Consider the following 136,976-nt stretch of genomic DNA (forward strand, 5'->3'; position numbering starts at 1 on the left):
GTTCTTGCTTAATCGTGGCTTCTTTCTACATCATAATTTTCGTTTGATAAACCAATGCAATTTCTCATTTAAAATCATTTCAACAATAATCAAAAGCTGACTAAGAACTATTCTACATAAGATTATATTCTTTAATCAAAATGAATTCATTAAAGGGAGAGATATTTAGGATGATGTACTATTATGTCTTGAATTTCTCCATTTTATTAGCTACAAAAGGGAAATTTGGCTTCATGTCCATTAAATTGGACATGAGCAAAGCTTATAACGAATTGGATTTTTATTTTAGAAGATCCTTACTTGTTTCAATTTTAATTCGGGGTGATGCTCTTACAATTTTGTTTGTTTATACAAGTTAAAACTCTATACTTCGATTTTTCGATATATTTTACTTTCTCATCTCTGCACCGTCTTATTGCAAAACAATGAATATATTCGAGAATAACTAGTATATTTTTTCACCCTTTTCTTAAGTTGTTTATTATTCAAATCTCATTCCCTTTATTTGTCCACAAAACAAGTGTTGGGACTCTATTAATTGGATGGTTTTTTATTAAGGTTGCTTACAAGAGTCTAAAATTTTCGAACGGAATTGTTTACTTGTGAGTATTCATAATTGTAACCTAAATTGGGTATAACTAATAAACCTACGAGAAATATAATTAATTACCTTTTAGTCTCCCACATAGAAGTATCGCATAATGGAACTAGATGTATGAAATTAATTATGTGAAAATTTTTTGCAACAACTTATTTTGAGAATCTCGATCATTGATTAGATAAAGAAAATAAAATAAAATATAAAAAAATTTATGTAACCTTTTTAAATTGTAATTATTATAGATAATGTTTTTAAAATTATTTACAAAACTATCATTTACAAAATCACCACAAAATTTGAATTTATTTTAAAATGCCCTCACACTCACCCTTTTGGGAAATGGATTCCCTATTAAAAATCTTTTACATTTGCAGAAAAATATTGTCAATCCAACATACTAATATATATCTAGTGGAGGCATCAAATTGTAGTCCACCCGAACGTAAAAAATGTGACTATAATGATAAAGACCTCTCGGGTCTGAGGACCAAAATGAATTATCATAGAGAAACTTGTTTCTCAAACATCAAACGATAATCCACATAAGATTCTTTAAGTGATCCAGTTCGATACACATACAATACGAATACTCACATTTAAATTTCAACCACATTCCTATTAATACACATTATGACAACGATATAAAAAAAATGTTTGATTCTGTCTTTAGTTGCAAACATCAACTATTTAAGGTCTATCTAACCTTATGACAACTGATCATCCGTTTAAAATAATTCAAATTAATAATTATTTAACTCCTTAAATTGGATTTGATGGACACAAAAATTCAACACCATAAATACATTATGAGTTGAAAATATCAACGCAAATAGCTGATTCCATGTGCCATGGATTGGTTGAAGTGATGTCACATTGCCTATCACCTTTGCCCGGCATCCCTTTTTCTTTTTTATTTATGAAATTGCCTAACGTCACCTTGGCTCAGTGGCAAGAAGACTACTATTCCACTAAGCATTCCATATGCCATTGCTTAAGAGGAGTAATAATTATTGTATTAGGAATCTGAATCCTCTTCTTATGTGGTAACCTTTTCATATGGGATTGCATTATCCATTGTCGTCTAACTCATTTAGAAGAGGAAAAGATCCCACATAGAAGGTGGGATCCTATGTGGGGAAAGTAATTAACTCCTCTCTCCACGTGGGGAGCTGATCTGGGTTCAAGTATAAGTATGTGTTTTCTTATAAATAAGATTAGAGGACACTGCCCTTCCTCATCCTATTCCATAGTCTTTTCTAGATATTAATAATAATAAAAAAAAAAGACATTATTTGTGCAGTGAAGAATGAAAATGGGTTCAAGGCCTCTGCTCCTTTTGGTTCTAGTTTTCGCTCTTGTTCTACTCATTCCTACAAAGATGGCAGCTCGCGACATAGGCTTCGATCGTGGCCCGACGAAGAGTTTATGCCCTCCGGAATGGTTGTGCTGCGAGCCCTTCCGGCAGAATTTTTGCATAATCTGCTGCCCGTACCCAACCTCAGCCATCAGAGGCGAGCCTCACAATTGAATAATGATGATTCTCTATAGTTTCTATATCTATCTCTATAGATAGCACGTGTGAGAAAGTATGAATAAGGAGCACGTATGAAGCTTATTCTTAATTTATCGTCTAGTCCTTGACCTGTTCTCTTTAGTTGAGGTTTCTAATGTTATGTGTGTGTGATTTCTACGTTTCTTATAATAATGCGACCAGCTCCCTAACTTTGGAACTTAAACTTTGATTGTCTGGTCCAAATAAATACGTAGCTTGTTATGTTTATTTCCTTTTGAATCATCTATTATTCATGTTTAATCTTCAATTTTTACAATCTTATTTTAAAAATTTAACAAAATTTGTCCTCTCATATTGGATCCCTAAGTTTATGGGGGAAAAAATCATTAAAAAATCATGGATTTCGAAAACAATTGGTTTCTTCTTCTTAATTTTGACTGATTCTGGACGAAATTGTTGGAGCTGATCTCGTATTAGCGCTAGATAAACAAAGGCACAACACAAGTCATTTAACACCATCTTAGATTTTAAAAATGATTAAAACTGTACTTATCATAATGTGTGCCAAGAGCTATTGTCTAGCATGCTTTTCGAATACATTACTGTCACTACAAAATTGTGTTATATTCAGAGGTAAAAAAAAAATAAGATTTCAAATTATTTGACAAATTAAGGGATCTCAATAAGAAAATCTCTATATATTCAACGATTCAATATTCCTTTGTGTCACATAGAAACAGACAAGGGAAAAAGGATGATTTTTCTCGTTTCCCTCAATGCAGAAACTGACTAGATGCACCAAAGAGGTTAGTTACATCTTTCTGCCTCTCTCAGAAAATTGCAAAACCATATAGAGTTGATATTGTACATAAATTAACAAGTCTTATAATTTTATTTGGTTATGCACCAAGTGGATCTCACGCATGATGTTCTTACATTTTTATTTCGTTATGCAAATCAAAAACCCACACTTATGTTGCATTTTGTCTGCATTTAAGGTCGATAATGCATTCCAAGAAATCATACCTCTATATATATAGGACTGTCTAATGACACCTCTATATGTTTATTTAGAACTTATTATTTTCCTTTGTATTAATTCCCAAAAATTTTAAGTTAGGTGTAAAAAAGGAACAATCTGAAAGTGTATTCACTTAAGATAATGTGTGTCAAGAGTAATTGTCTGACATGCTTTCTAATACATTACCAATTACTATCCCTAAAAAAGAAATGTGCTATAATGACAGGGCAAAAAAATAAGACTACAAATTATTTGACAAATTAAGAGGTGTCAATAAGAAAATCTCTATATGTACAATAATCCTTTTTTTTTTTTTTTCTGAACACCAACTATCTAACGCAGTTGGTGAGCTATGGTGGGCAAAAATCCCACGTACGCTTGGGGGTCTCGAGTTCTTTCAAGGGCTATACACCTCTGATTGTTCTGCTCAAATGGACCTTGCCCTGCATCATATTATCCCAAAGTTCTCTGAGGAGATGAATAGGGAGCTTTGCCTACCTATCTCAAATGAGGAAGTGAAGTGGGCAACTTTTATTATGAAACCTCTGAAATCTCCTGGTCCTGATGGCTTGTCGCCAGTGTTCTTCCAGTCGTACTAGTCCATCATTGGTCCTGATATTTGTGTGGCAATGTGGTCATTCTTTGATACATGTTTTTTGCTTAAGGATATAAACCATACTCATTTTTTCCTTATCCCTAAAGTGAAGGTGGCAGAGAGTGTGGATCAGTTTAGGCCCATTAGCCTCTATAATGTCCTTTATAGAATTTTTGCAAAAGTCCTTACTAAGCGGCTTAAGAGATGCCTTGATGCTATTGTGGCCCCAGAGCAAACTACTGTCGTGGACAGGAGAAGTATTTCAGAGAACATTATTGCCTATGAGACCTTTCATCACATGAAGAATAGGAAGAGAGGGAAACAGTACCTTGTAGCTTCAAACTCGACATGAGGAAAGCCTATGATAGAGTGGAATGGAATTTCGTCTTAAATATTTTGACCAAGTTGGGTTTGTGTGATAAATGGATTGCTCTATTGCATCAGTGTGTTGCTCAGTCTAGTATTCTTTCCTTTTAAATGGAGTGGAAAAGGATTTTGTGGCTCCATCCAGGGGGCTTAGGCAATGAGACCCCCTTTCACCAAGCTTATTCATTTTGTGTACAGAGTGCCTTACATCCTTGATTGCTGGGGCGGTGGCTGATGGTGGTCTTCAAGGCATTAGAATCAGAAGACATAGCCCCCAGATCACCCTTCTTTTTTTGCAGATGATTGTTTGATGTTCCTCCAAGCGAACCATAGCTCTCTTAGAAGCCTTAAAGACATTTTGTCCCTCTACTGTGGTGCATCTGGTCAAGCAGTAAATGGATTCAAGTCTTCGACATCCTTCAGCCCAAATACTCCAGTGCGTCTTCGGAGAATCTTTGCTAGAATTGTTGGTGTAAATGATATGATTGCTCCAGGGCAGTATTTAGACCTCCCAACTCAAATAGGGAAGAACAAGAAGGTTGTCTTCTAAGGTATAAAGGATAAAACTGTTAGTAAGATTGCAGGGTGGAAAGAACAACTCTTATCTCCAGCAGGGAGAGAAGTGCTTATCAAGTTAGTTGCATCAGCCACTCCTCTTTATCCTTTGTCGCACTTCATGCTCTCAAATGGTCTCCTTGATGATATCCACAAAGCTGAATGTAGATTTTTGTGGGGTCAAAAGAAAGATGAAAAGAAGATTCATTGGGTAAGCTGGGACCGTTTGTGTTTGCCCAAGTTGGAGGGAGGTTTGGGGATTAAAGACCTAAATATTCAGAATGTGGCATTGTTAGCAAAGTCAGGATGGCATCTTCTTACCAAATCGTCCTCCATTTGGGCTATGCTAATGGCTAATATTTATTTTCCAAGTGGGAACTTCTTGTAGGCTTCTGTTGGGGATAAACCTTCTTGGGCTTGGAGAAGTCTGCTAAAAGGTAGCAAGCTTCTCGAGAAGGGATTGTTATGGGTTGTGGGCAATGGTAGATCTATCCAAATTTGGGAGGACCCTTGGATACCTGAGCTCAAAGACTATAAGCTTCACTCTCCTAGGCCTCCAGATTGCTCCCATTTCAGGGTGTCAGAGCTTACTTGTGGTCAGGCATCTTGGAATTTGCTGCTATTAAGGAGGCTCTTCTCTCTTGTTGAGGTAAATGCTATCCTCAAGATCCCTATTAGCTCATACTGGTGCCGCAGACCAGCTTGTGTGGGGTCCCCATCCCAATGGGACCTTCTCTGTCAATTCTGCTTATTAGTTGGGAATATCCCAGACTCCCCCTTCTTTGCAGTCTTCGGAAAAAGCCTCTCTTATACCAAAAGAGGTTTGGAAGTATTTATGGAACTCAAAGGTTCCACCGAAGGTGCGGTTGTTTTTGTGGAAGGCCTACCTAGGTGCCATTGGAGTGATGGTGAACCTAGTGCAAAAAAGCATTGTCTCTTCTGATCTTTGTCTAGGGTGTGAACAAGAACCAAAAACTGTAAAGCATGCCCTCCTCTATTGTCCGGTTGCTCCAACAAGCTTGGTTCGCATCTCCTGTGTCCTTGCAATCATCTTCGGATTCGAGGTTGCCTTTTCATATGTGGATCTCTAGGTGGGGTAGCTTCCCGGGGGCTACTAAAAAGGAGAGGCAGGAAATTTTCACTACTCATGCCATTATTGTTTGGGAGATTTGGAAGTTGAGAAATGCTTGGGTGTTCAAATCATCGATCCCCCCTTTCAGATCTTGGTTGGATGGTGCTATTAATGGTGTTGACGAGGCCATTTCTCTTATCCCTGGCACTCTTGCAGGTGGGATTCCCTTTCAGCAACCAGTGGGACCTTCCCTTCCTCCTACGGGGACCTCTACTATTTTCACAAATGCTGCTACCTCTTCTCGCCCAAAGGCTTTGGGAATTGGTTGCCTTGTTCTTGATGAGAGAGGTTGGCTCCCGTTTATTGCTACGGACCATCTTGTTTCCATGCTAGCTCTGGTGGGTGAAGCTATGGCTGTTAGATTGGCCCTTTCTTCAGCAAAGAGATCTGGTTTGACTAGGGTGGTAGTCAAATCTGATTGTCAAGTCTTGATCAGGTGCCTCGTCTCTTCTTCAGCCTTACCTCCTTGGGATATTGTCTCGCTGGTTAAGTATATCCTTTTTTTGAAATCTGATTTTGTTTTCTGTAGTTTTCACCACGTGTTTAGATCTACCAATGTTGTTGCCCACAATATATCTAAGTGGGTGTTAGTTACCCTAGGTAGGGGTTTTGGATATCTTCCTTTCCGAAGGACCTTCTTCACTTTGTATCGCATCTTTTGCCCTCCGTGGCTTCATTGAATTCCCCCCTTCCTCCTCCTTGAGGGGTTTGAGGGGGCGTTCCACCCAAACAAAAAAACAAAAAAAAAAATTACATTTTTCTATCATTCCTTTTCTTTTTCTTTCTGTTTCCATGCAATTGCCTAACATCACCTTAGCTCAAAGGCCGTATAGCTATTATTCCACCCAGCAATCCATGTGCTAACACCTAGCAGGAGTCATAAGTAGGGTATAAGTGTATGTTTTCCTATAAATATGAGTGAGAGGACATTGGCCTTCCTCATCCTTCCATAGTCTTTTCTACATAAAGAAACCATTATTTGTTCTGTGAAGAATGAAAATGGGTTCAAGGGCTCTCCTTATGATTTTAGTTTTGGCTCTTGTTCTACTCAGCCCTACAAAGGTGGCAGCTCGCAACTTAGATGAAACTTCCACTGAAAAGACAAGAAGCAAGTGTTCCAACCATCCTCCCTGCAAGTTTGTGTCCTTTGGGTACTGTCGCTTTCATAAGCACTGCTATCACTTCAGCGGACCTCGCAATTGAATAATTCATGACGCCCACTATCTCTTTATATAGCACGTGTGAAGCTTACTATTATTTCATAGTCCAGCCCTAATACGGAGCTGGTTGGTAAGGTTGTAGTGGGATAAACCCATGTTTATCAGGAAGTTTGGAGTTTTAGTCTTCTAGTTGTTACTTTCCCCGTCCCCTTCTATAATATTGTAACCAATTATAAAAATAAAAAATAAAAAAAAAAGGGATAACTAGATATGTCTATTTGTTTAGTCTACAATATGTTAGGATAAATCTATGCATTATACAGAAATTGTGTCATGTTCAAGCTTTGAGTTTCAAGGACTTGAATTCAAATTGGTGAATCCATCGATTTGAATTGGAATCAACCGGGTTCAATCTGATTCCAATTGATTTCCGCAGCATTCTTTTGTCCTTCATTAATGTCTAATTTTCATTTTTTTTTTTTTTTGTGAATAATTAAATATAAGAGAAAAGACCCCTACCTATTTGCATGTCTCTATGCCCAGACATAAGCATGTACTAAAAAATAGCATTGCCCCGCTCAAATGATTACATGACAAGATGGCACCAAGAGACTATAAAAACGCAACCCCTAAAAGCAATGCAGAAAGTAATGAAAAAAAATATGAACAAACAATGAACGTATGTTTACGAGGTTCGGCAAAATTGCCTACGTCCTCAGTGAGATGAGATTATGCTTCACTATCAATGGAGAATAGGGTTACAGTACTCATCCTCACACTTCTCAGAATTGCTTATAGAAAAAATAAATCTCGCTACAAATATATAGCGAAAAAACCCCAATACCGGAAAATATAAAACTGCCCTCAAATAAAAAATTTGAGCAAACAAAAAGAAATACAAAGGGATCAATACATCGAACCCTAGGACTGTGGGAGAATGAAAAGAGCAACTACTGGCTCACTATCAGTTTTTCCAAAAATACCAAATCTTCCAATCGGTTGAGCGAAGAAAATAAGGACAAACTTAATACGGTGACACATTATCTTCAATTACTATTAATGTATTGTAAAAAATTAACCAGAACGTGTCCTCTCAAATTAAACCCCTAAATTTATTGAATAAAAATCATGGATTTTGAACACACTATTTTTTTCTTCTCGATTCCGATCGAAATCATCTGAGGCTGATCCCATATCCCATTCTGAGTTCGTAGACCGTGCTAGGGCCTAGTAAACGAGGCACATCAGAAATATTTATCACGAGCTGATTCGGAACTATTCTATATAAGAATTATATCCTTTAATCAAAATGGATTCATAAACGGGAGAATATTTTTTAGGATGATGTACTCTTATGTCTTTAACTTCTCCATGACATTAGCCGAAAAGGGAAATTTGGCTTCATGTCCATTAAATTGGAACTAAGCAAAGCTTATGATAAATTGGAGTGGATTTTTTTTAGAAGATCCTTAGTTGTTTCAATTTCAATTCTAGGTGGATGTCAAGCTTGATGCTCTTACAATTTTATTTGATTATGCAAGGAAAAACACTACACTTGGATTTTTTGATACATGTTACTTTTCTCATCTCAACATCATCATATTGCAAAATAATAATTTTACCAACGTTGCCTTACAAGAGTCTAACTAAAATATTCAAATGAAATTGTTTACTTGGGAGTATTCATAATTGTACCCTAAATTAGATATAACTAATAAACCTCCAAGAAATATAATTAATTTTATTTTATTTTGGCTAGAAAATCATGTATATTAATTATAAAAGAGAAAAAAGAAAAAGAATATATAGTACAACAAATAGAGGAAGAGCAAAGCAGCCCAAGCCTCTCACTAGAAGAGAAAGGAATGCACAAGCTCCACCTTCGGCATTGCCATCAGCAGAGCAGAACACCCACAGACTCAACTACCCAAACCAAAGGAAATAATACATCTTAAAAAAATCTAGAACGAGGACGACCAGAGGCATCCATATCTAAATCCATCTTTACCAGCACAGACCAGGTTGTTACCGGCAAGGAGATTTCAAACCGAGCTGCAGATTTTGACAAAAAATCCGCTACTGAGTTCGTTTCACGAAAGCAGTGAGTTATTTTCCACTCCATCTCTTCAAGGAAGGACTAGCAATTTAACCACCTTTGTCGAGCTATCCACGGAGGTTTCCTCTTAAGAAAAAGGGTAACAAACTGAGTCACACTTGATCCATAACCGATGCACCCCAAGTAGCTTAGCAAGCTCAATTCCAATCATAGCGCCAAGAGTTTTGCCTCAAAACTTGATTTAATGCCTAGAAAATTTCTGAAATTAGCAACCACCTTTGCCTTTTCGTTCCTCAGCAAACCACCTGCGCCAGACTTTCCTGGGTTAGCAAATGAGCATCCATCCGTATTCAGCTTTAACCAGCCAGCCTAAGGAGGACACCAAAAAATTTCAAAAATTTCTCGAGGTCTTCCCCTCACCCCTGAAAAACCCAATCCTCTCAGCAAATCCAATACCAAGATGGGCGAACCTGTGAGAATCAGATATTGAGAGCTTATTTCATTTCTCAGAGAACCAAAACACTGCTCAACTGAATGAATAGTGTCATCATCCTTTCTATTGTTCCTCTTCAGCCAGATAAAAAATGGAATCAGAATGAAACCCTTCAGCCAAACCCCCTTGAAAGAAGTCTTCTTCGCTTGAGCCTTCCACCAAGCAGTTAACCTATTAACCCCATCAAATATTGGCCAATGTAAATGAAAACAACTACACAATTTTTGCAGTAAGGAAATCGCAAAATAACACTCATAAAAAGAATGATTCTTAGATTCCTCAGTGTGACCACACAGAACACATCGTGAAGGGACTGCAACCCGTCGATTTTTGACATTGTCGTTCGTAGGCAATTTATTTTTCATCATTTTCCAGCCAAAAACAGATTGCCTAGGTTGGAGTTGAGCTTTCCAAGTCATGGAAAACCACCCCACCTTAGAAGACTCCCGTCTCACACTTTCCCAAGCTGATTTAATGGTAAACACTCCAGAAGAGGTTGGCCCCCAGTGACACGAGTTCTCCAAGTCAGACAAAACAATATTTTGTTCCTGCTGAAAAATATTATTCATAAAAGCTGACTCCACCATTTAAAAATATCACATAATGGAACTAAATGTATGTGATAAAGTACTATGAAAATTTGTCGCAACAACTTATTTAGAGAATCTCGATCATGGATTGGACATAAAAAAAAAAAATGTAATTACTATTAGATAATATTTTTAAAATTATTTTAAAAACTACTACCGAATCCATGTCTTTTAAAATGTCCTCACACTCATCGTTTTGGGAAATGGGTTCCTTATTGAAAATCTTTTACATTCGTAAAAAAAAATATTATCGATCCAACATACTAATATATACCTAGTGGAGGCTTCAACTTTTAGTACACCAAAATGTGACTATAATGGTAAAGACCTCTCAAATGAATTATCATAGAGAACCTTGTTTTTCAAATATCAAACAAAAATCCAAATAAGATTCTTTAAGTGATCTAATTTGATGCACATACAATATGAATACTCACATTTATATTTTAATCGCATTCCTACTAATGCACAATATGACAACAATATAAAAAGAATGTTTGATTCTATCCTTAGTTGCAAACATCAACAATTTAAGGTCTATCTAACCTTCTGACAACCAATCGTCTGCTTAAGATAATCCAAATTAATAGTTATTTAACTCCTTAAATTGGATTTGGTGGACACATAAATTCAACACCATAAATACAACACTTTATGAGTTAAAAATTTCAATGCAAATAGCTGAGTCCATGTGCCATAGATTGATCAAATTGATGTTACATTGCCTAACATCATTTTTGCCCGGCATCCCCATTTTTTTTTTTTTTAATATGAAATTTCCTAACATCACCTTGGCTCAATGGCAAGATGACTATTATTCCACTGAACATTCCATGTGCCACTGCCTAAGAGGAGTAATAACTAGTTATTACGAATCTGGATCCTTTCCTTATGTTGTAAGTCTTGTGACCTCCCCATATGAGATTGCATCATCCATTGTCGTCCAACTCATGTCAGAAAAGGAAAAGATTCCACATAGAAGGTGAGATCTTATGTGGGGAAGATAATTAACTCCTCTCTCCACGTGGGGAGCTGATCTGGGCTCAAGTATATGTTTTCCTATAAATAAGATTAGAGGACACCGCCCTTCCTAATCCTTCCATAGTCTTTTCTAAATAATAATAAATAAATAAATAAAAAGGCATTAGTTGTGCAGTGAAGAATGAAAATGGGTTCAAGGCCTCTCCTTCCTTTGGTTCTAGTTTTGGCTCTTGTTCTACTCATCCCTACAGAGATGGCAGCTCACGACATAGGTGAGTCTTCCACTGAAAAGACAACGAGCAAGCGTTTCCACCCTCATATTGGTATTATAGCAGGCTCCGATCGCGGCCCGGCGAAGACTTTATGCCCTCTGGGCTGGTTTTGCTGCGAGTACTTCTGGCTGATTTTTTGCCAAACCTGCTGCCCGTACCCACCCTCAGCCATCAGAGGCGAGCCTTACAATTAAATAATTGATTATGCTCTATAGTCTCTATATCTATCTTTATAGATGGCACGTGTGAAAAAGTATGAATAAGGAGCACGTCTGAAGCTTATCTTTGGTTGGGGTTTCTAATGTTCTGTGTTTGTGTGATTTCTACGTTTCTTATAATAATGCGACCAGCTCCCTAACATTGGAACCTAAATTTGATTGTCTGGTCCAAATAAATACGTAGTTTGTTATTTTTATTTCCTTTTGAATTATCTATTATTCATGTTTAATCTTCAATTTTTACAATTATATTGTAAAAATTTAACAAAATTTGACCTCTCATGGTTAGATCACTAAGTTTGTTGAATAAAAAAACAACTCATTAAAAAATAATGGATTTCGAAAACAATTGGTTTCTTCTTCCTAATTTCGATTGATTCCGATCGAAATTGTTGGAGGCTGATCTCATATCCAATTTTGAGTTCGTTAACCTTGCTAGCACTAGATAAACGAAGGCACAACACAAGTCATTTAACACCACCTTAGATTTTAAAAATAATTAAAAGTGTACTTATCATAATGTGTGTCGAGAGTTATTGTCTCGCATGCTTTTGGAATGCATTACCCACACTACAAAATTGTGTTATATTGAGAGGTAAAAAAAATAAGGTTGCAAATTATTTGACAAAGTAAGGGGTGTTAATACGAAAATCTCTACTTATATAATGATTCAATATTCCTTTGTCACATAGAAACAGCCAAGGGAAAATGATGGTTTTTCTCCTTCCGCTCAATACAGACACTAACCTAGATGCACCAAAGAGGTTTTACCTCTCTTCCTCTATGAAAAAAAAATATATTGCAAAATCATATTGAATTTATATCATACATAAATTAACAAGTCTTACAATTTTATTTGATTAAGCACCAAGTGGATTTCACAAATGATATTCTTACATTTTTATTTCGTTATGCAAATAAAAAACCAACACTTATGCTGCTTTTTGTCTGCATTCAAGGTCGATTATGCATTCCAAGAAATCATACCTTTATAGGTTTATTTAGAACTCATTATTTTCCCTTGTCTTATTCCCAAAATTTTTAAGTCAAGTGTAAAAAAGAAATTTCAAAATAATCTGACAGTGTATGCACTTATGATAATGTTTGTCAAGAGTAATTGTCTTGCATGCTTTTCTAATACATTATACCATCACTAAAAAAGAAATATGATATAATGAGAGGGCAAAAAAATAAGATTACAAATTATTTGACAAATTAAGGGATGTCAATAAAAAAATATCTATATATACGACAATTCAATATTCCTTTTTGTCACATAGAGACACCCAAGAGAAAAGGATTGTTTTTCTCCTTCCCCTTATTTTCACTTCTCTAACTTTTCACAGCAGCTACAACACTACCATAGATGCACCAGAGAGGTTTTATCTTTTCTCCCTTTTTGAGAAAAAAAAAATACTGCAAAACCATATTGAGTTGACATCATATATAATTAACAGTCTTAGTAAGTACTGGGGCAGCTAGCCACAATGTTACCTGCTCATGACACATGCAAGAAAGAAGCATTGCAGCACCAAAGAGTTTTCATTGATTTTATGAGCCTCAAGAGCCTTACAACCTAATAAAAAAGTTGGGAAAATAATTTATGAGCCTCATGATGAAACACCCAAGAGATTTATCTCCTTTCCCTTATTCCACTACTAGCTTTTAAAAACAGCCACAATACACTGACCTAGATGTACCAGGAAGGCTTCTTCTTTCTCCCCCTTCTTAGCAAAAATATTGCACTACCATATTGAATAGATATCATTCCTATACTGATGAGATCTTTCCCAGTTGTGGGTCAGCAAGCCTATCTTTCATTATAGTTGCAACTAGTAGCAGCTTCGCACCTCAACTTAAGCCGCTAAGCGGGTGACTATTTTCTGAGTACTGCTGTAAAAGATGGAGAAAACTCCACAACAAAATCAACAGCCTATCTCTACAGCTGACACTAAGCAGCGAATAGACCTAATCATTCCAGACCAAGACTGTTTCCACCAATGATTAATCGGAACTTCTTCCCTTTCGGGTCTCCGCCACCTCCCAAGCTCTTTGTGTGTCCTTCGCCGCTGCAAGTGCCCCGGTTTTCAACATCAGAGAGCCCACTCTCCAACGCTTGGACCAAGTTCTCAAAATAATTCCCTGTAACCTTGGTCAGTCCAATCAGTTTTGCCCGGAATTCTTTGAATCCTTGACTTGAACATTCAGTCTCAATGTAAACCTGTAATTCCTTCTCCGCACAATCATGAAGCCTTTCTAATTCAGACTCTGCTTGGCCTTGTAAGTACTCAAATAAATATATCTTAGCATGTTCATCCTCAGGAAGATAATATCCATAGGCATAAGTCCACTTAAGTACTCTCCTACATTCAACTATCTGCAACCATGCCTCCGTTATGAATTCGAGATGCCCGGAGGTTTCAGGCTGTTTAGCCATCAAATTATCAAGTTGGGTAGTTTGCATTTGGTGTAAATCAGCCAAAGCCTTTTGCCTTGATGACTGGTTACTTGCCCATCTTTCATAATAATGACTATATTTCTCCAAATATAGTCTAGCCTTCTTTCTTCTCCTCTCATCCTCAATGTTAATTCCAGTTCCTCCATCTTCCTTTCCTGTATTATAACGATTACATGCTATACTATGACCTGACCATTCACTAAGACATAGCCAACAAAACTCAAAATTACAAGGAGCTCTACATGTCATATGCATACACCCATGATTCTTCTCAATTGGCCTTTTACACTTGGGACAAGGTTTGGTATAAACAAGTATATAATTTGTACTTTCAGATTCAGAACTATGCTTCAAAATCCACTTAGCTACTGTGTCACAGTCCACCGGCCGGTGAATTTCCTCGGTACAATTCCAGCAAAAGCCATATGAACAGCGACAAATAACATCCCAGCTCTTACTACTACTACCAATCGCGAATTCTATAGCAAATCCACAACCTGGAGAAGGACACCATTTGATTTTCCTGTTGGTTTCGATATAAGATCTAAGAAGGTACCTAGAAAACTTCTCCTTATCTTCATCAGAAACCAATTGATTGATCAAGTCTTGATCTATTGCAACACTGCAAGATGGATCTGGACATCGCAACATCAAACATCCTGGGCCATCATTAATTGATGTGCTAATGTAACCTCCCAAACATGTAACACAGAAGAAATGGCCACAATCAACGGAAGCCATCTTATCAAGAGGATAATTTTCGAAACAGATTGGACAAACAAGTTCTTGAAAATTTTCTGGGAATTCAAAATTGGGTTTCTCTAATAAACCAAGAGATTTGCGAACTTTCTCCTCATCTGTAAACCATGCTTCATGAACTTTACTGATATTCCAATTATAGTGACACATAAGGATACTTGACCAAGATCTTGATATTGAAAGAACAGTAGAAATGGTTTTAATACCTTGATCTTGGCGTCGACGTATATCTACCTCGCTTAAGATGGTGTAGTTCTTCTCCTGCTGCTTTTGTTCTAACGTCCCTTCGCTATAATCGAGATAATCACCATAGTCATCTATGGCTCTATCATCGCTGTAGAGATCGTCTCCATGATCATCATACACATCATGCTTTGTATCCATTCCCCTTGAATCAAAGATCCTGAAACCCCAAAATTCGTCAAGCTCGAAAACCCTTATCAGTACACTAATGCACGAGAAACACAAAACGGCAGCCGGAGAACACAGAGATGAAGAAATCGATTGATGAAGGAATTGAGGGTTTCTTCAAGGGGTGGCGGCGCGGGGAAGGGAGGGGCGGATCGGGGCGGAGATCGATTGATAGAGGCAAGTAGGAGAATACGTATTCCCATACCCAAAACCTCAGGTCCTTGTTGGAAGTCGCATCCTACTTCTCTCCTACCCTCTATCTCTCTCTAAAGAGGACCCTTGCTCATCTCAACTGAACCCAAATCTGGTAAGGCCACGTGGAGTTAGCAGCAAGCAGAGGAGAGTTTCCTCCAGCATATTACAATCACTCTCCTTATACTCAATACATATTAAGTTAAACTCCACCACTCAAGACTTCTTTTTCTGCTTCTACCTATCCTTCTCTCCTAGAATTTAAAATTTTCATATTACTCCTATCGTGTGGCATCTGTATCCCCTCCCTATAAATCTTTTTGGTTTTTTTTTTAAGGAAGTCGACTAAGCAACAAGATCCGTCTGAACCTTTTTGGCTAATTTTTTTTAAGTAGAGGAAATTCCTTTATATTATTAATGAATATAGTATTTATATTATTAAATACCTTAATTAACTGCGATTATATTTTTACCACTATTAAATATAATTTCTATATTCGTGGAGGTAATAATTTACCACCACTATTAAGAATAGTTTTATTTGAAAAATAAACCAGCCCATCCCCTACTACCACCACCACCACCACCAACACTTCCTTCCCCTCTTCCCAGTCTCGCCCCATGTGTTCATTCCTATCATCACAATCCCCCACCTCCACCTCCACCTCGATCCCTGCCCCTACCCCTACCTGCACCCGCATCTTCATTGCGTATTGGTGCTCACTCCCCTATCTCAATTGGAGATTCCATACCTTCTACAACCTCCCTTCCCCTTAAAGCAGCACCACCACCACCCTCTTTTCTACACCCGCATCGGTCCCCATCAACCCCTACAAACCCTTACTCCTTTACCCCCAAAGCACCCACCCTTGATCCTTCTTTCCCTTGCAACCAAACCTCCAATCCACCTCCATCCGGACTGAACATTTTCTCTTGCTCTAGCCAACCCTCCCCCACTACTACTGGTGACCCACCACCAATCACCATTCCCCTGCCTCTCAACCCCATGCCATTCCCCTACAAACTTGCATCCCCATCTCCGCTTCAACCTTCCCCACCCCACCCTCTCTACAATTTCCTCAGTTCAATATCATCTATATGGGGCTCACATGGCCAATAGAGGAGAGAAAATAATAAAAAACTTTGGAAAATAGTTCTTTGAGCAAACGGCATAGAGAAGGATGGACAAAGAGTGTTAACGTACCTTGCCACCAACACATACCTTTGCACTCATTTGATTGATCATAAAGAATTAAACATCTATATGGACACGATCATTCTCCCAATATCAAAACAAAACTGTTTTTGTACATAGTAACTGGGTCACTCATGGGACCTAGCTAGGTCACCAAAACCCTCAGACCTCATCACATGAGACGTAAAAGCATATATGTGTATTTATGTAATACATGGGTGGGTACACATTATTTATAACAATCTAGCTACGTCCTTTATGAGGACACAACCATTTTCCTAATTTGTATCACAAAGTAAGGGTGTTAATCGGTTCGATTTTGGTTTAAACGGTGTGGATCAGTTCGGTTAACATTTATTTGGCTAAAACCATAACCGCACCATTTACTAAACGGTTTCACTTTATGAAACCATAACCGTTTAGTAAACGGTTTCGGTTTCCATGGTTTCTAAACGGTGTCGGTTTCACAGATTTAAACGGTTTCGGTTTCAGTTTATTCCATACGGTTTATAAAACGGTTCACAATCTGTTTGTTATAACTTGCAACCATCTCTAAAAGATCATAAGCTTATCAAAAAATAATTGGCAACCACAAATAAGAGATTCTATATTAACGATGGTATATCTTAATTTGATAATCTAGTGCTATTTCTTTACATGGTCATTCTCAAACATTTAGAACTAATATCATACATCATCCAAATCCAGCCTTCTACAGCATAAAATATTAAAATGACAGGTGATTCAGCCAAAACACCCCATCTATGATAACATAATAACATAGTAACATATCTGGATTACAAGTTCATGATCTAAAGCCTAAACTTGAACTGAATTACAATAAATCATACAAAAGCAGGATATGCACTTAATTTAATTGTTAATTGTTATACGGATTACTGTCCCTTCTTTATTTAATTGATATACGGATTAATCGGATTGGTTTAAATGGTTTAAATGGTTTTAATGGTTCGGTTTAAACGGTTTCAATTCGGTTTGAAACCAACGGGTTCCGCGGTTAAAACCAACCCGACCCATTTAGCTAATCGGCCTGAAAATTAAAACCATAACCGCACCATTTACTAAACGGTTTTACGATTTTGATGTAAACGGATCGATTTAGTTTCGATAAACGGTTTCGGTTACAAATTCACATCCTTATCACAAAGATCTATTGTAGTACCTCTTCTTTTTTTTTTTTAAGTAAGAAAGGTCTAGAGTCCACAGACATGTTATTAATTAGTGTTTCAATCATATATTAGTTACACAACTGAATTACATAAAATAATGCATAGCCAGGAAACTGAAAAAGAAGAAGTTGCGCGATAGTAAGAAAAATAGACTCCCACTGTAGTTCCACACTTCCACCACGGTTATCGACTCCTACACCAAACAAGGCATTTCTTCATTCTTCTATGGTGCCGCCTACCTGTGTTGTTGTCACCTACTAAGCTCTTTGGCCTTTCTTCTCTAACGCAAGCGACATCCGAGAGCCCATTCTCTAATGCTTGGATCAAGTTCAATTTTTAAAGTAATTCCTCGTCACTTTCGTCAACCTACTAGCTTTGTGAGGAATTCATGAAAGTTTGGAATGAAGCTTTTCTAATCCAGACAGTAATGAAGCTTTTCTAATCCGGATTCTGCTTCACCTTGTAAGCACTCAAAAAACTCTTTCTTAACCTCTTCATACCCAGGAAGATAATATCCATACATATAAGTCCACTTCACACTCGCCTGCGTTCAACCATTAGCAGCCATGCCTCCCTTTTGGATTCAAGCTCCATCTCAGATAATCCCTCTTTGAGACTCAGTTCCTTAAGCTTCTTCCCAGTTTGAATTTGCTGTAAATCTACCTATTACTGCACGTTTTCGTCACACGTCCACCTGCAGAAACCAAGTTAGAAATTGGCCCGGAGGAGGCTCCGGGACCAGGCTCCGATGCTAAAATTAGTCTTGCTAGACTAATCGGATAGAATGCTTTGTGAGAGATTGAGAGCCTTACCTTCTTTCCCGGCTCCCCCTGCCTTATATAGAGTGTGTAAGCCTCCTATTGGGCAAAGATCATGGACACGTGTTTCTTCCTTATAGGGGAACTTTTCTCGGCGTGGCTGATCGTAACGGCTAACTCGGCCCAGGCTAAAGACAAAACTGTTAACTTAACCATGGTAAAAGCCCTTATAACGGCTAACTCGACGCAAGCTAAGGACAAAATCCGTTATCCTAACCACAGTGAAAACCCTCCAATGGTTAACTCGACCATGGTCAGCCCTGTGGTCTAGTGTCTTGAGGATCAAGCAAATAGGCGATCCTATCCTGGTTCTTCATGGTCTCGAAAGATGTCCGAGGGTTGGCGGGATTAAGTTCAACCTGTTTGCCCCAGGCCCTAGTGGTTTCGGGACCGACTACCCGACCATTGACCAGTCAACGGTTCTATGGTATATCATAAGTTTTGTGGCCCTTAGTAAGGGTCAAGGCAGGTTTGGGCCCAGTTAAGGGGATTTAGAGTTGGGCTAGGGTTTTAAGTAGCTCGGCCCAACCCATCCTTGTTGCACCTCTATGGAGGAGACCACACCTCAAGATCGTCCTATCTAAAAGCGGTTGGTTAGGCATGGCATAGCTCTTTTATAATGATATTCTCGGAGACAACTCTCAAATCAACTCTAATATGATTATTCTCTTTACTCTATCTTTTCTAATTTTGTCGCACTTGCATTCAACATCTTTATCTTTGCTACACTCAGTTTCTTGACTTTCACACCCCTATGAAAGGTAGAAGTCCATCCCTAATATACTTCCACATGCACTCCCATGTTTATTTATACAGGGTCAAGATAGGCCAAGATCAGCCTAAGACCTCAGATAAAGCTTGACCTCACTATATAAGGCTTGGAAATCTCAACCCTAACCCAAGCCAGACCCAATTGAACTCAAGGCTGATTCAGACTCACAGGGCCAAACTTGCACCTCTAGGACTAGGAGATTGTGTAAAGAGAACCTTGTTTTCGGAAAGAACATGCAGGCAAGGGTAGCATCTAGGAAGTTGGAATCGAGAAGGCGAGAGGTCAAAGTACACGAACCATCAAGGCCGGTCTAAATTTCATGTGTAAATACGCGTTTGCCCTGTACGCAGTATGTCTCAGCGGTTCGGCTCCCACACGAGTGACCATTCAATTTTCTTAGGGTGAACAGAGATGTTGTAGGGAATCACCATGGGTGGTCCTGGTAATTTGATGAAATTGAGGACAGTATAAATACTTCGGCTCTGCATTTGTGGCTCCAAAATTCAAATTCTCTGTTAAGCTAGGGTTTACGGAGCTAGAAATGGCGAGACGAGATGATGACTACAGATTTCTTAAGATTAGGGATGCAACTGCTGCTATCAACCAGAAAGTAAACCTGATGGGAGTTGTGGTTGAGTTTAGTCTTCCCAAGAAGAGCAAAGGAACTGGTAAATTTTCAATTTCCTTCTCTGTTTTATCGTCACAAAATTGAGTGCAGAAATCGTTACAGTGATTTTTCATCTCTAGATTACATGTATTGCAGCTGTTGGACTCCTCTTAACACAGTAGAAATATTCAGTTAAAGGGGTTTTGGCTAACCTGGATATTCTTTGCCATTGTAGTCTTTCTACTTCACAAGTTTATACACTAAATCAACATCACATTGTTCTGGGAAGTACTAAATACCAGTGCTTCGTACTTGAGAAATCATACTGTGGCGTATTGTCTAACCATTGGGTATATCGAATATGTGTCATTATTCTGAATGGTGACATGATATAGAGGCTGGATTTGTTGATCCTGTCGAGATCGTTCTAACATTGTAATCCGATGTGGTCATCGCATCTATCAGATTTTGGTTTTTGCATATTTTATCTGCTCTCGTTGTTGATATAGGACTGGTCCCAAATGCATCTGTGGTAGCTTGATTTCAAAACATTTTCAGAGTATAGTATCATGGTAATTTAAACTTTGACATACTATATTTTGGTATTATGGGTTTATATTTAAATTACCTTTTATTTTCTCCAAAGCGTAAAAGAAGGGAGTAAGATATTGGATTGTCGTTGGTACCATTATATGCTTCTTTTGCCTCTTCTTTGCTGAGAATTACCTTGCACTCCTACAAGTATGAAACTTGGTAAAATAAAAATCTAGGACTGTTACTTGGAGCATGTTGAAGGAAAGGAATGACCAGATGTTTGGAGGAACAGCTGAAGCAGCATACAGAAGGGCTAAGTTGGTTATAATAAAATTCGGACTTTGACTTCCATATGTGAGGGATTTTGTGATGTCGCCACTGCTTCTATTCTTATGGAATGGCACATCTTTGCTGTACCTCTTGCTTGCTGTTGCATGTTTGGTATATTTGCTAATAGAGCCTTTTGATTTATTGAGGGCCTCTTTTCCTTAATAAAACTCTAATTTAAAAAAAAAGCTAACTTGTGTAATCTTTGAATCAAATTTATTCAGGAAAGTGGAATGCATAGTATTATGACTTGAAAGAAGCATCAGTCATATGAACTTTAATACTTTTCGGTTTTGTTATACTCAAGAAAGTCTACTAATAACTAAAACTGTTGTTACAAAATTGAAACTTCTTCTGAATCATCAGAAAGATCTAGAGATGTTTTTGCTATTTACTTCACTCATGTAAGTCTCATTCTCAACTACTAGACTCAGCTACATGAAGCCTGTTGCACCATTCTACTCTGGGAAATCATAGATCAAGCCCTTGCACTTCTATACTTTCCTGTTAATATCATACCCATTTGGTGCACGAACATATGGTAATGTTCTTGATGGCAATGATGAAAAAAAGGCTGGGCATACATCTGCTTTGGATTTCATCCATTGGTGGTAGAGTGATGAGACTTATTAAAGGTTCTTGCTGAACCAGTCATGATTGTTTAAAACTGGCATCAAATCTATTGCCCCAGGGATGTTCATTCCTCATCTATATATTGTTATAATTTTATACATATAGGTGCAGTGTTAAGTTTCATATATATATATATATATATATATATATTTTCACTCTTTACCTTTTTTCCATTTCCTTTTCACTCTTTATTTGTGTTTGTAATGATGGTTAGTCTCATTGTCTATACGTAGATAAAACTCATTCCCACTATTATTAACTAAGGATCAGCTACATAAAGCCTATTGCTCCATGCTACTCTGGCAATCCATAGCTAAAGCTCTTGCGCTTCTATAGTTTCATGTTTATTTCATACCCACGCAGTGCACTAGCATATCGTTTTTTTTCTCTTGCTGGCAATGATGACAAAAAGGCCGGGCTTACAGCTGCTTTGGATTTCATCCATTTGGTAGTAGAATGATGATACTTATTAAAGGTGCGTGCTGAGCCAGTCAGGATTATTTAGAAATGGGGTCAAATTTATTTCCCTTGGGACGTTCATTCCCCATCTCTATTGTTACTTTTTTATACATATAGATACTTGTATTAACTGGTTGGGTCCATCCAGTTTAACGAGTTCGTTCCATACCTTGACACCCCTAATTTGGTTTGGGTTGTTTGGGTTCAAACCAATCTGTGTGGTTCAAAATTTGATTCAGATCTGGTTCTCCTAGAAACTGGATATCACGGAGCTAGTTTTGGAGACTTTAATATGGCATGCGATTCCATAATTCCTGATTTTCATGGATTTCATCTTTACACAACTCGTGGGTCCATTTGAAGGACTTCTATGGCTTGTGGTTACAGATATATTTTTTTATCATTTAGGAACCTAATCTTCAGCCCATCGTGGGTAGTTAGTAGAGTCTTTATTTCTTTTCTTTTATATTTGTTAAGTAGAACTTGGATATGTCCAGTCCCTTTCTTTATTCAGTTTCAGTTTCCTTTACGGTGTCGGTTTCCAAGGAACTACACCTTAGCTTACTTAAGGAGGGAGATTTCCTTTCCTTATTTGGTTTGTCATTTCCTTTTAGAGTTTGATTGGTTTAGGGTTTAGGGTTTTTTTGTTTGGGAAGTTGAGATTGTTGTCTCCCTTATCTCTCCTCTTCCTTCACCCCCCAAAAAAAAAAGTTATGTTTTATGTTCTCATTTTGATGCAGAGCTAATTAGTCCCAATAACTTAAGTTTTAACCAGCCCACAATAGGCCATGACTATTATATTTAGGCAAGGTTTTAAAACTCGATCTCGCTAGCCTTCTTGCCAGCCCAAAAAAACAAGATATGGCGAGATCTCGCCAAAACCTTGTAATTTTTGGGCGGTCGACTCGCTGGTAGATCTCGATGGGCATATGGCCTTTGTAGGCCCTGAAACTGTGTATTTACCCTATTTTAGCCATTCTAAACACAATGGAAACATCAGATTTGCAAAAAACAAACTCAAAATGGTACTTTGACAATGTACCCTATGTAAATATGCGGCGAGTCTTGAACACTTCATCTAGTATGATATATTCATCGATCCATCTTCCACAATCACCATTTTGACACAACTTAATCATTAGAATATATAAAAGCCATAATTTCTAATTCCTACAATCATACTGCTGATTGATGAATCACATACATTCAAGTAACAAACCAACAATGTAACATAACAAACAACAACTAACAAGTAACAACATAGCAAGTAAACATAAAGCCATAATTACATAACATCTCCATCCTAGAAACCAAGACTCCTAGTACTGAAATGAGTGACGGGCCATATCATCATAGCCTCCATGTTGTTGTTGCTGGTGTCGAAGTATGTTTTGCTCTGATTGAATCACAAAGGCTGGCCATGTCATAGTTTAATGGAAGTAATATTCAAAGTCAACCACAACAATCATATAAACATCATCACTAACAAACTGGAGGAACCCAATCCTTGGGTAAATATCTCTGAAACTAAATGAGTTTGAACGTGATCCATAGCTGCTGCTTGGTGCTTGACGGATAGGAATCACCATGTATGGCTGGGGCTGGGGCTGGGGTTGGGGTCGAGGCTCTGGAGCCCCAAAGATGCTATCCACAAAACCTGACCCAATCTGGGAGTGAGTCGTGTGACTGACCCCCATACTCAGTGGCAGAGGGGTAAGAGCTAGCCTGTGGTTGTGGGTATCCAAACTGGCCAAATTGACTATAATGACTATAGTCTGAACCAGTTGTCCCTGTGCCATATATAGCTGAAGGTGCATCCAACGGCTCCCCAAGAATACAAGTACTAGTACCACTCTCCATGCTTAAGCCTCCTAGTGTGTCAGTCAAGCTCCTAACAGAGATGTCCATGGAGCCCACACTATCTTGCTCCTCTCCACCAGATAAGAATTGACAACGTGAGCCTCTCCTATAGGGTGTAGGGTGTGGGTGTAGGTGCGGGTGAACGTGCACCATAGTCCATATCCTGTGTGGCATGAGTGAACTGAGTCTCCTGTGAACCGCATCTTTTCTTGCTTCGGTTCAGTGTCATGGTACCTCTCGCGTAACCCCCCATCACCACCATCATTACCACCATCCCCATCCCCATCCCCATCACCATCACCATCACCATCACCATCACCATCACTTGCATCATCATCATCATCATCATCACCACCACCACCACCACCACCACCACCACCATCATCATCATCATCATCATCATCACTAGATGGTGACCAAACAGTTTCAGGCTCCACATCAACCCCAGTAGCTTGGGTCTCGAAAGGCCGAGGTATCTGTGAAAGCACACGGCCCTCTTGAGACATATACTCATCCACGTCCGTACCCATCTGACTAGTTACCACGGGGTCGGGCCTACCCCCAGGTTGATCCATAAGTGGATTGCCTCGATCCTTCACCCATTGGTATAAGGGATCATCCTCCTCCGGATCTAAGTCTTCTTAGAAAATGTTAGCGAGTTCAATTGGTTCACTGCTATCCTCGTGGCCCTGACGTATATGTTGCATCTTCAATCTCATATTGTAATGCACAAACACCAATTGCTTCATGACCTAGTTGGTTCCGCCTCTTGGAGTGGATCAATGAGAATGTACTCTAGTTACGCTCACATCCAGATGCAGAACAAGTTTGGGAGAGCACATTGATTGCTATCTTCCTCAAGTTAGGTGCATCTTTTCCATATAGGAACCACCATTCACCCGTGGTAGTAGTTTGTCTCCCAGCCACTGTCGCTGCCCTACCAAAACTCCCATTAGCATCCCTAAATTCCTTCATCTGCACATATTTCAAACATTGAATACAAGTTAGTACACAATACGGTATGTACTTCAACACTTGGGAAGCTATAACCTATAAGTCTTTATGTATCTTAAACATTAACCCACTACCCACCTCAGTGTTGCATGCTGCCTGTAGATTAGCTTTAGGGACCAACTTTGCCACCACAAGCTCTACTACTTCTATCAATTCATCATTCATTCCTAGATCGTAATTGTAGTGGAACTTAGGATTGAGATAATACACTGCAAATTCCATAAGTAACTTGTCATTAATTGTAATGTGTAAAGTAAGTCTTTAATAGTTAAGTTTATAAACTCACTAGCTATATGCAATGGATGCATCAAATGTTTCTCACATCTCTCCTCAATAATTTTGATGTAGGATTTTGCACCCCTAGGGATAGATGCCCTCACATTGTCCTTCATTTTCTCCTTTGCAGCATACACATATGGTGAGGTAGGCTTCTTCTCTGAGTCTACCAACCTCAAGACAGTTACTATTGGGCCAAATATAAGAAGAACCTTCTTCACATCTTGCCAAATTCCTTCACTAGAGATGGTGGTTTGTGCTGCGATACCACTTGGCGAACCCGATTCCCTCCATTCAAACCACTCTTTACTGGGAAACAAGGATCTCAAACCAACCATCTTATCTTGAAAGCTCTTCAATGCAATGTAATTGGTTGCAAATCGGGTCATACCTGCCCTTACCAAGTCTCCACCGCATTTTTCTCTCAACAAAGCAAGAGCAAATCCATGGTTGTAAACATATGTGGTTACTTGTTTTGCCCATTCAACCACACCTACTACCAAAGACTTCTTCGCCATTTCTTTAAGCATTAAGTCAACGGAGTGGGCAGCACATGTGATGGGGACATCAAGACGTACAGCCGAGGAAGAAGAAGACCCAACCTTCTTTGTGGTTGGAGGATTAGAAGAAAGAAGAAGAAAGGAAGGCTCAATCCAACCTTTCCAGCGTTGGATCGAGTCCTCTCCTTCTAAATTTTGCCAAGATTGTGTGGCCGCCACCAAATCTGATAGTTTGGTAGTTTTATTTCGTAGGATTTTGTTTATTTGAGTCTTTAAGTTAATTAGGAAACTAAATAATTATCCTATTGATTTCTTTTTAGAAAGTTTCTTTGTTTATGAAATAGCATTTCTAGAATAATCTTTTCTTTTTAGTAATTAGTCTCTTATTTATGTAAGGCCATTGGCCACGGTTCTAATCAATGAATGATAATTGAAAAAAACAGCCAAGGAGCAAACTCCCACCCCTCTCATGATTCTCTCTCTTTCAATCTCGTCTTTCTCACCCTCTCTTTCTCGCCTTTTCTCTCTTTATTCTCTCTCGGTTCCCTCTTCTCTTACCTCCCTCCCTCTTTTACTTTTATACCTTTTCTCATTGGAACTATTGCTGGATTATTGACTCGAACTGCTACTGTATACTGTTACTGTTGCTGCTTACTGTCTGCTGCTGCCGGCCAACATCTGCTGCTGCTACTACCTTTTGATGTTGAACTGTTGCTGCTGCCTTTGATGCTGAACTAATGCTGATCTTCTCTTCAATACTGGGTTGCTGTTATCCTTTACGACAAGGACTGGGCTACTGTTGATCTCTTTTCAACAATTGGATTGCTGTTGGACATCTTCTTCGAATCTGGGTTCTCTCCCTTTATTCTCAGGCCTGGGCAGCAGATAAGTATAGAGTAAACCCTCCCATTCCCCCCATTATCCCCTCATTATTTATCCTGTTACTTCCATTAAAACCCGCCCCCCCTTTTGCCATTGTTTAACCTTTTATTTACGACACTGTTTGCCTTAAGTATTGCTGGTCTTCTTATTATTAGCACAACTGATTTTAGAGCATATAGCATGGGATTTCTATCTACTTCTGATGCTTAATAAATGAATGTTGTAGCCTAATTTTGGTTGCTGCCATGTTCCCTACCTCATGCTTCCCCTTGAAGCTTGAGTGAGTTTATGTGTTTTTCTTCCTAGATTATTATTGCCCTTTGCTACTTTGTTTATTAGTCTTATTCTATTTTGCATGTTAAATCTTGTTTGCTGAGTTTATTTTGTCCTGTCTACCCAAGTCCCTTGAGGTAACCCTACCTAGTTAGTTAATCTTGTAGGAAACCTAGTCCACTATAAACTCCCTACATCAACATGGTGTCGAAAAAAGGTGGATGTGTTTGCTTTTCCTAGTCATTAGTTTCTCCCCTGCTTTCTTGAAGTTGCTCTCATTGTCTGTGGCAATCTGAACAACATTCTCAGGCCCCACTTCTGTGACAACATCCTTCAACAACTTGTATAACTACATTGCATCCTTCTTCTCTTTGGATGCATCAACAAACTTTTAGAATACAGTCTTCCCATCACAATACACCATAAAGTTGATGATGGACTGTCTATTTGGTCTAGTCTAACCATCACACATCACAGTAACTCCATATCGTGCCCACTGTGTCTTCAAGCCAGTAATGTACTTATCTAACTCTTTCTCTTGAGGCAAATAAATATTCATCATCTCATAAGGAGTGGGCCTCTTTGTTCCTGGACTAGCCCTTCTTGCAGTGTCAATCATGGCTTGGTAATATGTCCCTTGTGCAGCATTAGCAGGGATGCTATTATAGAAAAAAAAAAAATTGACATTGCACATCCCAAGTTGTTGTTTCCATGAACCCCAAGCTTGCTTTATGGTTTTTTTGATATGTATCTTGCTGTCTAAATAACAAGGGATCTTGCCTCTCTTCAGGGTCTCTTCGGGGTGGTGATGGGGGTGTGGTAGCCCCCACACTCTGAGCCTCCTTAGAGGCACATCGACATTCCTTTCCTTCTTGTTCATACTTCCCTCTGTGGGAGGCACATCTGATGTAGCTGCTCTAGAACCAGAGCCACCTGCTCCTGTCTTCATCTCCACTCGCCTAACATTTTCTATTTGATGAGAGACCAAGCTCGCTGCCTTAACTTTATGCAATTCTCTCCATTCTTCCCTTGACATTCCTGACTGTGGGTTGTAATCACTATCAGAGTCAACATCCACTATTGTTGGGTGAGGATGACTCTTGAAGACTGCCTCATTGAATTCTTGGTCCAACCTTTGTTTCTCCGCCTTCTTTAACATTCCACATCTTAGACTATGTTGTACATCTTTTATGACTTCCTATGGTGCTTGGGGGCATTTGGCAACATCCTTATACCCCCCAACCAAATACTTCTTCAACCTAGTAGCACCTCCAGAATTTATCAACTTCTGACAATATCTACACCTTGACTTTTTCTTATCATCGAACATAGGATTCCCATATAACCATGCAATATCACCACCATGAGAAGTAGACATTGTTCCCCAACTTCAAGTCTTCAACACTATTACATAAAAATGCTTGTTTATGAATTAGTAAATAGTAAGTTAGTAACTATTCAACATAAACACTATATTGTAAAGAATGCATGCATTAAGAGCTACTCAATAACTTGTAGCTATTACTTATTTATCCCCTACTTTTTATAATTTTTTATGTAATTTTAAATCAATTTTTTTATTAATAATAAGTCAAAGTTCATAATAAAATATACTAGAATGCAACTAATAACACCATTTTCATTTCAAAATATACAAACAATATTTACACAACATTAAAGTAATTTTCCATCGAAAACAGAATTTTTTTTCATAATTTTTTTTTTTATTTTTCTGTAATTATTTAATATATATGATATATTTCAGAAAATTAATTAATTAATTTATTGGCTGAAAAAAAAATGGCCACCATGAGGCTGTAGATCAGCCTTTGGTGACCAACATTTAAAAAAATGAGTACCAAACATGTTACATAAATCATATTTTTCCAATTTTTTTTTCAAGAAAAATATTTATTGTAACAGAAAAATAAAAAAAATTAATTTAAAAACAGAAAACTAATTTTTCTTCCATGATTGTATAGATCACCCTTAGTATCATGACATATAAAAAACCAATGGTAGAAACAAGATTTGATAGTGTTACTTTGAAAAAAATGGATTTGGGAAGAAGTTTTTACCTAGAGTATTCTTAAGGGGAAAAGCCACCACCAATCTTGAATATCTTTGCTTCAATGCAAGTAAGAGTGAAGATCTCCAAGAAAGAATAGATGTTCCACAGATTTTTTGTATTTTTTCTCTCAAAAATAGGTCCTAGAGACAAAACTAGGAGAAACTAGCGAGATATCTCACCTCTTGGGGTCGAACCGTCGAAATCATGTATATATAATGTGGTTTGGGCCAGAAAATGGACCGAAATGGACCGAAACTGGTCGAGTCAAAACTTCGACCGAGATCTCGGTGAGATTTCGAAATCTTGCTCGACATTATGTCGGTTTTCTGCCTCGCCAGTTGGGCCATCTCGCCTTTTGAGGAAAACGATCTGAGATCTCGCCGAGTTCTTAAACCATGTATTCAGGCCCATGCATGGCCCATATGCTGCTTATAACCTAGGCACATAAAGAGCCTATGTGTAGACATTGGCCCGCAGGTTTTGGAGGATCTTTTTGGCTGATTGCATGGACGCATGTTGCTGACATGTTCAGTTACTGCAAGTTATATTAGTTACTGTCATTTTAACTTCCATTTTGATTCAGTTGTTTATGTAGTAGACTCTTAGATATAGTAATAGCAACTAAGAGTCTCCCTTTTATTTTAGGAAAGTTTCTATTTTCTTGTAATATCATTAGATCTTTTTCGAGGAGATCCGAAGTAGCTTGGCAACAAAGTAACCCCCACGCATGGGAGGGTTACTATTCTTTGTAGTAATTGATTGGTTATTATAAGTAAAGAAGAGCTGCAAGCTGCCCATGATTTTGATGCTTGAAGAATTTCTCTCTTGTGAGAATAGCTGCTGTGGTGAATCATTTGCAGGCTCCTAGGTGGTGAAAACTAGATTGGTGGTGAAGCTAACCTAGTAATGTCGAGCTAGGTCACTGGTTTCCTAGTCTACTGTAGGATCACGAATTCTGACAAACTGTTGGGTCTGAACACTCGGTTCCAGCAGTAAGTTAATAGACAATCACCAAAGATAGAAGGGTGTTGTTAATGGTGAATAAAAAAAAAAATTCTGTTTTATGTTCTCATTTTGATGTAGAGCTAATTAGTCCCAATAACTTAAGTCTTAACCAGCCCACAATAGGCCATGACCATAGTTGTCAGGCGTCCAGGAGGTTTGCCTGGGGCTTAGTCGACAGTCGCCTTATTACACTGCATGTCTTTTTGTGTTTCGGCACTTATTTATGCCAAATATCATTCAAGTAAATGTTTTTTATATTTGTTATTTCATTTACTTAAGATATTATTCAAAAATAAGCAAATACCCCCTATTTGAATCCAATAAAAATAGTTTAAAAATCAAATTCCAAAAGGATAAAAAGTCAACCCCCCAGTCCAAGAAGAAAAACTGGATGTTGGTTATAGGGGCGATTTTCAACTTTTAAATGCTAGAGTTTTTCTCAATTATGAAAATTTTATAAATTCTATCATGTGAAAACATTGCAAAAAACCAAAAGTCCGGTAAAATAATTTATCTTCAATGATCTTACCACGGCATTCCACGTGTCAGGGACACTGTTCTCCGTATTGGTTTGATCAAGGGGTTTGTATCTTATTTGTTTGAGCCGGATAATAAGAAGGCTTGTCTTGAACATCTCAGAAACAATGTTTCTACCCAAAATTCTCCTCAACCTTACAATCTCCATCAAATTATGCAGAAATTCAATAAAATATCAAAACCCCTAATGCTTGACCATTCTGGTCGTATCAAATCTCTTGAAACCACCACTGCATCCTTGCAGTAACCTTTGAGTTGGCCAGTAAAGCCAGAAACAAGCAAGGTAGCCACAGCACTATCAGGTGTATTTTTGATACGATGTGCGTTGCTAACCATGGTCATCTCTTGGAGTTTGTTCATGAGATTATGTTCAGACAGACCATCTATGTTCCATTCATAGATGATTCCACTTTGGTAGGAAGCCTGAGGAGCAGTTCCTCTAGCTTCAATTTGAAGGTCGGGGAAGACCAAATCATAATTTGAGAAGTCTTAAACTAGGGGTAACCACCTAGATCTAAGTTTTAAGATGGTATTTCCAACATAAGTTGGGCACAAACGTGGTCTTACACTCTTCTGCCACTCCTCCCAAGAGTCCAAAGGCATATACCGTGTCGAAAAACTTAAGAAATAAAATAGTTACACAAAAGGAAAGAAATCCTGATAGTGTTGTGGCTACCTTGCTTGTTTCTGGTTTTACTGGTCAACTCAAAGGTTGGTGGGATTATGTCTTGACCGATGTCCAAAAAACAGAAATTTTAATGGCTGTCCAAATTACTCCCGAAGGGGTTCCCCTTCTTGATGATGAAGGTATTCCTATAGAAGATGCTGTTAATACCCTTATTTTATGTATTGCTAATTACTTCTTAGGCCGGACTGTCCTTTGACCTGGGACACTAACAGTACCTCCTTTCCTTAATAGGTAGTCCGAGGTTATTTGACTAGGTGTGGTTTTACGACTACACCAGTCGGCTTAGTTTATGACCGCCAAGGCCTCTGCCTTCCCCAAACTTTCATCCTTGCAAAAGACTTGGACCAAACCATAATTCTTGGTCAACCATTTTTAGAAAAAATCAAACCATTCAAAATAACCCAGGATGGGATTTCCACAAAGTTTTAAGGACAAAAGATTGTCTTCCCATTCTTACAAGCCCAAAACTCTGACAACCAAAACGTTAACAAAATTAAACAATTAAACTTTCTTAAAACAGAGTTTCTCCATGAAAGAATCTCTAACCATCTTAAAAATCCTAAAACAATTCAACAAATTAATCAAATCAAGACAAAATTCGAATCCAATCTTTGTTCTAATTTCCCTGATGCCTTTTGGCACCGTAAACAACATATGGTTTCCCTGCCTTATGCTTCTGGATTTTCAGATCTTCAAATCCCAACTAAAGCACGACCGACCCAAATGAACCAATCTCTCCTTGAGACTTACAAAGAAGAAGTTAATGACCCACTAGCTAAAAACCTCATTCGGCCTAGTACTTCTCCTTGGAGTTGTACTGCTTTCTATGTTAACAAAGCTACCGAAATTGAACGAGGTACTCCCAGGTTAGTTGTTAATTAGATAAGATTTTCTTTTTTATGGTACTGTAATTCTTCTGAGCAGAATTCCAGATATCAAAAGTAAATTGGACTAATTGTTCTTTGTTATTATCAGGAAGTTTTTGTTTGAGAATTCCTCCATATCCAATATTTGAGGCGTCGGTTTCGACTATCTTAAAAGCCTCAGGGTTAGGAATAAATAAATAGGGGATTTCTTTAACAAGTTTTTTAATTGTTTGAACGGCCGTAGTTTGGGCCGAAGACCAGGGAGTTGGTTTCTTTTTAAGCCGAAGGTATAAAGGTTCGGCAATCTTACTGATTTGGGGAAGAAAATCACGAACGTAATTTAAGCTTCCTAAGAATCTTTGTAATTGGGTTTTATCAAGGATTTGATCAGGGAATTTTTCACCAAAAATAATGGCACGATCAATAGGGGTGAGGGTACCCTTCTGGATTAAGTGACCAAGAAACCTTACTTTGGTGAGGAAGAATTCCATTTTTCTTTTGGATAAGACTAAACCATTTGATTTAATAATTTGGTAAAACATTCTTAAATGTTTGAAGTGTTGTTCAATTGAATTTGAGAAGACTAGAACATCATCAATATAAACAATAGTGAATTGTCCGTGAGAATGGAAGATATCATTCATAATCTTTTGAAATTCACTTGGGGCATTTTTGAGGCCGAATGGCATGACGTTCCATTCATACAGGCCGAAGGGAGTTGTGAAAGCAGTTTTGTAGCGATATTTTTCATGAATCTGCATTTGCCAGAAACCAGACTTCATATCGAATTTGGAAAATATTTTGGCTTGATAAATTCTTTGTAAAAGGTCTTTTTGGTTTGGAATTGGATATCTAACCCATTGAAGAGCATCATTAAGGGGTTTGTAATTAACAACTAACCTGGGAGTACCTCGTTCAATTTCGGCAGCTTTGTTAACATAGAAAGCAGTACAACTCCAAGGAGAAGTACTAGGCCGAATGAGGTTTTTAGCCAGTAGGTCATTAATTTCTTCTTTGCAAGTCTCAAGGAGAGATTGGTTCATTTGGGCCGGTCGTGCTTTAGTTGGGATTTGAAGATCTGAAAATCCAGAAGCATAAGGCAGGGAAACCATATGCTGCTTACGGTGCCAAAAGGCATCAGGGAAATCAGAACAAAGATTGGATTCGAATTTTGTCTTGATTTGATTAATTTGTTGAATTGTTTTAGGATTTTTAAGATGATCAGAGATTCTTTCATGGAGAAGCTGTTTTGAGAAAGTTTAATTGTTTAATTTTGTTAACGTTTTGGTTGTTAGAGTTTTGGGCTTGTAAGAATGGGACGACAATCTTTTGTCCTTGAAACTTTGTGGAAATCCCATCCTGGGTTATTTTGAATGGTTTGATTTTTTCTAAAAATGGTTGACCAAGGATTATAGTTTGGTCCAGGTCTTTTGCGAGGATGAAAGTTTGGGGAAGGCAGAGGCCTTGGCGGTCATAAACTAAGCCGACTGGTGTAGTCGTAAAACCACACCTAGTCAAATAACCTCGGATGACCTATTAAGGAAAGGAGGTACTGTTACTGTCCTAGGTCAAAGGACAGTCCGGCCTAAGAAGTAATTAGCAATACTGAAAATAAGGGTATTAACAGCATCTTCTATAGGAATACCTTCATCATCAAGAAGGGGAACCCCTTCAGGAGTAATTTGGACAGCCATTAAAATTTCTGTTTTTTGGACATCGGTCAGGACATAATCCCACCAACCTTTGAGTTGGCCAGTAAAGCCAGAAATAAGCAAGGTAGCCACAACACTATCAGGTGTATTTTTGATACGATGTGCGTTGCTAACCATGGTCATCTCTTGGAGTTTGTTCATGAGATTATGTTCAGACAGACCATCTATGTTCCATTCATAGATGATTCCACTTCGGTAGGAAGCCTGAGGAGCAGTTGCTCTAGCTTCAATTTGAAGGTCGGGGAAGACCGGATGTTGGGTAGAACTTTGACCAATTTGATTAATTTGGGGAAATTTATCTTCTTCAGAACTTGAGGAAGAGTCCGAAGAACATCCTATAATGGTGCGAACACCTCTATTGTTTGAAGCAGCTGATGGTTCAGTTGAGTGTTGATTTTGAATAGGTGTTTGAGGATTATCAGTATCTAAATGTGCTTCAGCAGCATTCAGAATAGTAAGTCATTGATTAATTTGGTCTAAAACAAATGATTTGTTAAGAGCGAGTTGTTGCCTTTGAGGAATGTTATAAGGTTTGAACAAAGGAACAGAGGTTGGAACCGGAGCCGGTATCATTGGCGAAGAGGCTATCGGTTTAGGTTGGACAAGGTTTTCAACTCTAGATAGTTGATTACCTATGGTTTGAAGACTTAAGTTTGCAAAATTTAATTGTTCAATTTGTCTTCTGTTAGGATCATCTTTGTCTGCAACCTTAAATGGAGAAGCAGTTATTTCATTATTTTTATAATTATGTTTGATGTTTTCCACCGGAGGATGGATAGCAGTTGTAGTTGGACCGGCGTAAGGGGTCCAGGATTTGTGGAAAGTTGTTTGTGTACATACCTGATTATGCCAGGGATAATAGATATTGTTATCCTGGGCATAAATATCAAAATATGTAAAGAAGAAAACATTTGTTTTAAGATTTGTCATAAAATTATACCAATTTGTTCGAATTTGAGCTTGTTGTTCTAAATTAAAGGTTGTTAATAACCATTCACGTTTTTGTTTGTTTTTGGGTGACTCAAAATCATTTCGAAGTAATGGTTTGTCTATTTGGTAATCTGTTTTTATTTGAATCATGTGAACTTTGGGATTCTTTGGATCACTAAGAGGTGGTTCAACCTCAGATTGAGTAGGAGACCTCTGATCAGGGGCCTCAGAAGGAGCAGTTTCAGGAACGGTAGAAGTGGTTTCGTAAGTTCCATAAACAATATTTTGGCTGGGTTGGACACCAGCAAGGTTAGAGGTAGGAGTTGGAGTCCTATTTTGGCTAATCCATTTACCTATGTCGGAAGAAGTTGATGCATCAAAGCATGACCTTCTTGAACTTTGGTAAACAGGAGGGGGTGCTTGTCGGTTAAACCGAATGGAAACTAATCCGTCTAAGTCTTGGGAAATAGAACGGATACTGGTGTTAGAAATTTGAGGGGGAATTGCAGTCGTTTGCAGCTGCCATTCCTCAGGGAAAGTAATGTCTTCCCAACGACAAAGTTTTGGATAAACAATTTGGCCATGAATACAATCAGTTTCAAGATAAAGGGTTTGGCCTTTTGAAGATGTTCGTTTGGCACGGGGTTGGACAGATTTCATAGCTTTGTATTTTATGCGATGGATAATGGAAATTGGAATGGTTCCATGCATTAGTTTGTAACCGTGGGTTTTGAGGTTAAGTTTGAGTGAGTGTAAAATATTTGGGTCCTCAAGGGCTATGGACATATTTGGGTAGACATTGAAATGGACAGGTCCATAACAAAGGCTAGTTTCTATGGCTCCCAAAAGGGAATCATTGAACTCAAGGAATCTTTGGCCACGAAGGGCTAACAACATGGAAGTGTTAAGTCCTTCCCGGTGAAGGGGTTTGATGGCCACTTGGACTAATCCAATATGGACATAATTAAATTTGTGGTCTTTGTATAATTCTTGTAAGGTATTTGGATCAAAAAGTTGAATTTCTTATGTTTGAGGGGTGAAATTTATAGTTTGTTCTACGGTCTTGACTGTTTCGAGTCCGAACCAGTCTCGATCATAGAGATCATTTCTTAAAATTTTGGGCATATCCCAGCTTTAAAGTCGTCGGTTAATTCTTGTGGTTTGTTCATCATAATTGAGCACATTAGAACTTGTGCTCGCCTCACTTGCCGATCTCATCGACATGGAGCGGGGTAGACGATTCATAATTTGAGAAGTCTTAAACTAGGGGTAACCACCTAGATCTAAGTTTTAAGATGTTATTTCCAACATAACTTGGGCACAAACGTGGTCTTACACTCTTCTGCCACTCCTCCCAAGAGTCCAAAGGCATATACCGCGTCGAAAAACTTAAGAAATAAAATAGTTACACAAAAGGAAAGAAATCTGCAAAGAAATAAACCGAATCCACCACCACCGTGGCTCTGATACCAGATTACAGGATCGAGATATACCAAAATCTAGGGAAATAGGGATCTCCTGGTTCTGTATGGCAATCAGGACGAGATAAGTGCAATACCTTACTCCGATCTAGCAAGGAGACTTACACTAAGATAGGTGCAATACCTTACTTAGAACTAAATCGTGCTTGAATTAAATGAACAAGTAAAGAATAAAACCATAAATTTAAAATAAAGGATATGAAATTGCACAAAATAAAAGCTGTTTAACCATGTCTATATCTTGGAATCAAGAGGCACGACTGTAGGCTTTGATCCAAGGATAGAACAAGAAGCTGCTATATGCAGATGCGGATGCAGAAAGATAATAATATAATCAAAGAAAATATAAATTTGAAAATAAAGTTTACAATATTCGAAGATTTTGATCCAGAGTTGTTGAGGTTTTGGGTAGGTTTGGGTTGGAGGGTTTGAGAAGAAGAAGGATATTTGGACAGAAGAGTCTTTAAGCTATCGGTAGCTAACCTTTGAAGGACGATCAGACTTGAGATGATCGGAGCCTGATGTTGAAGTCCGGCGGGGTGCTTGGAGAGATCTTGGAAGAACTTGTGAGGACCAAGCTTGCTTTGGAGCTTCTCACTCTAAGTTCTCAAGTGTGAGTATATTTTTTTTTTCAAGTGTTTTGGGTAATGGGGTGATGCTCCTTTTATAATGTAAGGAGGCTCATTTGAATTACATGTGGGTTTGGATGACATTTGGGTTTCATATGGTACTGTACCAAATTAGGTACTATTCGACACTGTGCACTTGAATTTGTATTTTGGAGTGAACAGTTACTGCCGACAATCTTGGAACTGTTGGCGCCGAAAGTTAGAGTTGTTGTCAACAAATGATTTGGAATCTTTGCTTGGAGTTGTTGTTGACAGATGAATTGGAATCTTCAATGATCTTACCACGGCATTCCACGTGTCAGGGACACTGTTCTCCGTATTGGTTTGATCAAGGGGTTTGTATCCTATTTGTTTGAGCCGGATAATGGCTGGATTGTCCTTTGACCTGGGATAGTAACAATACCTCCTTTCCTTAATAGGTCGTCCGAGGTTATTTGACTAGGTGTGGTTTTACGACTACACCAGTCGGCTTAGTTTATGACCGTCCTAGAAGACGTTATAGACCAAACTAGGGTTTGGCCGATGAAGATTTTGATTTGGTAGCCCGTCGAGATCTTCGAGAGGTTACTTCTTTGAATTTGCTGGAGGAGGATGCCTTAGAGCTGGCAGGCTCGTAATCAGGGTCATCCTCATATGGATCTTGCCCATAGCAGAGCTCGTGGGCAAGAATGGAACCTTTGATGGATTTGAGATTGTATGCACCATCACTGGAGCCTGCTTCACCTTCAGAGTCGGAACCGAGCTCAGCTAAATGGGCCAGAAGGGCTTCCTTTTCACTTTTGATGCTTGACTTTGATGTACTTTGGATTGTTGGAACAGGTGTGCGACCTGTGAGGCTTTTGATGAGGGACGTCTTTTCACATTTGGAGACGTCAGAGTTATCCCACCATTTGACATTGAAAGACCGGCAAAGAATTGGAGCAATCCAGTCAGGTACCTGGTAATCATAAATTTGGTATTCCCAGAACAGTATCTATGCCAATCGGCAGTGGAGAAAGAACCGGAGAAGGTCAGGTTGGTGAGGTTGGGGGTTTGTATTTTGACAAAATATTTGGAAGGATTCTTGGATTTGTGGTGGGAGGATCTCAACCATAGGACCATATTGATCCCACCATTTGGGAAACCAGAGGGGAGTTTGGTTATTAAATCTGTACTCAAAACAGAAGAACCAAGAGTGGCGGTTAATTCTGTTTTGGAAGCAGAAAGCTTTGAACTAGGCGTCCTGGTAATCAAAATATGAAAATTTTGTGGAGAAAAGGTATTTGAAAAACTTCTTGTATTAAGGGGATGAGTACCCCAATCTTGGAGAGAAAGGATTTTGCAGATGGTTACAGTTGTATGTGTAACCAGTGTTTGGTCATTTCTGTCATAATTGAGTTTGAATCTGACAGAGTCAGTTTCTACGAGAATATATTTGCAGAATTCTTGATTTTTTGCAGAAGAGGGGGAATGATGATGCCACCCTTTGTAGAAAATTTGTTGGGCCAAAATGATAGGAGAGTCGGCATATTTGAACAGGGGCTCTTCAATAGTGAAGAGGTCTTCCTTGCATAGCTTTTCATGGTATTGGCTTTTGAGTTTGGAGCCTTGGGCTGTTTGAAGAGGTTTGGCTTGAGTAGTTTACAGGCTAGAGCCAACCTTATTTGTAGTTTGGAGGGGACCAGCGGCTGAGGAAACAACCACAGCATGGGAATAGGGCTTATTTGTAGTGGCCATCTGGGATTGGCTTCGAGTGACTATTTGGTTAGATGGTGCAGCAGAGGCTGCAGAGGCACCATAGCTGGATTTGGTTTTGACAACAGAATTTGAGGAGGTGGACTCCTTAGGGGGAGCCATCCTGATGAGGTTGATTTGAAGAGTCTGGCCCTATAGGAATTCACGGGTAAGAAAGTCAGGGATAGAATTGGATTCTCCTTTAATATATTCTATTTGAAATTCAAAAATTGATAATAAAGCTTGCCATCGGGCAAAAATTTGTTTTGATGTAAGGTTTGAAACATCATTTTGTAAAACATATTTAGCTGCGCTACAATCAACACGAACTAAAAATGGTTTATTTAATAATGCATTTTGAAACTTTTGTATGCAAAGAACAATTGATAAGATTTCCATTTTTTATGGTACTGTAATTCTTCTTAGCAGAATTCCAGATACCAGAGAAGACCAGGGAGTTGGTTTCTTTTTAAGCCGAAGGTATAAAGTTTCGACAATCTTACTGATTTGGGAAAGAAAATCACGAACGTAATTTAAGCTTCCTAAGAATCTTTGTAATTGGGTTTTCTCAAGGATTTGATCAGGGAATTTTTCACCAAAAGGAATGGCACGATCAATAGGGGTGAGGGTACCCTTCTCGATTAAGTGACCAAGAAACCTTACTTTGGTGAGGAAGAATTCCATTTTTCTTTTGGATAAGACTAAACCAATGCATGGAACCATTCCAATTTCCATTAACTATTGCATAAAATACAAAGCTATGAAATTTGTCCAACCTCGTGCCAAACGAACATCTTCAAAAGGCCAAACCCTTTACCTTGAAACTGATTGTATTCAGGGCCACATTGTTTATCCAAAACTTTGTCATTGGGAAGACATTACTTTCCCTGAGGAATGGCAGCTGCAAACGACTGCAATTCCCCCTCAAATTTCTTACACCAGTATCCGTTCTATTTCCCAAGACTTAGACGGATTAGTTTCCATTCGGTTTAACTGACAAGCACCCCCTCCTGTTTACCAAAGTTCAAGAAGGTCATGCTCTGATGCATCAACTTCTTCCGACATAGGTAAATGGATCCTATAATGGTGCGAACACCTCTATTGTTTGAAGCAGCTGATGGTTCAGTTGAGTGTTGATTTTGATTAGGTGTTTGAGGATTATCAGTATCTAAATGTGCTTCAGCAACAATTTTTTGTTTTGATATTCATAAAATTATTTTCATTCAGGCGATTTTAACAGCATTCGCGCACTTAAAAATAAGTTTGACTGGAGCATAACTTTGTCATTACAACTTAGATTTAAGTAATCTTAGACTTATTGGAAAGTTGGTTTTATATTATAACTGATACAAATAGTCTCATGTAAAAATAATATCATTTGACCAGTCAAACTTATTATAGAATCAGAGCATTTCTCTAAATTTTGATTTTTTATAACTTAATATGACTTAATGTTAATTTTTTATGATTTAATATGGCTAAATGTTGATTTTTAATGACTTGATGTTGCTTAATCTTGATTTTTATGATACAAGGTTTATATAGCTTACTAAATAATGTTAGAAAATAGGAAAAATAAAAAATAACAATTGGTCGCCTTGTTCGCCTCAAGGCGTGCGCCTTCTCGCCTAAGCACTTAGACAACCCTCCACCGCCTTGGTTCACCTCGGCGCCTTGACAACTATGGCCATGACTATTATATTCAGGCCCATGCATGGCCCGTATGCTGGTTATAACCTAGGCCCATAAAGAGCCTATGTGTAGACATTGGCCCACAGGTTTTGGAGGATCTTTTTGGCCGATTGCAAGGACGCATGTTTCTGACATGTTCAGTTACTGCAAGTTATATTAGTTACTATGTCATTTTAACTTCTATTTTGATTCAGTTGTTTATGTAGTATACTCTTAGATATAGTAATAGCAACTAAGAGTCATCCTTTTATTTTAGGAAAGTTTCTATTTTCTTGTAATATCATGAGATCTTTTTCTTGGAGATCCGAAGGAGCTTGGTAACAAATTAACCCCCACGCATGGGAGGGTTACTATTCTTTGTAGTAATTGATTGGTTATTATAAGTAAAGAGGTGCAAGCTGCCCATGATTTTGATGCTTGAAGAATTTCTCTCTTGTGAGAATAGCTGCTGTGGTGAATCATTTGCAGGCTCGTAGGTGGTGAAAACTAGGTTGGTGGTGAAGCTAACCTAGTAATATCGAGCTAGGTCACTGGTTTCCTAGTCTACTGTAGGATCCCGAATTCTGACTAACTGTTGGGTCTGAACACTCAGTTCCAGCAGTAAGTTAATGGACAATCACCAAAAATAGAAGGGTGTTGTTAATGGTGAATATATTTCTAAGGATGTATTCTGTCACAGTGACAGATCAGTATAACATCCTTCTCACTCGGCAGAATAGAAAGTGAATAAATCTCAGAATTAGTAACTAACCAACTCTGAGGGGACAAACCTCCCAATCGAGGGTAGGGTACTGGGAGTGGAATAGAACCTCAAAATTGCTGCCAAGTCTGATGGTTGGATCAACAGATATCCAGGAGACTCTGAAATTAGAAAGTATGATTCAAAATAGTAACTTACAACCAATGAACCCAATCAGCCAATGAATCAGGCTGAATTTTCCACAGAGGTGAAGTCTGGAATAGAAATTGACTCCTCTAAATCTATACTGGAGATGATGGTTGGATCTCAGATTTCTTGGGGTTGAAGTCTGGCTGCAGAAGACACCAGATTACCGAGCCTCAGGGGAGAAATTGTGCCTACAATGTTTTGGCTTTTGTGACACTCGATTTTACAGTCTTCAAGGGCTCTTCCAGAAGCAACTTTGATGGAGAAAAGTGATTTGATTCTTTCTCAGATACCAAGTTGCTGCAGGATATGAAAAATAGAAACAAAAGGATTGAAGGGGAAGAAGGAAAAGGATATGTGGTAACAGTATCCTTATATTCATATGAATAGAGATGAGTTTTTAGAGTCCCAGTCTACGAAGTAAACATGTCTTAAACAGGAGACTAAAGTAAGAAGAAAACAAAACTCTCCAAACTGTGGGAGAGGTATTGAGGAGTTTTAACTATATAAAACACTTAAAGGTGATAAAAATAGAGTTCTATCAAAGTGGAATTTAATACAACTACCACAAGTGACTAATTAAAGATAAACAAGACTAATAAAACATTTAAAAGGTGTCCCACGGTTCTGGTTTTGGGTGAACCAGAAAACATCCAAGCTTCAAGGCTTGGCTGAACCAAAACTGATTCAAACTGAGTTAACTCAAAACCGCAAGGCTGAGCTTTGCTTCTGAGTCAGCTTGTTCCACGTCCATTGGAACTTTTTAGAGTACCTATCTTGATGCTCTTGGGGCTGATCAGCATCAAGGGAAAAGAGAAGGGGGAACCATTCTTCAGATTCGTATCCTTAGAACTCGTTTATCTTGTTGAAATAAGAGGATTATTAATATAATGATAAAGTACAACCTAATAAAAGCTATCAAGTTAGGACAATCCCTTAGGTCTCTTCTTGCTCAGGTGAATCCTCGAAGTGGTGTTCCATTAATAATCTTCAGTTGGAAGGATCATTTGGCTTGGGAAAACATATTGTCTAGCCATTTCCCTGTTAGATTTTAGGTGGATCTTTCACCTAATCTGAGGTAGGTCATAGGTGTTTTTTCTCTTAAATCCGCCCTACTTAGGTTTTTTTCCTGTCATCAAGAGTCTGCTCTCATCGTTATTAGTTTTTATTCTTAATAAATTTATTATGATACCATGACGATGGCATACCAGATTTGTCTACGAAGTGTCACCTTTTTATTGGTTAACAACTGATTTGAATTGCAATGCTGATTCTAGTTAATGATGCCAATTGAGCAATTGTTGGAGCCTCACCGACTGAACTGGCCTCAACTTTTTGTGTATCTGCGATAATGACTACCTGCAACTGTCTGCGATAACGGCTACCGGTGACCTCGGCGAACACTTACGATTCTCGGAACTCTTGATCGCCGGTGCTTGAACCCAGTCCTGTCTCCGGCAGTGGCAGCGGTGGTAGAAGTTGGGCACTAAACCAGGCAGGTAGGTATCACAGCTAAGCTACCCCATTTCCTCCCATCTCCTCCCCTTCTCCGCTGCTGCCTCACTGCTATCTCCGATCATCTATCTCCTCTATTTGCTCCACCGATCTCCCTCACCTATTTTCTCTACCGATTTTCCTCAACTGTTTCCTCCCCCAAACTCCCTTCTCAGACCGTCTCTACAGTTTCCCCCTCCTTCTCGTTCCTATTTTACCCTCAACCAACTCTCCCCCTTCGTTGACCCTACCTCATTCTCAACCGATTCCCCTCTCTTCTAATTTCTCCCCTAAATTCTCTCCTAATTTATCTTGTCTTTACCGACTCTCCCTATTGCCTCCGTAAGAGCTGAACCCTGACTGCTGCCCTTGCCGTCCGCTACTGATTTCTTCCTTCCATTTTTAATATCCCCCTCTCTTCATCGAGCCTCCCCTCCTGGCCCTCTCCCACCTCAACTGATTGCCCCTCCGGTTATCCCTCCACCCTTCCTGACGATTCTCCCTCTCTACCCCATCTATACTGACCAACGACATTTTTCTCCTCCAGCTACCCACCTCCTCATACCTACTTCTCTTCCTCGATACCTACTAAAAAAAAAAAGGCTGCACAACACCTCTGTTGCCAACAACAGACGGGGTTGGGTGCTGATTGGCTTCCTTGCCGCCATAGTTTGATTAGTAAGGGACACCTCTTACACTTTCCCTCTTTATTTTATTCTTATTTTCCTAGTCTTGGGAAGTTGCTGTACTTTCTTATTGCTACATTTGACTACTTCTCTATTGTAGTCACCCTATCTGATATCTTTTGTATGTGTGTTTCTGTGAGCATATTCGTTTGTTGTTGTGTGCCTGTTTTGCTGTAGTAGGATAGTATCGTTTATGTTACGCTGGCCTATTGAGTTTGACGGGTTGCATGTTTACTTCTGACTTGTACTCATTCTAGTATTTATATATCTATATTTGCATCCTTACTACTGGTGCTTCAGGTAGGCAGCCGGCACCGTATATATTTATACCCAGCCAGTCACTCTTGCATGGATCCTATTTAGATTATTTTACTACATTAATTAACCCTTCTCTTTTATCATTTATAACATGTCTTGTGGTTCTAATCTTGTGGGTAAGTGCAAATTTAGATTTGCATCATGGAACATTGGTTCGTTGACGGGTAAGAGTATGGAGTTGATTGATGTTATGAGGCAAAGAAGGATTAATGTTGCATGTATCCAAGAAACTAGATGGAAAGGTAGTAAAGCTAAGGGGTTGGACGACTTCAAGCTATGGTACTTGGGAAATGAATGTTGAAGAGGGGGATTGGGAATAGTAGTTGACAAAGATTTTAAAAATGTCGTTGTGGATGTTAAGAGACTTGGAGATAGGATTCTCGCCATTAAACTGGTACTTAGGGATGAGATTTTTAACATAGTTTGCGTTTACGCGCCCCAAGCAGGGCTTGATGACAGGGTTAAGGTACAATTCTGGGAGCATATGGAGGAGCTGATGCAGGGTCTCGATCAGGGGGAAAAAATTATTATTGGGGGGAACTTAATGGCCATGTGGGAAAGGATCGTAGAGGCTACAAAGAAGTGCATGAAGGATATGGAGTTGGGGAGAGGAACGCAGAGGGGACTTCAGTGTTGGACTTTGCAATAGCATATGACCTTTGCATTGCGAATACTTTTTTTGAGAAAAAAGAAGTGCATTTAGTAACTTATAAGGGTGGATTGCATGCAAGCCAAATTGACTTCTTTATTACTAGAAGATCTGACAGGCTGCTTTGTAAAGATTGTAAGGTTATACCAGGAGAGAGTTTAACGACACAACATCGACTGGGGGTCATGGATATGCAGTTTAGTATGAGGCAACATAAGAAGGTGATGCACTTATGCCCTAAAATAAATTGGAGGCGACTACGCGGAGTGCCCCTAAAATCCTTTTTTGATAAAGTGATCGAACGAGGCACGTGGGACTATATGGGAAATACTAACGAGATGTGGATTGCAATGACGAATAACATTAAAGAGGTGGCTAAAGAGGTCTTAGGTTTAACAAAGGGTGGAAGACGTACTCCTAGAGACTTGGTGGTGGAACAACGAGGTCCAGGCCGCCATTAAGATTAAGAAGGATTGTTTTAAGACTTGAAAGAGGACTAACGAGCCTGAGGATAGAGCAAGATATCACAAAGCTAGAAATGAGGCTAGGAAAATTGTGGGGAAAGCTAAGGCAAAGAAATATGATGATCTATATGAAAACCTTAATACAAAAGAGGGAGAAAAAGAGATTAATAGGATAGCTAAGATAAGGGAAAGGATGAGTAGGGATTTGGACCATGTCAGATGCATCAAAAGTGAGAATGGTAGAGTGTTGGTTAGGAATGAGGACATTATGAGGAGATGGGGTGATTATTTTTGTAACCTACTAAATGGAGATACTGTGATTGAGAAGTTGAACCCATATGTGGAGGGGGATACTCATGAAGCCAATACACCTGATGAACATCTATTGCAAGTTGGCGAAATCGAGGTTAAAGAGGCCATGTGAAGGATGAATATAGGTAGGACTACGAGGCCGGATGAGATCCCAATCGAAGTATGGAAGAGCTTGGGAGGACATGGGGTGACTTGGTTAATCAAGTTGTTTAACAAAATTTTGAGTACAAAATCTATGCCGGATGAGTGGAGGAGAAGCATTGTGGTTCCGATTTATAAGAACAAAGGGGACGTCTAAAACTGCAATAACTATAGAGGTATAAAACTGATGAGCCACATCATGAAACCATGGGAAAATGTTATTGAAGTCCACCTAAGAAAGGAAACCAAGGTATCGGAGAACCAATTCTATTTTATGCTAGGAAGATCCACAACAGAAGCTATTTACCTCCTAAGGAGGCTTATGAAAATTTTTAGAGCTCACAGAAAAGACCTCCATATGGTCTTTATTGACCTAGAGAAAGCTTATGTTAAAGTATCGAGGGAGCTAATTTGGCATGTCCTAGAGAAGAGAAGAGGTAAGATCAATTATGTATATATAATCAAGGACATGTACGAGGGAGTAGTGACAAGTGTCAAAATGACAGAGGGACAATGTAACGAATTCCCAATCACAATTGGGTTACACCAAGGATTTGCTCTAAGTCCTTATTTATTTGTACTCATTATGGATGAACTAACCAGGCACATCCAAGACTCGGTTCCGTGGTGTATGCTATTTGCTGATGATATTGTGTTGATTGATGAAACTGTGGATGAGATTAATACTAAATTGGAGCTATGGAGATCGAGCTTGGAATCAAAAGGTTTTAGGTTGAGCAGAACGAAGACTGAATATATGATGTGCCCTTTTAGTCATTCTAGAGGATGGGAGGAAGTGGTGAAGCTTGGGGAACAGGAATTACCCCGGAGGGATTGTTTTAAATACTTGGGGTCTATCATTGACAAAGAGGGAGATATAAAGGATGATGTTGCCCATAGAATTAAAGTGGGGTGGATGAGGTGGCGAGGTGCATCGGGAGTGTTATATGATAAAAGAATTCCTATTAAACTCAAGGGAAAATTTTACAAGATAGTTATTCGCCCAACTATGACGTATGGAGCGGAATGTTGGGCAGTTAAGAAGAGTATTTTGAATAAACTGAGTGTTGCGGAGATGAAAATGTTGAGAGGCTCGTGTGACAATACCAGGAGAGATAGGGTAAGGAATGAGCGTATTAGTGATGATTTGGGGGTTGCACCAATCCAAGACAAACTCCGTGAGAGCCGATTGAGGTGGTATGACCATATTCAACAAAGACCTTTGGAGGCCCCAGTAAGGAAGAGTGACTAGATTCATTTGGAGGGAGCTAGAAAAGGTAGGGGTAGACCAAAGATGACTATTAACGAAGTGGTCCGAAACGATATGCAAAGTGTAGGGCTCGACCTTAGTATGACTTCAGATAGAGTTTCGTGGAGAGCAAGGACTTGTGTTGCAGAGATGTTTCCATGATGCGTCTTTCTATACTCCTATACCTTCTTCTGTTATCTCCCAAGTTTCTTCTTTTTAACCTCTCTTTGCTTTACTTTATTTTTCCCATATCAGATCCATGTAGCCGATCCCATTCAGTTGGGATAAGGTTATGATTGTTGTTGTTGTTGTTGATGCCAATTGAGCTTATTTATTCCCACCCCCACCCCCCCCCCCCCCCCCCGCCCACCCAAAAAAAAAAAGAAAAAAAAAAAAGAGGAAAGGATGCCAATGAGGTAGCTCTTTCAAAGTTAATGCTTTGAATAATCTAGTTTATGGTCATGGAGATCATGGACGTTTTGTTGATGAAAGAAAATCCAAATTACTGTTTCTTCGCTTTTGAAATCCAGATTTTATTTCTTAGTGGCACTTTGACAATTATAGGACAAACAAGCATAGTTCGAAATCTTGGTTGAAACCATCAAGATTTCATGAAAATTTTCATTTTCGACAAAGGTCAAAACAAAATTTTGTATGATTCATAACTCAACTTCAGTCGAGAGAAGTGTAGGAGTTGGTCAAAATTTTGGCATTTTAGTCGAAATTTTGTTTTGGTAGGCTGTTAACAACACAATCGGATAGTTTAAATACCATGTTTCGAATAAATGATTTTGAAATTTCGACCCATTTTGATAGTTTTGTGCGTTTTGACACTAAGAGGGAGAAAAGCCAAGAAAACCCCAAAGTTGGTGTTTTTTGGCGAAATCACCTACATTTCTTGGTGGAACAAAAGGCGTTAGGGACAACAGCGAAGCATCTACAATGACGATTTGTGCAAGATTCCAAGTTCTACTTGACTACTTGTAAGTGTACTATTAAATGGAGTATGAGAATACAATAATGAATTCGGACCTAATCATCTACCTTTCTTGGTGGAACAAGGTGTTGGGGACTATAAAATGCATCTACATCGACGATTTGCTGGATTTGAGCAAGATTCCAAGTTGTATTTGACTATAGTGTATTATTAGAACAATGCAACTTCTGGAGGTTTTGATTCCCTGTTTTTCAATGTGGTGCAGTCATGAAGTTGGAGAAGTAGCTGTACTTGAGTACTTCCTTAGTTTACTATTAAATTATCTTTTTTGTACCCCAAAAAAAAAAAATTACTTTTAAAAGGTTTTCCTTCATCCTAATGCATGTTTGAGTTGTTTTAATTGGATTTTGTTTGTTAAATGCTAAGTTATTTGTGGAATAGGATATATTATAGAAGGTATACAGCAGGGTATGGCTTACACCTGCAACATAGGGTCCAAAACCAAACTATCGTTTTGGATTTATTATTGTACAATCTAAAGGTTTCGTTATGTTTAGAGATGCTTAATTTGGATTTCCCCGAAGTTTTGTGCCAAAATATGGCATTTTGATCATGAATGGTCGAACAAATCCAGCAGCCAAAATGTGCGAGGTTTCGGTCAAAACCGAAATTTCAAATCCTACAAACAAGTGAAGAATAATGGCGTTGATGTAACCAGTAATAAGAGGCGAAGTAATCAAAGGCTTGGAGTTAATGACGTGGCTTGCCTAACAAACAATGGTAATAGTGCTGGATGCCAATATCGGCATTCCATATTTTTAATCCATAGATACTGATTGCTAGTTATTTGTGTACTTATTGCTAATTATGTGTAGTATGGCATTCTTTGTTTCATTTTTTAATCCATTCCATGTTATTATTATTATTTTTTTAAATCGAGTATGACTGATTATATAAAATCAAGTCAACCTTTTCCATTGAATGCTTATTTCGAGTTCATCACTAATAGAGTTTCTTATAGAGCCTTTCTCAATGGGATTTTTTTGCAGATTGTTTCTGTAGGCTAAAGATAGTAGATGAATCATGTCAAGGTCCTGGGATTTCAGTTAATGTTTTTGCTGAAAACATGGAGAAGCTGCCTCGTATTGAATCAGATGGAGATATAATTCAGTTTTTTCACGTTGTGGTAGCCCCTCCAAGCACTTCCTTTCGTATTTTCTCCATAATTCTTCTGACTTCGAACATTAGCATTAGTTTATTGGATAACTAATTTGCAAATGAATCCTACATCTAAGTTTAGGCTGTTTAGCTCTCATAATTAAACGGAAGTAGATGAGAGCCAGTTTTGAATTTACAAAGACTATTAGATTTTTGCCATTCAATTGTTGGAATTAATTTCTTGATAAATATTCTATGATTCTACTTATGTCTTGAAACATTTGACCAGTTATCCTTAATATCTTTAATTCTATTGTTCAGAAACTGTTGGATGTTAACTGGTGGCTTGTGAATCATGAAACTGTTAGAGAAACAGATTGAACCTTGGAGGAATCGCCTATTGATTCAACTAAACTTGATTCAATTAAGCCTGTTTCAACTATTTGGTTTCAGCTATGCATCCTCTTTAGCCAGTATTTTCCATGTAGTTGGGCAATCCCCTCCGTCAAGTCATGAATTTTGTCTTTTGTCACTATCTCAACCCACATATTTTTGTTTCCTCTTGTCCTTGTTGAGCCTTCAAAATGAACAATTCAATTTTTTGTACCTGAGTGAACCACCAATTAGTGCTACCCCTTGGTTCCCACAAATGCAATGATTTTTGATTCTATCCTGTCTAATCTTCCATCCAGACATCCTCATCTCAACTGGTCCTATTTTATGAAAATTTTGTTTCTTGATTGCCCGCCATTCTACAAGCCATTCTACAAGATTTAGGAATTGCTGGTCTAAGGTCTTACAGCTATCTTCTAAAATTTTCTTCAGTTTGGTTGGTATGCATCAGTTGTAAAGTATTCAACATGCCTGGTTGATAATAGAGTTTTGTACCCTGGTTGCAGTTCTGGATTATAGATTTTTGTACCACATTTTCCTCAGTTCTTGCAACACCTAGACAATCTTAGGTAGTGACTTGAGGAAAATCTAGTATATAGAATATTAAGCATATGTATGATAATTTGCTGGAAAAGGGGAGTATCTATGTGCATCAAAAGTAGAAGCTTATCTGAATGGCTGCTATATCTACCACTTGAAAACTGAGTTGACACTCAAACTTTGTGCACATATTGACCACATTACTGCCTACTAACATGGCTAGTTCACGTGACACCAACCCAAAGTTTATCCTTTCTATATGACAAAAGGAATTGCCACATCAATTCTCATTGGGGCTCAATTAGTATGTCTATTCACCACATGGTTTTAAGTATCGGTATCGGATCTGCCGTATTGTATCAGTGTTGGTCTCAATGATACCGATACCTGACCAATCCGGATTGGGTATCAGTATCGGGATGGGGGTAAAATTGTAAAAAAGTGTATTTTTTGGTGCAAAGTAAAGGCAAAATTGACTGATCCAATCCGGGTTGGAATACCGATAACTAAATCCTTGATTCAGCCAGACCTTGCGTAATGTTTAACCTGGAAAACATATTCTTAATATGTCATTTGGCTGTAGGTCATCCCAAATCAACCTTCAGACTGAAACACTGCATGCTTAAATTATAAGCGGTCTACTTATAGGATGCTTAAGCTGTATCTAATCACTTAGTGTTGAGGCAATGCCCTGGTACTGTCGGTCAGACAACAATCCACTAGCACATATCCTTATCATCCATCCCATTCAAAGTCCATTAGCTAAATCCTCTTTAACCTCCCACGTCATGGATGGCAGAACTTAGTTAACAGAAGCAGTCTCTTGGGTGTTTTCTCTTGGCTATCAATTGATTCCTTCATTGCCTTTCTTACTATCAGTTTTTGATAAAAATTACCTTCCATATATTTACTCTAATTTTCAGACCCATTTGATTTTATAGCATCCTTCCAGAGTTGGCATTGACACTCTTTTGTTACATCAATCAAAATATGTCAGCATACATCATAACTCGCTCTTAATATGCCCAATTAATTTGCTATTATAGCCAGTGTAAAAAGACAAGACCAGTGCTGATCCTTATTGTTAGCTTATTGTGATTGAAAAATTGCTGGTCTTCTCCCAATTGTCTCATGCCAGGTATGGATTATACATTCCCTCAATCAATTGCTTAACAAAATAAATCAAGTGTTCATCTCCTAGGAATTTGACCAAACTGATTTTTTGATATTCTTGTGCTTAAATCTTTGTTTAATTCGTCTCTCCCACAGTTTGGAAGTATACTCAAACTGATATTTATTTATAGTTACTGAACCGTCTCATTGAGTTTTATTTAATCGCACAATTTTACTTTATTCATCTTCCATTTTCTTTAGCCCCATTGATCTTTTTGAAACTTAAATTCAACTAGGATAAGCCATCATCTCGCATGCCCTTCCAAACCACAATAAAAGTGAAAAATCGGGTTCTTTCTGTTGTCATCTTTCCCGAAGTTCAACTTCAAATTTCTCATAGAAGTACCTATGTTCATGCTTCTCATCTTTGCCACCGATTTCTCATAAATTTCATTTTTTTTTTCTTTTTGTTAATGTGATATTTATTTATAGTTATTGAAAATTTCCCCTTGGCCATTCTTTAGTCTTGCGGTCTCCACTTTCAATCTTTATCATAGTTGTCAAGACACCCAAAGTGTTGGAGGGGCCCCTAGGCGACAAGGCTCTTGTGTAGGCATCTTCTAGGTTCCCTAGCTGTCTATTATATGGCAATATGTAATACAGCAATGATAATTTATATTTGTGCTCGTATACAACATAGATCAATGCAATATGATATAATTATGCTAGTAATGACCTAATATGAGAAAATCAAGGTACAATAAACAAAGCATAGGATATAATATAAGCATGCTCATTAAAAATGTAAAGCAATAAACATAAATTAATGTAAACTCATGCCAAGAAGGCATGTAGTCGCCTTGGAACCAAGAAAGAGCCAAGATGCCTTTGGTGACGCCTTGACAACTATGATCTTGGTAATCCAAAATGATCCAAGACTTGTGGTTTTCTTTTCTATCCGTGTGGACCCAAATATTTCAATATCTGAAGTGGAATCAGGCAAGGGAATGATTACTTAGTGACGGGTTTGCTTCGGGATTATTTTCATGTCAAAACATGAGCACTCTTGTATTCAAGGATTAAAGTATTGGTATCGGTCGTCGTATCGGTCGGCCAAAATTAAGATACGTATCGGAGGGTATCGTATCGTATCGGAGATACGCTAAGATACGCTAAAGATACACACATAAATGGATGGGAAACACTTTTTTATACACATTTGCATAAAAAAATAGTTAAAAAAAGTTATATATAACATGTATTATGCATAAACAGTAAATTGAGAGTATCGCACTAAGAATCCAAGGTTTGTAATTGTCCCATAAATGTAAAATCCTTGTTCCCAACCTTGATTTCCACTTTAGTTAGAGAGAAAAATGGTTGGCAGCAACTTTAGAACAAAAACACCTCAAAAAATTATGTTTTTCTAAAAAATTACCCATTTTGGCTATTTTATGACCGTATCGGTACGTATCGGTGTGTATCGGTCGATACGTACCGATACGCACCGATACGTACCGATACATACCGATACGTACCGATACATACCGATACATACCGATACGTACCGATACATACCGATACATACCGAAACGTACATTTCACTTCAATTTTGAATTTTTCATAGAGTATCAGTACGTATCGGTGAATATCGATGTGTATCATAGGATACGTATCGATACATAAGGGTTTTAAAATTTTCATGATACGTATCGGTATGTATCATGCCGATGCCTACCGATACGGATACGTATCGGACGATACGGCACGATACGCACTGATACTTAAAACCATGCCACATGCAGTCAATTCATAGGAGAACGCATAAAGAAAATCACCCAACCACCTGAAGGATTCCACACCACCTTATCCTTTTCATGTCAACTCCGTAAGTTAGCTCATCCGGAGCATGCGAATATCCACCTTCATTACATGAGAAACCCAGCATCAAGAAGTAGATGAGATTGCAAGGTAATATCATAAGGTATTGCAATCACAACGAACTCATGGTTCAAAATTTCGACTGAAATGTCAAAAGTATTCCAGTTTCCAAAAGGGTTGAAATGAATTGCAATCCCATTCTCTTTTTTATTTAGTTTGAAACAGAAAATGGTATGCCCAAGTTTATTTAAACAAAACAAAACAAAACAAAAAAAGAATGCCGAATAGCTTGGAATTTAGAATAATGATCGACACAAACCCTGTAAGATGAGACCCCAAAATAGGAGTTTGAGTGTCCTAATAATGGCCTTTTTTACTGCCATGCCCCGGCTTGGAATTCTCTACACATGGAGAAACAAGAATAACATCAATCTGTGGTGTTGGGAATTTCTTTAATTTTTTAAAGAAATAACAATTAGTTATCAATTTATCATAGATGCTCATCAAAGTACCCCTTTCATTTAATAAATTTCTAAGCCAACTGCTGTTTGTTAGCCTGCCTGTTATTAGGTTTTTGAAATTCTATAAGCCCTTGTTTAATCAAACGAATTGGCTACTGGCTAGAGCAATCACATCAAAATTTTAAACTGGATAGAAGAATGAGAATTAGAGACAGAGAGAGAGAGAAGTAAACCTTAAATGCAAGGGCAATTGCCATTCCAACAATGAATAGGAAAAATGGCATGACGAAATCAGCTAGGTTACACCCATTCCAAGGCGCATGCGTTATCATCGGCCATTCACCTCCCGCATCATCCACCAATATCATTACCTACAACAACATTTACATTTTTTCTACATCACTTTACAGTTCGCACGAGGATTCAATCTGTGATGATAGTAATAAAGAAGCAACTTTGCATCCGACATGAACACTGAGTAAAGCCTATGATCGGTTATGGAAAAAATTTCCAAAAAGAAGAAGAAAAAAAAACTGAAAAACCCTATCAACACCTGTAGCTCGTCCTCTTCATCTTCACACCAGTACCACTCTTCACCGAATGCCAAGGATCAAGTCCACCTCCTTCTTCATCTTCTTGCTTCTGCGTTCGTCTGTAGCTCATCCTCTTCGACTCAACGACATCGGAGGACCGGCTAGAGCTATCACCATGTACCATGGAGAAGCTTAACTGGAGCTCCTCTATCTCTCTATTCTTCATAGCTCAACGGGAGGAAATCTCGTTAGTTTTAAAATCCTTATATTTTGATTCAATCTCCTCCTGACACTTTTTTATTATTATTATTATTGAATCCTCTGCATAGATTGCCGAAACCGATCCGGATTGGATCGGTGCGCATTTGTCACTTTTGCCCTTTGAGTTATGCTCTACTGTATGCATTCTCAGGGTGAACTGTAATGACGACATATGGTCCTTGCAATTTGACCCAAACTTTTCGGGTGCAATAGAGGGAAAAATGTTCTCCAAAATCAGATCTCTTACTCCAAAGCAGCACTACCTTCTTATCTGGGCATGGTGGGCCGTTAGGAGCCACTTCTCATCTCACAAAATTTGAGTTGGGTAGACGCTCTCTATGTGACTCTTTGAAAAAAAACAATTTTTACTGTTTTACTTCTGAAACGATATAGGTAATCAATTCAGATCGATCTGATAACAAGTATTGATAGCAGCCAATAATGATACGATAAGGCCGATACAATATTGATACTTGAAACCATGATCCAAAACACATTCTTTTTTTCTTTTTTACCCAAATATTATCTAGGGCATGGAGAAACCTTAAAATTTTATTAAATAAGAGAAACAAAATAATGAAGAAACAAAAAAGGGGACATAGCCCGTTTTACCCCAACACATTCTTTCCCCTTATTCTTAAATAGATCATATTTCACTATTGAAAATGAAGTAAATCTCGTCTAATTGTGGATGTAAGTAATCTTGTTGAATCACGTAAATTTTTCCTGCGCAATTATTTATTTGTGATTTTCATTTCTTAGATTTATCATTCCAATAACATAAGGCCTGGGGTAGAGTTTTAAATGTCGATAATGATATTCGGTCGACTAGATAAAATTGATGGATCAAGTATCCGTATCAAATTAAGGGTAAAATCGCATGAAAAAAATTCATTTATATAAAAAGTAAAAGATAAAACCTATCTACCCAGGCCGATACCAATCCAAGGGTCCACAGTCCAATTCCCGAGATATAAATCACAGCTTTAAGACAGTCAGGATCCATTGTTGTAAACTTGTAAGGTATACACTTTATATTGAGTTTATTTATTGATTGATCGGATTAGATCTTCGTTTTTTTTGGCTTAGAAATCGGACAAGATCCTCAGATGACTAGATGAGGGTGAAGAAAAAAAAACATGAGACCCCACCATCAGAGATTCCGAGGCATCCAATGAGATCTGGCCATACAGTTGCGAGTGGGAAAAGTTAAGATAAAACGGAGTATTAAATTCATAGTGTCTCGGTCTAATGACGTCAGAGGATCGGAATCGATCATTTAATCAGGCCCCACCTGAGAGATTCCCATTGCCATCCCTCACGAAACACCCGCGAAGATCAGATGGATCGTCGTAGCTCATAACCATCTAATCAATCCAAGCAGAGTAAAAGCTTCATCTCCCTACTCTTTTTACTGTAATTAGCTAATTCTTAGACCTATCCAGTTTCAGGAAGACACAGAGAGAGAGAGAGAGAGAGAGAGAGGCTTACGGCAACGGTGAGACCTCTGAAGATATCCACTGAAGCGACTCGCTTCGTCTGCGTTGTTGGTTTTTCAGTGGGGATTTCGATTTCCTCTGCAACGTTGAGGCGGTGGTGATGGCGATTCCTTTCATCGTTCATCTCAGCCATGCTTCGATCCACTGACACGATTTTAGGGACGAAACGACAGAGTAATCGATTGAGTGAAGAAGAAGTCTCTCTCTCTCTCTCTCTCTCTCTCTCTCTTTTGTAGCTCAAAAGTCTATCTTCAACCTCGAATCTCAAACCAAACAACAGTGGTCATTGATTCTTCCTAATGATTTGCCTTATTTAAGACAAAAACTCGCAGTGCTTTGGATAATGGGTTCCTTAATTTATGTCTACACCAAAGGCTGCGTTTGGTGGTCATTTAGAAAAACGTTTCCGTTTCTATGAAAATAAATAAATAAATAAATAAAGAATTTGATGTTAATTTGGTATTTTTTTAAATATGAGAAACATAAAATGATGGAATGATGGAATCTTGTTTCGTCATTTTGGTTTCATTGCAAATACAAAAAAAGTGAACAACTAAGGTAATTGTTCTTGAAACAAAGTTCACCAAACGTCATTTTGATACATAAACTGAAAATTTCTGTTTTTTACATGAAACTGTCGTTTCTTTAACTGGATAACTACCAAATGCAGCTTGACACATGTATGTGCTATTGAAATGTAATCATGATGTATTAAGCAGTGAAATAATTTCCCTCAATAAATCGATCATAAATCATGTTTGGCCCGTATTGCTTCCAATTTGGAGGATTGTTGATTTGTAATTTATATTCAAAGGGCAATAAATGTTCTAGTTGATGCCCTTGCTAAGATTCAGCTCCTCTCCAGTTAATCTGGCTCTCAATTAGTGATTTAAGGGCTAAATATTCACTAATTCTGATCACTAATTGGATGCTTAATTAATTGGAGAGGATCTTCTTCTTTATCTAGAGAGCCAAGTCGTTGATGTGTGGGACTGATTGACCATTGTCCGCTCCTTTGTGTCTTTCAGATACTGAATGTTATTCACATTGATATCAATAAGATTTACTTTAACCTACAAAGAAAAAAAAAATCATTTTTGGACTTTGGGGTATTTTGCTCAAGTCACAAAAGCATGAATTTTCCTATACAAATTCACCACATACATGAAAAGGGGATTATCATTGGATTGGGATCTTTTAGCACCAATCCAATCATGATGATTTTTGATATCTCAAAACCCTAAAACATTGTTTCAAAACAGCATGGGTTAGACAATCCCTCTAATTGGAAGGGAAGTAAATGAAAGAAAAAGGCAATGTTTAGGAACACGTTGTTATGGAAAGTTAGTTTGTCAAATAAAGGGATAACAAGGAAAAAGTGTGTAAAAGAAGAGAGGGGGAGGAGAGTGACTATAAGGGGCCGTTTGATAACACTTCTATTCCTGGAGAGTGGTTCTTTTACAGAAGTGTTCTTTTTCGATTCCATGCTGTGAAGACACTCTGGCGGAACAGAAACAGCGTTTGGTAAAACTATTTCAGAAATGGCTTTAGAACAGGAAAAGAACAGAAACAACGTTTGACAAACACTTCTATTCCTGGAGAGTACAATAATGAAAATTCACTTTTGAACAAAGAAATCAATAATTACAAACATGCTATTATGGTCAAATTTAACTTAAATAAGGAAATAATTTGTTTATGAAATTATCTTTTAAAATACTATTACTTAAAGGAAATAATAAAATATAAACATAAAGAGTTTCCACAATTATCTTAATAAGAAAACAAAAGTCTACTATTCAAGTTTATAGGAATTACAAAATAAAAATCATAGCTGCAAATAGCTGTCTTTAAATTTTATTACATAAACAATCAAATCAGGGGGTAACCCTTATCTACTGTGAAAATTGAGGCATGTTTTTTAAAATAGGGAATCGAGTACTATTATGCTCCTTTTTACCCAATAATATAACTTATTATGCTCCTTTTTACCCAATAATATAACTTATTATGCTCCTTTTTACCCAATAAACGAAACATGTGGAAGAACAAGCGAAAACCCTTCGCTTTCGTCCGGTCCACCCTTACGTTTGGTTCCAGCTTGCCTCAGACAAGAAGAGAAGAAAGAGAAGCGAAGCTGAAAAAGTTCTCCAATGGCGGAAAACAAGCAAATCCCTTCACAGTTAGATTTAGATGCCAAATGGGATGCTTGCCTTGATATTACGGTTCGTCGGGTTGTTTATTCTTCGTTGTCTGGTGCTTTGGGGGGTTTACTTTTCTTCAGTGAGTTCATAGCTTCTTCTGTTTTCCTCTTAATTTGAAGCCATTTCTTTTGTTTACAATCAATAAATCACTTGTTCTGCATATTTTTCATTTCTCAATCAATTACGTTGTAACTGCTTCTGTTTACGGATTCATGATTGTTCTGAAATCTGAAGTTTTCGATTGTGTTTTACCTTCTTAGTTCTTTTTCTTCTTGAGGAAATGATTCGGTGCCGCAAAAACAAGAAATTAAATGGGAATAGGAAATATTAGACTAAAGATTATAATCCCATCTCAAGGATGTGAATCTGCCAAAGTTCGGTTGCCAGATCAAATGGGGTTGTTATTCTTGTATTCTCTTTCAATACGGGGAAGGTCGCTTGGGATCAGGGTAACCATGGATGATTGCATTCTGGCGGTGGGAACAAGTATCAAAAGAGGGTAAAATAAAATTCGGAGACTGCGCAATTAGTGAAGATTTCCTCCCTTTTTTAGCAGCGGCGACTTTGATCGTGAGTTGCAGGGAAGCGACGAAGGAGAGAGAGGGCAGCGGCGACTGACCTGCGCCCAACCTGCGACCGAGAGAGAGAGACAGGGAAGCGGCGAAGGAGAGAGAGGGCAGCGGCGACCGAGAGAGAGGGCAGCGGCGAAGGAGAGAGAGGGCAGCGGCGACCAAGAGAGAGGGCAGCGGCGAACGAGAGAGAGGGCAGCGGCGACCGAGAGAGTGAAAACCTGCAATAGGTTTTCCTTAGGACTTGGGGATTTTTAATCGTGAGATGGAGTAGAGGGATTGGGGGTTTTGAGTAGTTGTGTTCTTCTAAATTTCTAAAAGAATAGAAAAGCAACTTTTTGGTACTCTTGCAATGTATTCTTTACTCATTCTTTTTCATTGGTTCATTCCGGGGGAATACAAAAATGAACCGGACGTGCCAAACATATTTCTGTTCTATTTGCATTCCCGCAGAATAGAAGAACACCAGAAACATTCTCCCAGAGTGTTATCAAACGGCACCTAAGAGAAGACTATATACCCTGACAAAGTGTACACTCTTTTCTCGAAATAAAAATTAGATTATTGTTTAGAACAAAAATGGGCTGATGTTTCTCACAATATCAAAGTGAGAAACCACACCTACGAGGAAGGGAAGTAGATGAAAGAAAAGGGCAAGGTTTAAGAACATGTTATGGAAAGTTGGTTTGTCAAATAAGGGAATAACAAGGAGAAAGTGTGTCAAAGAAGAGGGGGAGGAGAGTGACTATGAGAGAAGACTATACACCCTGGCAAAGTGTACACTATTTTCTCGAAAGAAAAATCAGACTATTGTCTAAAACAAAAATGGGCTGATATTTTTCACAATATCGAAGTGAGAAACCACACCTATGAGAGAACAAGAAACGTATTTGTTCACATTGTCTTAGAAGAGAAAATTTCATTGTGGATCCCACAATTCAATATGTGAGAGGGTGTGGAAATGAATCCCCACCCCTTACATCATAGAGATCTTTTCCCAATAAAAATATATACCCTTGCCACTTCCTCTTTCTTCTTCTTCTTCTTCTTTTTTTTTTTTTTTTTTTTTTTTTTTTTTTTTAATGTGGTATCCAGGCCGAAGGCCTGACTAGTCCCACGGGTCCATACTGACTCCACAACCACATGGATCGAGTCATACAATAATTGAATGAAAAGTATTCAACTTAAGAAGACCGTCAAAGTAAGAGTTATTCCAAAAAGTGAAAAGTGGGGGTTATCCTCCTACAAGCCATAGCATTTCAGCGTTTTCATATTTTTCCATATTTCCCACTGAATTACTACATAATCATTGAAGCATTTTTTTTTTTCCCAAGCAATGTTTGACCAAAAATTTTTTTGTTCCTCCTTATACCAAACCCTAAATTATGACAATAATTTGCATAACCCTTTTTTAAAGCCAACATAAATCAACTAGTGGATGTTGTAGGCTCGAAGCCTCCTTGAACCAATCAGAAGTGGAGGAAATCAGCATCTACCGATTTGCACATTTGAAAATAGACAAGTAAAGGGGACCCCTTTAAGAGGTCGAATGAGAAGAAAGAACATAAAAAGGAAAATATATTCGAAGGAGAAAAGAACCTAAAACGGTTACCCATTAACACGTTTTGTTAAAAAAAAAAAAAAACATTGATACGTTTTAAAGTAAGGTTATCAATTTGGAATCAAAATCCAAATACATTATTTAAAATTACATCAAAATGAATTAATTATAGATTGAATTATATTAAATTACCTATTTTCAATTCGAATTAAGTATACATATCCAACAACAACAATAATAATTCAGCTTTATCCCAACTAAATGGGATCAGCTACATGGATTCGAGTTTAAAAAAATCTATGGTATATCCCACTCACGTACAATCAGCAATCCGAATCTTTTATTTATTTGTTTATTTATTTAATCCAATATTATATGGGACCAGGGAAGCACATAGAATTTTATTAAATAAGAGAAACAAAGGGGGATATACCCGCCTTGTCTTAATCCATGAGATACAAATCACTTTGACACTCGCACAACCCAAGAGTAAACCTCCAAAAGAGGAAAGATTACATTATAAAGATTGGTAATCCGCAATCCAGATCTTCGCTCTCTAAGTAATTCTATTAGATGCCATACTATGGTGGAGACTCATCTTTTGCATGTCTGTCCTTACCAACTCATCAATAGTAATTTTCGGCCAGACACAATATGTATGAAATGATCTTACTACTCCCACCCTTATGTGTGCTAAAGATGCCACCTCCTGTGCCCTTTTTGGCCCTCGCGTATGATATTTCCTATGCAAACCGGCACGATTATTTTGCCCATTTATTATGTGTCTCATATGTTATGAAACCTGATAAATAAACAGAGGAAGTTACATTCTTCTCCCCTAGACTATGACCTAATAGCAAGTTCCCCCCCACCCCTACCCCTACCCCTACCCCTACCCCTACCCCTTACTTTCATAAATCCAATCCCCTCCCCTTTATTTAGTTTGAATATTATTTCAATCGTATCTCTTCTACTAGATAACCAGGTTAAGTGATGTAACATATAATTTTACCCAAAAGAAAAATCATTTAAACATATAATTTCATACCGAAATTACCGTTCCCATATGAAATAAGCCTTAAGCCCTAAAAAGCTAAACAAAACCTCCTTCCTCATCGCGATTTGCCTCTTCTTCATCGCTGTGCTCCGCCGTCGATTTGCTCTGCCGTCGTTTGCCCCTTCTTCATTGTTGTGCTCTGTTGCCCTAACTCGTTTGCTGTTATAATGGATGTCGATTATATAAATAGAAATGAATTGAGATTGTAGAACGAGACACCGGTGACTGATCTGTGAGAAGCAACACCGTGAACCGATGGATAAATCAGGCGGCGGCGACGGCGGCAAGTACCATAATCACCTTTTGTGCATCATCTTATCATCCATTTTCTTATGGTTCTTCTTGTTTTACTTCCATTCTTCTACTCTGGTCAGTAGCAAGAACATGATCCGATCATTACAAAACGAGTATTCTATTGCCATTGCATCGCATGAACCAAACTCCATATATACGCGCCACAGATGGGGAAACCAATACAGAACCCTATTCTATAGAGAACAAGGAAGAACCCATTAAAGGGGATGGAATCAAGGTGCAACATCAGAAGAATGACGGAGGAGAGGGAAGAAGTTATTCATGCCATCACGGAGAGGACCGAAATAGTCGGCGACGATTCCGCCGTAGACACTGGTGACAAACCGGGGAAACCCACTTCAGACGATGAAGACGAAGGAATTTCCGATCAGGCGGAATCGGGAACAGGGGAGGATAATGGGGAGCCTATTAACAGAACCGGGTCAAAACCCAGTCCGGTCCCGTTGTGAACATTCTTCATCTTGTGACTTGGAGACGACCCATGTATCCTGCAACTGTTAAGACAGAACCCTTCAACGGCGACATCAGAGGAGGTCAAGACGACGTTAATGGCGTTCCTCTGCTCGCCTCTGGCTGCGAACTGAATGAGTTGCTTGCTGGTGAGAGATTTGCCCAAGGAGAAGTTCTCGTCAAGGAGCTGCTTACCCAAACGGAGGGAGAGGGAAAAGGATTTCTTTTAGCTGAGGTGGTACTATTTATCAGTGGTTTTCCAACTATGCAAGAATGGAGGGTTGTTGAGCTGGGGTTGTGGAAGGTGAATAGGTAAATACCACAAGGGTAAATCGTTTTTTCTACATATCAGTTTAATACGATACGTCACTTATGGTATGACTAAAGAATCTTCGAGAGCAGATGATCTGCTTGTAAGATGAGTTAAACTGGTAAGATGAGTTAAACTGGTTCTACGCTAAATAGGTGACATGTGTCCAACCTTTTTTATAGATGTAATTTTTTGTTAATTTATTTATTCAAAATTTTAAATCTTTTTATGTTCCCTATTTTTGAGGATTTTAAAATTATTCAGATATTATTAATCGTTTTCATCTCCTCTACTTGTGGGGAGTTTTAGATCGTGAATATCGATTCTTTATATATATCACCAATCATCACTTTGTTAATCATGTGTGACTGAAAATCATTACTAGCAATTTTATAGTAATTGGACTCATCTTCTCATCTAGGTTCGTGATTGCTCCTCATTTGTTTCCACTTTAATTGGAATTGAACATTAGAAAAGCAATCTCTTAAGATAAACTATTATCGATTTTCATTAGTTATATTTTTTATTCTTATTTTATCTCTAGAAATTTCAAATGGAGTAGTGAGTATCATCTCTCTCTCTCCCCCCGCTTTTCTTCAATTATTGTAACCATGGGTTTTAAGATGCGAAAGAGAGAGATATGAAACTCTCCACAAATAGAGGAGATAAAAACGATTAATAAAATCTAAATAGTTTAAAATTCCTCAAAAATAGGGAAAATAAAATAAGATTTAAAAAAATAAATTAACGGAAAGGTTACCTCTTTACTAAGGTTGGACACATGACACCTATTTAGCGTAAGACCAGTTTAAATAATCTTTTTATATGAGCAGATGATCCGCTCCCAGAATCTTCAAACCAGAAGGGAAGGGATTGATATTTATAAAAAAGTACATGGGAAAAACTTGCCATTAGGTCATAATCCAGGGAGAGAAATATAATTTTCTCAAATAAAAATTGTACGAAATCGAACCGGATGGATACGATTTTGATTTTGAAAATATATTCGTGTTTGCGATACGGTACGATTTTGTCCCCTTCTTTCTCTCTCTTATTTGGAACCGAAAACGAATTCCCGAACCGTACCGATTGACACACAAAATCATATCTAAATGGCATATTCGTAAATTTATCTCCTATAAAAAAGAAGCAACACTGAGCACGCAATCTTTGTGTGTTATTCTCAAGCAGTTGAAACTTCTACAGTTGTACCTTTTCCCGAGTCCCGACTGTATAGATAAAACCTGCGATTTCATTTTGGTTTCTAGGGTTTTGGTTTTGCGACACGATGAGGTAAGATTAACACACTTCGATTTTGGTTATAACTCTGACTGAATTCTTTGTTTTCTATGTATACTGTGCTGTTCTTAAATCCATCTTTTGGGCTTTGATCATTAATTTGGTAAACTATGTCTCTGTTCTGTTTAGTTTCTATGGTGGACACTTTTGATTTGATTAGTTGTAGTTCGACTGTGATAGGTATAAGAAATGGCGAGTTTCTCTATTTATTTGGCAAAATAGATGTGAAAATCTATTGATTTTAGGGTTTTTTTTTTCTGTTTTTGTTCGAAATATAGAATATATATTTAGGTGCTTAATGAACTGAAAAATTATTTGTGCAATGGATTGATGGGTATAAGAAATGGCGAGTTCTTTGTGTATCTGGCATATAGATGTGAAAATGTATTGATTTTAGGTTTTTGCTGTTTTAGTTGGAAATGTAAAATATATATTTAGTTGCTTACTGATTTGTAAAGAGTATTTGTCGCCCCAATAGATTGAGGAGGTACTATCCAACCCTGTAAGGCAACTCTTGTCTGTCGTAGAATTAGAAAGACTGTTCTGTTAGTTAAATGGAATGATATGCCTCATCATTTAAGTATTCAAAGGGACAGCATTGCATTAATTATGATTGAAGTTCTATCGTGGCTACAAAGTATTCTGTAGTAACCTTTCACTGTTCAGGAACTTTTCTGTTCAAGTTATCGTTTAGTAAGTATTTTGAATTCGTTGCTCCTGATTATAGGTAGAGATGTGAGGCACACAATGAATATTATTACTTTTACATTTGCATCTCTCTGTGATGACTATGACGATAATGTTGATGAATCATCAAAAGGGTGTATCTTTAATCCCCCCCCCTCCTTTTAGTGTTTGAGAAAACTGTGTTACCCACTCACCCTCGTGATTGTGTTATCATTGTGAATTTGTACCATTTTCTTTTTGTGGAATCTCTGGTTAATACCAAATTCATTGTCCATTATAATTATGCCTCATGTCTTTTGACTGGTCTGACTACTGAAGGATACTGTAATTTTTTTTGGTAGTCGTCATCCCGAGGTGAAGTGGGCGCAGAGGTTGGACAAGGTTTATATAACAGTGTTATTGGCAGATGCAGTGAATGCAAAAGTCAAACTTGAACCAGATGGAATTTTCACTTTTTCTGCTACTGCTGGGGCAGAAAACCGCCTTTTTGAACTGAAGATGGATCTCTATGATAAGGTGAATGTGGAGGTAAGAAACTTGATTCCTAACATTTGTAGACTCTTTATTTAGCTCTTCTTTTTGCTGGGTAATTTTATTTGTGAGCCATGGACGATATTTGCTTCCCAGTGGACAGATGTTAGTAACAGTTTAGCTCGGCATATGCCATACTTTTGGTTTGTAAGCTAATGGGTGAATGTCCTGGAGCTGTGGTTCCCTTAGATGGGAGCCATTTAGTGGTGAATGTGCAATTTGATGCTGCTTATTAGCTTGTGAACCGGAAGCTTCAATTCGTTGCAATGGATGGGGCCTTTCTTATGCATTCTATGTCTTCCTATTTTCTTGTACCTTTTGTTCATAAAGTCTTTACTGTACTAGGAAAGCAAAATAAACATCGGTGCCAGGAGCATATTCTGTGTTGTTGAGAAAGCGGAGAGTGGGTGGTGGAAGAAGCTATTGCGTGGGGCTGACAAGACACCACATTATGTGAAAATTGACTGGGACAAATGGGTCGATGAAGATGATGACAGTGGTGTGTAATTCTTTGAGCTTCATTTGCTTGTGTATGCTCATGAGCTTGTGACTTTTGTTGGAAATTTATTGAATTTTATTTGCTGATTTCATTAGGTCCTGCTGACTTGGATATGGGAGGGATGGACTTCTCGGTATGGTTATGAACTTCTGATATAGTGGTTGTCTCATTGGAGTTCTTTCATTGTATTTTGTGCTAACTGTGTTAATTATTGATTATTTATATAGAAATTTGCTAATATGGAGGGAATGGGCATGGACGGCATGGGCGGCATGGGCATGGACGGAATGGGCGACGATTTTGAAGAAAGCGATGATGAAGGTAGCTAAATCAGAAAGTTTTTCACATCATGTGCAATGTATTACGATGGATGGGATACATTATACCAGGTTTTAAAAGCGTAACTAACTGCATGTTCCTAGTAATAAAAACCCTGTTACAAGTGGGGAAGATGCCACTCATAGAAAAGGGGGTACGGTGAGTTGTAATAGATGGAGTGTCTCCTGCTAGATATTTTAACATCATATACTCAATCCTTTGCAGATCAAGAAGTGGAAAAACCAGGAGGACAAGAAGAGGGAAAGCTAGAAGAAGCTACAGAGGGGAAGACAGAAGCAACTCCAAGCACATGAGGTTTATTATCTAGGTAAAAATTTCAGGGAAATCAACTCCGATGGATGCATTGGTATAATCTGGATTATAAGTTGGTTCAGTATAGACCAGCTATATTTGAGTGTTTCCATGGGGTTGAATCTCAATTCACTGAGTGTTTTAGTTTGATAGTAGGTACTGGCTTTAGGACAGCTAAAACACCCCCCTTCTATTTTCTTGCAGTGTGTATTTGAAATCATTAGGATATGAGGAATTATAAATTTTCTGACCTGAGAGTAGGCAGTAGTATGCCTTTTTTCCATTATCGTCACTTTTTTTTTTTTTTTTGGTGGTTTATCTTTGTGCATGTTGAGCCCAACTTCTATGGTTGATAATTCAGGAAATGGCTGTTATGGGAGTGTATTCTTGAGCCCATCTTCCTAACATGTGAATTCATTTTCATAGAAAGAAATTGGATTTGCGTCTTTCAAAGATGAAGCCCTGCATGGAAATGTTTGATTAGGGCATTTGTGGTTGCTATGTCTATGGAAGGTCAAATGTGGGTAAACTCAACAATTTCAGTTTTTTATAAAAACAAAAGTCAACAATTTCAACTCGAAACTCACCATGAGTGTGAGAGTGGACCCTTGCCACTTTAAGTGATTACCATGCTCCAATTGAATTTTAACTAAAAGTATTTTCGGTAGCTGACCTATATGGCATTGACTCTCATGTGTTGAGGTAGGGTGACCTAGTTAGGTCCCTAGCAGGTGACCCAAATCGACACAGAAAATTATCCTTTGCAGGGTTGCAAAAGATTAGAAAACTATCTGTTCTATGCATTTTTTTTTATTGTTTTTGTTAGAAAGAATGTTACATGATTGCGTGCCTAAATGTAGACCCTACTAGAGAGTGTGCAGATTGCAGAAACGTCATGCTGTCCCGCATTGGAGATATTTTTGCACACTAGTTTGGTATAGCGTTTGTTTGTATCGAAAGCCAGTATTTGAAATCAAGAATCAGCCTAAAACACCCTTAAACGGTTAAACCCTAGTTCCCATATCGAATTGGTACGATCGGTTGGAATTGGGATCACCCTGAATCGATCTGATCCAATTTTTTAAACACTGGTTGAGAGACTAATTCTAACCATGTGATTGGATTCTTGTGTTCCATCCCTTATTGTTTGCCCCTATGAATTGGAGTTGCCATTGGAATGGTCAGTCATGGTTCTGTTTTCATCATTTTTTTTTTTTTTTTTTTGTGGTAAAGGAGAAAAAAAATAGACCAAAAGTGAGTTTTGTTCATAACCGTGGATGCTATTTGTGTCAAAAGAAGAGTCATCTCGTTTGTAGGCCTGGGCAGGAAGGAGAATGGAGAAAAAAGATTATAAGGCTGCATTTGATAATCATCTAGAAAACATTGCTAGCGTTTTTCCATTCTATGAGAACAAAAAGATGGAATAAAATGTTTGGTGTCAACTTGTTCTGTCATTTCGGTTTCGTTCTAAATGCAATAAAAGTTGAAAACTAAGGTAATCGTTCCTAAAAGAGGTTCACCGAATACCATTTTTTGTTTTAAAACGGCATTTTGACATAGAAACTGAAAATTCTAAATGACTACCAAAAGAATTTTGACTGTTTTAAAACGGCATTTTGACATAGAAACTGAAAATTCTAAATGACTACCAAAAGAATTTTGACTGTGCTCCAATGCCACGATGTGGTTTTCTAATTAATAAATATTAATAATAATAAAAATTTGTTCCAGATCCTTTGTATTGCTTCACACTTCTTTAATACTCCACCCTCTCTTGTCTCCTTCAGTCTAGGGGTGCAACGGGGCCGGGGTTGGGTCAGGCTTCTTAAAACCCTAGCCCAATCCTGAGTCCCCTTAACTAGGCCCAAACCCTGACTCAGGGCCACAAAACTTCAATCCAGACCCAACCCTTACCCGCCCTGATTGACCCTAGTTTTTCAGGGTCGGGCCAGGATGACCCTGATTGTCCCTAGTTTGCGATCAAGGGCCGGGTATACCCTAATCCTAACCTTGTAAAATACTAAAAAAATAAAAAATATTCATAATAAAGAGGATATTAAAAAAATAAAATAAAATAAAATAAAAAAAACAACAACAACAACAACACACACACACACATACACAAAAGTCACACATTACTTGTCCTGAGGAGAACATTCTAAAGCAAACATTCAAACATTACAAATAACTCCAACTATTGTGGAAAAAAAGAGGAGATCATCCTAAGAAAACAAATAATCCAAAAAATTTCAATTATTTGTCATAATGGAGATCAATCCGAAGATCTCAAAACCCTTGTCATATTAAACAAAAAGAAGAACATCCTAAGAAAACCAAAAAGTTAAAATCAACATCAAGAGCAAAAACCAGGGCCGGGTTCAGAAAGGCCTAGGCGGGCCAAAGACATCAAGCCTTACCCACCCTGACCCTTGACTCAAGGTCGGGCCAGCATTCAGGACCAAAATTTTTAGGTCAGTACTTGTTCGGGATCAGGGCAGGCAAAGGGTGGATTTGGGCCGTGAGGGCCAAACTTGCACCCCTTCCAAGAAGAAAACACCAAGTGCTCGCTTCAAAATTGTTTCCTGTCATCAAACGATTAACAAGCAAAATAAGACACATTTCCCTTTATGAATGATACAATTAACCCACCCAGAGATATTGTTAACTTGTATTTAAGATGGAAACTCAAATCATAGTTGGGAAATCGTGGTAGGGAAGGCAAGGCTTCATATTCGTCGCTGAAGAGAGAACCTGAGTTTGCTGATAGCCCACCAAAAGTATGTTTTCGTCATCAGTTGGAGATAGACGACACAATCAAATTGCTTCCACTCACTTTTATATCAAATCCTTCTTGTTCACCTCCACCCACAACTTTTTTCCCATGAAGGGAATTGCTGGTTGTAAAGTTTAAATTTCCCATGAGCAGAGGGAAGAACAGAGAAAATGGGAAAAATGTATGCACAAGGAAACCAGGTTCTTTGATGCTCAATAAAATTGCTGGAATTTCTATAGAACAGAAACGAAGTCTCTCTCAATAAGCCAGTATATACTGACATCTTTAAAACATGGAAAATAAGTAATTTCTTAAAGCCCCACCCCCCCCCCCCCAAAAAAAAAATCCCACCTAGTAGTAATAGTCATCCTATCCACCACCACTAGTCATCATGGTTTGTAACTGAAGGGGCTATAAGCATTTGAAAACTGGCATACTAGCTCCCTGATGTAGTTCAATAATTCTGGAACATATAAGCTACGGCCACATCCACCTGCCACCAAATTGGATCATTAGATGCCAGAGAAACCAAACAGTATGACATCTCTAATGAAGAAGCATGAGAGCTCACCTATAGGTAAGTCCACTCTGGCCTGTACCTGAACTCTTCATCAATAGGGCACAACCCCAAGATGAAGATAACATAAACTTCCATGAGCAGATGAATCGATTCTGAATATAGAGTCAGTGTCGTGGTGTCTTCATGCATCTAGCACAGTAGTAAAGCTCACTTTTAAATCAGAATCAGTTCCTGCCAGTAGGGCTAATGGAATGCAGATTTCCCATCTTTCATAATATAGTGTGACAGAAAGAAACTATACCTCTGCTGGCGCCACTCTTGCCACCCTGTCCACCCCTACCCCTCCCTTTACCACCTCCATCATCTTGGCCACACCCCATGCCTTTTGCCATCCTCCCACAGGCTTCCTTCCTCCCACCTCCCCTTCCACGGCATAATCCAGGAGGCTTTCTATCTGAAGAGATCAATTAGCCAATAGATGCAACCACAGTACGGAAGATTTCCATTAATTTGGACATATAAACTATAATGAACTTCGAATACAAAACAAACCAAGAACACTGAAGAGTAAACAACATACAAATCATGAACCAAGTAATTCTTAACTGAGACTACATAAATTTCTTCTGGATCCATTCCTTGCGTGAGTTCTACACTAAATTTTACCGGTATTCAAAAGCTAGCCTCCCCAGGCCTTCTACCATCAAACTAACAAACCATCTCAGCATATATAGGGAAAAAAGGAAAAAAATAAAATCTGCAAAAACCAAGCATATACCTGAGCCGCTTGCTGTTTCTTACTGAACTTTAAAGATAAAATTATAAGAAAACAGTTAGTATTTGATAGTTGTTGCGCCTTATATACTAAATTCATGAATCCACTAACAAGAACAGCCAAAAATTGTTCCATACACAAAAACTAAGGGGATATGGTTAACCACATTATGAAGCCAAAAAAACAAATGCCCAGTCAGCAAGGAACCAATCTCAATGTTATCATCAGAGAGGTGCACTTCACCAGAAGCTTCCTGTTTGCACCCAGTCAAGTGCTTGGGAAAGATCACAAGGGTACCTCCACCAAAGCCACTTGCTAAGGCCAACAGGAAAACTGGCTCCAGGAGCACACCATTGTATGATTTGGCTAAAATGCATCATTCTGGAAGGATGGGTTGTGTATCTGGGTGTGTGTGCATGCATTAGAGTGAGAGAGAGACAGAGACCCACTGCCAATACTGGGAATACTAATGCAAAAAAATCCAAATTGAACAAGTGTACATATAACAATATCATTAACATTTTTCTCAATTGGATTAAGGTTTTGTGGATGATTTGGCCTCAAAAGGCCTTTGCTGGATCACTCCCAGAGCATCCAAAGACAGCAAGGGCAACAGGTTTCACGAGATTCTACATGTTCTGTTTAACAAAGTTACACCTCGCAATCAATAGAAGATCCCTAAGACCTTGGAGGCCAGAAGTACCCTACAAATGCCAAATCTGCCCACAAACTGGAGCCAATTACTCAGACAACACACAGTACAGTAATAAAAGTTAGGCATTCTCCATGTTCAGATTGCGCAGAACATAGGGATCTAATGCATTCTTGATCAAGGTGGACAACTGTGAGTATATTGTCCCCATAGGCAAAGAGGAGACTTTGAGGATATATATGGACTGCCAATGAGAAATGCAGGTAAGGAAGATCCCTCAGACTTTCTCCATGAAAGAGAAGAAAGGATTCGTCAACCCCACCAACCTCCCCCCCCCCCCCAAAAAAAAAGACACTCAGAAACTGAAGGATGAAATGGAAATGCAACAGATTAAGCTCACTTTGCTTCTCAAACAGACTCACTCAAGATCATGACTTCAACTCTCCTTGGGACCTGCCTTCATTGGCATCTTGAATGCACGTAGCCATTGCGGCCTGATCCAAGAAGGGCAACGACACTTCAATTTCATGAGGAGCAATTACTTGATTGAACCATAGCTCGAACACAAACTGAATCGCAGAGAAGATTGAACCAGAGGATCAAAGATGGAAGGGTTTGTGTTCCAGTGAGGGAATTAGTTTTGATGGATTACACAGTGAAAAACTTGCCAGCGGAAATTCCGGTCTCGGAAAACCTTCGTACTTGTCAGGAGTCGCGACAACGGAAAAAAAGAGAATGAAAGATAAAGCCCTGATTCAACTCAACTAAATGAAACAAAAAACTTTTAGTAACAAGCACAGCTGCGATTTCAACAGCTCAATCTGCCAAAAAATTTAGTAATACCACATAATATTCATTTTGATAGAACTTCTATGCTAACAGCTCACCCTAAGTACTTGTGTTTGGCTACATAAAACCTAGTCTACCATTTCACTATATTAATAGTTGAAACACAACAGTTTCAATGGAGCTTGAACATATACCTCATCTGGAACTCGAAGATACTTGATTGTGTTGTAATGTAGCATTCTGGCATTCGCCATAACCAGTCCCCATCCTGCACTGAAACTCCACTCTTAGATCATATAGAATCAATAAGAAAATAAAGGGTAATCACTTTTGAGGTGCAGATGACTTCAAGTAAATGAATGTTCACCCAAGTGTCACAGTTCACCAAACATCAGAACCCTAAAACAATGCTTAAGGAAATATTATTCCCTACTCTTCTTTGCCACTTCTTCCTTGTTACCTAATACACCTATCAGTACTCATCGCTCTCCTTATTTCTTTGCAGGTTATAGCAGTTTAGATGCCAGAGAAATTTTAAATAAATAAATAAAAACACATTCAGGAACTGAAGAATGAAATGGAAATGCAACAGATTAAACTCACTTTGCTTCTCAAACAGACTCGCTCAAGAGCAGGACTTCCACTCTACAGGGGACCTGCCTTCATTGGCATCTTGAATGGATGTGGCCATTGCGGACTGATCCGAGAAGGGTGCAGATGCTTCGATTTCATGAGGAGCCATTAACCATAGCTCGATCTCAAACTGAATCGCAGATGATACACGAAGTGTTGGGCAGATTGAAGTAGAGGATGAAAGATGGAAAGTCATGCTAAAAGTAAATAAATATTAAACTTATGACTTTAACACATATAAATCCGTTGTCGTCCAGCGGTTAGGATATCTGGCTTTCACCCAGGAGACCCGGGTTCGATTCCCGGCAACGGAATTTTTTGGACTTTTTTTCTTTTTTTTCTTCCTCGATTATAGCTAGCCCATTAGGTGCCGAGTCAACACATTTATATACCTGCTTTGAATTGACTCATTGTAGCCCAGCCCAGCTTGACCCCTTTAATACTACCTAAATTTTCTATTTTGCCACTACGAGTAAGAAACTAATTAAGCTTTCTTAGGTTGTGTTTGGTAACGTTTCTGGAATTCTGTTCCATAAACAATATTTCATGTTAAAAACGGAAATTTCAGTTTCTGTGATAAAATACCCCTTTCTGTGATAAAATACCCCTTTTTTTTTTAACGAAACTGGAACTACAGAACTACCTTTTGTCATTATGTCAATTCTCGTTTCTATTTATTTTTTTATATTCAATTTTTGTTCAAAAAAATGAAACACACCATAAATGCACCAAACGCTTTATTCCGTTTTTTCGTTCCCATAAAAAAAAAAAAAAAAACTCCAAAAACATTACCAAATGCAACCTTACCCTTTGCTTTATAATAGAATTCGGTTTGATTAAGCTTTGTTTTGTAAATTATAATGATCATAATCTTTTTTTTTTTTTTTTGTAAGAACACCCACGGCCAATTAGAATGGCAGCCCAAAGGCAACTGGCCGGCATCCCAACTCAAGGAAGCGCAGCCAAAGAAGGGGGCAATCAGGGGCAATTGCTTCAACAAGCAGCACCTTAATCAACTAAGCTAGCAGTTGTTGGCCTTCTCCTAAGTTTGTAATGACATCTTTTGGGTTTGGGATTGGGTTTAGGGTTATGGTTCATATTTATCATGCTATAATGTTCTGTGTGGAGGAGTGTGGCCTCCACCACGTTCTCTCTACTCCTCATATGAAATGATCCATATGAATAGAGGAGAGAGATCGATTGTGGGAGATGTTGGTGGAGGTTGTTCTCTCCCACAGAGAACATTCTTCCATTTATGGTATTATTAGCTGAATATATAAGTATCATGTGTGTTCAATGCCTTTACATTACTAATATGGATTGGGAGCCAAAGAAGGGGGCAATTAGGGTTAGTTGCTTCAACGAGCAACACCTTAACCAACTAAGTTAGCAGTTGTTGGCCTTCTCCTAAGTTTGTAATGACATTTTTTTGGGTTTGGGTCTGGGTTTGGGGTTTAGGGTTCATATTTATTATGGAATAATATTCTATATGGAGGAGTGTAGCCTCCACCACGTTCTCTCTACTCCTCATGTGAAATGACTTATATGAATAAAGGAGAGAGATCGATTGTGGGAGATGCTAGTGGAGGCTCTTCTCTCCCTTAGAGAACACTCTTCCAATTATGGTATTATTAGCTGAATATATAAGTATCATAGGTGTTCAATACCTTCTACCAAAAAAAAAAAAGTGTTCAATGCCTTTACGTTACTAATATGGATTGGGAGTACCAGTCAAAAAGTGAATTGTATGTACTTTTACTCCAATAGAGCTGATATGGTATGGTATGATATAATGGTGCAAATTTGGCCCTATCAACCCGAGCCACCCTAATCTGCCTTGAGCCCAAATAAAGCATGGGTTGACATACCTTCACCTTGAGGGTGGTTAATGCTAGGAAGTTCTACCCCTAAGTTGATACTGGATTGGGGCAGGGTCGAGGCCTCATGCTGAGCCCAACCTTGTCTACTTCTTCTTCTTCTTCTTCTCCCTAGCTGGGCCAACCCTTGCATCTCCCTTACCTCTCCCCATGGTCAGGTCAATTGGGATCAACAAAGAGAGCGGGTTAGGGTCAGCTTGACCTCAGCCCAGCTAAGGGAACTCAAGGTTGGGGACGGCCCAACCCGAAACTATTACAATCCTAGTCCGATCCATTTAGATCAAGAGAATCTCTTCACCCATGCACCACTTTTAATGCTCTTCGACTGGATTAGGGTATCAAACTCTGAAACCCCCAGATTGAATCAGTTTGACCTACTGAAATTGATCGAAAAAATCCGAACCAAGCTAATTGCTTTAGCTTCGGTCCGGATTTTTAAGAAATTGGCATGAACCGAACCAACCGGTCCCATTGAAACCAAAAACCGGTCACACAACCACGTTATGATTTGCCCTAATAGAGAGACTCGAGAAGACGGTCTCCATTCTCCAAGTCCTTAGTTAATGGCATATATCCCAAAGTACAAAAGTACCCTCTAGACTTAACGGGTTTTTGATCGACAGATTACGTTTCTAAGGTCATTTCACGTCATTTGAACCATCTATAATTACTGCGCCTTCGCTTTCGTCGTCTCTTCTCTTCCCGGCGCACATCGATCTTCCTTGCAGCTCTGGCAACTGAGCCTAAGCCTAAGAGGTAACGCTCTCCCTCTTAAGTTTATTTTTTTTTTTCTCTTTTCTCGTAGTGATTATAGATTTTTCTTCCCCCGATATGTTAACAGGTACAGATTTTACGGACATCTTCTGGTTTCATAATAAGAGACTGAAAAAACACATAAATAATATATGTTTTTTGTTTCAAGTATTCTCATTGTTGATTCGCATTTTTTTGATTACTGAAAAAATGAGATATGGGTCTGTTTCCACCTTTAGGGTTTACTGGGTTTTAAGTGCTAGTAATCTACATGGTTCTGTGTTTGTTTGATCATTCGGGAGAAGGGTTTTCTGGTGTTTCTGGTCGGATGGTTTTTGTGTATCTTGTTTTTAATTGTCCGGTTAAGGAATAGAGATATGGTTTACTAGGCTAAATTGGGTTGACGGCCCTTTTGTCTCACCCCTCTCACCCGGAAAATAAATAAATAAAAACGTGTTTTGTTGATCTTGTGCAGAAAGAGGTGACTGTTGCTGCTAGTAATTAGTTACATTTTATTTTTTCTTGCACTATTGCAACATGTTTGGTCACAGGTTCAAAACTTGGAAACAACCTGTTTTGAGAAGCAGGGGTAAAGGCTGCGTACGTTTGCCCCTCCTAGTCCCTGCAGTAATGCTCTGGGTTGCTTTTTTATTGTAGTTTTATGCAATCATACCGATGGAATGGAACACAACCCACAAATGTTCCTTCACCCTTTTGGTCATTTAATTGATGGGATAAGGCTGAGGTTTGTTGTTGTTGCTGTTGGTGTTGTTTGTGCTATCTTCATGGTTTTAGGATATTCATTGATCAATGTTTTGCTGTTGATGGGATATGGATGTTTGGTGCCTTTTCAATTCAGGGAAGCAGTTATTGACTCTAGATTTTTTTTTTTCCACTGATTAATTTATAGTCGTACCATGCACTTTATATACCCAAATTTGATTTGTGATAAGGGTGCATGGGGTCTGATTTTGTTCAATCTCTCTCTATTTTAGGCTAGTGGTTGGTGACTTGGTGTTACTACTTACTATATTTGAGTGTTTGAATTGTTTGTCATCATGGTTCTCATTGCTTAGGTAAGTGATTTAGGGATCATCTGCTTATTTTATTACCTCCACTGTATTTCTTGAATATGTTTGCTATGATCCTTCTCGCACTCTAGCTATGCATTTATATGGGTATATAAGAAACTATTAGCATGAGTTTTTTTGTAAGTTTTAACTCAAATTTTTGTTTTTTAAAGAACTTGAACATGATTGTCAGGTTTTTAATATATGCATTATGTGTTTTTTGGTTTATTTTCTGATTAAAAGATGGGAGAAGAAGCAGCCAAAGCAGGGGCTATTGTTCCTGAGTCCGTACTGAAGAAGAGCAAGAGAAATGAAGAATGGGCTTTAGCAAAAAAGGAAGCACTGGACGTGCAGAAGAAGAAGAATGCTGAGAATCGAAAGCTCATCTTCAAGAGGGCTGAAAAATATGCAGCAGAATATGTTGAACAGGTGAGGCATATTTCTACTCTGCGTATGTGGTGTTTACCCTTTCTTTGTCACAGTTTCAATAACGGGGTCATTATTTATTTTTTCCTCGTAGATGAAATGTTTTTGTGGCTTTCTCTTTGATGTAATCTACAGGAGAAAGAGATAATCAGATTGAAGCGAGAGGCCAAGCTGAAAGGAGGTTTCTATGTTAATCCAGAGGCCAAGTTGTTGTTCATTATTCGTATTCGTGGGTATGCGAATAATTACTGTGCATGCTTATGGTTTTGTGAGTCACACTTTTTTGTTGTAGGAAGCTTATATCAATATGTATTTCTTGCATGAGAATCTTATGTCATTGACTTCTCTTGCTCTTCATCTCCTAATCCTTTGGTTGAGTCTGTGCTTACCAATGTTCCTTGTTTGTATCTTTCCTTTGTTTAGTATCAACGCAATGCACCCCAAAACAAGAACGATTTTGCAACTTCTCCGATTGAGACAGGTTAAAGAGCACTTGCTTCTTTTTGTTGGAATTGGACGATATGTTTTCCACAAAATGTTTATTTATTTTTTATTTCTGCTGTAGATATTCAACGGTGTATTTCTCGAAGTGAACAAAGCAACCATGAATATGTTGCACAGGGTTGAGCCTTACGTGACTTATGGGTAAGGTTTTCTTATTGGCACTTTTAGCAATGTCCCAGAATGTCCATTGGAAGTTGAACCAAGAATAAGATCCTGATGCCCCTTCCCAAGTCAATTGTTTCACTGTTGTAACAGCCATATTGGGCCAGCACATTTGGTACTAGATGTTGGTCTGGTTCAACCATCAGAGGAAGAAAAAAAACATTCTTTGCCCCCTTTTCTTTATGATTGGTTCAGTTGTCTGCTGTGGTCCAATTTCTCAATATTAGTTTTGTGGAGAGCCTTATTTATTTCATTTTTTATGATAATTTGCAGGTACCCTAATCTGAAAAGTGTGAGAGAACTGATATACAAGAGGGGCCATGGAAAACTGAACAAGCAGCGAATTGCTTTGACTGATAATTCAGTTGTTGAACAGGTATGGCACCTTCAATCTGGCTCTTATTCCCAACACCACCCCCACCCTCAAAAAAGAAAAAAAAAAAAAAAAAAAAAAAAAAGAAATGAAGAAAGAAAAAAGCCCAATGAAAGAATAATGTAAAAGGAATGTTGTTTTTGGTAAATTTGCAGGCACTAGGCAAGTATGGGATAATCTGCATGGAAGATCTGATCCATGAGATCATGGCAGTGGGACCCCATTTCAAGCAAGCCAACAATTTCTTATGGCCGTTTAAGCTCAGTGCTCCATCGGGTGGTTTGAAGAAGAAGAGAAACCATTATGTGGAAGGTGGAGATGCTGGGAATCGGGAGGATTGCATCAATGAGCTCATTAGGAGGATGAACTAGACGATTGATCTTTTCAGAATTTTGGATAGAGTTCACATGTTGGAGATGGCACGAATCAGGAGGATTACTTCAATGAGCTCATTAAGAGGATTTACTTGTACTTTTTTTTTTTTTATGTTATTCTTTTTTGTGTGGCAATTTTTTGGTACTTATTTTTATTTTTTGAGACTCACCATGAAGCAATGCTCAATGCAAAAACTTCAGTATTAAAAGAAAGATTGCGGATGATAGGCAAATTCCACAAAAGATATGTTCTTTTCCAACTGTGGATTTAGGGTTCCTGATACTTCAGTATTGAGGATAATAATCAACTAGTCCAACTGGTTCGGTAATGGCCAATAACTCTTTAATTCATGAAAATAGAATCGAGGACTTGGGTGGATGAGTGTGGATCAAGATTGGGTTGAACCACGTGGTGAATTACTGAGGAATCGTTTCTTGCTCGATTTATTTGGGTCTTTTCTGTGTTCATCTACAATTCTACATGTTATCAAATGAGCATAATAAGCTACTTTTAAATGTTGCTAGTACGATCTATTTTCTGGTGCGTGCAAGAAATAGGCCAATTCATCAGCTTTTTGTTCAAGTTCTCCTGGGGTCAAATTCTCATTAGCATGAATCATGGTATTTCATTTCGAGTGACAGTCCAGCACAGGCTATGTGCGTACACTTATATTGAACCATACATGGCTCCTATGGAGGATGTCAAATTTTCTTCACCCATGGAGGATGTCAAACTTTCTTTCTTGTATTGAACCATACATGACTCCTATGGAGGATGTCAAATTTTCTTCACCCATGGAGGATGTCAAACTTTCTTTTGCAATGCCAACTGGTATGAGGTTTTCATCCTTAATTAATGATCCCTGTTTCAGGTTTTATAGTTTACAGATACCTCAAGACGTTTAAGTTGCAGTTACGTGGTTTCAAGTTGCAGGTTTCATGGCTTTAGATGTTTCCATGACATTTTCCAGCATTTTTTCTATGTAATCCAATAGCTTCCCTGCCGGCATGGATGGGCAGCCTTGTAGAAGCTAATGAGAAGATGGACCTAAACCCACAACATAAGAATAAGCTAAAAATTTTGCATTACAATAAAAATGAGGAAATATTCAAAAGTGCAATCCCACGACCGGCTTAGCCGGAACTTTACATTGGCTTTTTAATGGATATTGTCCACAGAAGATCTGAATCCGATTGCACTGTGATATTCTCACTCTGTACGATGTTTGATGTGCTTATCAAACCACCAAACCTCATCTCTGTGTCATCTGGAATAATACAAATTTACCAATGCATTAAGATCCAAAGCCAACAAATCTAGTTTAGAGTAAGATTGTAAGAACCATGTTCTATAATAATGAACAGGAACAAAAATTATAATAGAATTTACTTACTCAAATCCCATTTGAGTCCAGTTGTTGTGGCCTTAGCTGATGATACCCCAACAGGTATGAGGCCACAATGTGGGCCTTCGACAGATGACAGGATGCGGATCTCATGACGATGAGTCCTTGGGAGAAGGTAGATGAGACAATCATCAGATATCAGAACTATACGAACATTCGAGAAACTACAAAGCACATTTATGTTTCCAATCTCATGATCAAACCGTCCACCAAGTGCTCCTGTTACCAGAATGCATAACTGCAAGTATGGATAACCAGCGAGGAATCAACATAAGAAAAGAAAGTGTGAAGAGGTAATAGGAAGAGAACTCAATTAATAACAATGATCTACTAATGAAATCTAAAATCGAACCAGATAAATCCAGCAGGAAATTATATTGAACAGGATCACAGAACAGGGTAAGTCAAACAAAAGGAGAGCTTTTTATAAATCAAAATAGAAAACTCAGAATGGCTCAAAATCTGGGTCAACTGGTCTGTAGTCTGTACTAGTAATAAAACAATTCTGCAGAATTTGAACAAATTCGGATAACAGAATAGGAAGTTCTAATGGAGTTTTAGAGCTACTAGAAATGTAGTAGCAGTTCCACAACAGTACTAATCGATCAAAATTCTTAAGAAGCAGCAACAGAACTTCAAAGAACAAGATATCGGAAACTTATACTCCATATTTGAACCAGAACAAATCAGCACCACAGAGAAACTTGAAGAAGAACAAATCCAGAAAATTGAGTGAAATCAAAGTGCTGCAGAGACTGAAGAAACAGTAGAAACTTACCTGTGTTATTGATTAAACTGAAACATAAAAGGGATAATAGGGCAGGAATCCACCTGCAGTGGTCTTGAGTTTTGAAATCCACTCTTCTTCTAAGGATTCCACCTTAGCCTTCAGTTGAAATCAACCAAACGCACTACTGAATCCACAACAGCAATGACTGAATCCAGTAATCCACAACAGAAAACTATGTATTACTTCAAATCTTTGGGAAGGCCTATGGCCTTAGATCTATTTATAATGTGAGCTAACCCCAATAGGATAGCATCAGGAACCAATAAGATAGAGCTGGAAATCTAACATCCAGCTAATCCAGTAAGATAAGATAAATATAAATAACAAAATGAAATAAAAACTTCACTAAGACCCCAATTTAAAAGGATATACACCGTGCACGAGGCTCCCGCTACTGCAAGGTCTAGGGAGGGGCAAAGGCCCAACACACATATGTAACCCAACCTAAGGATAATTTCCACTAAAATAAACCCACATCTGTGATTTATATGCATCACCTGCTCCACCCTAAAATGGTCATGGTTTGCTCTGGCACTCAGATTGCAGATTCACAATCTTGGGAGCAAGAACAACCCAGTCTCCCAATTTAAAAATTTCAGACTTTCTCTCATGTGAATCTGCCCAATCATGCATGTTCTTTATTCGTAGTCTCTCCAGAAATGTGGATGTTGCACTTCGGGCTTCACCCATTCCTTCCCCTCCTATTTACCGTCACAGTTGTAGAAGTTTTAGAAGGAAAATGGGTTTTTTTGGGGGGGGGGGATTATAGCTCAACTCCAATTTTTTTTTTTTTTAATACATCATAACACAACTATTAGAGGGGGCTGGATCGGTTGGCTACAAAATCCCTTTTCCAGTATGCCAGTCTATTAAAGGTAATAGTGTAATACCACTCAAGATTTTCTAACTACATTGCACCTTCAACTTGCACCATGTGCTGAACAGAGGTTTCTGAATCCACATCTCAACAAATATATATAACTAGGAAACATACCTAAGGATCCACTTCCAAACTAAAGTCCAAATGAAGTAGGAATATGAATTAGGAATAGCTCAGATTTGAATAACAATGGTTCAATTTATCATCGTCGTCATCATTATGGGCCATAGGGCAAGAACGAACAACTAAAACACCCAAATGTTGAAAACTCAATCCAGCCAACTACTTGAGATCAGCAGCAAAAATACTTTTCTACCATAAACAATGGTTGGCTACACAAAAAAGTATTCAGAAAGCCAACCACACATGGTTGGGATGGGATTTGGTTTGAGTCTTGAGGGTGGCCACTTTGCACAAAAATGCCAAAGGTTAGACAGACTCCAAACTCACTCCTCCCAGCCCCAGGACCTCGCATAGGCGGGACCAGAACGGTTCAATATGCACATTTCTCCCCCCCCCCCCCAAAAGAAAAAAATCAATATGCACATCATCAACTTATTTTATTGATGTGTTTGTTTTGGATTGTCTAACATTCTGCCACACAATGGACGCCAGCCTAACAGCTCTCTCATGAAGTCTCCTCTAATCCCATGGACAGCATCCCCTGCTACTTCCACTTCTATTAGATGACAAAAGCCAAGATATCAAGAATCAATGATTTAAAACATTTCCCAGTCACTAATTTAAATACTCCTCCAGGCCTACTCTTTTATGCAAATGGCTTGTTGTCTCCCTAAGGCAGACATGGTTTTCTAACACACTAATTTCATGTCTTAGTTTGTGATCAATCGTTCCCTCCCAAAGGTACATGTCATGGCATATAAACTTGATAAAGTGCCATTTGTTACAGCTGTAAATGTCTCCCATGCTCTTGGAAAAAGGAACCATGGTACTTTTTCTCCATTCATCCAGAATTTCTTTAGTTCTGTGACTTCTTTTGAACAACTTAGTTAACCAGGTTAAAACGGCACCCTATGATTTCCAAATCTTGGCTAAGATACAAGGCACTCCCTAATTCAAAGAAAGTAACTAGTCTCAAATCTCATTAAGGTTGTCAAGTCCTTCCAAACTATCACTTTCTATGCTGTAAAAGTTCAAAACCATGTATCCATGAAACTATCCATTAATTTAAAATCTAAAGACTCTTAATCATAGGGGTACTGGATTAATGTAGGAACTGTAATTGTGTAAACAGAGTTCATATCCTCCAATAATATGCCATTTTTTTATACAGAGAATACACTCAAAACAGTTAAACACCCCAATTATCTTTGCAAACAGAGCATCATTTGAAATAATAAAATTCAAAGTTGTGTTATGAAATTGTTGAAACTGTCAAAGAAACAATTTGAACACCTCACTGCAAAGATAAGAATTTAGCAATAATGATAGAATAAAACTGAGAAATTCTATTCAGTAAGGTAATCCACAGAGATATGCTAATCTACTTAACAGTATATATATATATATATATATATTTTTTTTTTTTTTTTTGAAAGACTGGCATGTCACTTACATTGGACTTGTCTGGCGTAATGTCTTGGATGAAAGATATACATTTGTGAAGATCTGTGGTGTCCTGGTCTTGTGATTCATCAAGTATCTTGGTACCCTGCAATCATTGAGGAGACATAAACATCTGGAGAATTAATGTTTTTGAAAATAACAGGATTCCAGACCATTTGGACTTGATGGTGGGTAGTCCAAATGTCCTGGTTTGGAAAGTCGAACCATGCAATGTCAACTCAACTCCTGAAGCCTTATCCCAATTACTTCAAGAAGGCTGCACAAATCCCACAGACATGTAAACGTACAGATGTCTGAAGTACACCACATATGAGAGAAATGGGGTCAACCCAAATAACTGAAACAACTCGGTCTGAAGTATGTGAGCATTCAAGTTAGAAGCTTTATTAGCAAGTCAACAGTCTTGGGAACCAAACAGCTAGAGACAGGCTGTTGACCTTTTATATTCAGTGCAAATGGTCCAATTGTCTTGCCCAAGAAGACCAACAAACGATCGCTAGAACTCTTACAAACGAGATAGAGGAACGGGTATCAAATATCTGAAGGCATCCACAACTTACTCTCCCAATCTCAGGGTATTTTATTGATAAAAATATACTGCATTTTTTGGGTATATGTTTTCTATTACTTTTATTTCTATTTAGTCAGTTTAGACCTTCTAATATCTATACATATTTTGAAGTAAGAAATTATCTATTGCTTAGCCACCTGCCGATGGTCCAATAATCACTCCTATGTCATATCAAAAACATCTTGGAGCACATGAAACTAATGTTTTGGCGATCCTCACCATTCTTGGTGTACAGTCCATTAATCTAACCAACTCAGGTACACAAAAAAGGATGGCAAATTATCAGTGTATCATATATAAGAGTAAGATAAAACACCAGGCTTCCCTAATAGTGTGTCCATTGCTACTTACACAAATGTTCAAGTATTTTAAACTTAAAAGGCCCTACTTCGCGGTTTTAATAAGACCATGTATCCATGCCCCAACAATCTGAGAAAGCAGTTTTAACAGTTTGAATGGCTTGACAATATGGAGCAGATGGAATTTTGACTGCCCTTGAAACAGTCTTGAGTTAGGAGTGATAATCCTTCATTATGGTTAATGTTCTGTCAGTCTCACTGATGGGGGCAACAAAAAATCACAGTACAATTGTGCATGAAAATTCTAAAAGTGTTCAGAGTTTCCAAAAGTTTGGAGTCATTGCAACATGGTAATTCACCATCACATGTACAGCATTGTTGATATGAATCAAAATATGCACATTATGCTTCTCTTATTTATTGTATACCAATGTTTTTCTTTTGCGTTTTCTTAAATTCTTATATTTCTCTAGTCCATTTTTCTTTACTGCCTACATGGTCAATAAGCAATGACATACAACTTGTGAATCATCCAAGCAATATATGACTACTCCCTACTTGAAGCAAAGTCAGAAGTGAAGTTCTTTACGAACTGACGATCCATAGGGAAAAAAAATACTAGGTGAAACACATGGTGCTCTCTAAATCATACCTAATTCCCCAACCTTGTTAAAAGTCCTTTAAAAAAAAAAATCCCTAAAATTCTTAAAATAGCTAGACTTGCAGAGCTCTTGTCTGCCAGAATCAACATTCTTTAGTCAGAGTAGTCTCTACCAAATAATGTTAACTCTCTCTCTCTCTCTCTCACACACACATTAAAGCTTCACCAACACAATAATCTCCTTCCCATAGAGCAGTTTCTTTAATGACAAAATGCAACTAGCACCTTGATTGCCAGTTTGTTTGTTCTAGGTTAGGACATAATTACAATAAATACAACTTTCTCAGTAGAAGAAACCACATTTTACACCTAATTCACCAACCTTGTGGATTAATCAAGATTGTATGGCCTTCGTGCCTTTCAATCAATTAGAATCATCACAAATAAAGAGGCCAATCTGCAACTGACCATTTGCAAAGAAAGATCAAGATCAGCAATGTTCACATAGCCAAGTGTTTTAATTCAGTTTGGTTTTTGATTGGGTCACTAGAATCAGAAAAGTGTAGTTCGTTTTCAGCTTCGCTCAATAAGATTGAAGGATGTTTCCTTTTGACAAAAGTGTGATTTCACAGAAAAATCACAAGAGCAGAATTATGCGATAGAGGATTTGTGCCCTTGCCTGATGAGGAAAAAAACAGGATTCCAACTTTATAAACAACTCTGTCACTGCTTTCCTAACAAAAGTGGGTCCCACAGTCGCAACCTCATCCCAACAACAGCCAACAACCCCGTTATTCTAGTAACAGCAAATCCAAAGCCATTCTGACCCCAATTAATGAGTTAATGGATTGCATAGCTGTTCTCCAAATCATAATTTTGTCAATCAAATTGAAATCCCTTAACAGTTTTGCTTGATATCATCAACTAATAGCAATTAACTGCTTAAGTGGAACTTTATTGCTGGCTTACCAAATTTGAGTAGAACTCCAGTACATCTGCTCTAATTGAATCCATGTCTCCCTTGATTACATCTGGCTTGCACCTGGACAAAAGCAGAGAGACCATATTACTAAGCAATTTGTGAAAAAGAAAAGACGGCAACTTGGCAAGTGAATTAAATGCATAAAGCCGAGGTCAAACACCAATAACTACAGAAAACGTATCTAGTGTTAAATCTGGAAGCTATACTCTCACCCATATTGTGCTCATTGCTAGCAATGTTAAATGAAGCTTATAGCAGGCATTGATTCAGCATCATGAACACATTGGCATACAAACAAGTTGTTTGACCCATTGAATAAAGATGTTCGTTTGGACGAGAAATTAACAGTAAAGTGCAATTCAAGATCCCTTATGCATGCAACTGTATAAAATGTAATAGAAAACCAGAAGCTTTCAGAAATTAAAGTTTCATGGACTGACAATATGTGGATTCGGAAGAACCTAAGTTCTGAACCAGGCCAGTGACAATGAAGACGATCCAGAGAAGCTAACTAGCATCTTGGAATGTAAGAATAATGCCAACGACTCGACCTAAGCAATATATAGTGGCATTAGTTAGATAAGAAGGATGACCATATCTTCATTAGCAGCAAATTTGGAGACAATAATACATGAATTCTAATATAAATTACATTCCAATCAGGGTGGCATCAATGATCCCCAGGTCTGAAAGAAATAGCTCAATGGAATTTATCATCAACACTCCATGCCCAAGTCCTGTCCGTGATCTCTTTAACATATCATTATAAAAATTAAACAAACACAAAATAAGGTGCTTAATAAACAGGCTAAATTCTTTGTTTACATTTTCATCATCCAGAGTATTCATACTGAATCGGCCGTCAATAACACAAAGTACTATGAGGGAATTTGTTACATAACTTCTCAATTAGAAATGGAAATTACAAATTTATAGCCAAACTGAACAATTCAAGAAAGAAATTCTCCGGTGCTTTTGTGAATGATAATTTGTTGGGTTTCTTAACTGCAGAAAAAGGTAAACAGAGAAAAAGGATAAAAACCTGTTTCGGACATTTTGAGAATCTTCTTGAGGGAACAGCTCAGGCATTTCATCGTATAAGCGATTGGCTCCTCCATCTGCACAAATACGCAACTGTGCTGCTCTACAAAAAAAAAAGACGAAAACGCTAACATTTGAGATCCACAGACGATTCAATCAAATAAAAAGAGAAAAAGGAGAAGCAGTGATAAGAACAAGGAAGTGCCATACTTCCATAATAGAGGAGTAAATCGAGGGAGACTTTGGTTAAGCACAACAAGGGCGTAAGTTGGACTGGGATTGTTGTTGTCAACTGGGATTGAAGGAAGAAGAAAGCTAGAAGAATGAGACATCAAATCCATCATGCCTTTGTTGAGTTCTTCTCTTCCAAGTTCCAAGAACTCCCTCGACCTGTTTTGGAGGAGGGAGAGGAAGACGAACGGTGAAGAGAGCGGGATTGATGATGACGTCTTCGTTGACCTTTCGTTTGGTTTTAAATTTTCTAATTTGGCAAATTCGTCAACATTTAACAACTGTGTTGGTGGCCTAAGCTTCCCCTGCCTTTGACTCCTGAATCCATCTCCAATCTATTGGTCATTTGATCTACCCACATTGGAGGACGAGGGTGAGCAGCTGACGATCCAATCCCTATCCCAAAATATTTGCGGGGATAGTGAGAGTGAGATTTCATTGATTAGATTTTTTTCGTTTTTTTACTCCCTCGTCTCGTTAACGTCATCGATTTATTACTGGTTCGCTGACTTTACCTCCGCCCTTCCCCTTGGTAACTGGCACTCGTGTCCTCCCTCCTCACCTCGTGTTCCTCTCCAATAATTCGGACGTCCAATCATTTACCAATCATCAATCCAACGGCTGAGGTGACATGGACACGCATTCCAACACCTAATAATAAATTCAAATCCTCACCACCAGGATGGCCTCAAAGTAACTAACAAGACACAAAACATGAGCTAGAAGGTGAAATAGAAGATGAATTGATTGATCTTTGCAATAAGTGCAGTGAGCATGTTTCCCAAGGTCCTCTCCGCCATTTGATGCTCACTGCATCACTGTAGAGGATGTTTTTGCACATAAGATAAAAAATAGTATAGAAAAACAATGAGCTAGATCCTCTCTAACAGTTGGGCTATCCAGAGAGGCGGCAGCAATTGGGAGGACCTTGCCACTCACCCCAACATATAGTCGGGTCCTCCAGCAGTTGGATGCCTCTTTGGGAAGCCCAACCGTTGGGAGAAGATCCCAGCACGAGAAATAGGTGGTTTCACTTTCTCTATCCTGCTTTGTGTCTTGCTGGTCTCTCCCACATCTGGCTATAGAAGATCTAAATTCCCTACGAACAATTGGAAATATGTGTCCAAGTCGTTGGGAGAGGATTTGGGAGCATGAAAGAGAGGGTTTCACCTTTTTTATCATGCTTTGTGTCTTGCTAGTCTCTCCCACCCTCGAACGAAGAAGATCTAAATCCCTACAAACCCTTGAGGATATATATCCTAGCATGGATTTAGGGGATGATATAGGTATCCATGTTTGTCGATTCCGATTTGGATCAACGCGTATCACTCGATTTTGCCCTTGTTTTTTTTAAGTATTCGTTTTTTACTATTTTACCCTTGAAACGATATGAATAACTTATCCGAATCAATCAGAGATCAACGATCGTCTCAACCAATACCAATCCTATATGGTGATGCAAGACCAATACTTGAAACCTTATATGTAAGTCATCTTGACCGTTGGATGTATAAGAGATAAATGGTTGACGTTGGAAAGGATCTTTTTTACTTCTATTCCACACGTCTCCTTTGCATATGTCGTTTAAACTATAATACACAACCATTCAAAGTGCGTGGCGCAGCGGCGATGGCCGGGATCTCGCACACATGGAGTATGTCTCACGCCTAGTGCACTAGTGACTAGTGAGGTTCCATAAAGTGTCTGTCCTAGTGGGACTTTGGGAGTTGTGTTAATCCATTTAAAAACGGATAAAAAGGGACCACATAAAGTGGCCGTTGCTTTTCTTCCAAATGACAGTTGTTAAGGCTCCTAACACTGGAGTATAAATATACACCACATGTATGCTCGCCACTTTTCAAGCAAGTGGATTGATTCAAAGTCTCAACCAAAATAAATAAATAAATAAATAAAGTTATTAATTTAAGAGTAAATCGTTATGGGAAGGATATGAGGATAAGTTGGCTGTGTTCTTAGACTGATCATAACTATTGATTTAAACCCATCGAATCTCAGTTGTTGAACCTAAGGGTGTTAATCGGTTTGGTTATGGTTATTCGGTTCATAGTGATGATAAGGTATACCAAAATTGAATGAAGAATCAACTTGGTTCCATATTTAGATATTTAAATTGATTCAATTCGGTTCGATTTTGATTTTGGTTCTAATTTGGTTATGATATGTAGTTTTAATTTGATTTTTTTATCGGTTTTAATTCAGTTATGAAAACGGTTCATTTTTTGTACTGTAACTGTGATTGTGATGGAACAAAGACCATAATGGGCTCAAATTATGGGTCTTATGACCATTGCTAACTCAAAAATTGTCTTAGCATGTAAATATATGATGATAAATTACAAAAAAACACTTATCACCTAAAAAATCTCTCTTATTGATACTAGGGTTTTTCCCCTTTTTTTTTTAGAATAATTCGGTTCTTACCCCTAAATTGAAATCGAGCTGAACTGAGAAGCATACTCATATACTCAAACCAATTTTGAACTGAATAAATTTTGTTTCGGTCTGGTCTGATTAGATTAATTCGATTCGATTTCAGATTCGGTATTTGGTTTTAATTTGAAATTGACACCCCACTTGAACCTTTTACTATAAGCAGACTATAACTTTGATCTATCACACTATCCTACCTCTGCATCGTCTTCCCTACCTCTCTTACTTTCCTCCTCGCTAACTTTGCATTTCCCTCCCACCTTGCATTCTCTCCCCTTGTCAGTCTCTGCATTCCTCTCTCTTTCTTTCTCCATCCCCGCGAACACCTAATCAGGTTGAGTTGCAGCCCAGTCTCGGTAATATTTGTAGTTATCTTGGCAATTAGGATTGATAGTTATGTGGAAATTTAATGGACGATTACACTAATCATATCTAAAAAAAAAAAAAGATGGAAAGAAAAATGCACCTCTATCTAGTTGCATTCAATGGCTACTATACTGCAACAAAGAAAAATTTACTTAACTCTGGTAACTAAGCATAACTATATAACCCTGGGCAAAGATCAACAAAGCGTTGTTGAGATTTACAAATAAACGCCACTTTGTAAATATGTTATTTCAATAACTAAAACGCTTGGGATTAGAATCATTAGATCTACGACAAAGCTATGGTTATGTGACACACAAGCCAGAGGATATATAACAAAATAATAAACGGGGAACATCATGACAAACATAAGGGGACTTTTTTTTTTTTCTTTTTTTCATTAAAATAAGGGACCTTTTTTAAGGAAAGAAGGAAAGAAACAGACATAATGCAGGCACTTTCTTCCCCATTTTTTTTTTTTTAGGAAGAGGGTTCATGAAAAGTAGCATGGCTTTTACCTTAACATGGGACCAATGCAAATGTACGTCAATGCATCAACAATAATGGTAATGCTGTCTTTCATGTGGGGTGGGATAATCATTTTACCTTTTATGTGTCTTGATACAAGGTCACATTGTCTTTTATGGTCTTATTTTCCATTACACCATTTGTTTAGGGGAGTTTGGGATAGGAATATCTAATTATCGAGTCCCACATGTTGGTGGGGTTAAATGTAGGAAAAATAAAATTGGACTTTACTATCTCAACATTGTTTGGTTAGCACATAATTGTGGGAGAGAGAGAATAGATAAATAAAGAAAGAGAGTCATTAATTGCAATGATTTTTTTATCCCACAAAATCTTATCAAAAGAAGTGAATGGGGTGAAAATAGGGATGTCAATTCCTAAACCGAACCGGTGAAACCGGCCGGATCAAACCGATAACAACACGGACCGAACCGAACCGAAGCCTTATTGGTTCGGTTTGGAGTATTGCAATTCCAAAATCAAACCGAACGGCATCGGAAACCGGATGAACCCGAAACCGGCTCAAAATTAGGACCGAAACTGAAACCAAACCGGTAAGAAACTAAAACACTCCAAAATTCATTAAAAAAAAAATCAAAATTTGCCTAGTTTTGTATACATTTGTATGGAAAGTCGAATTCAAACTGGACAAAAAACCAAAACCAACTTAAACCGAAGACAAATCGAAACCAAACAGCATCGAAACCGAAACCAAACAGAAACCAAAATTTCCTTATTGGTTCGGTTTCGGTTTCAACTTTCCCACACCGAAACCGAGCCAGACCGATCGATTTACACCCCTAGGTGAAAACCACATCAACAGATAAGAAATCTCATCATCCAATGTTGTCTAGAGTATTTTCCACACCATTATATACAAACACATGATTTTACCATATTTTTGAAAACTAAGTACAATTCTTCCATCATTTAAATCCCATCTCATCAATACCCCTAAACAACGGGTTTTCGATGAGAAATGATTTATGTTTGAAAGCGTGGCTCCTACCCCAGACACATGGTGGCGAAATGACTGGCTCGCGCCTCCATGAAATAGAACAAAGAATGCTTCCTCGTGCGCCATTTTTTTTGTTAGATCAGAAGATCCAAAACTCCAAATGGCCAAAGATCCCCCAATTCTCGATTCTTTTTCTTCCAAACCGAATTGTACTTTGGAACCCTAAATCCTTCCGGCGATGGTTGATTTGCAGCTGTGACTCCGGCAATTCTTCACTATCCGTCTGAGGTTATGGAGCCCTCTTCCTCTTCTCCTTGCCCGTTCCCTGTGGGTTGCAGCGAATTATCCAGTCTCCGACTCCCCGGTGGATTGCAGTGGTCCCTTCGTCTCTGTAAGTACATCTCTCTCTCTCGTTTGAAATGACACAGTTTTGTTATCAATGAAGAAAACAAGATAAAAAACCAATGAAAACTGCAAACAGTGGCAAGAACGTTGACACTTAAAAGGTCAGAAAAATACTCCAATATGCAGAAACCCACAGCCCCTTGAAACACATAGTGTGCCAGTTGAAAAAAATATATTGCTGGAAATTTAACCTAAAGTCACAGACTCTTGCAAAATGCTCGAAATATCCAAGGAATTCAGAACAGTCGGAATTTAGTTATAAAGCTGAGATTTGATCATGGTTTTGGTAAAGCTTTCTCGGTCGAGCCCTATTACATAGCTTAGTCACTATTACTCCATCTCATTTCTTTCCCGTCAACGGCGGAGCATTAGGATCAACTGGTTGGATTGGAGCAACTTGGTTAGCCAAGATAAACTATAGATTGCTAAGCTCTTCCACACTTTTATTGAAACCTCATGTGGACATTGTGCCTTGCCTATTTTCATCCTCCTTAAAGCTTATTTTATTTCAAACACCTAATTTTTTGTGTATATCAACGACATGTGGTGTCTTGATGTGTAATGCATTCTTTCAGGATACCATTATTCTAAGTGTCTTCATTTTCTAGGCTGCAAAAATAACTTTTCGTCTCTTCTTAATCTCTTCGTCCCTTATTAATGTACTTTACCATGTTCACTTTCAGCACATCTAACATAGTTGAGATCTCTAAGCTTCCTTTCCCTTGCTTTAGCTATCTTATAAGTAGCTTTTTCCCCTTCCTTTGTGCTCAAATTGTTATAAAGATCTTTATATTTTTTCGCCCTTGCATTTCCCATTATCTTCTTAGCTTCATTTCTAGCAAATTTATACCTTTGTAGATCCTCTACATCCTTAGCCCTTTGCCATGTCTTAAAACTAGTTTTCTTAGGCTTAATGGCTGCTTGAACTTCATCATCCCACCACCAAGTCTCCTTAGTTCTTACGGGATTGAAGTTTTCCTTTCTATTCGCCTAGGGCCTTTTTGGCAACCTTCTTGGTTCAAGTAGTCATGGATATATTTAGAAGAGAAACTCAATATCTGTCAAAGGCTACTTGGAGGGTAGCAAGATAGATAGATAGATAGAAAAAATATCAACCTACGCTCCTTTATATCCATCCTCTGTTTCTCTCACCATTCTGTTGCACTGCCTAAATCATGCATAGTCATCGAATGCTTTTGGTTTCTTTCCCATTCGTTCTCCCCTATGTGGTTCTTGGGTCCCAACCACATCACCTACTTGCGTGGCTTGATCTTTAAGCTGCCTTCGATTCATAACATTGCCATCCCCATCCAAAAGAACCTTGTCCTCAATGTTCAACTGAGAGTATCATTTTTGTAGCATAGAGAAGTCCTCCCTGGTGGCATCTTCCAATGGCATGCCTTACCACTGAACAAGAGCTTGAGGAATGTTGATCCCATGCCGTTTTAGCCGGCGATGATGTAACAGAGTAGCTAATTGCAGCACTGTGTCTTTATCAGTGGCCAAAAGTGTCAATGGAGTGATGTAGGTCAAGCCAATCAAGTGGGCTATAGAACTTCCTTATTAGTTGGAGATTTGGGTACGAATGTTGCAACCTGGTGGTCAAGCGGTCGAAACAGCCTCTCAACATTCTCGGGGTGAGGCTGTGTAGTTCTCGCTCCCCGGACCTCACACATGCGGGAGCCTCGTGCACCAGGTACCCCCTTTTTATTTGGGTAGATATCCAATCGGGCAATCAGCACAAGGAGATATCGATTCTGCCCAGTTAGGCCAGCAATTTTATTGGGGATATCGATCAGCATTAAAGAAGGAATAAATTTCCTGATTTCTGGGGGACTCATGCCCAGCTTGAGTGGAGATAATTTAGGGAATATTTCCAGCCTTGCATGAAGATGTCTTGGTATACAAGGTATGGACTTGCATAGAGGAGAAGAGCTACGGTTGAGATCTTTAGTTTCTATTTCTGTTTTAGAAGATTTTAGGTAGATTTTATGACTATTTCAGTTACTAATTAGATCTAGCATTAATTAGGTTTCGGTTACTTCTTATATTAAATTATTTCTTTCTTTATTTGAGTAACTTATTGTACAAGGTAGTCCACACCATGGATGGGACTCATTTCCTTCCTCTTTTTTTTTTTTAACTCAGTTATGTAACTAGAGTTAATTTAGGAGTTAGTTTCCTATTGCTATTATGAATTTTATTGTTTCTAGAAAGTTATTAGGTTGTAACCGATTGTTATAAATAAAGGAGGAAGGCTGAATACAGCATACATTGAGATTGAGTAAAAGTGTGAACTTGGTTCAGTTAGAAACCTTGTAATGGCCGTGGGATGCAGTTGGGGTGAGATGCTTAAGTTATGAGCGGATGAGAGACCCAAGGGAAAGAGTGAGAGACTCAATCCTACATATCCTTCTTCTTTATTTTCTGTTTTGTTTCCTGTTTCTATTTACAGTTCTGAGATTTCTTCACATCTGGGATCCAATCGAGGGTTCTTTTCTGCTGCTGGAAATACTTGTTTGAACCATAGAAGGGTACCCTGTTGCTGCGCCGGCGAAGTGTTGCCTGAAGTCTTCTAGATCAGATGATATGGCACCCTGATATTGTGGAATTAGTTCCTGATTTCTAATTGGGCACTGGTTCTACATTAAGGAGTGGTTTGGCTCTCCGGTGCGATCTTTTAAGGACATAGATTTGGAAAATGGGATGAATTCGAGCAGCATCAGGTAGTTCTAGTCTGTAGTGTGTAGGCAATTGTACCAATGTACTCCAAAATTTTAGACAGACCAAAGAATCTTCTGCACAATTTCTTGTTGTTGCACAAGGCCACAGATTGCTGGCGGTGTGGCTGCAATTTTACAAACACCCAATCTCCAACTTCAAACTGCTGGTCAGTGTGGTGCTTATCAGCCTGATTTTTTATTCGATTTTCCGCCCTCTAAAGATTGCGTTTGAGTAATTACAGTATTTCATCCTTTGTATGAGATGGTGATCTACAGCCTCATTTCTAGAATCCCTGCGTATACCATGATATCATTGCTGGAGGTCTGCCATATAATGCTTGAAAGGTGGTCGTGCGTGTGGCTGTGTGGTAGGAAGTATTGTACTAGTATTCAGCCCAGGGAAAATATTTAACCCATTGCTGAGGTTTAGACACGAAGCTTCGCAATACAGATCCAAGCAACAATTGAGCATTAGCGGATTGTCCATCAGTTTGTGGATGACAGGCGCTGGCGCTGCATATGGCAAGAGTGGTGCCTTGAAGTTTGAGTAACTGTTTCCAAAAGGTACTGACAAAAATAGGGTCTATCACCGATAATTGTGCTGGGCAATCCATGGAGTTTAGCGATCTCAGCGGCAAAGATTCAGCAACTTTATGGCTGGTGAAGTTGCTTGGGATGGCACAAAAGAGCATACTTGGTGTCAACCTGGTGATCACCATCATTATGGCTGACTTACCATTAGAAGGAGGGAGCCCTGTTGCAAGGTTATCAAGGCGTAAGGCCACCCAAGGCGATGGAGGATGGCAAAAGATAAGGCGTAGCCTAGGCGACCAAGGCGCCAGTCCAAGCTGAGCCACCTTGATAACTATGCCCCTGTTATGAAGTCCATGGCAATGTCCAATGGGAAGGGACTCAAGCAACCATGCTGGGGATTTGTTCATTGATTTGGACTTGTTGGCACAGATGGAAGTGAGAGACAAACTGATGTACTTGGGTCCTAGGATATCATACCTTTCCAAAATAAATTTGCAGAAGCGCATTTATATTCTTAACAATCCAACATGTCCACCACAAGGGGATGAATGAAATTCTTGAATTAGCAAGTCACGAAGGGTGGAATCAGATGCAATAACTAAACGCTTATGAATATGCAAGAGACCATCCATAACTGAATACTACCTGGATAAGAAGAAGTGTAAGAAGAAAGACTGTCGTGGATTGACTGGAGTTCGAAGTTGGTTAGATTCTCACTATGCAACTGAGTCAAGAATTCCAATTCAGTCCCTTATATAGAAACAATACACAGAATTGATAAGTGCCCATGAGAGGGCTTCTGCCACCACATTATCCTCTCCAAGTTTATATGAAATTTCGAAGGAAAATCCCAGCAATTTGGACAGCCATTGCTGTTTTTCAGGGGTTTAAATGGTCTGGTCCGTTAAGCCCTTCAAACTCTTTTGATCTGTCTTGATGAAGAATTTGTGGCCCAAAAGTTCCTGACGCCATTTCAGTACTGCCTCAGTCATTGCAATATTTCACAGACATGTGTAGAGGCGGATTGCATTTTTTGAGAGAGTTTCTTACTAAAAAATGCAATGGGATGGCCCGCTTCTGTGAGGACAACACCAATACCATAACCTGAAGCATCCGTCTCAATAGTGAATGGAGATTCAAAGTTGGGCAATGCCACTACAGGGTGCTGAAGTCATGGCTTGCTGCAATTCATGAAATGAAGTTTGGGCTTTCAGGTTCCATTGGAATGCATCCTTCTTAAGCAAATATGTCAATGGGCTGCTATATGGGCATAGCGTCGAATGAAATGCCTATAATAACCCTTAAGAGGCCCAATAATCCATGCAATTCTTTGGAGGTTGTAGGTATAGGCCAGGCCAACATTGTGGACACCTTGGATTCATCCATTGCCATTCCGTGGGCCGAAACAAGACCAAGTATTCCATAGAGCGTTGCCCAAAGAACATTTAGATTTCTTAGCAAAGAGTCCATGAGTTTGTAAAACCTGCAATACTTCTCGGAGATGCTGTAAATGAGAGGTCTGAGATTGGATATAAGCTGAAACGTTGTCAAAGAAAACAAGGACATATCAACGAAGAAATGGACGGAAAACAATATTCATGGTAGCCTGAAAAGTTGATGGGGCATTAGTGAGCCCGAAGGGCATAACGAGGAACTCTAAGTGACCACCATGTGTGCGAGATGCAGTCTTGTGCATATTCACAGGATGGGTGTGAATTTGATGATAACTTGACTACAAATCCAATTTAGAGAAAATTGGGCACCATGTAATTCGTCCAATAATTCATCAACTGTCGGAATGTGAAAACGGTCTTTAGTAGTGATAGCATTAAGAGCCCGATAATCAACACAAAAGCACCAAGTCCCATCCTTCTTAACCAGTAAGACTGGGGAGGAGAAGGTGTTGGTATTGGATCTACTTATCCCTTCTTCCAGCATCACCGTGACTAACAGTTCAATCTCGTCTTTCTGGAAATTTGGATAACGGTAAGGGCGGAAATTGATCGGCTGTGATCCTGGCTGTTGGTGGATGCAATGGTCATGAGGTCTTGAAGACCGCATCCTTGAGAGGCAGCGAACACAGGAAAAAAAGAGTCAAGAAGGGTGCTCATTTCATTATTTTCACTAGCGACTGCTGTGGTAGAGATGGGCTGGACTTCTAGTTGGAAGAGAGCTGCAAATGGGTCAGTTTCAGCCAAACCTCTCAGATTTTCGTACTCGATAGGTACAAGAGACAGCCATTGTGCACCAATGAGCTTAATCGGTGTGTCTTTAAGCATGAACTCCAAGGTGAGCTGACTATAATCGACGATCGCAAGCCCAAAACTGGCCAAAACAAACTGTTACATGCATGAGGATCAAAACAGCCTCCGATGTGGGGGTCTGCTGGACTGTACATGCTCCTGCACACATTACTTAATTACATAGCCCCCTACCCATCCTCCCCCGGCGCCCCCCCCCCCCCCCGCCCCCAACCCCAGTGTAAGAAATGCTTGTGCTTCTGAGGACCTAATTCCGTTTCTTATCCTTCTCCTTTCTCCTATGCACCCACCCACCACTTGTCATGAACCTTTTGTTGTTGTAAAGACCTTCACTTCTCTTTCATCTCCTCCTTTCTTCTGCACTTCACCACCACAAGATGTTCCCTACAAACACCCCCCCCCCCAAAAAAACCCCCAATGTAAGAAACACTTGTGCTTCTGAGGACCTAAGCTGTTTATTCTTTGCTTCCGTTTCTTACCTTCTCCTTTCTCCTACACACCCACCCACCACTGGCACCAAATTGTCATGAACCTTTGTTGTTGTAAAAACCTTCACTTCTCTTTCGTCTCCTCCTTTCTTCTGCACTTCATCACAACAAGATGTTCGAGAAGCTGGTTCACCGCTTAGTTCTCTCTTCTTGTTTCCAGACAATCAACAGGTACCCTTGATCTAAGAGTACTTAGCTGCTATTACACTTGCTTAAACGGAAAGAGAGGAGTAAGATTGAGAAGAGAGCCTTGGCAGATGACTAGAGATTTAGAAAAGAGAGCAGTTATTAGTGCTTTTTATTTCCACTACATGGCTTCCTCTTTCCATGCTGCACCATTCCTTTTTTACCAGAGTTACAAAGTACGGTTGTCCTAAAGTGTTGCCTCACATATATCATGAGATCTTGTCTTTGATAGTTAAAAAAAAAAAGATTTTTTTTTTAAAGAAATATCAAAGCTCACTTTTTAAATTCCGTTTAATTTGCTGGGAGTGGAGAAATTTAGCAGAAATAATGAATTTTCAATGACTGATTAGTTTATGAGATGTTTATCTCCCTCCTCGATGACGAAAAGCTTCCAAACAGATTTTAGTTAATGCTTTAACCATCATCACTGATATATATCTTTACAATAATATTATAAAGAAGATTTTCAGGCCTGACAAATTTGAATCTTCGGCCTATAAATGAGTTTTTTTTTTTTTGTGCGTGTGTGAGTTTGTGTGGCAGAAATATCTAAATAGTTATTATTCTTGAAATTATCATGTAATTCTGTTAAGTGTTAGTGGGTAGAGCATTTGAAAGTTTTTAATTCATTTATTATTTCAATTTGATGATATGCATAGCAGGAATAGAGATTTTGTGATTTCATGTGGTTAATGACATAGACTAGCAGCTTGCCTTTTGTATCAATCTGAGCTTTTGAAAGCTGAGCATCATGTAGATGAAGGCATACAACTTTCTACATAATACACTTTAATTATGTAAAATTTAAAGCACATTTTAGCTATGTAAATTTTAGCATACAGCCATACAGTTCGATTATGTGTTGGATTGGAACATCATATTTTGAAGGGCCATATATAAAAATGTTGATGCATATATTTTGTAGGTGAGCGTATTCATAGAGACACGGAAGATGCTGCAATGTGTAGGAGTAACTGCTTATATATGGAAGAAGGTGAGAATTTTTTTGGAAAGTAGGTTATATTGGGATAGAATTATTATTTCTACGTGATTGCTTATTTGTGTGTCATTGGTTGCTATGTTTGATGTTTGATAGAGGATGTTTATATAAACGAACAACAGTCAGAGTTGGAGAAAGCAATTCAATCAGATGCTGTAGAAGATGTGTACATTGAGACACAACAGCCTTCTGAAGATGAAGCCCAGAAGAATGATGTTAAGGGTACAAAGGATGTGAATGATTTTAAAGCATCAAATGACCAGCATCCTAAGGATTCAAATGAAGCACAAATACCGTATATTGGTATGACTTTCTTAAACTGGGAAGAAGCTTATTCTTTTTACTGTACTTATGCCCGGATGAAAGGTTTTAGGGTTCGCATAGGTAGGACTAATGTATCATGTAAAAGGGAGTTAGATGGTTCATGCAAGGTTTTTTCAAAGAAGTTTTTATGTTACAAAGAAGGTTATCGATATGATAATGACAAGCGAACAAAAGGGAAAATAGTACATCGTCGTTCTGTCGTTAGAGTTGGTTGTCCAGCATTTCTTTGGATTAAACCAAATTCAAATGGTTGGGTTGTGCACAAATTTGAGGCAAATCACAATCACCCACTGGTTCTTGAAGACAAATCAATCCAGCTCCAATCACACAAACAGTTGATAGATGGTGTAAAATTGATGGTTGATAATCTCCATGGTGCTGGTATAGGTCAAAGTCAAACACAAATAGTTGATGCTGTTGTAGAGTGCTTTGGCGGCTATAATAATATAGGTGTGACAAGGGGGACACTTAAAGGTCATATGAAAAGAAATGAAAGAAATGAAAAAAAGATGATTGAAGGGGATCTCCAGACAGTTCTATCATATTTTGAGTCTATGAAAGAGAAGGATCCCGGATTCAGTTATTCAACAAATGTATCAGATAAACAAACTTTGAGTGCGATTTTTTGGATTGATGGCAAAGGCAGGTCTGATTATGAAATTTTCAACGATGTTGTGGTGTTTGACACAACATACAAGAAAAATCGATATAGATGGCCATTTGGTTCATTTACTGGCGTGAACCATCATGCTCAATCTATTCTGTTTGGATGTGGTTTGGTTGCGAACGAAACAAAGGAGTCATTAGAGTGGCTGTTCAAGGCGTGGTTGAATGCAATGGGAGACAAGGCACCAAAGGCAATTATTACTAATGAGTGTACTGGTATTATACCTGTTGTGGCTGGTGTTTTCCCCAAAACAGTACATCGCTTTTGTTCATGGCATGTGTCAAAGAATGCCCTACAACACCTCAGTTCTTTATGGTTCCAAAAGCCTGAATTTAAATCAGAATGGAAGCAGTGCGTCTATCGTTCATGGTCAGAGGCAGATTTCTTAACTCGTTGGGAAGCGATGATGGTGAAATATAATTTGAAGGACCACTCGTGGTTAAATGAGAAGTTTTCCCAAAGAAAGTGTTGGGTTCCTTGTTATTTTAGAGGTACATTCTTTGCTGGAATGAGCTCAACCCAACGAGGCGAGGGGATGGATAGTTTCTTTCAGGGATATTTCAATGGCTGTATGACTTTGCTAGAATTTGTGAAGCAATACGAAACGGTTGTTGCTAGGCGTAGAGAGAAGGAAGCTGATGCAGAGTTCAAATCACTTGTTAGCTTACCTCAATTGGAAACACCAAGTCCAATTGAAATGCATGGTAGACAGGTGTACACGAGGAGGGTGTTTGAGATTTTTAAGAAAAATTTCAGCGCAAGCCTTGGCTTATCTGCCGCAGATGTGTCATCTGAAGGGTCAATTAGGAAGTTTAAGGTTGGGCCTTTTAATGTTCCAATTGAGCACAGATGTGTTGTTGAGTACAACTCCATTGATGAAGTGATACAATGTAGTTGCCTTATGTTTGAGTTCATGGGAATACCGTGCAAGCATTTTTTGAAGGTTCTACAAATGGTTGACCGTGATCGGGTACCCTCCAAATACATTCTATCAAGGTGGACGAGTATGGGTTGACTTTGTAAAAGTGTTTTTCATTTTCTATGCATTAACTAGGAGAAGTATATTTTGATGTTTCAATGTACTCTCTCTCTCTCTCTCTCTCTCTCTCTCTCGTTCACACACACACACACATGCACACACCACCGGGATTTTGATTGGAACATTAACACCAACTAACTGCAATTAGGTGAAAGTATGAGCTTGTTCACTGTCCACCTGGGGAAACTCAAAGCATGCCATTAGGGTGCTTACTATGAATTATTTTATATATTCTCTCTACGTATTTTCATTTTTGTTTTGGCCAAATTAATATTAGGTTAGTTTCACATAACTGTTTACAAATATTCCAGAGTTGATTCGTCAAACCTGTAAATTTCTGGTGTGGTTGGTTGCCTGCAGCATATTGGTGTTTTTATTTATTTCACATATTGTGACAGAACAAACCAAAGTTACCTTACAGATCCTGAACAGTAGGGGAAATAAAATTTCATTGACTTTCTTTGCCTTTCATGACTCATCATCATCACACTCAATTTTTGAATTGTATGTGTTTCAACTAACATCTGAGGAGATATCAGAGCATCCACAGGATAGTAACAACCTTGTAAAACGAGGTTCAGACTTGGCATTCATTTTTGATAGTATACATTCAATGATCTAGGTTATTTTATTTTTAATAGCAACTTTTCTCATAATTTGGTTAATGTGAAGAAGATCATACTTTTAGTCTATAGGAGAATTAATGTCATTAGAAGTTCATACTGAAGCATGTTTACAGCTAAATCTTATAATGCTGCATCTGATATTATTTATCTGTGCCTGTTTTTCCATGCAAATAGATAAATTTTAGGGAGAATGTTTGTCTACAATTACTTCGGTAAATGTGTTGATGGCATTTGAATTTGCTGCTGCCATTTTTTTTTTTCTCCTCCCTCGTACACTTCAACATTTTTCTGAATCATCCATTGTTTGATCTGATGATTAGTTGAAAAATAGTCCTAAATCGGTAGTCGTCTGCTCATCATGAATTCAGCAGGTTAACTATGAACCTGCATCTTCTATGTTGGAGACTTTCCTGAGCTAGATCCATTTGTGGAAGATGAAATATGAATTATTCATGTATGAATATATTTATTTATTTATTTAATGGGTTTATGTGGGTGGTTTCAGTATAAACATTCACATATATACTTGGTTAGGGTCCTTCTATACGTCACTATGGAGAGGTCCTTCTATACGTCACTATGGAGAGGGAAGTGAAACGCTTAACTAGTTTTATCTCTACCTTGTTTCCACCCTGAACATTAGTTAAGAACATAGGTAAACATGTAATTTCACCCTTCCCTCTCCTACACGCCCAAACAATGATCACTCGCAGCAACCCCTCTTCAGTCCACTGACCTCCTCCCCTTTCCCTGTGAAATTCATACCATCCACTCTCCTCCCACAACCACAACAATCTTCCCTAGCACACTGGCTGTCGTTTTCTACAAACCTTTGATTTTTTTTAAATTTTGATCAATTCATTCCCTCTTTTGTTCTTTTTTTTTTTTTTTTTTCTTCATCGTGGGAAGATAGAGAGCACGGGTGGGTGTCTTGGACTGTGCAGGGGTGGTCGGTGATTGCAGCAGCTGATCGATGGGGGTAGCTGGCGTTTGCAGCGGTGGCTAGGGGCTGGGAGCTGGTGCTTGCAGCGGGTGGGAGTTGTGAAACAAGGAGGAGGAGCATATCAGTCCCATTGTTGTGTCAGATTTGAGGAATGAGTTCGACGCTTGAGTCCTTGGCTTGCCTTTCCAGTGGGAGATCAGGTTATGATGAAAGGCCACCGCATCAACAGAAAGCTTTGCTTCCCTGTAAGAGCCCATGACCTTAGAAGAGTACAAACACAAAACTAGACAATTAATCAAAGAGGAAATATAGAGCAGAAGGTAGGAAACGATGAACCAATTAATCAAAGATCAAGTAGTGTTGTAAAAGAATAAAAATGGGCAGTGTTAGACATATCTATAATGAAACGGTGAATAATTGACAAACCAAGAGATGTAGTTTTTGTATGTTGTAGAGATCAGGTATAGTAGTTGAAATAGTAGAAGTTTCCGTATACATGTGCAGTAGGGTGAAGTCGCATGCATATACTGTCCTTAAGGTGTTAAAAGAGCCCCTAATTTGTGTATACAGAGTTGACCCGTTCTTTAACCTCCAAGATAAAATCACCCTCTAATAAAAAAATGTTGCATTCCTAACTGTCATTAAAAAAGGGAGTCTGTAAACAATACTAAGAACTCAAAAGAGTAGAAAAAAAAGAAATGAATTGGAATATAGTATATAAATAGATTTATGACAATGTACATGTACATCAATAGGTATGTATCCTTTCATACATATGATGTATTTGTTCTCTATCGTGTATGAAAAACGTATAGGTGTCAATGTATGAACAAACGTATAAGTGTTAGTGTATGTTCCATGTTTGAATCCATACGTAGGGATGTGTCCCTTGTATAAATATAAATGTATTGATAAGTTATTACATGTATAGTGTATGCCACACATTCACATTCATGGAATTTGTTTTTTAGTTCCAAAAACATTTGACTAAAAATTAAGGGAAAGGAGGACCCAAGCCCACACCCATACTGGAACCCTAATCATGTTACGGTTCGACAAAAAGCATCCTGACAATCCCCACACATGAGAGAGTGGAGAGATTTTTTCTCTCTAAGGAACCCTATGTCCCTTAAAGACTAATTCCTATATATATACCCAAAGAAACTTTTATAAGTTTTCAATGTGAGACTAATCTTTAGCTCGCATGCTTCATTAGTAACAAAAAGTTTAAACAAAATGAAGGAGTTGTTTTGAAACTTAAAACTCCAACAAGTAGATCTAGAGAAAAGAAGAATTTCAAATATTTTAGTTCACAATTACTTCTTCCTTGTTCGTGAATTTTGTTCATGGCAATTTTGATACTATTTGATTTTGAAACTCTAGTAGTCTTCAAGAATCTAAAGAAGTGCAATTGCATATGGTGGACAAGTAGGGGGTTGGGTGGGGCAGGGTGAGGTTTCAGGGTAGCGGAGAGGATCGGGCTATGATTTAAGAAAATCCATTCGAGAACAGGGGTGGAGTGTGAGGAAGAACAGCTCAGGGGTTGGGGCGGGATTGCAGGGGGGATTCGGTGGGGGGGGGGGGGAGGTGAGGAAGAAACAAAAATGAGGAGGTGGGAAGGGGGTGTTGCATACGTTGCTGCTGCACACTCTATCGCTTGGGGGAGGGAGATTACAATGTAATGTCTTTTCTTGTAGTTCTAAGATTTTCCTTGTGTGGTGATTCTTTTGGCCAAGTTTGGAAACTTTTGTGATTATTCTAATGTGATTGTATGAACTATTTAAAATTCTTATCAAATTTAGTAATGATATATTTTCATGTATTTTTTATTTTACATTTTAAATAGAAGAGAATTAGATGTCTATATTATTTTGCTTAAAACCATTTTTTGGCCTAGGCCAATGAACGATATAGTTCTCATTATGCATAGTTTAGCCACAAGGGCTATGAACAATAGGTTTTACATCCACAACATTATCATTGACATTGATGTTCTATCTTATATTTAGTAAATAAAGTTTTTTATTTTTATAAAAAAAAAAGAATTAAATGCAAAATAAAGGGAAATTTAATAATCAAATATGAAATGAGTTGGAGTGATATAATCACATGGGGTAATGATTACAAAATTTGTTTCTTTGATTTTGAAGATTTCATTTTTCTTCTCTTTAATTTTCCTTGCAACCAAACGAAGCTTTTGATGTGTTTGGCACACAACCCAGAGAGGAAACTAAGCATAAAGTTTGTGTTTGAGAACCCTCCCAACACCACACCCCCACCCCACCCCCCCAAAAAAAAAAAAAAAAAAAAAAGAAGGGGAAAAAAATTCACATTTACATTTAAATGCTTCCATTTAGGTGGAAGATTTCAGCCTCTTTATCTTTATCTGGATAGTCATCCACTTATATGAGGAAAATATTGATGGAGTAAGAGGGGTTTTGCATAAATCAAATAATCATTTGGTAGGGCTCACTTTTTTTTGGATCTCAAGTAAGGGAGTAATTAGAATAGTAAGTCATCTCCATCAATGCAAAACTCCATGTATTATCTCTCCTCTCTCTTGGGTGATGTTCCATATTTAGAGAGGAAAAAAAAAAAAAAACTTGGCAGGCTGCAGGCAGCATGACCCTTGTGCTTTTTTTTTTTTGCTAACGACGGATATCTAGGCCTTTGGCCTGCCTAGTCCCGCGGGTCCATACTGACTCTACAATCGCATGGACCGGGTCATACTGGGGTTGAATGAGAACCATTCAACTTTCACTGAAAGCGGTGAAAAATACTAAATACCCCCGTGTGAGTGGCCCAAGGTGTGCCTAGTGAGAGTCGAACTTAGGATGTTTGAGTTTACAGCTTGTATCAAAACGTAACCCTTGTGCTTAGACATAGAAAGGGGTAAAAAATTGTCCGCACTTCAAGAAAGTAAAAAATTTCACCCTTATGGACACTTCCACACAGTCTCTCTTGGGCACCTACATAGGTGTAGGGCCCACGCTATCAACCCTTAGGCATTGATCCAGTAACGACTTAAGACCTACAACCATGTAGAGGTTCTTTAAGCAATTAAGTCTATACAACTAACGATACTCCATTTAGTTAAGGGGTGTATCCTGTTGTAACTAAAGTGGTGGACTTAACAACTGTAACCATCAAGATTAAATTTTGTTTCGATTGGTTCGGTTTAATCTGGTTTGATTTTAGTTTTATATTAAGTTTGGCTTATGGGCCCTTACCGATACCGATTCAGTTTCGGTTACCATATATATAATTCCATATAATAATATAAACAAACAAGTTTTTATTGTATTTTTTTTGGAAAAATGTTGAGTATGCCGTCGATATCAAGTATGCTAGCACCCATTGTATCTCTCTCTCTCTCTCTCTTGCCTTTTTTTGAAATGACCCTCATATCCTTCCTGAATAATACTCCATCATGTGATCATATTGGTGCTATTCGCTAACAGACATGATGTTGGCGGCATACCTATCCCTCTCCTATTTTTTTTTTTATTGGTTTGATCATTTTTTAGTTTCAATCGTTCCATAGGTTTTGAATCTATATTGTTTTCCAAGAACCCAAATCCAAAATGGCCGATATGTATTTGATTTCGGTCCAATCTAGTTTTCTTAGTTGGTTCCAATAGGTCCAACTGGTTGGGGGTGGATTTTGATACCCCTATCATTGATATTGTGGGCGGTGTGTGCATGTGCCAACATGGTAGCATTCTTTCTCTCAATATGTATCATGGAATACAAGAATGTTATATGTTAGTGTGTACCTATGCTAAGACACAATGGGTGGGAAAAGATCTAGTTACCCAGTGTTAAAGATTCTCAAATAGTCGTCCCATTGGCCGCATCCGTTGGTATGTATCTGCATCTACTGTAAGTAAATGTTTCTCTGTATCCGTCCCCATTAGCCTCATATTAGTACATGGTCCATGCAATTAGGTAATGTTTTTTTCAAAAAAAAAAAAAAAACACCCTCATTGATGTTTTATGCTCCCTTTGGCCAAAACATTAGTTTATGGTGTAGGATCCACGGTGCTGACGCTCCAACGATGTAGATCCAAGGTTTGGGATGGTTTGGTCACGCATCCCAACACTTGGAGATATACGTCCAAATAATCTCAGCCGTTGGACGGATCGTTAACGCTCGTTGTTGTTGAAGATGATTTTTTCCCCTTTTTTAAAGAACCCTCCCAAAAAAAACAACATATTCAAAACATCAAAATGGCTACAAACCCACAAATTTCGATTCTTGGTCTTCCTTCGAACCCTAAATCTTTCGTCCACGTTTGCAACAGAATAAGCCTGTGTACTTTGGAGCTCAAAATCCCTGCCTGAAGGCTCCAGCGAGTGTCTGCTTTCCCTCTAAGGGTATGGAGCCCACTTCCTCTTCTCCGTGGCCGTTGCCTGTGGATTGCAGCGTCTCTTCTCCCTCCCCAGTGGATTCCAGCGAATTATCCAGTCTCCAACTCTCCAGTGGATTGCAGCTGCCCCTTCCTATCTGTATGTATTTCTCTCTTCTTCCCTTGTTTGAGATGACGCTGTTTTGTTCAATTAGAAGAAAACAAATAAAAAACAATGAAAACTGCAAACAGTGGCAAGAATGTTGCCATTAAATGCCAGAAAAATACTCTGCCAGTTGAAAAACATATATTGCCGGAAATTTAACCTAAAGTTAGAGACTCCTGCAAAATGCTCGAAACATCGAAGGAATTCAGAAGAATAGAAATTTAGTGAAATTTAGTTCCTAAAGCTGAGCTTTGAGAGATAATTGCCACGTGGAAGGACTGTGGGAATAGTTCTCACATAGTAAATTCGTGTTTGATTGCAACGGCCCATTCCTCTGATCTTCTCTGTAAGTGTCTCCTTTTTCACATATGAAGATTACACACATGAACGATTGATGATGGGTTAAGTGTTCTGATTGATTTGTTTGCGCTTATCATGGATGAATTAGCTAGAGACAGTAAAAGTAAGGTTCTTTGGTGTATGCTTTTTATTGATGTTATTGTTTTGGCAGATGAGGAAAAAAAAAAGATTAACACCAAGTTTGAATTATGGAGATTCAACCTTGGAATCAGAAGATTTTAAGAAAAGTAGAACAAAGTCAGAATATATACTATGTAACTTTGGTTACATGTGGATGGATAATGACGTGAAAATTGATGAGAGGGAAGTTCTGCAAAGTGATCATTTGAGGTATCTGAGCCCAATTATAAATAAATAAGGTGATATAGAGGATGATGTTTTACAAAGAATTAGATAGGATGGATGAAGTGGAGACGTGAGGCCAGAGTATTGTGTGATCGATGTATTCCTTTAAAACTTAAAGAAAAATTTTATGGGACAATCATATGACTGACTATGATGTACATTATTGTGAAGTGTTGGGCAGTTCAGAAGCATCATATACACCAACTCAGTGTAGCGGAGATGAGGATGTTGAGATGGATGAGTGCTAAAACTATGAAGCATAAAGTAAGGAATGATCATATTAGAGCTGATTTGGGAGTAGCTCCGATTCATGATAAACTATAAGAAATTTGTTTGAGGTGGCATGACCATGTTCGACGGAGACCTTTGGATGCTCTAGTATAGAGGAGTGATTAGATTCAGATTAAAGGATATCAAAGGGCTAGGGCCAGACGTAAAGTGACTTTAGGAGAAGTGGTGAGGAAAGACATGCATAGCTTAAGCCTTGTATAAAGTATGACCTCGAGTAGAGCTGATTGGATGGCAGGAATCCATGTAACCAATCCCATTTAATTGAGGTAAGGCTGAGTTGTGTGTGTGTCTGAGTGAGAAAGAGTTCATCTTATGGTGTTTGTATTTTGTATTGATTGATAGATTATAGCCCTGGACGTGCATAGACCAATGAGCTAAAGCTTTGTGCCGAGGATACTTTTTGGGGGTGATATATTTGTAGGAAAGTTAGAAATTACAATTTTTATGGTGTGCATTCTTGAAGGTTATAGTAACTTTATATGTGTAATGGATCATGGATACTGTATGACATAAACTAACCTTAGGGGTTAGGTTGATCCTGGGTGGTTTGTGGACGGTTTAATTTAGTTTTTATGCTTTCCGCTATAGTTTTGATTAGTGTGTCACACCAGTTGCTTTGGACCTTGCCTAGGTTTTGGGGTTGACAATCAAGGGGAGCTGCTTATAACTTTAAAGAAGCCTACTCCTTTTCCATGTTGCAAATATAATGCAGTTGCTTCTTGTAAAACTCCATTCCTCTTGGGTAACACTTTCTCTCAATCGACACATGAAGTAACGAATTTTCAATCATTGATTAGTTTATGAGATGTTTATATCCTCCTAGATGATAAAAGCTTCCAAGAAAATTTTGATTCATGCTTTAACCATCATCACCGATATATATTTCTACATATATTATTATAGGACAAGATTTTCAGGTTTAAAAAATTTGAAGCTTCGGCCTTTGAATGTGAGATTTTTTTTTTTTTTGTGTGCGCGTGTGTGTGTGTGAGAGTTGGTGTGGCAGAAATATCCAAACAGTGATTGTTCTTGCAACTTATCATGTAATCCTGTAAAGTGTCAGTGGGTAGAACACATTGAAAGTTTTTAATTCATGCATTATATATTTATTTAATGATATTCATAGCAGGAATAGATATTTTGTATCAATATGAACTTTTGAAAGCTGAGCATCATGTAGATGAAGGCTTATAAGTTTCTGCATAATACACTTGATTATGTGAAATTTAAAACTCATTTTAGTTATGTAAATTTTAGTGTACAGCCACTGATGGAGGGTCCATAGTGGAAGGGAAGAAATCCCTGAGATGCTCAGAGTTGCACAAAGAAAAGGGGGGGGGGGGGAAGAAGAATCACACACACAGGCCTTAGGCTCTCAAACATTCAAACTCAATTCATCATTCAATCTCTATTTTTGTCCATCTGTTACAAACATTATAAAGGAAAATAAAGACTCTAACATGGAAAGAAATCCTAAAAGGAAGCTAACTGAAAAAAAAAAAAAAAAAAAAAAACCAACTATGTCCTACGTATGCAACTTTTCAAAAATAAATAGAATAAATTAAACTAAACTAAAGATATTATTCTCCTAAATAAAATCAACTTCTAAAATCCTACTAGATCAAATAGTCAAATATGGATCCGGTTCATCTCTGTCTCGATACTCAAATGGGTATGGATCGCTCCACAGGTGCGTATCTACATCACTTCCCCCGGTATTAAAAAAACTCGTTCACGAGTTTTGTAAAACGGGAGAATCAACACCAATCGATTAGTATCCATCCTTACATATATGAAGTCACCATCAAAACCATGATCGAATGCTATGAAATCCACGATGCGAAGTTCATTGGTGAAGTAGTGACTTGGAAATATAAAATTGATCGGTTCACTGAGGAGATCAATCAATTTATAATTTTTCACAAGTTGATCTTCAACTTCCAACGGTGCCATCTCATCTTCTGGCTCGTCTACTTGTTGCTCAATGGCTGAGATCACGTAGGTGAAGGTAAAGTGTGCTTGGGCTTTGATGTTCGTGTAATGTCGTTGAATCTCATCGAGCTTCTCTCGTATCAATTGCATTTGTTGACGGGTATCCAATAAAAGATCTAGACCATTGTCTAGGTTGTTAAAAAATCACTATGGATGGATACTCAAAGTAAGGAGTGAGTGGCAGAATCTCATCGAGCTTCTCTCGTATCAATTGCATTTTTTTTTTCCGGGGTAGAAATTTGACTTGAAACACAAAAAGGATGGGACTTAAAGTATCAGGGGGGAGGGTTATACTTGGGAAAGGCAAGGAAAGAAGGTGTAGAGGTAATAAAAAGGCGGGGCATGGGTATTTTAGGAATAACAGAAGAAATAATTAAGAAAGGGCAAGTCGTAGGGTGTGGGGTTTTACCAACATAGAAAAAAAAAGGGAAGGTTTTCTGCCCTCTCGAAGATGGAGAACTAGCGAAGGTTTTCTGCTCTCATACCAAGTTGATGGAGGGCCCGTAGGGGAAGGGAAGAAATCCCTGAGATGCTCAGAGTTGCAGGGTGGAGGGAGAGAAGTTGTACAAAGAAGGGGGGGAGGGAAGAAGAATCACACACATAGCCATCAGGCTCTCAAACATTTAAACTCAATTCATCATTCAATCTCTGTTTTTGTCCATCGGTTATAACCATTATAAAGGAAAATAAAGACTCTAACATGGAAAGAAATCCTAAAAGGAAAATAACTCAAAAAGAAAGGAAATCTAAAGCCAACTATATCCTACGTATGCAACTTTCCAAAAATAAACAGAATAAAATAAACTAAAGATATTATTCTCCTAAATAAAATCAACTACTAAAATCCTACTAGATCAAATAATAAAAAAATATGGATCTGGTTCATCTCTGTCTGAATACCCAGATGGGTATGGATCGCTCCATGGGTGCCTATCTACATCAGCCATACACTTCAATTATGTGTTGGATTGGAATGTTATATTTTGAGGGGCCATATATTGAAATGTTGAGGCATATATTTTGTAGGTGAGCATATTCGTAGAGACACGGAAGATGCTGCAATGTGTAGTAGTAACTATTTATATATGGAAGAAGGTGAGATTTCTTTGGGAAAGTAGGTTATATTGGTTATAAAATTATTATTTCTACTTGATTGCTTATTTGTGTCATTGCATGCCATGTTTGATGTTTAATAGAGGATGTTTATGGAAATGAACAACAGTCAGAGTTGGAGAAAGCAATTCAATTAGATGCTGTAGAAGATGTGTACATTGAGACACAACAGACTTTTGCAGATGAAGCCCAGAATGTTGATGTTAAGGGTGCAAAGGATGCAAATGATTTTGAAGCATCGAATGACCAGCTTCCTAAGGATTCAAATGAAGCACAAATACCGTATATTGGTATGACTTTCTTAAGCTGGGAAGAAGCTTATTCTTTTTACTGTACTTATGCCCGGATGAAAGGTTTTAGGGTTCGCATTGGTAGGACTGATGTATCAAAGAAAAGGGAGTTAGATGGTTCATGTAAGGTTTTTTCAAAGAAGTTTTTATGTTACAAAGAAGGTTATCGATATGAGAACGACAAGCGACGAAAGGGGAAAATAGTGCATCGCAGGTCTGTAGTTAGAGTTGGTTGTCCAGCATTTCTGTGTATTAAACCAAATCCGAATGGTTGGGTAGTGCACAAATTTGAGGCAAATCACAATCACCCACTGGTTCTTGAAGACAAATCAATCAGGCTCCAATCACAGCAACAATTGACAGATGGTGTAAAATTGGTAGTTGATAATCTCCATAGTGCTGGTATAGCTCAAAGTCAAACGCAAATAGTTGATGCCGTTGTCGAGTGCTTTGGTGGTTATAATAATATTGGTGTGACAAAGGGGACACTTAAAGGTCATATGAAAAGAAATGAAAAAAAAATGATTGAAGTGGATCTCCAGAGTCTTTTAGCATATTTTGAGTCTATGAAAGAAAAGGATCCTGAATTCATTTATTCAACTAATGTATCTGATAAAGCCGTGAGTGCGGTTTTTTGGATTGATGGCAAAGGCAAGTCTGATTATGAAATTTTCAGTGATGTTGTGGTTTTTGACACAACATACAAGAAAAATCAATACAGATGGTCATATGGTCTGTTTACTGGCGTGAACAATCATGCTCAATCCATTCTGGTTGGGTGTGGTTTGGTTGTGAATGACACAAAGGAATCGTTAGAGTGGCTGTTCAAGGCATGGTTGAATGCAATGGGAGACAAGGCACCAAAGGCAATTATTACTAATGAGTGTACCAGTACTATACCTGCAGTGGCTAGTGTTTTCCCCAACACAGTACATCGCTTTTGTTCATGGCATGTTTCAAAGAATGTCGTACAACACCTCGATCCTTTATGGTTCCAAAAGCCTGAATTTAAATCAGAATGGAAGCAGTGTGTCTATCATTCATGGTCAGATGCGGATTTCTTAACTTGGTGGGAAGCGATGATGGTGAAATATAATCTAAAGGACCATTCATGGTTAAACGAGAAGTTTTCCCAAAGAAAGTTTTGGGTGCCTTGTTATTTTAGAGGCACATTCTTTGCTGGAATGAGCTCGACCCAACAAAGCGAGGGGATGGACAGTTACTTTCCGGGATATTTCAATGGCTCTATGACATTGCTAAGTTTTGTGAAGCAATATGAAAGGGTTGTTGCTAAGCGTAGAGAGAAGGAAGCTGATGCAGAGTCCAAATCACTTAACTTACCTCAATTGGAATCACAAAGTCCTATTGAAATGCATGGTGGACAGGTGTACACGAGGAGGGTGTTTGAGATTTTTAAGAAAAATTTCAGCGCAAGCCTTAGCTTATCTGCTGTAGATGTGTCATCTGAAGGGTCAATTAGGAAGTTTAAGGTTGGGCCCTTCAATGTTCCAATTGAGCACAGATGCGTGGTTGAGTACAACTCCATTGATGAAGAGATACATTGTAGTTGCCTTATGTTTGAGTTCATGGGAATACCGTGCAAGCATTTTTTGAAGGTTCTACAAATGGTTGATCGTGATAGGGTACCCTCCAAATACATTCTATCTAGGTGGACGAAGGAAGCAAAGTGTGGGTTGACTTTGTAAAGATGTTTATTATTTTCCATGCATTAACTAGGTGAAGGATATTTGATGTTTAAATGTAGTCTCTCTCTCTCTCACACACACACACACACACACCCCGGGATTTTGAGTGGAACATCAACAACAACTATCTCCAATTAGGTGAAAGTATGAGCTTGTGTACTGTCCACCTGGGAAAACTCAAAGCATGCCATTAGGGTGCTTATGTTTAATTATTTATCTATTCTCTGTCCATGTTTACAATTTTGCCATGGCCAAATGAGTATTAAATTTATTTTTACATAATTGTTTACAAACATTCCACACAGGTGATTCGTCAGACCTGTAAATTTCTAGTGGTGGTTAGTTGCTTTCAGCCTATTGGTGTTTTTAATTTTATCTCTTGTGACATAACAAACCAAAATTACCTCACAGATCCAGAATATTGGGTGGGGGGGGGGGATTCAGTGACTCTCTTTGCCTTTCATGGCTCATCATGACACTTAATTTTTGAATTGTAAGTGTTTCAAATAACATCTGAGAAGATAACAGAGCATCTACAGGATATTTATGGTCTTGTAAAACAAGGCTCAGTCTTGGTTTTCATTTTTTATAGTATACACTCAAAGATCCAGTTTATTTTATTTTAATTTTAACGATGTTCAATTTGTGCAGCTTTTCTCATAAATTTGGTTAATGTCAAGAAATATCATACTGAAGCATGTTTTCAGCCAAATCTTATAATGCTGCATCTGATGTTATTTTTTCTATGCCAAGTTTTCAATGCAAATAAATTTATTTCAGTGAGAATGTTTGACTACACACTTATTTCGTAAAGGCAATGCTGGATGGCATTTTAATTTACAGCTGTTCTTCTTCTTTTTTGAAATTTCTCCTCTCTCATACACTCCACCAGTTTTTCATTATCATCCATTGTTTGATCTGATGATTTAAATCGGTATCCTTTTGTTCATCATGCAGTTCCTTTATCATTCATTTTAATGAGTTCAGAAGGTTAGCTATGAGCTAGCATCTTCTAGGTTGGAAACTTTCCTGAGCAAGATCCATTTGGGGAAGATGAAATATGAATTGCTCATGTGGGAAGAGGTTTTTTTTTTTTTTTTTTTAAGTTCTAAAATATAATGCTTTTTTTTTTCTTTAACGGTTTCAATCAGGGTGAAATCCACCCAACAAGGAGAGAGAGAGAGAGACAAATGGGAGTGCTGCTGCAAGCCACACTCTTGGACAAAGTTCTTTTTTATATGTATATTCCTATATAACAATTTAAACAAACAAGTTTTATTGGTTTGATCAATTTTTTAGTTTTTGATCGGTTCGATCTAGTTTTCTTAGCTGGTTCTGATCAGTCCAACTAGTTGGGGTGGATTTTGTCACCCCTATCATTGGTATCGCTAGTTTTTTATCCATGAACAATAGTGTGGATTTCACTAATGGTTTTAAGAATTGATATCGAAACGGCCCTATTGGGTGACACCGACACTTGATAGATGCCAGATTGATGACATGGATAAACAACAAACAACATCCGATATGCCAAATAGAGGGTGAAAATCCATGTTGGTCAACATCCAATGTGGTTGATATAAATTGATACGTATTGGTATTGGATTCGAAGTCGATTGATACCCGGTCTGATACTGTGATCTCACAGACCTCTCTTGGTTCGACCATTTGGTCCGTTTCCTTCTCTACCTACCCCAACTCCCCTCCCCTCTACCACACCTTCCCCGCCATCCAAAAAGTAAAAATTAAAAATGAAAAATAAATAAGAAGGAAGAATCATTGGAAACTGAAAAATTTTCTGTCTAAAAACCACCTGTTGTAGATAGTCAAACTCATAAACATACTATGTATGTAATATGTATAGGGAAAAGGTTCTTTGCGATTAAGGCGTACACTGCATTCTTTATATATATATATATATATATATATATTTGATGGAAATAAAAATAACATTAGCGGAAAAAATTAGATACATTCGTCCCAATAAATTATATACATCCTTTCCTTCAAATGCAAAGGCTCATCTATCTAACAAAAGAACCACATCCTGAGATGATTTAAAATAGAAATTTAAATGCTGCCATTGTTTATATACAGCCACAAAAAGGAGCCACACTTAGTGGCCAAAAAGTGGAGGAAAGGTTAAAAGTTAGTTCTATCAAAAAAGTATTGTTACCCCAAATTTCTTTTACTTTCCATTTTCTTTCTGAGGCCTCCTTGAGTCCTGATAGTACTGCCCTTGTGCATCTTTCATAAGTGTCTTCTGTCATTATGTAATCAGTTATTATTAAAGGACATCTACAATCATAAATAAAACAAACTACCCATCCAGTCATATTTTTTTGGGTTTTAATAGCACATATCATGAATCATGATTAGATTGTTTAGAAGAGGGAATTTGTGAATTGGGTTGTTGGGAAAGGTATGATTGTTCACTTCATCGGAGTGAAAGGGTGGGTTATATTGAGAAACCCACCACTAAGCATGGCTTGTAATTTGATGGGGGGTTAAGTTTGGTTTTCTCAAATAAAATCTTATTTCTATAAAACCATATAAAGTAGGAGAAAATAATGAAGATAGAAAAGAATCGGTTCAGGTCATCCCTTGACCGTTGCAAGTTCTTAAAAAAGTACATTATTAAAGCCTGAAAAGAGAAGCCAGATAGGGTAGAAGTCTGTAATCTCAAAGGGCTAGCAGCCTAGATGTGCTTTGTAATCTCGCAGGAGAGGTGAAGATGCCAAATGGTTTCATGGTGATTCCCGCAGAAGGCACAAGATGTGTCAACAGCGATCCATTTTCCTATCACATCCCTCGTTGGAAATCCTTCATGCATTAACCGCTAAAAGAAAAACTTAAATTTGGGATGAATATGGAGTTTCCATAAGAATCGCCACTAGTGTGAGCAAGGTGAGGAGCAAGTACACCCGTTTGATATTCCATTCAAATTAGTAGGTGTGTTAGAAGTAAAAAAATTTGTTGCTACCTTGGTAGTGAGGATTCTAGATTTTGATAAATGGCACCTCCAACGGTCCGGTTGTGAAGAAATAGGTGTATTCACAATTGAAGAAGTGATCGACAAAGGAATCATAGAATTTAAAAGAGGAGCATTTCATTGTTGATCACACAAAAATTCCAAGACCAGTGGTCTAGAAGAAAGGGCATGAAGGTTAACTACGGGGGCCAATGGTTTCTTTATATATACTAGTAAAAACATATGTGCAAATGTACGTGGGGGTTGAACTTATTTATAATAAATCAAAGTTACATGTTTCGTTTTATATTGAGAGAGAGAGAGAGAGATTGCAGCCACTAAAATAGATTAAGAGAAAGAGAGAGTATGTAAGTCTCCTACATCTGTAATGCAACTTTGGAATTTAAAATTATTCAAAAACGTCATAATTGAACAACCATAGTTGTAACAAAAAGAGAGCATACGAAAAACCATTAAAAAGAGGAACAACCATAGTTGTGGAATTGAGCTCTTTCAAACCTTGGAAATGTGTCGATCTAGCCAAACCCGGATTGTTCTCATATGATCTAGCTATATTGATGATCTACAGAAAAAAAAAAAAAAAAAAAAAAGAAGCCAGGATAAGAAAAGAACCTAATTCAGAACACTTTTACAGTTCATAAACCCATGTCTAATACAATCTAGAAACCCTAGGTAAACAAAACCCAGGTAGCGATAAGCATAGTCAAGAAGAAAGCTCAACAAACAAAACCCATATAAGAAAATTCAAAAAGATTATCATAAGAACAATGATTTAGAAACCTACAGGACCCTTCTACCAATCTATGAGTTTTGCTTTAACAAATCGAACTTCCAATGTCGAAATTGATCATCCACTGGATTTCCAACTTCCAACGCGACAAAGATGGATTACAAAGAAGACTACATTGAAATAACCAATGGAGGCGTCTCTACCTTACTCAAAATCTCGTCTCTTCTGTCTCTGATCTATTGGGTCTTGGTTTGCTCAAGAAGAATACAAAAATAATTAAAAAGAAAAAGAATATCAAATGGGGATATGAAAATAGCGGATATATGCTAAATAGAGAAAAAGAGAGGAAGGTGACAGAGAGGAGGGTGAGGAATTTTTATTGGTAAGGGAAAAAACTCCTAAAATATAGTTTTTTATTTTTTTAATAAATTCCAAAAGATATTTTAAATAGAAAGAAAGGGCGGAAGGCGAGAGAGGAGGGAAAGGTTTATTGCAAGAGAGAGAGGGATTTCAAGGATTTTAAAAAAAGATAGAGAAAGAAAAGTAGGAAGGGAGACAGTAGGAGACGGTGGAGATTAGAAAATCATAAAATATATTTTAAATAGAGAAAAAGAGCGGAAGGTGAGAGAGAGGACGGTGAGGAATTTTGATTGGGAAGGTAATTAGTAAGATTTTGGTAGAAAAAAATTCCTAAAATATGGATTTTTTTAAAATAAATCCTAAAAGATATTTTAAAAAGAGAAAAAGAAAAAGAATGTGAGAGAAGAGGGAAAGACTTATTGCAAAAGAATATGGAAAGTGAGAAAGAGAGAAGGAAAAGGATTTGAGTGATTTTTAAAAGAATATTAAAAAATATAAAGGATACCAACAATATTGAAAAAATAAAAAATATAGACAAAAAAAATAACGAAAAAGTCAAGGTGTTTAAATAAGTAAGGGGTAAAGTAGTCAAATGAAAGATTAGCCACGAAGTATAAGTATATGCACTTATATAATAATAATATGATATATATCTTATTTTATTAATTTTTAAAGAGAGAGAAACAATGATTTGAGAAAACAAAGTAAAGAAATTGTAGAGTACCTATTAAATATAGCCATACAGTAAAATTTCATCACTTGTTAATCACATATATTATCATACGTCTAAAACAATATAATAACACCTTGGGGTAGCTCTACTGTTATATATTAATAGATATCATGAGGGTAAGATCGTCTTTTATATTTCAAAAACTAACACCTTTCAGTAGGGGTGTTAATTTTGAGCCCACACAGGTAGGCCCAGCTGAACCCGACAATATAACGGCCCAACCTAGACAGGCTCGATTTATGAACATGTATTCACGGTGTAGGTAGTTAGCCCATTGGGCACCCAATCGAACCGACACATTTATACGCTCGACTTGAACTGACTCGTCCGACTCCTTTTAATATTACATAAAATTCATATTTTGCCATTGCTAGTAAAAAACTAAACTAGTTTTTTTACCCTTTGCTTTGTAATATGATTTGATTTAGTTAAGTTTTATTATTATTATTATTATTATTTTTTTTTATAAGAACAACGATAATCTCATATCATTTGTTTTCTTTATTAAAGATTTACGTCACATATTTCTGGACCTTCAACATACTTAAGAAAATAATTTCAAGGTAGACATGTTTAGAGCCCGTTTAGACTTAAATATGTCCATAACTCAGTTAAGGTCCGCTTAAAGTAGCCCGATCAAAGCTTGACAACGACTAGCAAAATTATAAACTATACCATGCCCCCCAAAACTAGGCCTGTTTACTTAAATGGGCGTTCATGGTGCACGATTTTGAAGTGGTTAAGCCCAGTTGGCCCGATCGGTTGACACCTCTACCTCTCACAGTGTTAGGTTGAGTGGGTTTATTTGTAATTAACGAAACGTGAAAATAATGAATGTAATAAGGGCAAATGCGAGGGGAGGTAGATGTAAATTTTCCTAAAAGCAAGAGAGTATTTTTTGAGAGATAGAGAGAGAGAGTGTGTGGTTAAAAGCATCAACAAGGGCGTTATTCTCCATGTCATGGGGGGTGGACATGGTGTCATGGTCATGTCGCCCCGTGTGTCTGTCGCTTCCGTCAACGTTTGCAACAGAAGAAACCTGTTGACTTTGGAGCCCTAAATACTTTACGGCAACGGTTGCTGGTTTGTAGCTGCGACTCCGGCGAGTCTCCACTCTTCGTCTGAGGGTATGGAGCCCTCTTCCTCTTCTCAGTGGCCGTTCCATGTGGATTGCAGCAAATTCTCCAGTGGTTGCAGCGGCCCCTTACTCTTTGTAACTCTCTCTCTCTCTCTCTCTCTCTCTCTCTCTCTCTCGTTTGACATGACGCAGTTTTGTTCTCAATGAAGTAAACAAGATCAAAACCAATGAAAATTGCAAACAATAGCAAGAACATTGCCACTAAAAGGTCAGAAAATGACTCTTGTATGGACAAATCCACAGCCCCTTGAAACACATAGGGTGCCAGTCGAAAAAATATATTGCCGGAACTTTAACCTAGTGTCAGAGACGCCAGAAAAATGCTAGTAATGTCCAAGGAATTATGAAGAATTGAAACCTAGTTCTAAAGCTAAGCTTTGATCGACAGAAAATAAGGTGTTGATGCCGCGGGGAAGACTGGGGGAATAGTTTTCTCACATAGTAAGTGTTAATGCCACCCGGAAGGACTGTGGGAATGGTTTGTCACATAGTAAATTCACGTTTAATTGCAATGACCCAACTAAATAGGGCTGGATACATGGATCATTGCCCTCCAATCAGCTCTATTCGAGGTCATAATTGATACAAGGCCAAAACTGTGTATGTCTTTACTCACACGTCTCCTAAGGTTATTTTAGGTTTGCTACTGACTCTTTTTGTTCATATAATAATCAAATTATTACTTTGTATAGGAGCATCCAAAGGCCTCCGTTGAACATGGACATGCCACCTCATCCTTACTTTATCCTTCATAATATTCCATTCATCCATCTCAATTCTCAACATCCTCATCTTTGCTACACTGAGTTTATCTATATGATGCTTCTTAACTGCCGAACATTTTACACTTTATCTTACGCACCTCACCACTTTATCCATCCTATTGTGTTTCTCTGTGAAACATCATCCTTCATATCACCTTCTTTATTTATGATTGAGCTTAGGTATTATTCAAAATAATCATTTTTTGGAATCTTTCTCACATCAATTTTCACCACCTAATTATCCATCATAGTGTAACTAAAGTTATATATCATACACCCCGTCTTCATTTTAATTTTCTTATAATCTTTTGATTTTAAGGTTGATCTTCATAACTCCAACTTGGCTTTAATCCCTGCTTTTGTCTCATCCACCAAAACAATATCATTAGCAAAAGGCATACACCAAAGAACCTCATCTTGAATGTCTTTGGTTAAATGATAAGCACAAACAAATAATGGCTTAAAGTTGATCCTTGATGTAATCCGATTTTAAATGGGAATTCACTATCTTGATCCCCCACAGTTGTTACACTAGTCACCACACCATCATACATATCTTTAATTATGCCCATATATTTGCTTGAAACACTTCTCTTCTCTAGTATTTGCCAGATTAATTCATTAGGGACTCTGTCATAAGCTTTTTCTAAGTCAATAAAGACTATATGGAGATCCTTAGATCACCGCGAATATAGATACCTGATATAGATAAGTTAATTAATGGGCTTATTTTATTACAAATAAACCTTGAGTTGGGTTATGTATGTGTTGGGCCTTTGATCCCATGGGTTTTCTTTGTAATGAACTACTTTAATGAGCCTAAAATATGGGTAGAAAGTAAGAAAATGTGATTTAATTCATTAGTTTAGTTAGAGTCATGTTTTGAGTCTATTTCCTTTGTTATTTCAGTTTAAGTCAGTTTAAGTTTCCCTATTAGTGAATGACTAGTTAGTTACGTACTACATGTTGGAATTCTAGTCCTACTACATGTTGGAGTTATAGTCTAGTCCTATTTGGAGTCCAACTCCTATTATGTAAGGTCTAATCCTACTTGGAGTCTAACTCCTAGTTATGGTATGACTGCTAATCTACCCTCTATATATAGAGGACCTTATGTACTCTCAATTCTTAGATTTGAATAATGAATGATTGTAGTCAATTGTTTAAACAGCCGGGATAGCTGTGTGTGAGATGCCTGGGCCGAGATAGCCAATCCCACCCACACTTGTCTTGTTTCTTTTTTCTCTTATTCTTTGTTTACTACTACTATTACAAACTGTTTATTGACATTGAAGAATCCTAAGAAAATCATATTTGCTCAGAACTTCAAAAGACAGAACCGACCAGCACCCATGGAGGAATTAGGAGAAAGATCGATCTCCTCTTCCTTCCCCAATTGATCCCTGATCGGCCTGGCCTTTTCAGAGGGTGTTCACAGCCTTACAAGGATCACTCAATCTTCTCCTCATTGCTGCCCAAGCAGCCCTATCAAAGTTCTTGGAGATTTCTCTTAGTTTCTCTCACTTGGGTATGAAAATCAAGAAATTACATAACTCCACAACCAATCGTCGGAAGACTATCAACTTTGGGGATTTTTGTTACCCTCTTTGGGCCCTACAATTGACTAAATTTGCAGCTCAATTGGAGCCCTACAGACCTGGTCGTACGTCTCTCTATCCATCTCTATAGCAAGTATTTCTTCTCCTATCGGGTTGGATTTTGGGCTATTTTGCTCCTATATTGGTATTGTATCCTTGGGGGTTTATTTGATGGTCTTATTTCTTTGTTTCTTGGTCCTAGTTGTATTGTTTGGGCTTTATACATTGTGAGAGTTAGTTTCTTGTAATCTACTCTTGCATAATACCGTTATATATTGACGGGTGTTATGCCATTTCAAAACATATAGAAGCTATACACGGATAACTAGGAGGGTTCCCATATGTACATGGCCTTTGGCGGCCTCTGGCCAACTTAATTATAGGATGTCCACATAATGGTACAAATATAGGCTCGCCACATAAATTTATATTGCAATCTCTAAGTCTTTCCATGAGTCTCCTTAGTAAGTAAATTGCTTTTGTCGTTGATCTTCCTAACGTAAAACCAAATTGGTTCTTCATAATAGTAGCTTCTTGTTTGAGGTGGGTTTCATTAACCCTCTGCTATAATTTCATAGTATGACTTAGTTTTATGCCTCTATAGTTATTGCAGCTCTAAATATCACCTTTATTATTGTAAACCAAAACCACAATTCTTCTCCTCAATTCATATGGCATTTTCTTTATGCTCATAATCTTGTTAAACAACTTGGTTAGCCAAGATAAACCATAGATTCCTAAACTCTTCCACACTTCTATTGGGACCTCAGCTAGACCTTGTGCCTTGCCTACTTTCATCATCCTTAAAGCTCCTTTTACTTTAGACACCTTAATTTCCGACTTACGTATTCGTTGAGGATAATTAGTATTCAGAAAATCACAATCTGGAAACTGTCTAAATTTTCCCATAAACTAATCGGATGCTAATATGATAATGCTGGTTTCTGACTGATTATTATCCAATTCATTTACCTATTTGACGGTAATAAAATATTCGAATGTTATATTTATATCCATTTATCCGATTATAAGGTTAATTAAAGTTAAATTTATCACATTAATAGTGTAGAAGTATGTGATACATGCCAATCTTTTTTTTTTTTTTTTTTTTTTTTGGGAAGACTGAAACATGCCATACTGAAGGCCAGATTTAATGGTTTAATTTGGACCATAGGTCCCTCACCTTCAACAATTGTCACAACCCTAATCCTCGTAAGCCTATCCCTCATTCCCTCATCTTCGACAAGACGATAACGCTAACCTTAGTAAGCTGTAAGCTCGTGACTCCCCTGCCACTCTCAAGGTAATTCTTCTGAACCCCAATTTCTGATCTCTTTTTTCTAAAACTGAGTCCAGTTTTGTTGAAACTAGTTCACTGATTATTTTTTAAATACTATTGATTTGTTGATCTGATTCTAGTATAATAATAATATTAATTTATATGTTATTTTTTATAGGGCAAGAGAACGCTACCCTGGCACAAGTATACGCCCTCGCGCGGGCCAATGGGAGGGCTTATAGGAGAATCTTTAGCACAGGGACAGCACAGTCTTTCTGCACCTGCTGTATCTAGGCATAGACACACGCAAGTGGGTAGCGTTATTTCATCCTATTTTATAATACAACATATGGCAATACTTATTTTTCTTAGAAGCATATGGCAATACTTACGTAGTGGTATTAGTGGATGCATTAATTTCATTTTTGAAACGAAACTAAAAAACACCCTAATGGAGTTAGTGGAGCACTAGGGCATTTAATTTCTTTACTTATTTTTCGTATTTGGACTCTAGTCTCTGGAGTGTTCCTCACCACCTCTTTGCGTCCTTGGTGTTCAGATTTGGATCTAGAAGGTAGCATGCTCTGAAATTCTTCTTGGCCCCGAAGTGGCCTCTGCTTCTGGTGGGTCAATTAAACCTCTGATCATCAAGATAGCAAGCTCGGTTGGTGAATCCACTAAATCGGGTAACAAATCTTCCCCTATTCTCCTTCTAATTTGCTTTCTCCACCCACTAAGAGCTTAATTGTGACACAATCATCTAGCCTTGGTCCTCTCATCATCCGATTCCCGAAGGGCAGAACTGAAGAACGCACTGTTTGGGACTGGGCACGACCCCTCTTCTTTGTTTAGACTATCATTTTTTTGTTTTCCGGATGTAATCATCAATCATCACCATATGATTCTCCTCTCAACTCCCCACTCTCATTTGCCTTTGTTTTGGCTCTATAGTCTCTTTACATACCTCCAAGGCTTGGTCTCACCACTTCCAGAGTACCCAACACCCGTAATGTATCCTTCTCCACCGTTCTACTGTGGATCCCTTTCTGTTGATATCTCGAGCACTTCCTACACATCCCCACTGGATAGATTCAATTTTTCTGATGGGTCCAAATGCTGTAAATTTTAGTTTCATGTAGAGAAATAGACATACATTCAAGAGAATTAACCATCACTTCCTTGAAGCCTATATTCAACACCTTGAAATGAAAGCGATGCCGAAAATCTCAAGAGCAACAACAACTCAGCCAAGTTGGTAGGGTTGCTTGGTGAACGAGTCGAGCTAAACGTTATTCAGATATCCTATTAGAAAACAAATTCGAATTTGATTATAATTTTTATGGGTGCAAGAACTATGTGGGTCTGGCATAAGAAACGCCAGACACATGGGTCAATGGGAGGGTGCACAGGAGCATCTTCAATGTACAACAGCGGAGGATAGTGTGGTCTTTTCATGCCCAGCTCAACTTGGATGTTTCCTACACTAGACTGGCAGGTTTCTTTCCAATTTTTATATATATCCAACGAATAACTGTCCGAATTCAGATAGTGTATTTTATAACAAATTTAAATGTGGATACTGTCATATCCGTATCGAATTCAATCCGTTTATATCCCTATTAATTTTTTATATATATCTATGATATTTGGTGTCTTGATGTCTAATGCAGTCTTTCGGGATACTATTGCTCAATGTGTTTTAATACATCTATCAAGGTCTCTACCCTTCCTTTCCTTCATTTTAGTTATCTTATAGATAGCTGTCACCCCCTTCCTTTGTGGTTAGATTGTTATAAAGATCTTCATATTTCTTTGCCCTTGCATTTCCCATAATCTTCTTAGCTTCATTTATGGAAAGTTTATGCCTTTGTGGATCCTCTACATCCGTGGTCTTTTGGCATGTCGTAAAATTAACTTTTTTGGTCTTAATGGTTGCTTGAACCTCATCATCCCACCACCAAGTCTCCCTAGTCCCTAGGGGAATGAAGTTTTCCTTTTGATTCTCCTAGGACATCTCTAGCAACTTTCTTGGTACAAGTAGTCACCTCATTTCACATCATATTATTGTCTCTCTTAAAGTCCCATTCCTTGTTTGACCACTTTATCAGTAGATGATTTCAATGTATTAGTTTTTAAGCTCCACCACCTTTTCCTAGGGCAAATAATCTTACATTTCTTATGATTTTGCATAGTAAGACACATATCTACGACTAATCTATGTTGTGTGGTTAGGTTCTCCCCTGGTTTAACCTTATAGTCTTTACATAATTATCTGTCAGACCTTCCAGTTAGGAGGAAATCTATTTGGCTACTATGATGCCTACTTTTGAATGTAACTAAATGCCCCTCTCTTTTCAAAGTAAGTGTTTACAACGGATAAAGCATAAGCCACAACAAAATCTAAAATTGAGATCCCTTTCTCATTCCTCTCTCTGAAATCAAAGCAGTCCCAACTCCCAACCAGTCCAAGCCAAGAGTGATGCAGATCCGGTTTCCAAAATCGGAATCGGATTGATTTGAATGTTTCTAGTTTCTGTGTAACATATGGCCAAGGACAAACTAGTAATAAGAATTAAAATAAGGACAAATCAGAATAGGCATAAAAGGTGGGCACTTTAGTAAAATAAGGAATAAGGGTTTAAGACAACCCACTTTATCAACCTCACGACACAAACAGAAATCCAGCGGCAGAGGGAAAACTGGCGATGAGAAGAACTCCTTCCAGATTCATCGACTTAGCCCAAAAATTAAAACGTAGGATCGCCATAGCATGTTCTATCAAAATCCAGCGATACTAGTCGCAGACGTCAAGGGTACAAGGAGTATTAACCTATGCAAATCAGATGTGGCGGTAGGGTAAAGATTAGTTCTGAAACTGGCTATGGAACTTAAAAATCAGGAGGGCTTTCGATCTCAGATTCAAATATCTGATTGCCTTAGGGGTTATTATTGCTCCTCCAGATCTCAAACATAAGATTTGGGTACGAGGAGATTGAACCAAACTCAATGGGCTGCTATAGTTGACTAACAGGGAAACCGAGAAGAGAACCAGAAAAGAAGAAGATGAGAGAAAGCTCGCAAAGGGGGGGAGGCAAGAGGTCAAACAATCATGATTATGCTTCTACCCGGCAAAATACACATTCCTTCAATTCATTCTTCAAAATCTGTCAATCGATTACAAGAATATCACTATTTAAAGACTCAATTGAACACTATTTTCCTATTATGAAATTGAAATAAATTAGGAATCTAATTGAAAAGGGAAAAGGATCTCCTAATTACTTCCTAAGATCTAAACTAACAAATTAGAAACAAAGTAAAACTCAAATTGGAAAATCCTACTTAGGGTAATATCTACCAAAAAAAAAAAAAAAAAGATTACATAGATTTCCCCAAAATAAAATAAAATCCTAATATATCCTACTGAACTCAAAAAATCCAACCGGACTCGGCTCGTCTCTATTGAGATTGCCACAAGGGTTGACTCGGTTGAACCGATTCTACATCAAAGAGCATCATACTATAAGGTTCACACTCCATCTCTTTGTCCATTGGCAACTGCTCAACCAACTCAAATGCCTAAATTGGAATGAAAATTTACAGTTGGATTCAAAATAAGAAAGGCCAAAGTTTGAAGAAGATTGTGAAGTTCAGCTAACATATCAAGAAGGTTCAAGGTATCGGGTTTTGATCAGGTTTCGACCCTTGGAGAGACCGGTCGAAGCGTGGAAAATTTCGAGGAAATCAGAGAATTTTTTCCGGTTGAGTGGAAACTTTGGTTTCGACCTCCAACCTAATTTTTTGTATATATCCTATTTTAGACATTTCTAACACATTCACATAATTAGTTTCATAAAAAAACACATAAAGTCATAATTGTGGGGTGAACCAAAAGTTTGGTGATGTAGATAAGTCACTTGGGCTTATTTTATTGCAAATAAATCTTGGGTTGTGTTCTATATGTGTTGGGGCTTGATCCCATGGGTTTTCTTTGAAATGTGTCATTTTAATAGGCATAAGATATGGGTAAAAGGTAGGAAAACGAGATTTTATTCATTAGTTTAATTAGTTGCTATTTAATTCAATAAAGGCCCATTATGTCATTATTTGGTTGTAAAGTCCTATATGAACTATTAGTTAGTTAGTCATATTCTATGTTGGAATCATAAAGTCAAGTTCTAGTCCTATTTTGAATTCCTAGTTGTAGTAGAAGTGTCTAGTTATATTGGGAAACTAGCTCCTAATATTAGTATGATTGTAAACTTTCCTTCTATAAATAGAGAAGCATATGTACCATTATTGGACAGATTTGAATAAAAAAATTTTGCATTTATGAAAGAAAGCTTGCAACTAAATGCTTAGAGCAGCTGAGATAGCTGTGGATGAGAAGCCCATGCTGAGATAGCCACTTCCTTTATTATCTTTCACCCTTCTCAACACTCCATCCGTTTTATTCTTTTTTTTTTTATTATTTGTTGTAACATTCAAGAGGTATAATTCATATTCTGATAAAAGTCTGCAGAAATTAGAACCGATCACCAATCCTAGTGGAAATAGAGAGAGATCGATCTCCTCTCTTTCTCTCTTCTGTACTCTGTTCATCCAGGTCTTCAATCAAGGTATTCTAGGCCTCATAAGGGTCCCACGATCCTTACCTAGTCACTTTTGGAAGCATTCAGCTACTGTTCTTGAAGGTTCTTCTCAATTTTCTCTCATATGTCAAAAAATCAAGAAAGCTTATAACTTTACAATCAGCGGTCAGAATCCTCTCAACTTTGGGGGTTTTTATACCCTCCCTATGGACTATCTACACCCAAAAGTGCAGTTCAATCAGACTCCCACAAACCTGGCCGCACCTTTCTCTCTCCAGCTCTATAGAAGGTTTTTCTCTCTCTTATTGGGTTGGGTTTTGAGCTGGTTTTGCTCTTATATGGGTATTATATCCTTGAGGGTTTATTTGATGGTATTATTTCTTTGTTTCTTACTCCTATTTGTATTGTTTGGGGTTATAAACTGCGGAGTTAGTTAATTGTAATCTAGCCTTGCATTATTTGGTAATGTACGCTGAGTAGTTGACTAAAAGTCTGAAACTATACTACGTAATTACATAGTCTACACTATATATAGTCTACAATCTACATCAATACATAATATATAATGCAAATTATCCAAAATAAATACAAATATTACATCATCATGAGTTATCTCTCAACACTCAAAAGTCAAAAGTCAAAAGTCAAAAGTCAATTCCAAGTAGAGTGTAGATCAAGCAAGATCCAGCCTTAGATTCAATTTTATGGGGCACAAAGTGGAAATCTTGAGTGTTTTCCCAAGTTTCCCATTCCAATGAGAAAAAAGTAAGGGGAGAGGGTTGAATTTTTGAGAATAGGAGCCTTGGTTTCTTTTCAAAGTATCTTATATAAGAGCTGGTTCCACCCAAAGGATCGAACCAAGTGGTTCAGTCAAAATTTTCCATATTTCGGTCGAAATATGGGATTTTTCGTCGAAACTTGTCGAAACATGTGACCTTTTAAAGTCACAGGCTATACGGTATCGATCGCCTGTGATACGGTTGAAACATGCGAAATTTCGACCGTATCGGTCAAGTTCTTGAACCATGATATCAACAACATAACCTGCAATCTTAAGTTTCTTTCCTATCTTGTCCAGCATCTCATAAATCTCCACCATCCTTGGATGTGAATCATCTACCACAAACTCATGGACTTCTCCATTCAATTCCATATTATTGCATCCCAGTGTGGTTTGGATTCCCTTCTTCATCAACCTCCTCATCTCTGCTACCTTCTTCCAGCGACCAGATGAAGCATAAATATTTGATAACGATTCCTAATCCCCAGCTTCATGCCCTTTCAACTGAATCAAATGCTCGAGTTTCCAAGTTCAACACGGCCATGGATTCTGTAAGCCCTTAATGGAGTTCTCCAAATTGTTGAATCTGGTTCGACCAGCATGGAACTTGTAAGATTGTAGGCCTGATCAAGCAAACGTGCACGACCCAAGATATTGACCATGCACTCGTAATGATGAATGTTTGGCACTAACCCAAACTCTGTTCTCATACTACCAAATATATCCAGAACTTGATCAACCAAACCACCATGACTACAAACAGAAAGGACCTCTGTAAATATCTGATCATCAGGGAGAACTCCATTTCTTTGCATTTCTTCGAATGCTAGGATGGCTCATCTTTCAAGGCAGTTAAACGATCAGAGAAGGGCTCCTGGAATCCCTCAGGCTGAGACAGAATCGAAGACGTCCAAATGGAATACCTTCAAACCAGAGGAGCGGTCTTATGATCGTCAAGCTCAAATGACTTCCTTGGCTCGAATCCAGGTATCTCCCAGCTCCATTTCTTCTGGTCCACCATTATTGTCTTCCCAAACTCTAGATCTTAAACAATAATCTTCCACTGACAACACCTGAAGAGGAAAACTAACGAAATCAGGCTAAAGAGCAGACTTCAACGAACAAAGCAACTGAACCATAAAGCCATCCTAGATCTCAGAAGTTAAATCCCTTCTCTTTTTTTCTTTTTCTTTTTTTAATTTGATTTCTTCCTGCCTCTACTCAATTCAACTGTTTCCCTTATTTTTTTAACTCTTTAGTGGATATGATGATAAATTTGTATTTTCTGGAATCATTCCTCCTGCCATACCGTCTCACCCAAACAAAAACAAAAAAGAAGGAACCCTTTTTCTGATCGTTTAATCATCTGCAGTGTTGGTGATATGGGTCTAAAGCCTGGAATTCCTCAGGTGCATGGGATGTGTTTCTGGGGTGGTGGTGGCAGGTAGGTGGGTTGGGGCTGCAGGACACGGTGGGGTTGCATGAAGAAGAAGAAGGGGTGGGGGTAGGGGTGGAGGGAATGGGGTGGGGCGGGTTGGGGTTGCAGGAAGAAGGGGTGGGTGGGGTTTTATGTGTTAGAATGCACTTTTACCTTTTGCCCTCCTATTTTAGCTATTAGAACATGTGTTCATTGGGGTTGAGCACATAATGAAGGAAAAACAGTTTTTGGCCATAATAGAAAAATGCGTCTCTTTTGGTTGTTGATAATGCCCAGAGTGGAAAATAACTAGACCTTGTTTGGGCTTTTCAATTGTTTCTGGCATGTAAGACTTTAATGAAACTAGTGAGGGAAGTAAGGAAAACAGAGGAAGGAAACTACCATAAAATTCCCTTGATATTATTTCCTCTTTCATTGGATAAAATTGTCAAAAAGAGGTTCTTCCTCATGTGATTCTCAGCTCAGCTTACTGTTTCATACGAAGTCCATCAAATTTTGGCTCCAGTGCATCAGTGTCTTTATACACCACATTCACCTCCCCTGGGCAAAAAAATTATTCCATGGATCATGTATATTGCATATTCTTTAACTGGTGATACAGTTGTATGAGTCTAACACTTTGTGTCTTCAATCTGCTGTTACATGCCCCAAAACTGACCAAAACAAACTGGCACATGCATGAGGATTAAAGCAGCCTCTGATGTGAGCGTCTGCTAGACTGTACATGCTACTGCACACATTATTTAGCTACACACCCTCTAATCCCCCCCCCCCCCAATGTACGCTTCTGAGGACCTAGGCTGTTGATTCATTGCTTCTGTTTCTTATCCTTCTCCTCCTATACACCCACCCACCACTGGCACCAAATTGTCATGAACCATTTGTTGTAATAAAGACCTTCACTTCTCTTGAGTCCTTTCTTCTGCACTTCACCACTACAAGATGTTCCAGAAGCTGGTTCACCGCTCATATCTCTTTTCTTGTTTCCAGACAATCAACAGGTACCCTTGATCTAAGGGTACTTAGCTGCTAGTGCACTTGCTTAAATGGAAAGAGAGGAGTGAGATTGAGAAGAGAGCCTTGGCAGATGACTAGAGCTTAAGAAAAGAGAGCAGTTGTTAGTGCTTTTTATTTCCACTTCATAGCTTCCTCTTTCCATGCTGCACCATTCCTTTTCTACAAGAGTTACAAAGTACAGTTGTCCTAAAGTGTTGCCTCACATATATCATGAGATCTTGTTGGTATTTAAGAAAAATGTTTTTTTTTTTTTTTTTTTTTTTTTTAAGAAATATTGAAGCCACTTTTTAAATTCAGTTTAATTTGCTGGGAGTGGAGAAGATTAGCAGAAATAATGAATTTTCAATGATTGATTTGTTTATGAGATGTTTATCTCCTTCCTAGATGATGAAAAGCTTCCAAGAAGATTTCAATTCATGCTTTAACCATCATCACCGATATATATATCTCAACATATTTTCTTATAGGAGAAGAGTTTCAGGCCTGATGAGAGTTTTTTTTTTTTTTTTGGGGGGGGGGGGTTGGGCATGTGAGTTTATGTGGCCAAAATATCTTGACAGTGATTGTACTTACTACTTGTCTTGTAATCCTGTGGGCAGAGCACTTGAAACTTTTTAATTCATGTATTATTTCAATTAATGATATGCATAGCAGGAACAGAGATTGTGATGATTTCATGTGGTTAATGAACTTTTCAACCATGATTTTGCAGTGGTATAGACTAGCAGCTTGTCTTTGTATCAATATGAGCTTTTGAAAGCTGAGCACCATGTAGATGAAGGCTTATAAGTTTCTAAATAATACACTTCAATTATGTAAAATCTAAAGCTCATTTTAGTTATGTAAATTTTAGCATACAGCCAAAACGCTTCAATTATGTGTTGGATTCGAACGTCATATTATGAAGGATATTGAAATGTTAAGGCATATATTTGTAGGTGAGCATAGCCATAGAGACACGGAAGATGCTGCAATATGTAGGAGTAACTGCTTATATATGGATGAAGGTGAGATTTTTTCAGGAAAGCAGTTTATATTGGGATAAAATTATTATTTCTACACGATTGCTTATTTGTGTGTCATTGGATGCCATGTTCGATGTTTAACAGAGGATGTTTATGGAAGTTTATGGAAATGAACAGCTGTCAGAGTTGGAGAAAGCAATTTAGTCAGATGCTTTAGAAGATGTGTACATTGAGACACTAGAGTTTTGCTGATGATGTCCAGAATAATGATGTTAAGGGTACAAAGTATGCAAATGATTTTGAAGCATCGAATAACCAACATCCTAAGGATTCAAATGCAGTACAAATACCATATATTGGTATGAATTTCTTAAGCTGGGAAGAAGCTTATTCTTTTTACTGTACTTATATCCGGATGAATGGCTTTAGGGTTCGCATAGGTAGGACTTAGGAGTAATGTATCTAATAAAAGGGAGTTGGATGGTTCACGTAAGGTTTTTTCAAAGAAGTTTTTATGTTACAAAGAAGGTTATTGATATGAGAATGACAAGCGACGAAAGGGGAAAATAGTGCATCACAGGTCTGTAGTTAGAGTTGGTTGTCCAGCATTTCTGTGTATTAAACCAAATCAGAATGGTTGGGTAGTGCACAAATTTGAGGCAAATCACAATCACCCACTGGTTCTTGAAGACAAATCAACCAGGCTCCAATCACAGCAACAGTTGACAGATGGTGTAAAATTGATAGTTGATCATCTCCATAGTGCTGGTATAGGTCAAAGTCAAACACAAATAGTTGATGCTGTTGTGGAGTGCTTTGGTGGTTATAATAAAATTGGTGTGACAAAGGGGAAGCTTAAAGGTCAAATGAAAAGAAATGAAAAAAATGAAAGAAAGATGATTGAAGTGGATCTCCAGACAGTTTTAGCATATTTTGAGTCTATAAAAGAAAAGGATCCTGGATTCATTTATTCTGTTAATGTATCTGATAAACAAACTTTGAGTGCTATTTTTTGGATTGATGGCAAAGGCAGGTCTGATTATGAAATTTTCAGTGATGTTGTGGTCTTTGACACAACATACAGGAAAAATCGATATAGATGGCCATTTGGTCCGTTTATTGGCGTGAACCATCATGCTCAATTTATTCTGTTTGGATCTGCTTTGGTTGCGAACGAAACAAAAGTCATTAGAGTGGCTGTTCAAGGCGTGGTTGAATGCAATGGGAGACAAGGCACCAAAGGCAATTATTACTAATGAGTGTACCGGTATTGTACCTGCAGTGGCTAGTGTTTTCCCCAAAACAGTACATCGCTTTTGTTCATGGCATGTCTCAAAGAATGCCCTACAACACCTCGGTTCTTTATGGTTGCAAAAGCCTGAATTTAAACCAGAATGGAAGCACTGTGTATATCATTCGAGGTCAGAGGCAGATTTTCTAACTCGGTGGGAAGAGATGATGGTGAAATATAATTTGAAGGACCATTCGTGGTTAAATGAGAAGTTTGCTCAAAGAAAGTTTTGGGTGCCTTGTTATTTTAGAGGCACATTCTTTGCTGCAATGAGCTTGACCCAACGAAGCGAGGGTATGGACAGTTACTTTCAGGGATATTTCAATGGCTCTATGACATTGCTAACATTTGTGAACAGCTCCATTGATGAAGAGATACATTGTAGTTGCCTAATGTTTGAGTTTGTGGGAATACCTTGCAAGCATTTTTTGAAGGTTCTACAAATGGTTGATCGCGATAGTGTACCCTCCAAATACATTCTATCTAGGTGGACGAGCATTTGTTGAATTTGTAAAGATGTTTATCATTTTCCATTGCATTAACTAGGAGAAGGACATTTTGATGTTTCAATTTATAAATGTATTATGTGTTCCTCAATTTCAATTCAATCTTCTTTTTGTTATCCAGTTGACTTATTATTGAAATTGTTAGTATTTTCTTTCCTGATTTTGTACTTTCTAGTACCTTGCATGAGAGTCAAATTCTTCTTCTTCTTCTTCGTTTTTTTTTTTTTAAATCTCAATTTGGTGTTACTGTGAAATGTGTTCAAACTAATAATGAGCTTGAATTTGTTTCTTTGCTTCCTTATTTCCAGTTGCTTGGCATTGAATTTATTCTATTTAGGGGTGTGGCTCTTACACATGCATGAGATACAATCAACACCCTTTTTTTATTCAATCCATGGGAGCAGGGAATTCATTTTACAGGGAAGAGCAAAGGGACAAGCACAAGGGCGCAAGTGTAGGAGCCATGCTCCCAGACATGAAACTTTCTTCCTTCACAAAATGATTGAGATATGAGGGTTTGTTCATCGTTTTCTTCGTGATGGTGGGGCTTGGGAGGGGAAGAACATCAATGAATGCTCATACTGGCTTGGGAGGGGAAGAACATTGAGTAATTCTAGCAATGTAGAAAAGAAACTCTTACAAATTTTATACATTCCTTTGCCACAATACACACCATGGGGATATGTTAAATATAAAATTTATATTTTCAAAATTCACATTACATGTTCTGGTAATTCATATAGGACTGAGTTTTCCAGAGGCCACGGTGAATGGACATCAGATTAACATGGCCCATCGGAAGCATAAAGGGGGGGTCACATCCTGACTGAGTTTTCCTTCACTGCTTGGTGAAGGAAAACTTTTTCCATTCATATATTTGATATAAGATGGTTGTTAAGGGGTGTCAAACAGTTGGTTTGGTCCGAATTGATTTTGGCATGCACATTGGTCCAAACGAAGCCAAACCATCAGGGTTGGATTTTGTTTCGGTTGGTTCAGTTTTGATGTTATTATAATCCCATATAATAATATAAACAAAGAAATTTTTATTGTATTTTTATCGGTGTGATGATTTATCAGTTTCAATCGTTCTGATCGGTTTGATTTTGTATTGTTTTCCATGAATTCAAATCCTAAACTGACCGATTTGCATTCGGCTTCTGGCTGGTGTAGTTTTCTTAATTGGTTCCAATCGGTCCAACCAGCTGGGGATGAATTTTGCCACTCCTATCATTGGTATTGTTATGGTTTAACTGAGAGCAATAGGATGAATTTCACTAGGGTTTTAGGAATTGGTATCAGCTCAGCCCTATTGGCTACATCGATCCCTAATCGACACCCAATTCTTGGCTTAGACCCACTAACGAACTAGTATTGCTGGTTAAAAGACTAGCCTACTTTGCTATGACCAACAAATCTAATATACAAACATTTACTAATAACATTGATGTGCTAAGTTTATGCTTTCAATGAAATTTTTTTTTTAAATAATTAAAAATGAACAAATAAAATTAAAGGAAAATCAATAGCAAACTGACACATTTTTCATTAACTTAAAACAAACTTTTGTAGACAGTCAAACACAAGAACATAGTTAGTAAATACATATATAATACATGTATTATATACATATAGGAAAAAGATTCTCTGAGCATAAGGTATACATTGCACCTCCGCATATGTATTATTTTATTAATTTTTTAAAAGAGAGATAAACAATGATTTAAAAAAAAAAAATGTGAAAAGGTGTTGAGTACCTGTTTCCTTTTTTTTTTTTTTAAGAAAAAACTCTCCCTCATATGTGTGAATAAAAACCTATTTGTATATTTAAATACAATCACACGATAAAAAACACAATTTTTGTTAGACCACTTATTAAACACATGGGCAAGCAAACGCTTCCTCCTGCCACATGTACACACTTATGAAACGGCCAGTGAAAAGGTGGGTACAAGCATCTTCAGTGTGGGGCATCTGTTATGTCTTGACATTCATCCTAAACACATATTATGCATTACATATTATAAAAACATTGCTTTTAAAAAGGGTGGGATCACACCTTGGTCGCGTACCTTCTGAGCCTAGACACGGGGAGGTGAAACGACCAGATTTAGATCCTCTCCTGTTTTGGGTCTGGCTGGTTCCTTTTCACCCAGAGCTGGAGAGGATTTGAACCTGAAACCACCACCCGACCCATGAACCTGCTCCTATTGGATGCTATTGCGTGCGTCCACATTGGCCCCACGCTGGCACAGGGGCCACGCGAAAAAATCAACACATTCAAAACTTCGAAAAGCTAAGAACACCCAAATTTCAATTCTTCTTCTTCTTCTTCCAAACCAAGAATCCTTGGAATACTATAGAAACCTGTGTACTTTGGAGCCCTAAATTCCTGCCGGCAACGGTTGCAGGCTTGTAGCGGCGACTCCAGCGAGTCTCTACTTTCCATCTAAGGGTATGGAGCCCCCTTCCTCTTCTCCGTGGCTGTTCCCTGTGGATTGCAACGAATTATCCAGTTTCCGACTCTCCAGTGGATTGCAGCGGGCCCTTCCTATCTGTTAGTATTTCTCTCTCCTTCCCTCTTTTGACATGAAACAGTTTTGTTCTCAATTAGAAGAAAACAAAATAAAAACAGTGAAAACTGGAAACAGTAGCAAGAACGTTGCCACTAAAGGTCAGAAAAATACTCTTATATATAGAAATCCACAGCCCCTTAAAACACATAGGGTGCCAGTTGAAAAAATACATTGCCAGAAATTTTAACCTAAAGTCATAGACTCCTGCAAAATGCTCGAAATATCCAAGGAATTCAGGGGAATCGAAACCTAGTTCCTAAAGCTGAGCTTTGATCTCTTTATTTATTTAATTATTTTTTTTTTGGGGGGGGGGGGTAAATAAGCTGAGGTTTGATCGACGATAAAAAGAAAGAGTTAATGAAACGTGGAAGGGCTGTAGGAATAGGCGTCACATAGTAAATTCACGTTTAATTGCAATGGCCCATTCCTCTTATACTAATGGTAAGTATCTCTTTCTTACATATGAAGATTACACACATGTACGATTGATGATGGGCTAAGTGTCTTGATTGATTTGTTTGCGCTTATCATGGATGAATTAATTAGAGACATTCTAAATGAGGTTCCTTGGAAGTATGCTTTTTGTTGATGTTATTGTTTTGGTGGATGAGACAAAAACAGAGATCAACGCCAAGTTGAAATTATGGAGATGAACCTTGAAATCAAAAGATTTTAAGAAAAGTAGAACGAAGACGGAGAATATATTATGTAACTTTAGTTACATGAGGATGGATGATGAGGTGGTGAAAATTTATGAAAGGGAGGTTCCGCAAAGTGATTATTTTAGGTATATGGGCTCAATTATAAATAAAGAGGGTGATATAGAAGATGATGTTTCACAAAGAATTAAATAGGATGGATGAAGTGTAGACGTGTGGCCAGAATGTCGTGTGATCGACATATTCTCTTAAAACTTAAGGAAAATTTTATAGGACAGTCATATGACCAACTATTATGTATAGTGTAGAATGTTGGGTAGTTAAGAAGCATCATATAGACAAATTCAATGTAGTGGAGATGAGGATGTTGAGATGAATGACTGTTAAAACTAAGAAGCATAAAGTAAGGAATGATCATATTATAGCTGATTTAAGAGTAGCTCCGATGCATGATAAGCTAGAAGAAATTTGTTTGGGGTGGCATGGCCATGTTCGACGGAGGCCTTTGGATGCTCCAGTATAGAGGAGTGATTAGATTTAGATTCAAGAATCTAAAAGAGCTAAGGTAGGCGTAAAGTGACCATAGGAGAAGTGGTGAGGAAAGACATGTGTAGCTTAAGCCTTGTATAAAGTATGACCTCGAGGAAAGCTGATTGGAGGGTAAGAATCCATGTAATCGATCCCATTTAATTAGGACAAGGCTGAGTTGTGGGAGAGAGAGAGAGAGAGAGAGAGTTCATCTTATGGTGTTTGTATTGTGTATTGATTGATAGACTAGAGCCTTGGACGTGCATAGACTTATGAGCTATAGCTTTGTGCTGAGGATACTTTTTGGGGGTGATATTTTTATAGAAAACTTTTGACATTGGAAAACAATTTTTAAGGTGTGTATTCTTGAAGGTATTGTAATTTTATATTTGTGATGGATCATGGATGACTGTATGACTTAAAACCTTAGAGGGGTTAGGTTGATCCCGGGTGGTTCGTGGACGATTTAGTTTAATTTTTTTGCTTTCTGCTATAGTTTTGATTAGTGTGTCACACTAGTAGCTTTGGACCTTGCCTAGGTTTTGGGGTGTTTGGACCTTGCCTAGGTTTTGGGGTGTGGCAATCAAGGTGAACTCCTTATTTTAAAGAAGCCTACTTCTTTTCTTGCCTAGGCAGTTGCTTCTTGTAAAACTCTATTCCTCTTGGGTAACACTTTTTCTCTCAATCAACACATAAAGTAATGAGAAAGAATATATTAATGCACAGGGATCTTTTAAGATGGCATTGCTTTGTCCTTGTCTTCTGCCACAATTGGTCATTTAATTCAGAACTTCCCATTGAGAGCCACATTGAAGCAAAGTTCAAGAGCCCTGCATTGCAGTGGATGACACTAGAGAGAGGCCCTACATAATAGACTGCCTCTTGGACTTAGTAAGGTGGCAGCCACAAGGAGTGGGGTCACCTGGGCATGGCCCCTCCTCTTGTCCAAGCCAAAGGTGTGCCTGAGGACCAAAGCAGCCTCCGATGTGAGGGTCTGCTGGTCTAATGAGATGTCTACAAGAAACCTATGGTGATTTTACTGGACGTTCACATGTTTCTTGATCTGCCTTTGAGTTTTGATCTCCTGACGCTTGACATGGCAGGGGAGCTGTCAGATTTTACCTAAATGGTCCTTCATCATGCATTGTGGAAGTGAATATGGTTTATGACTATTGGTTTCTACACTTTCTCTGTGCCTCTCGCTCTCTGTAGTTCCTATATTGGGCCCACATGGTTAATCCTGGCGACGTAGTTGATTCAAGCAGAAAATCTAATCAATGCCCCATGCAGAACCAGTCTAATCAAGTGAAATCTGTAGTATGTTAGGTTGATCCCTATTTCCACTCATATAAAATGTTATCTCTTTTGGTTGTTGATAATGCACAGAGGGGAAAAATAACTTGGGTATGCAGATCAACCAAGCACTGCAGTCGTCCGATATATTGATCTTCTGATCTCCTTGTTTGGGTTCTTCATTTGGAACTGGCATGTATGACTTCACTGTAAGCATGTAACTAGTGAGGGAAGTAAAGAAAACTGAGGAAGGAAACTGCCATAAATTCTTTTGGTGTTATTTCCTCTTTCATTGGTTCAAATTTCAAAAAAGAGGTCCTTACTCTTGTGATTCTCAACTCAACTTATTTTTTCATACGAAGTCCCTCAAATTTTGGTTCCAGTGGCATCAGTGTCTTTATACACCACATTCAACACCCCCCCCCCCCCCCC

At 38.1% G+C, this 136,976-nt stretch overlaps 9 protein-coding genes, 1 long non-coding RNA gene and 3 other non-coding genes across 20 annotated transcripts in view; 9 read left to right on the forward strand and 4 right to left on the reverse strand.

Annotated features, from left to right (window-relative positions):
* Window positions 1-13,076: 13,076 nt before the first annotated feature.
* LOC122064060 (probable E3 ubiquitin-protein ligase ARI8) lies at window positions 13,077-15,406 on the reverse strand. Its single transcript, XM_042627756.1, has one exon. It carries the CDS (start codon window positions 15,152-15,154, stop codon window positions 13,526-13,528), a length of 1,629 nt encoding a protein of 542 aa, XP_042483690.1. The 5' UTR covers window positions 15,155-15,406; the 3' UTR covers window positions 13,077-13,525.
* A 4,129-nt stretch (window positions 15,407-19,535) lies between these two features.
* Window positions 19,536-48,609, forward strand: LOC122064026 (protection of telomeres protein 1c). The gene is made up of 2 exons (XM_042627723.1): window positions 19,536-20,016; window positions 48,223-48,609. Exons 1-2 carry the CDS (start codon window positions 19,890-19,892, stop codon window positions 48,441-48,443), a joined length of 348 nt encoding a protein of 115 aa, XP_042483657.1. The 5' UTR covers window positions 19,536-19,889; the 3' UTR covers window positions 48,444-48,609.
* Window positions 21,371-21,467, forward strand: LOC122064068. Its single transcript, XR_006135575.1, has one exon. It is a non-coding gene; the product is annotated as a small nucleolar RNA snoR113 (small nucleolar RNA).
* On the forward strand, window positions 21,843-21,940 carry LOC122064067. Its single transcript, XR_006135574.1, has one exon. It is a non-coding gene; the product is annotated as a small nucleolar RNA snoR113 (small nucleolar RNA).
* A 3,509-nt stretch (window positions 48,610-52,118) lies between the features above and the next one.
* On the reverse strand, window positions 52,119-55,346 carry LOC122064064 (heparan-alpha-glucosaminide N-acetyltransferase-like). The gene is made up of 4 exons (XM_042627760.1): window positions 55,005-55,346; window positions 52,953-53,090; window positions 52,578-52,659; window positions 52,119-52,300 (listed from the first exon to the last, which is right to left on the reverse strand). Exons 1-4 carry the CDS (start codon window positions 55,143-55,145, stop codon window positions 52,212-52,214), a joined length of 450 nt encoding a protein of 149 aa, XP_042483694.1. The 5' UTR covers window positions 55,146-55,346; the 3' UTR covers window positions 52,119-52,211.
* Window positions 55,347-62,614: 7,268 nt separating this feature from the next.
* Window positions 62,615-65,407, forward strand: LOC122064016 (uncharacterized protein OsI_027940-like). The gene is made up of 6 exons (XM_042627710.1): window positions 62,615-62,771; window positions 63,806-63,992; window positions 64,341-64,494; window positions 64,590-64,627; window positions 64,722-64,815; window positions 65,038-65,407. Exons 1-6 carry the CDS (start codon window positions 62,767-62,769, stop codon window positions 65,124-65,126), a joined length of 567 nt encoding a protein of 188 aa, XP_042483644.1. The 5' UTR covers window positions 62,615-62,766; the 3' UTR covers window positions 65,127-65,407.
* A 2,827-nt stretch (window positions 65,408-68,234) lies between these two features.
* Window positions 68,235-71,391, reverse strand: LOC122064030. 5 transcript variants are annotated; one of them, XR_006135558.1, is made up of 5 exons: window positions 71,237-71,391; window positions 70,828-70,901; window positions 68,719-68,871; window positions 68,469-68,606; window positions 68,235-68,390 (listed from the first exon to the last, which is right to left on the reverse strand). It is a non-coding gene; the product is annotated as an uncharacterized LOC122064030 (long non-coding RNA). The 5 variants fall into 5 exon arrangements; XR_006135557.1 differs by having other exon boundaries at window positions 70,828-70,906; XR_006135556.1 differs by having other exon boundaries at window positions 68,719-70,901.
* Window positions 71,392-71,508: 117 nt separating this feature from the next.
* Window positions 71,509-71,580, forward strand: TRNAE-UUC. Its single transcript has one exon. It is a non-coding gene; the product is annotated as a tRNA-Glu (tRNA).
* Window positions 71,581-73,742: 2,162 nt separating this feature from the next.
* Window positions 73,743-77,048, forward strand: LOC122064039 (60S ribosomal protein L7-2-like). 2 transcript variants are annotated; one of them, XM_042627735.1, is made up of 7 exons: window positions 73,743-73,899; window positions 75,210-75,395; window positions 75,528-75,625; window positions 75,816-75,873; window positions 75,958-76,037; window positions 76,332-76,434; window positions 76,587-77,048. In XM_042627735.1, the coding sequence occupies exons 2-7, from the start codon at window positions 75,210-75,212 to the stop codon at window positions 76,800-76,802; spliced, it is 741 nt and encodes a 246-aa protein (XP_042483669.1). In that variant the 5' UTR covers window positions 73,743-73,899; the 3' UTR covers window positions 76,803-77,048. The 2 variants fall into 2 exon arrangements, with proteins under 2 accessions (XP_042483669.1, XP_042483670.1); XM_042627736.1 differs by lacking the exon at window positions 73,743-73,899 and adding an exon at window positions 74,899-74,972.
* An 825-nt stretch (window positions 77,049-77,873) lies between these two features.
* On the reverse strand, window positions 77,874-85,628 carry LOC122064038 (thiamine pyrophosphokinase 1-like). Its single transcript, XM_042627734.1, has 6 exons — window positions 85,173-85,628; window positions 84,964-85,065; window positions 83,909-83,981; window positions 81,458-81,553; window positions 78,200-78,449; window positions 77,874-78,073 (listed from the first exon to the last, which is right to left on the reverse strand). Exons 1-6 carry the CDS (start codon window positions 85,304-85,306, stop codon window positions 77,952-77,954), a joined length of 777 nt encoding a protein of 258 aa, XP_042483668.1. The 5' UTR covers window positions 85,307-85,628; the 3' UTR covers window positions 77,874-77,951.
* A 3,956-nt stretch (window positions 85,629-89,584) lies between these two features.
* On the forward strand, window positions 89,585-99,377 carry LOC122064025 (protein FAR1-RELATED SEQUENCE 5-like). Of its 3 annotated transcripts, none has more exons than XM_042627720.1 (3): window positions 89,585-89,887; window positions 97,019-97,087; window positions 97,190-99,377. In XM_042627720.1, the coding sequence occupies exons 1-3, from the start codon at window positions 89,788-89,790 to the stop codon at window positions 99,097-99,099; spliced, it is 2,079 nt and encodes a 692-aa protein (XP_042483654.1). In that variant the 5' UTR covers window positions 89,585-89,787; the 3' UTR covers window positions 99,100-99,377. The 3 variants fall into 3 exon arrangements, with proteins under 3 accessions (XP_042483654.1, XP_042483655.1, XP_042483656.1); XM_042627721.1 differs by having other exon boundaries at window positions 97,216-99,377; XM_042627722.1 differs by having other exon boundaries at window positions 97,035-97,087; window positions 97,216-99,377.
* A 5,534-nt stretch (window positions 99,378-104,911) lies between these two features.
* On the forward strand, window positions 104,912-111,571 carry LOC122064024 (protein FAR1-RELATED SEQUENCE 5-like). The gene is made up of 3 exons (XM_042627719.1): window positions 104,912-105,201; window positions 109,222-109,290; window positions 109,392-111,571. Exons 1-3 carry the CDS (start codon window positions 105,072-105,074, stop codon window positions 111,302-111,304), a joined length of 2,112 nt encoding a protein of 703 aa, XP_042483653.1. The 5' UTR covers window positions 104,912-105,071; the 3' UTR covers window positions 111,305-111,571.
* Window positions 111,572-133,741: 22,170 nt separating this feature from the next.
* Window positions 133,742-136,976, forward strand: part of LOC122064018 (protein FAR1-RELATED SEQUENCE 5-like) — a 6,691-nt gene continuing 3,456 nt past the window's right edge. Inside the window, exon 1 of the mRNA XM_042627712.1 lies at window positions 133,742-134,045. Coding sequence (XP_042483646.1) covers window positions 133,946-134,045 — 100 coding nt within the window. The 5' untranslated portion in view covers window positions 133,742-133,945. The remainder of the gene's footprint in view (window positions 134,046-136,976) is intronic.

Source organism: Macadamia integrifolia, unplaced genomic scaffold (genome assembly GCF_013358625.1).
Source record: "Macadamia integrifolia cultivar HAES 741 unplaced genomic scaffold, SCU_Mint_v3 scaffold151, whole genome shotgun sequence".
NCBI lineage: Eukaryota > Viridiplantae > Streptophyta > Magnoliopsida > Proteales > Proteaceae > Macadamia > Macadamia integrifolia.

Excerpts from the sequence above, each read along its gene's own strand:
- LOC122064060 (XM_042627756.1), bottom strand. The coding sequence starts at position 15,154 with ATGGATACAAAGCATGATGTGTATGATGATCATGGAGACGATCTCTAC.
- LOC122064026 (XM_042627723.1), top strand. The coding sequence starts at position 19,890 with ATGGCGAGACGAGATGATGACTACAGATTTCTTAAGATTAGGGATGCA. Across the intron at positions 20,017-48,222 it reads CAAGAAGAGCAAAGGAACTG|ATTGTTTCTGTAGGCTAAAG; the intron begins GTAAATTTTCAA and ends ATTTTTTTGCAG.
- LOC122064064 (XM_042627760.1), bottom strand. The coding sequence starts at position 55,145 with ATGGCTGAGATGAACGATGAAAGGAATCGCCATCACCACCGCCTCAAC. Across the intron at positions 53,091-55,004 it reads TCAGAGGTCTCACCGTTGCC|GTAATGATATTGGTGGATGA; the intron begins GTAAGCCTCTCT and ends ATGTTGTTGTAG. Across the intron at positions 52,660-52,952 it reads CAATTGCCCTTGCATTTAAG|AGAATTCCAAGCCGGGGCAT; the intron begins GTTTACTTCTCT and ends CTCCATGTGTAG.
- LOC122064016 (XM_042627710.1), top strand. Across the intron at positions 63,993-64,340 it reads ATGATAAGGTGAATGTGGAG|GAAAGCAAAATAAACATCGG; the intron begins GTAAGAAACTTG and ends TTACTGTACTAG. Across the intron at positions 64,495-64,589 it reads CGATGAAGATGATGACAGTG|GTCCTGCTGACTTGGATATG; the intron begins GTGTGTAATTCT and ends TGATTTCATTAG.
- LOC122064039 (XM_042627735.1), top strand. The coding sequence starts at position 75,210 with ATGGGAGAAGAAGCAGCCAAAGCAGGGGCTATTGTTCCTGAGTCCGTA. Across the intron at positions 75,626-75,815 it reads TTCATTATTCGTATTCGTGG|TATCAACGCAATGCACCCCA; the intron begins GTATGCGAATAA and ends TCCTTTGTTTAG. Across the intron at positions 76,435-76,586 it reads ATAATTCAGTTGTTGAACAG|GCACTAGGCAAGTATGGGAT; the intron begins GTATGGCACCTT and ends GTAAATTTGCAG.
- LOC122064038 (XM_042627734.1), bottom strand. The coding sequence starts at position 85,306 with ATGATGGATTTGATGTCTCATTCTTCTAGCTTTCTTCTTCCTTCAATC. Across the intron at positions 78,450-81,457 it reads TTACGCCAGACAAGTCCAAT|TTATGCATTCTGGTAACAGG; the intron begins GTAAGTGACATG and ends CCATACTTGCAG. Across the intron at positions 78,074-78,199 it reads TGGACTCAAATGGGATTTGA|ATGACACAGAGATGAGGTTT; the intron begins GTAAGTAAATTC and ends GTATTATTCCAG.
- LOC122064025 (XM_042627720.1), top strand. The coding sequence starts at position 89,788 with ATGGAGCCCTCTTCCTCTTCTCCTTGCCCGTTCCCTGTGGGTTGCAGC. Across the intron at positions 89,888-97,018 it reads GCAGTGGTCCCTTCGTCTCT|GTGAGCGTATTCATAGAGAC; the intron begins GTAAGTACATCT and ends TATATTTTGTAG. Across the intron at positions 97,088-97,189 it reads CTGCTTATATATGGAAGAAG|AGGATGTTTATATAAACGAA; the intron begins GTGAGAATTTTT and ends GATGTTTGATAG.
- LOC122064024 (XM_042627719.1), top strand. The coding sequence starts at position 105,072 with ATGGAGCCCACTTCCTCTTCTCCGTGGCCGTTGCCTGTGGATTGCAGC. Across the intron at positions 105,202-109,221 it reads GCAGCTGCCCCTTCCTATCT|GTGAGCATATTCGTAGAGAC; the intron begins GTATGTATTTCT and ends TATATTTTGTAG. Across the intron at positions 109,291-109,391 it reads CTATTTATATATGGAAGAAG|AGGATGTTTATGGAAATGAA; the intron begins GTGAGATTTCTT and ends GATGTTTAATAG.